At 44.2% G+C, this 116,213-nt stretch overlaps 2 protein-coding genes and 4 long non-coding RNA genes across 10 annotated transcripts; 3 read left to right on the plus strand and 3 right to left on the minus strand.

Annotated features, from left to right (window-relative positions):
• Window positions 1–9,176: 9,176 nt before the first annotated feature.
• On the minus strand, window positions 9,177–35,872 carry LOC309364129. The gene is made up of 3 exons (XR_014165747.1): window positions 35,529–35,872; window positions 33,485–33,588; window positions 9,177–9,246 (listed from the first exon to the last, which is right to left on the minus strand). It is a non-coding gene; the product is annotated as an uncharacterized lncRNA (long non-coding RNA).
• Window positions 35,873–35,998: 126 nt separating this feature from the next.
• ASF1B (anti-silencing function 1B histone chaperone) lies at window positions 35,999–43,956 on the plus strand. Its single transcript, XM_081900880.1, has 4 exons — window positions 35,999–36,221; window positions 40,041–40,156; window positions 41,603–41,779; window positions 42,853–43,956. The coding sequence occupies exons 1-4, from the start codon at window positions 36,113–36,115 to the stop codon at window positions 43,048–43,050; spliced, it is 600 nt and encodes a 199-aa protein (XP_081757006.1). The 5' UTR covers window positions 35,999–36,112; the 3' UTR covers window positions 43,051–43,956.
• An 8,719-nt stretch (window positions 43,957–52,675) lies between these two features.
• Window positions 52,676–112,457, plus strand: PRKACA (protein kinase cAMP-activated catalytic subunit alpha). Of its 5 annotated transcripts, none has more exons than XM_081898455.1 (10): window positions 52,676–52,853; window positions 98,830–98,891; window positions 100,773–100,901; window positions 100,989–101,087; window positions 102,932–103,014; window positions 104,170–104,296; window positions 104,817–104,912; window positions 105,059–105,181; window positions 108,106–108,270; window positions 110,380–112,457. In XM_081898455.1, the coding sequence occupies exons 1-10, from the start codon at window positions 52,808–52,810 to the stop codon at window positions 110,503–110,505; spliced, it is 1,056 nt and encodes a 351-aa protein (XP_081754581.1). In that variant the 5' UTR covers window positions 52,676–52,807; the 3' UTR covers window positions 110,506–112,457. The 5 variants fall into 5 exon arrangements, with proteins under 5 accessions (XP_081754581.1, XP_081754584.1, XP_081754582.1 ...); XM_081898458.1 differs by lacking the exon at window positions 52,676–52,853 and adding an exon at window positions 65,396–65,489; XM_081898456.1 differs by lacking the exon at window positions 52,676–52,853 and adding an exon at window positions 65,698–65,725.
• LOC309362732 lies at window positions 52,977–55,300 on the plus strand. The gene is made up of 2 exons (XR_014165098.1): window positions 52,977–53,093; window positions 53,715–55,300. It is a non-coding gene; the product is annotated as an uncharacterized lncRNA (long non-coding RNA).
• LOC309362734 lies at window positions 61,675–65,635 on the minus strand. The gene is made up of 3 exons (XR_014165100.1): window positions 65,539–65,635; window positions 62,917–64,626; window positions 61,675–62,499 (listed from the first exon to the last, which is right to left on the minus strand). It is a non-coding gene; the product is annotated as an uncharacterized lncRNA (long non-coding RNA).
• Window positions 80,166–84,940, minus strand: LOC309362733. Its single transcript, XR_014165099.1, has 3 exons — window positions 84,820–84,940; window positions 82,935–83,366; window positions 80,166–80,524 (listed from the first exon to the last, which is right to left on the minus strand). It is a non-coding gene; the product is annotated as an uncharacterized lncRNA (long non-coding RNA).
• Window positions 112,458–116,213: the final 3,756 nt, after the last annotated feature.

The raw sequence follows: 116,213 nt of genomic DNA on the forward strand, positions 1-116,213 counted from the left end.
AAAAAGCTGGCAAGCAGCAGCAGTGCTTCCTTCAAGAGAAAAGAAGTTCAGTTCTGCCTCCACAGCCAGCCAGTGAGGCACCCTTTTCCAGGGGGTGGAGCTCAGATGCAGAGAAGTATCTCTGCTTCTGAGTCAGAGCCGCTCCCCATGGGAAAGGGTGCCTTGCTAGCAGGGGATAGTAGGAGGAGGAAGAGGAGTCACCAGCGTCCACCATTACAACATGGACCTGCAACATCACATGCAAACATGCAGGCATCTGCATGCGATGTCACATGCCTGCGTTGCAGGGGCAGGCACCCACAATCCTGAGGGTGAGATAGCACCCCTGGTTTCCATCCATTTGCAGACACAATCCTTGCCTCTCCTTCTTACATACCTTTATTAGGAAGCTTCCTTATACTGAGTCAGACCATTGGTCTATCTAGCTCAGCATTGGTTATATGAACTGGTAGTGGCTTTCAGGATTTCAGGCAGCAGCCTTTGCCAGTCATACTTAGAGATGCTGGGGATTGAACTTGATACCTTCTGCACACAAGGCAAACGCTATACCACTGAGCTATGGTCCTTCCCCTTATTTTCTCTCACACTTAGAGATACAGTAGCCCAAATACTCCCATCCCTTTCCCTTGTGCTCTCTGTCTTCAGCTGGCCCTGTATGCTCTCAGCCAAAGTGATTCCTCAAGTCCAGCCAAGCATCTGTCAGCAAGCCTGGCCTCCACACCCTCCCTTGCCACCTTCCTCCTTGCCCTGCCTGTCTGATCCAGACAGCAACCTCCTTGGGGCAGAGACTGTCTCTCTCTCGGGCTCTGCAGCACTGACAGCATTCAATAAATGATAAATAATCATGTCCTGGACTCAGCTTCCTAGGAGGGCCTGGAGCAGCTAAAGGGAAGCACAGCAGCCATCTGTGGCTCTGCTGAAAGACGTTGCTGCTCTCTTTAGCCTTCCCACCAACCTGCTTCATCCTGCCAGACCCCCCCCCCCAAAAAAAAAGACATTGCAAGCAGAGAGCAGAAATCCAGCCTGCCTTCTCAGCTGTCAGGCAGGTCTTAGCATCCTGGGGAGAAGATTTCGACAAAAACGGATCCTGGGGATTCCATACTTTGTGATGCTTAGCAACCACAGCTCAGACAGATTGGGCAGAGGAAGGTGAAAATTGTCCCTGAAACTGCAGTGTCTATATTAAACTGGTCTCTCTCTCTCTCTCTCTCTCTCTCTCTCTCTCTCTCTCTCTCTCTCATATTCCACATCCCCCGGAATACACTGATTTGTATTTTACACACACACTCGCCTTCACACAATGCTACAATCTCCCACGGGTAACAGATTTACACTATGTCAACAATGCAATATGATGGGTAAATGCCCATGGGAAAGAATAGGCGGTCAATTGTGTCGCTGCAGTGTGATGCCAAAACTTTACCAGACTCTCCCCGAAAGCACAACCGGCTACTGAAAACAAAGAGTGGGACAAACAGATCCAAAAATGATATGAAAAAATACATAGGCAGCTGTCAGTGCAGGGAATATTCTAGCTGCTTTGCTAGTCTGAAATAATGCAAAAGAAGGGGCTGGCAGCTCTCAGATGATCAAAGATCGGAGACACCAAAACCCTGCTCCTGGCCTTCTGATGTACCAGAAATTGCTTCATAGGAATATTGGAAGCTGCTTCATTCCAAGCCAGATTATTGGTCCATCTAGTGTAGTATCCCTCTGCATACCAGTTACTGTAAACTGCAGGAGGGGACAGTGCTCCTGAGCTTGGGTTGTGCCTGAGGGTTTCCCACAGGCATCTGGATGGCTACAGGATGCTGGTCTAGATGGGCCACTGGCTCTTCTTACTTTCTTATTGTCTACACTGACTGACAGTGGCTATCCAGGGTTTCCAGACAATGGTATTCCCCGGCCCTACATGGAAATGACAGGGACTGAACCTGCATGGGGGCACCAATGAAGGTTGGTGACTCCCACTTTAGGGAATGTTACATAGCAGCTTACATCAGTCAGAAAGGAGCAGTTTTGAAAGGGAGGGATGAAACCCACCTACATCAGAGGCACACTTAGAGTACATTCTGTGAAAATCAGTGTTTGCACCTTTTGGTAATGAAGCCAGCAGGCCCACTGATTTCTATGTAAGCTGAGCAACCGGGACTTAATGTGAACATTGCAATGCAAACAAATGCATGTTTACTTGGCAGCAAAGTCAGCATACTTTGTCCTAGTGTGTTTACTGGAGTTTACTCCTCCTAGGTAATGTACTTCAGACTGCAGCCTTAGGGCGCATGCAACCACTAATGCATGGAACAAAAAGTTGTAAAGAAGCAGCCTATATGTAAATGCTTAATCATTTCCTTGCCCATATCCTTCTCGCCTAGTTGCTCTTCACTAGATGCAGGACTCCAAAACTGCCTCCACAAACATACTTTTGCAACCCTGTGAGGCAAGAGGCAAGTGATCAAGAGCTGTGAGAAGTAACAGGTGAGGAATGGATTAAGCATCTCCTCTTCCTTCTCCCCTCCTACCTGATCCCCTGCCCCTGCTTTTCCATAAGAAGTTTTGGCTTTCATTACATGGGTGTGTGTCTGTGTGTAATGCCCAGTTCCACCCTCAGAACAACAGCAGAACTTTTAGCACTTGGACATTAGGTACTCATGATGTCCATCATGCAAACACTCCTGTGTCAGAAAGCCAATTCAATTAAAAGCTTTCAACCCATTCCGATCCTTCTTGAGACTAAAGAAGTGAGTCACAGAAGGGATTTAGCTTTCCTCCACACACTCACGATCTGTTCCGAGTGGCAGAGACTCAACCACATACTGCTGCGCAAGGGGCCTGCCTGTGGTGGACACATACAAAAATCATTTTGTTATTCTAATTTAGCACTGTCCACATCAGTTGGAAGGTGATGTGGTTACAAAATCGAGCTGTGTGCTGGGCAGTCTCTACTTTGAGCTTCATCTCTGCCATTTGCTCAGAGGGTGGCCTCAGGCAAACCACTTGCTCCCAGCCTTAGCAGTCCAAGGGATAATAATAGTTGCCTACTTTAAAGAGCTGCTATAATATTGGTTAAATAACACATGGGAAGCTCATCTAAAAAACAAGAATCATATAATAAATACTAATGGTCCCTCGATACATCCTGTTTATTGTGCATTCATGGTTGTACTGGAGTGGTTATGCATAATTCCCTTTCAACCCTGTTTGCAGCTGCAAAAGTTTCAGGGTGGACATATGTTCCCGTTTAATTTTTTGTCCCACTTTTGTTGCACTATACAAGTCACCGAAGACCGCCTTCTCATCATTGGCATCAGAAGGAATCTCAATGGCTAATGGTGAAAACAAGGCTGCTGGCAAATAATTGTTGCCAGAGCAAATGAAGAAATGTCTCAATGCCTCTTGTCCCCTCCTTCCATGCCTCCACTGCTACTAGACACGATGGCTACGCTCTGCCTCCACAGTCAGAGGCAGTAATGCCAGTTGCTGGAAACCACAGGAGGGGAGAGCCCTCTTGTCTATTTCCCATTGGCATCTGGGTGGCCACAGCGAAGACAAGATGCTGGACTAGGTGGGTCACCGGCCTAATCCAGCAGGTTCTTCTTATGTTCCTGGTCATGCCTTCCCTGCTTTCTTTCTCTGTGGCAAATAGTGTTGTTTGGCCTTGCAAAATATTATAAATCCCACTGTATAATCAAGGGTTGGGGAAACTGTAACCTTCTATAAATTGTTGGAATGCAACTCCCACCATTCCTCTGGACCATGTTGCTTGGGACTTATTGGGACTTGGAATCCAATGGCATCTGGAGACAAGGCACACATTCCCCATCTCTGCTCTGCCCCATTCATACTGTGCTTCAATATGGCACTCTACCTTGGAATTCATATATCAGGGAATGATTCAGGAGATCCGGAGATTATAGAAGTGAATAGTCTTAAACTATGTGAAGCAAAAGTGACTTAAGGTGTTGCAAAAATGACCCTCTTTGGGACTGTGCCATCAATAATGACCAACACTCAGGATAGATGAATCTATCAATTCTGGTTTTTCTCAGTTTCTGATTTCTCTGTCTTACTCAGTTTGCAACATTTCTGTATTAAATCTTTCATTATTATCATCATCGTTTAAAAACAACCCCCATGCACACTTTTCTCTAATATATTTATTTATGTACACATGTTTCAGTTGGAAAACTGCATTGCAAAATTCAGAGTAGTGCAGATTTCAAAGAACAGTTGCATTTTAGTTTGTGAGTTGTTTCCAGAAAATGTGGATTAGGTAGATTCCCATTCAAATGTGCACTATGCTGATTTTTTCCTCCCACCCTAGCCAACACACCCTCTATCTCTGGAAGCAGCCCTGAAGTTGCCAAGCTCCAAATGTAAATCACACCACCTCTCTGTTTTAATTCCTCAGTGCAACCCGCATAGCTTCAATCTGTAGTTTAAAGAGAGTTTAAAGTGTCCAGTTGTCTGAGCAAATGCATGAGAATGAACACAGCTAAAACTAGCACAATAGTTAGGCACTTAAAAGTCTACTGATTTCAATAGGACAAAGTCAAGAATATGCTTAAACACTCTTCTCTCATTAAAATCAACAGGACTGAAACACGCTGAACTTAGTCTGGATTTTGCTCCGTATTTATGCAGCTCTCTGAAGCCAAGGAAAGTAGCCCATTTGTAGTATTATTCCATTTGAATGATTTTAATAGTGGCTTATGATGTGATTTTTTTTAAATAAAAATTCTCAGGGCTGGCATGGCAGGATCAAGCAGCTGGAGAGCCTCTCTTTATCTCTTTTTAGCCAGCAGGAAGCCACACTCTGGACTGACAATATTATACCTGAAGCCAAAACAGGAGCATGCCTTAAAATGCTGTTATGTGTTTGCTGAGTGTTTTCTCTTCTTCTTCTTGGCCATCGACTCTCCTTGCAGGGGACCTTCCCCCTTGCACCTGGCTTTCCTTCAGTCTCTCCTCCTCACCCACCAGTTATTGAGCTGACAGGCAGGTCACCTGGGCTCAATCCCTAGCTCTTTTCCCGTCTGTCTCTACACAGGCTCAGAAAGCTCTTTGAGGCAGAGATTGTCTCTCACCTTTTGTCTGCAGCGCCTGCCAGAACAGTGTGTTGACCTCATTTGGGGAATATCAGTGCTACTGAGGACAGCGGATCACAGACTAAATATGAAATAACAGTGTGATGTGCAAGTTCAAAAAGACAAAAGGCTCTTTTGGCTTACCTGGTATCATATCATATCCAATACATAGGATATAGTTCTTCTCTACTGTCCTCAGTTGTGTTTTTCTCCATCCGCCTTTACCACAGTTTAAGAAATGAACTGGCCGTGTGGAGGGACTTGGCAAACAAGGGCATAGCTAGCGACACTTTTCTTCCCCCTGGGCAAAAGAGATTTGGGTTGGTTATGCATACCTCATGGACCCAGGAAGATTCAGAGAGGTAGTTAATGGAAATGCATAGGTTTTAATGAAAAAAGGTCCAGCACTAATTATAAATGTAGACCGGGATCAACCAGCATCTTGCATTGTTTCATGGCAAGACCCTGCCTATAGCTAGAGAGAGATTGAACAATTGCTAACATATAATAATAATAATAAATTTTATTTATATCCCGCCCTCCCCAGCCGAAGCCGGGCTCAGGGCGGCTAACAACATTAAAACAGTACAAAGGTACAGCACAAACAACACTCTAAAATCATTCATTATGTGATCTAGAATGGCTCTAGATTATGGCGTATTAAAAACAGGGCTCTGCCAGATGTTAAGCTGTTTCATTCTCCAGAGCAGAGTGTTGATTACAGGGACATAAAACATTTTCTTAGGGGGAAACACCCAAATGAAGCAAATATGCACCTTGTGCAATGTGCTGCTTTCACAGCCTATTGCTATTTCAGCACCATTTTGTGGGGGGTCTTCTTGCTAGGAATAGTCATATGGGCAATCTCAACCAATCAGGGACCACATGGCGAACATGATATTAAAATGCTCTACAGCCAATCAGATTTGGCTAAATGGTGATCTCAGAAAGCCAAACAACAATGCTTCCTGGATCAATACTGTCCTCACTCTGAATGGGCAAACACCCCCCTTTAGTTGATGAAAGTGGAATGTTTTTCTACTGTCTGAAGTTTCCATGAAAAGTCCCTCCCTTCTTACTCTCCTCTAATGAAAAATATAATAAAACACACAACCAGATGACCTGGAGCAGATGTCTAAACATTACAGTTGTCAGGATGGATTTTTTAGTTTTCCTGATAAACAACCAACCATTCTAGGCCAGTGGAAGATATTGATAGGCTTTCAAAATGGATACATAAGCAGCCAAGTTTCATTGGCTTCCGGACAGGAGGTGTTTGTGGGGGTGGCCTTTGGGAGGGTCTCCATGGCCACAGTTCTTCTCTGGAGCTACAAGAACTTTGGTTGTTTCTGTAGGTCCTGGTGGCAAAAACACTGAAAATGGAGCACAGCTCTCCTCTGGGAAGGAGCCAATTAAGGTTCTATTGGCTGTGTTCTGTCTGGCATATTTTTATCTTAACCCAATTTTAATGAAATTTACAAAGATTGTTTTATTGCATATTAACAGCCAAATGTCATGATGCATTCTCCTGGCTGGTGGCTGTGCACAAAATGCAACTGGGGAGCACTTGCTTTCATCTTGTCTTCCAGAATCTTGTCATCATGTTGCATCTGCATCAGAAGAGGAATCCTAGGACATCAGGGACCATCATAATAAAGGGGATCCTCTCACTGGGCCATCTCAGGAAGCAGCCACAGAGACAACCCCTGTTACAAAAACTTTCTCAGACATAGAGGAGGAGAGGATAAATTCCAAGGAGTCATGTCTTCTCTACCTCCTGTTCCGATAATGTTATATTGCCAACAACCACAGATGTGGATGAATCCTCTATGGAAATTCCTTTAGTTCTGGGCATCCTGTGTTCACCACCATGCCAGATTCTGAGGCAGCAGCAGGGATGCCAGCCTTGCTCAAAAGCAGAGGCTGATCAAATCCAGGGAGGTCGAGGCTACAGTACATACACCCTGATGGCAATATTTCAGCTCTCAGTAGACTTCAGGCTGATATTGGAGCCATCCAGTCATCTGATATTTGACTTAGACCCTACCTAGTCAGGCTACATCTGCACCATATAAAACACCATATATAAATATAAAACACTATTATACCACAGTCATAGTTTTCCTCAAGGAACCCTAAGAACGGAAGTTTGTTAAGGGTGATCAGAGGTGTTAGGAAACTCCTATTGTGAGGGGAACTGGGTCTCCTAACATCTCTCAGCACCCTTAACTAACTAGTTCCTAGGATTCTTTTGGAGATGCCACACTTGTTAAGGAGGTATAATTGTGCTTTAAACGTATGGTGTGGATGTGGCCTTGGTCTTGCCTCTAGCTTTACAGGGCACTGTGTCCCAGGCAGGGGTGCCAACTTGGGCCCCCCACTGTGGGTGCCCAAAGTCAGTACCGCACGTTGCCGTAATTACTTCACAGCACACATGCTCTGGCTGCTGTTGACCTTGAATAATAAATATAATAACTTTATTTTCTTAAGCAGACTACTAGGGGTGGATGCATTAGATTTGGTTTCTTATTTTTCCTATCTTCAGTCCACCACACTTCCACATCAATTGATTTCTTTTAAAGTTCTTACAAAAGTTCATCAGCATTTTATCGAGCATTTCTCCCAATATATACATTTCGTATGCATTTTTCCTAATATAAACATTTTTGCAAGCAATTTCTCTCCCCAAATATAATGCATTTTTGTATGTTATTTCCACTAACATACACACTTTCACATATGCATATTCGTGCATATTTTGGTTGGAAAGTTGCATCACAAAATTTGGAGAAGTATGAATTTCAAAGAATAGTACGTAGACCAAACTGAAGTTCTCATGCATCCCTGTTGGAGACAATTGAGAACTCTGTTTGAATGCAGAGAATGATTGCTAGCATAATGTACATGGAATCCATCGAGCACCCTGAAGTATTTGAAGTATTGTTCCTAAGCCAAAAATGCCATCTTCCCTCAGCATTTCCTTGGATATCATGCATTCCGAAACATTTCTGTATTACCTTTGCATACTCTTCAAGTCTATTGCAATTTATTTCCCTATGTCTGAAACACAGCAGTGGCTGGGAGGGGGGCAATCATTGATGTCTTCCCAGCAGAAGTGGTGCTGGGCTCGCAGGGACTGGGATGGTGCAGCGTGGTGGCAGTGAAGTTTCAGGAGCTCCAGGGTGGCCGCAGGGTAGTGGAGAGATGCTCTTATGATCCGCTGTAACCCCTTAGAGGTTTTTGTGTTGTTGTTTTTAGTAGAACAGAACTATAGCTTAAACAGCCCTCCTTATTTTGTATTCATACATTTGTTTTCCTTACCCCCCACCCACCAATATATAACACATTGCAGTTATTTTTGACAATTCTATCCTGCCTTCCAGAAAGAAAGAAAGAAAGAAAGAAAGAAAGAAAGAAAGAAAGAAAGATCCAAGGCAGAAATTTCAATACCATCTCTTTTCGGTAAAGATGGAGGACCTTCCACCTTTCATGGCAAAGTTTGCAAAATCCACCTATTCATTTGCACAATACTAATCTTCCAGACGTTGAACAGAGAGTTTGTTCTGACATTTCAGAGCTGGTCTGGTTAATTCCCCTCTGTCGAGCAGCCAATTCTCCCCAGCCAATGGATTCCCCCACCCGTGTCGCAGAGCCATCTTCCAGCAGAAGCTTCCTCTCATACTCACCCGCTTTGGTCCTTGTAAAACCGGATCAAATCTCTTATTAAATCTTCTCTGGGACAAAAGTCAGTAGATGTTATTGGGTTAAAAGTGTGCTTCTTCGTCAGCTGTCGCATCCAGGAACTGGGAAATGTCAGGCTTGAGGCCTAGCTTGTGACAGGCTGCCACAGGGAAAGGTTCTGACAGAGGCCACGTGAGCCAGAGGAGGAAGGCCTAATCCTGAATAGGCTGAAGGTCACGAACCGGACAAGGTTATCAGGAAACTAAGGGCTGGAGGGAGCAGAAGACATAGTTACGGGCAGGCTGGAGGTCAAATACCAGTCTGGAGAGGTGCGATGAGGCGTCTTTGAGGGGGTCCTGCATTGCTACTGAGTACAACAAGCTGCTCAGGCTGCCGGACTAGCCCAAACCAAAGGGAAGGGATTTATAGGGCACGGTGCCTCTCCATTGCTTTGGGAGGTCAGCAGACTATCTTCAGGCTGTGGGGCAAGCAGAGAGTACTCAAGATAGCGCTGCAGTTTAGAGGTCACCCTTGCAGCATGGAGCCTAGCCTGACTGACTGAATAAAGGCCCAGAATGCTTGTGATGCAAGAGATTAAGGAGGCTACCATTCAAGACCCACCCACCCCCCTCAGCACTTAGAACCCCAAAAGTGATTCATTGGGGCAGATAGGCACAGATATATATTCCCTCTCTGTGATGAAACCATGAAGGGAAAGTGTCTCTGAGGGACAAAATCCACGACTTTCCATAGACTGCAAGACTCAAGCTGTGCCTCCTTCATTTCCCCAAACTGAGCATCGAACTCACATCTGAGAGGTGAAGCACGATACCAAAGTTGAAACAAAGGACAATGGCCTCCTGTGGTGCGCTTTGGTTCCTCTCTTCACAAACACACACACATATGCACCTCACCACCATTTCAAATCCATCAGCTAACATATTCAGGAGTTCTCTCCCTTCCCCACCATTGGACCAAATATCTAATTGCATCACAGAAAGAGGGAGGAAGCAGATGGCTTGATATAGCTCCATTCTCCTCTGTCACAGCAGCTGGTGTCTCCTTGCCCTTTTGGTTCCCTGTCCCAATTCCCTCCTAGCATGGGGGAAGTGGGGCCATCACCAACACCTCATCACACAGCACTGCCATCCTTTATTCATGGGCCTCAGACACATTAGCTGTCTTCAAGACCCCCCACCAACATGTCCCGAGGGAACCGCAGCCACTCCCCCTTCAATTAAGTCAGTAACATATAGTTAATAATTCAAGGAAGTTGTAAAATATTCAAAGCAGTCCCGGTGGACCTCTGGCACAGTGGAGCTGGGGCTTATTCATGGCAGGTACCTTCTCCCATTGTAAGAAGCTGTGTCAGCTCCCTTGATCATGTCCCTCTTCAGAATAAATACCGTAGTTCAAAGGATACGTCCAGGAACCCACCTGAAGTTGCCATACACCCCCATAGATGTAGGGATGGAGGAGAAATTCAATTTTGTTTGCATTTTAATGAGAAACTATCTAATTCACACTCCTTGAAACAATCTGCAAACCGAAAGACAGGTATCTTTCCCAACCCAAACACACAAGCAGAGACTTTTACTTGTAAGTAAGAAATAGATATTTATTCAGGCAAATCATGGTACATGCTCAGTAGCAGACACAAGGCTCAGGCGTCTTGGTTTAGGAGGTGAAGAACAGGGGCCAGAAGTTCAGAACTGGATGGAAATAATGAAGATGTTCCAACAGCTTTTAAAGATGCGGTGTGCCTAGATGTGAAACTCGCTGTAAAGGTAAAGGTACCCCTGCCCATACGGGCCAGTCTTGACAGACTCTAGGGTTGTGCGCTCATCTCACTCTAGAGGCGCTGTCCGGAGACACTTCCGGGTCACGTAGCCAGCATGATGAAGCTGCTCTGGTGAGCCAGCACAGCACACGGAAATGCCGTTTACCTTCCCGCTAGTAAGCGGTCCCTATTTATCTACTTGCACCCGGGGGTGCTTTCAAACTGCTAGGTTGGCAGGCGCTGGGACCGAGCAACGGGAGTGCACCCCGCTGCGGGGATTCGAACCGTCGACCATGCGATCGGCAAGTCCTAGGCGCTGAGGTTTTACCCACAGCGCCACCCGCGTCCCTCGAAACTCGCTGACTTTGTGCAAATGTCAGGATTGCAAATGCACACGCCTTGGAGGGGAGGGGAGTCTGCTCCCATCTGAGAAGGCAGTCACTGGTCCAAGGTGACAAAACTGAACCTCCCTTTTTAGGCTCCTGTTTAGTTGCTGCTGCCTCCAGATCCTCCTCTTCCCTTGGCTGTTCCAAGCCCTCCCTAGCCTCCTCTGAGGCTCTCTGCTGGGGAGGAAAGCACACTCTCTGCTGGGGAGGAAAGCCAGCACCCCCACTCCCCCTTCTGCAGTGGCTGAAGTTAGGGTGAAAAGGGAATATTCCCCATTCCTCTGACTCAGGTTCCCACCATTTAGCCCCCACCCCAATTTCTTCTACTTACCTCTTGTTTCACCACCTGCCAATCCAATCCTGATTCCAACAGCATTGTGATACTGACCCTGGCACTTCCATACAGGGAAACAAGCTATTGGTATGTAAATTGTCATGTGTGAGGACTGCACATCTGTTATTTTGCAGTATGCTCAATCTTGTCAGTTGCTTCCCAGGACATATAATTGTAGTGAAACAAAGATGCATAAAACACAGTGTTGATATGTGATTTGTAGCTTAATGACTGCAAACTGTAATACCAGAGCTTACTGCATAGCTTGACATTTATGTTGTGTTTTCACATTGACTCATGTTATGTTGTTGTTTCCCCTCCACGTAGTAAATTACTTGACAGTAGAAGTGAAAAAAATGGCACCTCTGAGCCCTGAAAATGGCACTGAACAGCTTAGCACTGCTCTTTCTAGCACTTTGAAATAATCAAATTATTAATGGAGTAAGGAATGTTTATATACCAGAAAGGATTAAAGTGGGATTGAGAGACCTGTGGCCTTGCAGATGTACCTGGACTACAGCTCCATTCATCCCTGAGGACTGGCCATGCTGGCTGGGGACAATAGGAGCCAGAACCAAACAACATCTGGAGGGTTGTTAGGGATTACACCAAGGGTTGTCAACCTGGTGTAAACCCTTCTTTCATCATCCACCAGGAGTCTACTGATGGTCCAAAACTAGCTAACATCGCCTATTTTCATGTTTTAGCATGCCTTTTCAGAACCACCACCCTTTTCAGAACCACCACCCTTTTCAACTGGTCACTTAAAATAAAATGCCCTATGTCTTGTCCAAAAATCAGAACTCTTATTTTCAAATAATGGAGGCTTTTAAACAAGACAGGAAACTCGGATTCCAGGTGGAAAAATCGAAATTAGAAACTGAACTGCTAGAACCCAATACTAAGAATTTATCAAGAATGTATAACTTGCTGTTGAAGTGGAATACAATTGATGAGACAGTTAAATCAGCTATGATAAGATGGGCACAGGATTTAGGCCATGATATTATGTTTGCTGACTGGGAACAGTTGTGGACCACAGGTATTAAATTTACGGCTTGTAATGCCTTAAGAGAAAACATTATGAAAATGATTTACAGATGGTACATGACCCCAGTCAAGCTCGCGAAGATTTATCATTTGCCCAATAACAAATGCTGGAAATGTAATGAGACCGAAGGTACCTTCTTTCACCTCTGGTGGACCTGCCCAAAGATTAAGACCTTCTGGGAAATGATCTATAATGAAATTAAGAAAGTACTCAAATGTACTTTTCATAAGAAACCAGAGGCTTTTCTCTTGGGCATGGTCGGCCAATTGGTGCCAAGGAGGGATAAGATCTTTTTTATGTACGCCACGCAGCAAGGATTCTCCTAGCAAAGTATTGGAAGACACAAGAGCTACCCACGCTGGAAGAGTGGCAGGCGAAAGTGATTGACTACATGGGACCGGCAGAAATGACCGGCAGAATCCGCGACCAAGAGAAAGAGACTGTGGAGGAGGACTGGAAGAAATTTAAAGCATATCTTAAAAATTGCTACAAATTTGAGGAGTGTTAAAGTGTTAAGGGAGAGGAAGATGTATAATTACAGTTATATTTATCTTCTTTTTTCTTTTTTGATCTAAAGTGAAATTGAAATGAGAATAAGTTAAATTTTGATTGATTAAAAGGGTTGCTGAAAAACTGGAAAACTAGGATGCAAAAAGGGGAAGGTATGGGGAAGTCTGAGAAAAGAGGTTTATGAAAATGAGGTTAAGAAAGCAAAATTTATGTTTTGTCTGTGTCTGTTGTTGTGTGTTTTGTTTGGTGTGGTTTTGATGTAAAAATTGGAAAATTAATAAAAATTATTATTATAAAAAAAAACAAAAATCAGAACCCTCAGACACGCAATTCTTTCCATTTTTTGTACTGGGCAATTTCTCACTTCTTTCTGAACATCTGTGATGCTATAGATATCAGCTCTTAATAATTCCAGGAATCTTCCATTGTCAGCTTATGCCCTGTTACCTATTTCAGCATTAGCTTTTATTAATTCTATTAATCTTATAATAATCAGACAACCTGAATCTTTCAACTAATAACACCATTTTCAAAATTGGTACCTTTAAAAGCCTTATAGGGCCACAGGTTTGACATTCCTGGATTAAGTGAAGAATAGATCTCTTTGCCAGAGGGGAAAGTGTTAAGGTAATTTGTGAAACTCAGATATGTATAGAAATCTGATGCATTTTAAGAGTTTAACTGAACTATCCTATACTTTACCTTAGACCAGACTGAGAGATTAGATTACTGCAATGTGCTCTATGTGCGGCTGCCCTTGAGCCCAGTGCAGAAGCTTCAGCTAGTGTAGAATATCTGCACAGGCTTCCCATTTACTACTGAGCCAGGTTCAAGGTCCTTGTATTAATTTACCAAGCCCTGAACAACTTAGGTCCAGCATATCTTAGGGATCATCTGAACCCCTATTTCCCTGCTCCATAGGAGCCAACTCCTATCAACTTCAGCTTATTTCAGTTTATCATTTTTTCACTCTTAAATTCAGTTCCCCACTTTTCCATATCAGTTTGCATTTTTCTAAAAAGGTCCTCATGAGAATTCATCAGCGTTTAACTGAAAATTTCTCCTAACCTACCCATTTTTCTATGGAATTTTGTCTAATATAATACAATTTGTCTAATATAATACAATGTGTCTAATATAATACAATTTGTCTAATATAATTTTGGGGGAAATTGCAAACCAGTTCCCCTAAATTTTTGTACATGTTATTTTTACTGTGCATTTTTATGCATACTTAGTCTATACATTTCTGTACACATTACTTGGTGGAGAACTGCACTGCAAAATTGGGAGCATTTCAAGTTTTGAAGAATGGCTGGGTTTGGGGTGGAACTCAGTGTAGCACTAAGTGGGGTATACATGTACAGAACGAGGTCTGCTCATGCAGCAAGACCTTCCCCCGCCGCTCACCTGAACCCTGCCTGCACCCTAAACCTGTTCAGGGGTTTCCCCAAACCCTCCAGAACAGATTTGGGGAATATGGTTGCGTGAATGGACCTCATTCCATACATGCAACAACTGAGTTAAAACCTGGCCCAAGCGCAGGTTAGGAAGGTTTACCTTTAATGCAAACTGAATTGACCATCTCCCTCATCCCTAGTCGTTAGGTGGTTAGTTTTGATGGTTGCTGCTACTCTATTAATAAGTTGATGTTGGCCAACAAGCAATCTGCTATTCTCAGATAGCACAATTCTTCTTTAGGGAACTATATTTGTATATATTTTAGCATACAGCAAAATCAATTGATTTCTTGAGAATTCGCAAGGAAATTTGTTGCACACTAAGCCAGAACTGAATTAATCATTATGCTGCTTACGTTACTGAGTAATGTCCCCGCCATAGTGGTTCTCTACTGGAATGCAATTATTTCTGTGTAGAGAATGGGTCTGTGTGGGGCCCTTTAAAATTCTTCTCAGTGACTGTTCCTTGACCACATGACAAGAGAATTGTGGCATTGTTCCCAGTTGTAGAGACATTTTAAAATATTGGTAGCTGCTCAGCATAAAAAGCAGAGTGACTGCTCTCTGTAGCACTCCAGATTTCAGGTAAAAGATTAGCAGGACAGGGAAAGAACTTCCATTGCTTTATAATGGCTACTTCATTCTATTTGTGACAGAGAATCATGGTGCAAATATACTATGGCAATGTTGGGTCCCATGTCACAATAGGCCAACACAGTGATATAACTAAGGTGGCAAATTTGGTTTACAGCAATTAAAGAATGGAAGTCACAAAAGCCACAGACTTTGTATATCAATAAAAATGCAATAGAAAACCACAGTACTCAGATGAGAATTGTGAAATGTATTTCACACTGAGTACTCAATTAGGTGTGACACTGGAGCTCCCTGGTCTGACTACCCGCATTAAGAATTTAGCATATAATTGCTTCACCATCCCTTAAATTCAGACTCAAGAGACTGAAGCATGGGGAAGCAGGGAGGTGACCCCCTTACTCCCAGCACTGTCCCGTCACTCTCTCTCTCTCTCTCTCTCTCTCTCTCTCTCTCTCTCTCTCTCTCTCACACACACACACACACACACACACACACACACACACAGTGAAAATTTCACCTATAGCTCCTGTTTGACCCATTATGGGAACTTAACATGTACACACGCGAAGAGTCTGGGTTTTTATACTTTCTAGCTTCTGCTGTAGCTGGCAAACTTCTTGTCTCAAAGAACAATGGAACTATTAGCTTAGTACAAATATTTTCCTTAGACAAGTATCTTCTACACGTCAACCTTTTTTATATATATAAAAAAACTACTACTAAATTGTGATCTCTGATTCTTAGCTAGATGATCATTCCAACCTGAGAAGCTTAGCTGTGGATTTACAAGGTCATAACAAGGCAATGCAAAATTCTGTACCAAGGCCACCATCCCAACATCACGAGAGTGGAAATTATAAAAGGTGTTCCCGCAAAATATGACCAGGTGTACATTGCAAGGAATGGAATCACATGCTGTGAATCTCAGGTTCAGTCCCCTGGGTTTTAGCATGCTGTCTCCTTCCTTATTTGTCAGAAGGTTGCAGTGCAGTGCCCTTTTTATTTTGTGCAGAGTCAGGTAGGGATTGTATAGAAGTGGGAATGCTCAGGAAAGAGACTCTCGCCCGCTTCCTTGCCCCACTACTCTGCAACAGCCCTGCAGTGTTTTCCTATCTGGTAGATTCTGCCACCACTCACTTGATGGGTCACTTGCAGCCCCAGAAAAAGCAAAAAGTGAGGATGTCCCTTTAATGACTAGAGTTGGGGATCCTGGCTCAGCACCCCCTTGTTCCTCCAACCAGTCCCTCACAATTCACGCAGATTGTAAGGCAGGCATTCCAGCCGCCTGTTTCTCCCTGAGAACAGAGCGAATTCTTGGCTTTACCCACTCCCGCCAACTGTTCGTTGATCACTTGCAGTTTTTATTAATCAATCAATTAATTATAATTGCTTGTTGTTGTTATTTCTTCATTGTGTGTTCTTCAAAGCTGTTCTTCCCTTCAAAAGGTTTGGGCTGCTCTATTTAATTTCATCTTCGTGCACGTGGTCACTGAATGTACATTTGATGAGAAGCTGCTTTGCTCTTTACTCATGTTATTGCAATGAAGTAGCAACTACTGCAGCTGAGTGGATGTGAATTTTTCCTAGAGACTCACCTGTTGCTGTGTGGTTATTCTGGGGCATAAATGGATAAATTCCTAGATTGAATGCTTGGGACAGTTTCTCTTAAAGTGAAAATGGTAGGCTGTTCTGTTACATCCGTGATAAGCGTTCTACAGACCTGTGTGTGTTTGCGTGTGTGTATGTGTGTAATACACACAGACACACACATTGTAGCTTAGCCCCTGTGAATCTAAACTCCTGGGTTCTGTTGCCACCTACACCTGAAGCTGCCTTTTTAAATTAGATGCATTTCAGAATATTCTTTTCACATTAAAATTCAAACTTTGACAAATTCCTACTCAGCTGTCAAACAAAAAGAAAGATAAAATATTTATCTACACCTCACCATTTCTGGGACAACTGCGTTGGAGTGGAGAGAGATGAAGGGGAGATGAAGTAGCTATGTTGTACACAGCCAGGGTATATGCATCTGTTGGCAGAGCTGTGTTTTATATTTTACCATGTGCATTTATTCCTGTGTACTCTGGGCATACCATGCCTGTACAGTTGAATATTTTATCTGTAACTACATGTGTCCTAGTTATTCTTTATGTATGTGTGCTTGTATTGATCAGCAATGGCATATTTTGTTGTGTGTGTGTGTGTGTGTGTGCACACGGACATATGCGATGAGCTATACTTTGTGCGTACAAAGTAAGAGTAATTATGTGTCAGAAAGTGTTTTATGTACGGAATAAATGTTCTTGAATATGTAATTTTCCATGTAGTGTTTCTTTGTTTGCTGTCTCTTGACACAATCTATCTACAAAGCACCAAATGAAGTATTTGCACAAAGCATAACACAAGATGCACCTTTGCATGTGCCACTGCAAGAGTGCATGTCTGTGCATTGAGAACGTACATACACCATTCCCAAGAGTGAAGGTATATAGGCCTTTAATATGAACTGCTCAATACTACATGATGCACATTCCTGTATTATTTTCCCCTTACACTGCTGCATTAAGGAATTAGGTTGTATGGGATACTGTCCATTCCGTGCACTTGTCAATGTAATACACCGTTGCCAAGGGTGTAAAGGTTAATTACTATTCTGGCAGCAGGGATAATCATGAGACTGGACTAAGCCAAGCAGTTAGCACAGGGGTATCCTTGGGAGAAAGTTGCCTGGGCACTTCTTGCGCTTTTAGCAGGGCACAACAGTGTCTTAACAAGCGCCATAAGTAGTTGCTGCGCCTATAGCCTCTGATCAACTTGCCCAGAATGGAGCTGATGAAATTACACATGGTTTTAATGGTTGTAATGGTATTGTTCTATTGTTTGTTTAAATTATGGGTGTTTCTATTTTAACATTTGTGCAACTGGTTTATGAACTTGCAAACTGATTGAAGTGGTATCTAAACTAATAATAATAATGTGGTATATACATTAATAGTTATAATAATAATAAACAATGTATACAATGTGTGCATGGAACTACTGAGATTTTACGATGCCTGAAATCACCAACATCACATAGATAAAATTTAGGAGTTTTTTTCTCAGGGTTTTTCCCCCCTGCTTGGTTTTTGATGTTTTCTATGTAAAGTTGCAGTAGAAAACTAGAAAATATATGTTTATGGGCCATCCAAAAACCTATTTCTGCTTCCCCCTACCCCAGAATTTCGGGATTTTTAAAAACATGATTTGTGGCTTGCCATTCCTGGTAGTTCTCTCCCCTCCCCCGCTCCCCCCTCCCAAATAAGAGTGTGCACAAATGGGCAAAGTAGGAAGACAGGCAGGGTGGTTCATTACGCACAATGCAGGCTGTCATTAAACGCTTCTGCTGAGGGGATGCTGCTTTTGCTTTGCTATTTTTTTCCTGCTGAGAGTCAAGGTTTCTTGAAGAAAGGAATATATAAATGGGGGGGGGGGGAGAGAGAGAGAAATGAGATGGAATGACAGTAGGAGAGGGAAGCCAGACCCATCAACCACTTAATCGCTGGATCATAGAACTTGGCCCATCCATGGGGGGAAATGCGGGAAAGGACTGGGGGCACTGTTTGTCAAAAAAAGCAACCCACATCTTGCTGGAGTGAAAGATGAAACCGCCACTGATTTGAATGGATCAGAGCTGCACTCTAACTAAATTATATTTTAACTGCATCTGCACTACAGCTTTATCACACATTTTGCATTTTATTACACAAAAAATAAAATACGTAAGCAATACATCGGTTACAACATTGTTGATGGACACCCGATTATGTTATACAAAACACTCCTCCTTTATTCCTGCATTGCAGGGGTTGGACTAGCTCACTCTTAGGGTCTCTTCCGACTACAGTTCTGTGATGCAGACTGAAACATTTTCTCTGTGATGTGTGGGGTTATCTGTCATATCACCCTGGTGGAATCTACACACATATAAAAACCGTTCTGAAAATGCTTTTTTAAAAGCGTTTTTAAAAACACATTGAATTTTCAGTAAGGCTCGCCATCGCCATCTAGTGTCACATTGTATATTGTACTTAAAACACACTTAAAACATTTTATTTGCAGCTGTATAGCCGAGTCCCCTGTCTCAGGGCTGGTTTATAAAGTGTCATCAGTCGGGTTTGGCTTTGCCTACCTCCCACTACTAGAGAACCTGTTGGATTCATTTATTTGCCTTCTACATCGCCCTGGAATTCTGCACTTCCTCTTCCTTGCCTCCATGTCCCTTGAACCTGCCATGTTGCTTCTTACCTTTTCCTAGAATGTTGTACAGGTACAAGCCACAGAAGCAAAAGCACACAGCAGCTGGTCCAGCACTAAATACCTTATCAGTCCAGCCTCATACCTCACCAGCTTATTTCTGCCCTTCCTTTAGTACATCTACCATGAACCAAGTACGTAACTATGTTCATAAAGCCCATGCAACTTCACTCGAGCTCCCTTATTGGGCAGTTCCTCATGACCAATGAAGGTTGGTCTATTGGGGCAAACGGGGCACTGCCCCACCCAACTCATTCTGCCCTTAGCCAATCCCCGCTGGCCTGCCTTCCTGCCTGCCTTCTTACTTAGATCCTGCCCAAAAGGTAGCACTGGCTATCACCTTGCTTCTCCTTACTTTCAGTCTTGCCATTATAGAATTCAGCAAGCAGGAGGATAGGGGCCCAACCAGAAATACTTGACTCTGCCTGCCATTGGCTCTGACTCCATCTATAGTTGACCTCTCTGCCAGTGGACCCTCTTTGCCCTTGAGTAAGTCTTGCAGTGCCTGAACACACCAAGGGGCACCCACTACCTGCGGTAAGAATATGCTTGTGTTCATCTGTCCTAGTGATACGGCATACCACACCTTGAACCATGCAACACTGCTCTTCTGTGAGGGTTATGTTAGAATTTCCTCCAAGGGCACATCCTGCGTGGACCGAGGGAGAGGTTTTACATTCGTTGGCAAAGGAGTGTGAAAAATTGCCAGAAAGGGCGAAGGGGATGTTTTTCAGGTATGTGTGAAAATGTTTGTTAAATCCCAACATTGAGTCGGTACCGGTTTGTAACAATTAGAATGTACGCTCCGTTCCGTGCAACTGGAACTTTATTTTTCTCCAAGTACAGGGTTTAACATAGAATTGGCTCAAGGAAGCCTTTTCTGATCAAAATGATGCTGCAGCGCTAAGTGGTAAATCTTCGGTACAATTAGCACCACAAATACAAAGAGTTTCTGGGTGTATGGCTTTTCTGAATACCGTCCCTCCAAAGGCATAGATGGTCTTATTTAGTAGCGTAGGGCAGCAAATGTCCTTCTGGCATTACTTTGGCCTACTTCTGTTAGATTTCCCTCCCAGCAATCTCGCTGTTTAATTGATGCATACCAAGGAGCAAGTCTAGAAGTCCCGATAAATGCAAGTTCCTTCTAGGCTTTCGTTTCAATTATTCTGGTTTTCAACTGCAATTTAGCTGATAGAAGCCTAGGAGAACCTGAACGCTGAAGTAACCACGAGAAGAAATAAGCTGGGTTGCTTTAGACACTGATAAGGATGTCTGTAGAAAACGAAAGCTTTGGGAGTTCGGTATCGTCCATAAACTAGAGTTTTAACTTTTCGTGCTAATCCTTGCGCTGGCAGCAATAGATAGGGCAGTTCACCTGACTCTGCTCTGCACAGTAGGACTAGACACAGTAGGGGACAAACCCTACAAGTAGGGACTAAGGCTGCAATCCTAGATACAGTATAGGAAATGACTCCTGAGTGACCATTTATCAAGTACCGTAGTTCGCTTCTATCAGCTGCAGCCTAAATGGTGGTTATTTCAAGCACTTTTAGCCTACTCTTCATTAAAAATCCCAGACAATCTAAAACTAATGACAGGAAAACTGCAGAATACTGGGTGCTTCTCAATGTTCAATCTTAACCAATGGCTTGGATAAATAAATAGGTTTTCAATAGGCATCTAAAAGCCCAGCAGGGTTGGCACCAGCCAAATCTTTGAAGATGACAAGTAGGCAATCCATGGGGTGCTGTGATTGATAATACCTTCTCTCATGTTAACACATATCACACACTAGGTGGATATGGAGCTGTTAAGAGGGTTTCTCTATCAGATTTCAGAAACTGGGTGGGTTCATAGGAAATCCAGCAGCTCTGTTGGTCATAAACTGTGTGCTGCCAACAACAAGTTTTTAAAGTAATAATTTAAGAAGAGCCTAGCTGCTGGATCAAGCCAAATGCCCATCTATTCCATCGTCCTGCTTCCAGCACTGGCCAACTGGAGATCCCTATGGGAAGCTCACAAATAGGACAAGAGGGCAATATTGTTCTCTCACACATGATCTGTAGCACTGATGCTCAGAGGACTACTGCCTCCGATACTTGAGGTAATACAAAGCAGTCGTGATGACTAGTAGCCATGCCCTCCATGAATTTGTCAAAATAACCCCCCCTTTAAAGCCATCTGAGCCATCTAAACTGTTTTTAATATTCTTAAATTGCTGTAACCTGCTCTGGGGCCTTATGGAGAGTTTGTGATTCCCCAGGAGGTTTCTTTTTCCATGGGAATATCATCTAATGAAGATAATCTTCTTGCCACAAGAAGCCACACAGATTTGCACAACTGCAGTAAAAATAGATAGTGAGGGTCAATGGAGTGTTAGTAAACTGCAACATCTTTTACTGGCATGAAATGCAGGGAAGATGAAAGCAATGCAAATCAGGCGTAATTACATTGGATTGGAAATGTAAATGAATCAAAGGTGAAATAGTTACCACTGAAATCAATATGGGAGTAAACTTAGATACAATTATACTTGGAAAAGATACACTCTTTATGACGTCTTTGCTTCCTGTTGTCTCCTTTGTTTCCACTTAGAATCTCCAGGACATTTAGAGATAAATGTACATTTTTTATTGCATTGTGATTGGTTTACGTGCTGTACTGGAGGTGCTGAGTTCAGATGAACTGCTAAATTAGAGATGCTTTGTATGAGAATCCTAGGGAACAACATGGGCTGGGGTGTTGTTTGGTGGGGGGGGGTCGATGGTGGTGGGGTTGCTGTTATTGCTGTTGGTTTTATGTATTGTTATTTTAGACCTTGTGGCTTACATGGAAATCGTTTAATACGGTTGTGTATTTTTTTGCTATTTGGTTTATTGTTTAGGACTATTTTTGTTGTGTTGCGGCTATGTATTTTTTCATATTATAAGCTGTCTTGAGCATGCTTTGAACTGTGGAAAGGCAGCACACAAATAAAATGTGGGTGCACAGACTGGGCTTTGCTAACTGGTTTAATAATTAACAGGTTTAATCAGAAGTAAGTCCCACTGAGTTGTAAAGATGGTTCTGAGCTCTTGGCCCTGTTCAGGTGTCGGGGGGGGGGGGGAAACCCACAGGTCAAAGAATCTAGGCGAGACTATTGCATTTCCACAGATTGGACCATTCATTGAAGGGAACTACTAGAGGCAGTTTGTGTCGATTGGTAGAAAAGAAATGTTGTTACAGCACAGTTGGCATGAGAAAAAACTATCACAAGGACCCACATAGTGTCAATGATCAAGAACTGTTGCTTGAGTTGTCAATAGATTTTCAATGTTGTAATGCAGCCTTCTTTAAGATATCAGCACCTCTAAGTTGAGAAATTGGAGCCTTCTGAAAATGCCAACAACTTCACAATATTAAACCATGTGAAGGGCAGCCCAAGAGATGAACTGCTAATGACTAACAGATCATGAAGCTCCTTGTGCACTTGTGGATCCAGGTGTTTGAAGGTTTCCGTGACATTATTGCATGGAAAAACATCTGCACACTTGCCAAGGAGCTACAAATTGAATGGGGACCACAAGGGGGTGGCTGAAGCATCTGCCCAGTCTCCACTGGCCATTCCCTGCCAGTTGGTAGCTGGCATGGGCACAGGGTCCGATATTGCCAGTCAACTCTCCTGTGTGACCCAAAGACTTTTGACAGAGGAGAGGTGGAATGCAAATTGGCCTGTCATTCTTTGGAACCCAAGAGTTGCCGAGGTCAAGCAATCTCCTAACAAAGCAGAGACAACAATCCAAACTGAATGATAGTCACTGGGAGTAATCCCAGCCAGTCTTTATTTTGCTCAGTAAATAGACAGTTGTTAGTCTCATTTGGTGCCTGAGATCTAAATGTCTTCCCTCAAAGTAGTGCTTCTGTTGCAGACAAAATGCATATTCACAGCATGCAAATGTCAATGTCTGATTAGTATGAAAATATGGCTTCCCCCCCCCACTTCCAACCAACACATCCACTCGATTGTAACTGCTGCATGGAAGGTGGTTCTTCAAATGTCATGGTGGGCGTCGATGGAATCTAGTTTGCGTCATCTCTAGTGCCTCTTGCCTTTTCCATGATGCCCTTACCATGTTGTAAACTTGTTCATTCGTTCAATATTGGAAATATATAGAAATTATTTAATTAATTATTTTGGGTCTTAGGAGGCAATGTGTCTTTCCAGCAGAGGGGCGCATTCATGTTTTCAAAACAAAGGAAAGCACAGAAGAGGAATATGGCCATGCTCTCACAATGTAGGGTTGCCATACATTTGGAATTTCCCAGACATATCCGGAATACTACTGTCTCTAGCAGTGTCTTTGTGGAAATCGGCAAAATGTCCAGGAAAATCTGGATGTATGGCAGTTCATGACAACAGCTTTGGGCAAAACTCAAAAAAAAAACCTTTACCCTTCCCCTCATGTCAACAACTTTGCCCCAAAAACCCCTCAAAAACTTTTCCGTCTGGATTTTCACTGTTTGAAATATGGAAACCCTATCACAATGATGCTTATAAAGATAAGATCTAGAGCTGGTCTAGAGGTAGCATGGATATAGTATAATATATATATATATATATATATATATATATATATATATATATATATTTGCTTTCGTAGATTTTCACGGGTACAGGAATGCAGGTTTTGGTGTCCTCGGGTGTCTTCCCGTGTAAAAGTTGGGGTGTCTAGGCGACGTTTCGACGAGGTCTCACTCGTCATCTTCAGGCTGGTGCTTTCGGCTTCTTGTTACTGGAACAGAGCAGGATCTCAGTGTTTGAGTTCCTATAAATACTGTTGAGGGGGTGTGGTGTATAGCCTCCAATGTTCTGGGCAGAGAGGAAGTTCCCAGGCTAGTGTGCCTTTTCTTCTTTTGTTCCTTAATTACTTGAGGGATATCTTGAGTGATTTCTTGAGTGATATCCTGAGTACCACTTAGGTGGGTCATTAGGTGTGGATTAGTTGCTAAAGTCTTTGTGTCTTGACCTCTTGAACTTTGTGAAGAGTTTTTCTGAGAAGATGGCTGTACTGCACTTAGTTGTGCTCTGGCTTGGCTTCGTGTATAGGGGCGAGCTGTGGTTTTGTGGCCTGTGTCAGATCTGGCTGACAGCCTGAAGATGACGAGTGAGACCTCGTCGAAACGTCGCCTAGACACCCCAACTTTTACACGGGAAGACACCCGAGGACACCAAAACCTGCATATATATATATATATATATAAAGACTCATGCATTTTCAACTGATTGGAAAGTTCCTATGAGAGAGGAGGAGGAGAAAACCGAAGTCAGCAATAATCTGGGCAATTCCCAATCCCGACTCAAAATATTTCAACCAACCTTATGCAGTGAAAAGTACAAACCAGTGGCAGCGTCTTGCCACACTTTAACCAACCCCCAAAAGGAAACAAAGAGAAAGGGTAAATGAGAAAAGGGAGCTACGGCAAAGCCATCTCGTCTAGGTTTGACATAAAGAGGTGCTCTGTGGTCTGAAAATTAGGAGAGGTTTCCCTGAGCTGTGCAGGGACTGTATAAATTGTCTTATTAAAAAGGTTGTAACAAACCAGGCGGATGCTGAAAATGGAGGCTTTAGGAGATACATGAGTTCTACAGAGCTGCCTGGCACCAAATCATGAATTAAGCAGGCTCAAAGACAGGCCAGGGTACTAAAGAGCACTTCATTTTTGCCGGGAATCTGCCTCAGGATTTGTTTTCAGTGCCAGACTTAAAAGATAGCAAGAAGTGCCACTGAATGTATGGATTGCCTTCCTCTCAATTCTGAAAGGAAGGGCTGTTTTCATGTGGTAAGAGGGGCTTCCAATGTGTGGGGGCCCGAGTGTGTGGGGTGTGTGTGTGTTCCACCCAGGCCTAAGCCCCGACCCCTTACAAAAGATGCTGGAATAAACAAAAAATGAGCCAGGTATCATTGTGGTACGTTGCCCCTGTTCCTAGTAAGTCCCCACTCTGGACTTGGTCTTCTGTGATCTGGCACTTGAACTGTTTTGACTGGTCTAATCCCCTCCTTTGTCAGCTGGCACTTCCACGGGGTATTTCCCACCCTACCCTATCCTGCCCCATTCCTCCTCCCCCCCCACCTGAATTCTGGGATTCTCTCCAGCCTAAACCCCAGCTACCCCCCCCCAAGAACCATGGTCTCCCCTTCTTTCCTCCCAGCTCCCCGGGAAGTTACCCAGGGTCTGAAAGCTTCACATGAAACCTAATCGATGCCAGACGAGCTGGCTCCTTCCCTGCCAGGCAGCTGTGCAGCCAATTCCCGCACACCCGTCTGCATAGCAGAGGGGAGGGGGCATCCCCCGCTGCCTACGGAATGAGCCTGGCCGTGGGCTATTTGGAAGGAGTTAAACCCACGGGGAGGCTGAGCTGAAAGGGTCAATCTTCTGTCAGATGGGGAGTAAGTCACTGCTGCTGTTATCTGATGAAAAAGGTGGGATGGCCTAGGGGCTAGAGCACAGCATTAAGGGACAGACGGTGCAAGTTCTTGTTCTCCCTCCCTCCACCCGACTCCTTAGGAGCACCATCTTGCCTTTCTGGGTTCTCTTTGCCCCAAGGAGATGTCCCTCAAGCCCAGCCTTCTTGTAGAGTGATGTGCACAGGTGCCGCCGCACCTCATACAGTGGGCTACGTTTCTTAATGGAACCCTTTTGGTGAGCATCTAAGAGCTGCCGGATGCATTGCTTCAAAGCTCCGTGCAACTCAGTCTCATGTCTCCATGAGAGATAAAATAGCAATTTCATTTTAATGTTTGTTTGCCTTATGCTAGACCGTTGCCCCAAATAGCCTTCACAACTGCATATAAGATAGAGGAGAGGAGGTGCACCACACTTCACAATGACAGCACGATCCGAAGCGTGTCTTCTCAGAAGTCCTAGGTAAGCAGGTATAGGATCGCAGCCTGGTTGCCCTCCAAAGCTGACAACAAATTCAGGGACATGCAAGGTATACTGAGTAGCTGGTGCACCCTGCTTAGAAAAAAATCCACTGAGCCAGCAATCTGGAAGAAAAATATTGGTCCTGGCCCAGATTGAAGCAGCAGCACCACCATATGGTGCTTGGCCCATTTTCAAAAACCCAGCCTGTTACTTCTGTCAACAAAGTATGGAGCAATGACCACGAGCCAAGCACACGTACTGTTTCATGTCTGGAGGGTCATTCTAGGCTTCAGGAGGCCTAAGGTACTGCCTATATCTGGTACTTCCCAAGATATATGACTACTACTAACAATAAGACCTAGCATTTATATAGCATTTTGGAAGGCTGACAATACTTCACATATATTATCTCAGTAAGGCTTAGGTCAACCTTGAAAAGTAAGCTGGGATTATTATCCCTGCGTTATAGAAAGTGATGAGGATGACAGATAGTATTTTGCAGAAGACCACCTGCTGAGTTCGTGATAAGGGTCAGATTTGAACTGGGGACTCTGTAACCAACCTCACCCAACATTTAAAGCACACTTGAAGCATATTGAAAGCATGCGGCTTCCCCCAAAGAATCCTGGCAACTGTAGCTTGTGAAGGGTGCCGGGAATTGCAGCTCTGTGAGGAGTGAAATACAGTCCCCAGGATTCGTTGAGTGACGCAATGGGCTTTAAATGTATGGTGCGGATGCAGCCTCTGCTATTTGTTTTTTTGTTTGTTTGTTTGTTTTTGACTGACTGGTTGAAAACCTTGTTGAGAAAGTATCTCAGGATTCTTTGGTCCTCAGTCCCCCATGAAAGGGACTGTTTCTTGTGACATGAGGAGAACCATTGTACTTGCAGGTTTGCCCCCTTCAAAGAGCAGGCTGAGGCACTTCCTTGTGAGGATAAGTAAACAGACAAGCACACAGAAGACTGGACCCCATGAAGTTCCTGCAGATTTACTCACAGAGTTAACACCCCATGTATGCCTTTTGTCTGTTGTCTATTCCTGTTTCAGACGGCAAAAAGAAGAGCGCAGGAACAGAGGAAGGAGAACCAATCGACGTAAAATGATGCTGAGGCAATGGTGGAGAAGGCACCTCATACCCCTAGGTCACATACACGCAGCAGCTCCTTATGGCCACATCCACACCATAGATTTAAAGCGTACACACCTGTCGCAAAGAATATTGGGAACTGTAGTTTACCCCCACTGAGGTGCAATTTTTATTACCCTAAACAAACTACACTTCCCAGTATTCTTTGGAGGAAGCCATGAGCTTTCCCATGTGCTGGATGTGCCCCTGGCAAGGACCTGCCCTGCTGGATGTATATGGTGTGTGCTGATAATATGGGTGACGGTTCGTCATTATGCAATGTGAGCCTCCATGTTGGCGCTTAGTGATATATATTTTAAATATTGTGCAGAGAGCACTCAGCGGGGATTCAGTTACACATTTAAAACATCAAAATTAAAGGAATATAGCAAGAATTATTAAAGTGGAAGGAATGGGGGGCGGGGAGAGCGTTGATTCTCTTCCAAGTCTGCAAGTTTATTATTGGAAAACAGCCCTGGTGTGTGAAATAAAGAAAATCTTCGCCCATCTTCCAATTTCCCACAGGAAACGTGGTAATTTCTCAATAAGAAGACCACAAAGCGGAGGCTTTCACTAAAAAATAAAATAAATAAATTGATATGGAGAGACGCTTTCCTCCCACCCGTCTCCTTGTTTCCCAGAGTGTCTCAGCAGCACCCTCTTGTGTTCGACCATGGAAACTGGGTTTTGCCTCTTCATCGGTTGCCCCAGGAGCTTCTTATGCTTCGACTTTTTACATCAGCAAGAGCAGTCAAGGAGAAACCCGGTCAAAGCATCTAAAGGAGTGCACCCAAGTCTGAAATGTGAAACCTGAAGACCTCCTGAATCAAGTGCCCCTTCTGAGATTTTAGCACATCAAGGAGAGAAGAGTCCGTGTCAGCCAAGGAGCTGAGGCTGTGGCAGAGCGCTGTCATCTGGTGCCCACAGACTGGAGACGCAGCCTAAAAAGTGGGATCCCGCACAGCTGTCTTTGAGGCTGTAGCAACAGCCCCATCTCATTAAATTCATTTCTGCTTCTTGCTGCAGTGTAATGGTCCTCTCCTAATAACAGGCTATCTGAGGATATTTTTCTCCCTTCCGCGCTGCCAGATCTCGCAGGACTCTAGCGAGGCCATGGCTGAGATGTCAGAAAGATTGTAGGTGGGGACTTGTAGCTTGGAGACACACTGCTGGGCTCATCTGCAGAAGGCAAGGGCATCAATGAGCTGGAACTGGCAGCCCGAAGATGGAATCGCAGGAGATTAGATGGCATTGGAACAGCAACTGAGAGGCTGGTGCTGGGTTCTGGTGCCTTTTTACAACCAACTAGATCAGTGGTCATTTCTGTTTGTTCAGAGCACTGGGCACCCCGAGAGGAAATGTTTATCTTCATGCAGCAATTGCTACTCATCTGGAAAGAGGACGGGGAATGTTCCATGTTCTGGTGGTGAACTGGTTCTAGCTGCTTGGTGAAAAGGTTTGGAACCAAGTCTGCAGGATACAATCCACAGCTGCTCGCCTCTGTTTCTTGAAGGTTGGCTAAAAGCGCTTCTCCATGAGGTTCATTGAGGCCAAATGAAGTCCACCCTGGGCTGGGGCAACTTTCAAGTGAACCTTGTTTTCTAAGATAGGGTAGCCAATGCAGGGCACTCTAGAGCCTGTTGGACTCCAAATCCCATCTGTCCCAGGCAGTGTGACCAATGGTGAGGGATGATGGGACATCCAGATAACACCTTGTTGGTCACCCTTCTCCGAGGTAGTGCTTCTCACTGAGCCTCTCCTAGGTGGTGCTTCTGCTGGGAAAGATTCATACAGTGGTACCATGGTTCTCAAACGCCTTGGTACTCAAACAACTTGGAACCCAAACACTGCAAACCCAGAAGTAAATGTTCCGGTTTGTGAACTTTTTTGGAAGCCGAATGTGCTCCGTTTTGAGTGTTACGCTGAGGACTATTTTTGCAATTTATTTTGCGTTTTTGCAGCTTCTTTGTTTTGTTTTTTTGACTGTGTGGAACCCAGTTCAGCTACTGATTGTGCGACTGCAGTACATTGTTTATTGCTTTCATTTTATGGCTCAATGGTCTTGTTAGTAAAATTCATGTTAAACTGCTGTTGCTTTTAATAGTCTGGAATGGATTAATCCATTTTGCATTACTTTCTATGGGAAAGCACACCTTGGTTTTGGAATGCTTTGGTTTTGGAACAGACTTCCGGAATGGATTAAGTTTGAGAACCAAGGTACCACCATACAAGAATTCTGTTTATTCAGAAATCTTCATTAACATGTTGGGAGATTCCTAGGTCACCTGATGAGCCTGTGCCTCTAGTTTTCACCACCAAGAACCTTGCATGTTATCAAGTCCCAGATGTAGATGGGCCATCACACAGTCCTCCCCCCTGTAGTCCATTAGCAACAGTGCAGGCTCCTTATTAACATTTCCCCTGCTCTCACGGATCTTTTCGAAATGGCTCCAAATTGACATAATTCCAGGCTATTAGTGAAACCAACAATCTGATTGTGTTGCAAGGCTGTGGCTAATTATACCACATAAAGGGGCCTCTGCCAAGGTGTGGGAATGCTGTGCTTCTGAGCAAGGACAAGTTGGGCTGTAGTCTGGGAAGAGCTGGGCTTTGGGTTTCATCTTTCACTTCACAGTCCCTTTTGCTATATTTCAATTCCATTGCAGAATGAAAATTCAATCAGTTCTTTCTAAATTGCTTCAGACATCTCTTTCTTGCAGTTCCAAAGTACTTGAAACCCTGAAGCACTGTGTGTGACTATTTCTCGGTGTTTCCTTGACGCCTTGTCTGCATGTCCTGCCACTTGTAGATTTGAGGGTTTGTACAGCAGTTAATGTGCCTTTGGTGAGTGCCATGGGCGTAGCCAGAAATTTTGTTAGGGGCAGAACCGACGTGATTGGTCAGTGATTGGTCAGTTAGCAATGCCCATGGTGAGTGCCTATCTTAAATGTGCATATTAAGCGATGGGGTAGGGATCAGTAACTGGGAAGGGAAAACATCTCTCCTCCAAGACCTCTATTAATCCATCATATTGGGATGGATTCCTTCCAAGGACTTTCTTTGTTATTTTCCTTGTTTACTTAATACTCTGAGAATTAGGGGTTTTCTGTTGCTTGCTGCCAGAGAGCTGTGAATTCCAAGGAACATAGCTTCTGTTCTACTTTCAGTCTGATGCCGTGTTTTTGCAGAGAGGGTGCCTCCCCCATGCACATTCCTCTCCAGCTCTTTGTCACATTCTTCATGCTGTTACTTCCTCAGCCTCCCTTCCATTACTTCCTTCCTTACCCTCTCCCACTCTTTCTTCCCCTTTCTCTAGTCTCCAGCACTATAGTGGATGTTGCTAAGGAAGTGTAACTTGCACCACACAGCATCTAGCACACACACAAGCAGGAACCCCTGTTACTTCTCTTACTGGTAGCCGAGATGCGACTTGCTGGAGGTAGGCAGAGTCACGCGGGTCACAATTTAGGCACACCTTGAGAACACTCAGCTCTGTGCTGGATTGCAGCTTCAGCCTTCAAGATGTGTGCTTTAATATTCTTCTGTTCAAGTGTGCTGGGGTGGGAGTGCTTTATGTAGCTGTACTGGGCATGTGGGGGGATGCACGAATGCCTAGGAGCTTCCTAACATGCTACCCTCTCGTTTGTGGTCAGATATTAATTGGTGTAGACCATCTGCTATCTAACCACTTACCTGCAGACATTACAAGCCTGTGGTTTCTCTCTCTTGACGGGCTTTTAGCCACAAGCAGCTTTGCAGGGATGTGAGGGATTTGAACCATATGTCTCATCACATGCTCTCTCTTTATTAAAAAAACAACAACCCCAAAACGTTTTTATATATAAAAATATAGATTTCTAGTGTGGCCTTGCTGTATTTTATTGTTGAATTTTGATATTAAGCTCCCCAGGCACCAACTGGCATAGGTGGGGGGCTATATAAATAACATAACAATTATGATCATTACTATGACAAACACTACACAGGAATCTCAAGGTTACTCTAGAGATAAGCGCGATTATTTCTACCATTAATATAATAGGAGCACTCCATGGGAGGATGCAAATGTCTCGGTGAGAGAAAGGGTTTGTGCATATGGGAGGCTTATTTTCATGCTGTTTCCTTTGGGCGTGCATGTGTGGAACTGTGTGGGTGTGCAGCAAAAATAATCTGCTGGGGTACCCAGAGGAAAGGCTTACTTTTCTCTGCTGCATAGTTGCATTTTTAATGCACGTGCCAATACACATGTATGCATACACAAAGGTTTCTGTATATGTGGATGGATATCGGTTGGCACATGTCTTATGCTAGGTCGGTCTTAATCTGAGCCAACTGGGAACTTCTGGGAGCCCTTCCACTCTTCTGCCCCCTAACCAAGTCACTCCCAGCCCAGATTCATCAGCACAAGTACTGCAGCTCAGATAAGGATGACTCCTGCTCTCTGCTGGTGGGACCAGGATACTGACTTCATTGCCATTCCAACCAGCCAGCAGCTGGGAGCCAAAGCATTGGCTCTGACAGGTTTGACAGCTGAGATGCAATAAGTGTGTTAACCCATCAGGGACATAAGGGATGATGGATGATGGTGAATAGATTTCCTTAGCTTACTTACCTGGAAGGAAATCTAATTGAGATCACTTTAACTTATTTTGGAGAAAACAGGGATAGGTGTGGGCTAAAACTTGCAAGAATGCCTCTCAACAGCCCTACATTATGGTAAAAGGCAGTTCTGGGGGCAGGGGGTAGAACACAAATGCATAGGTTGTCCTGAACAATTCCTCCCCACCTGCATAGCACAGTAGTTGGCAAACCTAGTATGGATAAGTGTTGATCTCCCTCCATGTTTGAATGTCGGCAGATGGAGCTTGAGAGTGAAGCTGCAGCTGGGATTAAGAAGGTATAGAGTGCCTGAGCACAAGGCCATGTGCAGCTGTTGGTCTATTAAAACCTCCAGGGTTGAATCCTATGCACACAGGCATACTGTATTTATGCCCATTAAAATCAATGATCATGGATGTACTCAACTGAACATCAGATTAAGTGGTATGGAGGCCCAAACCCCATTTGTATACAGTATATACATTTAACTCCATAGGCTCCATAGACCTTCATCTACAAATCTGTTTTGCTAGCAAAACTGTAATATTACTATATTGTACTGCATGCTTCTAGCCAGAAAATGCAACTGTTAGTGCAAAGAAGGGGATGAGGGATTCATAGTGATTTGTCCAATTGCTGATCAGGGAATTTAGGCAGCAGACAGTGACCCACACTGCACAAGCAGACCTCATATCTTGTTAAGGTGTAGTTGCGTTTTGAGATTAAACTGCCCTTTCTTAGGCCTGATTTAAATCTGTCCTTACAGTTACAACAGATGGGTGCTGTCACCTTTAAGTCAGGTTCCCCTGTACTGACTTTGGCAGTGCTAATGTGCCAGTATAGTAAGCACCCAGACCAGAATGTTTTGGTGCTCTGATACTGTGCATGCAGGGGACAGCAACCCAATTGAATCTGATGTTGGGCTGTGTAATTTCACAATACCATGTTTCATCTACATGTCCCACATAAAGCCCATCTAAAGCTGAAAAGCAGCCAGCTTTCTCATAAAATGATGCAGATAGTAGAATACAACCCATAAGGCTGAAGAATACACTGAGTTACACCAGCACAAGGATTTTTGCTCTAGAGAGTTGGGAGAACCCCTAGAACAGATTTAGGGGACCCATGAGAGACTGTTCCATTGCACAAACAGAAATCTTTGCAATGACAGAACAATTGCTTTAGAGCTATGCTGCAATTCCACCCTTTGTGGAATTAGCTATAGTAACCCCATATGGGTGACAGTTGACAACTCTAGCATCTTTGCCATTATCTATGCCATCTAGGCATGTACACAGTGCTCAGAGGGTTTTCAGTATTTCTGAGGGACACTTTTGTACATCAAACTAATATTGAAGTCAAGGAAAGCAACATACTCAGTGGCCTTGCATAATCACTTAATTCCTGGCTAACAAGAACTCGCAAGTGCAACCCCAAAATCCTAAACCATCGTTTGAACCATAGGTGAAGAAATTTGTGGCCCTCCATGTGCCGTTGGACTACAACTCCCATTATCCCTGACCATTGTCCATGCTAGTGGGGGCTGATTTGGAGGGCCACAGGTTCTCTACCCCTGACTTAGGCTATATACACATTAGTGTCTTAAAACACAGTGAGATCACATATAAACCTCACAGTTTAAGTCACGTTTTATGTTGCTGTACATACCAGAGATAGGGTGGGGATTGTTGTCACCTGATGCACATTATCAGCTTGGTTGCTTCACACCTGCGACACACATGGTAGCTTCAAATGTCAGCTGTGGGAGCTCACTAGAATCAGAGTAAACATTAATGTGTACACAGCCTTAAACTAATAATTCAACAGCCATAAGTTAACTAGTTAGCAAGGCAATGTTAAGTTTGTACTACCAACAAACTTAAATACAAACTTGCTATACTTGTCAGGATCAGATCAGCAATAAAACACTCGGTGTCAGTGAAGTTAACTCTTTATTCAAAGAAACCAAAACAGTGTAGGTCTAGCGATCACAGTAACTCCAGTAGGTCTTGCAGGGCCATAGCTAGGGGGTGGCAAGGTGGGGCGCCGCGAGGGGCGCAGGCCGGGGTCTGTGTGCAAAATCTGCTTTAAAATATGCCCATAAATATCTCTATAAATAAAAATATTGATCATTGCCTCATAAGAAAAGGTTTTTAATAGAGGGCAAATTGAATGGGGTGGATGGGTTGGAGGAGAGGCAGAAAGAAGAGCTAATTTGTCAGTGGCTGGGGGCACAATCTGGACAGTTCTGCCAGGGGCAGAACTATGCTATGGCTCTGAGGTCTTGCCCCAATGAGGTAGTTGCAAGGACCGAGGGTCCCCGCCTCCCCACCAGTCCCTAAGACTCTTCCTCCCCCAGATCCCTCCCAAGCAATCTTAGGCTTGTCTTGTCTCTCTTTGCTCTACCCTCTTCATTTCTCTGTGTGTTCTGGGAAACCATCAGGGAGGTGAGCCGGTCACAGCAGGAGGGAGAGACCCCCTGGCTTCTTCAGCAGCCTGTCCCCACTCCTCTCCGGCCTCCACTTCTGGCTCTGATTCTGGACTGCCCTTTGCCATAGCTTCTTCCTGCTCACTAAACCCTGTTGCCTCTTCAGTTTCTGACATCTCCCAGACTGCCCCCTCTTCTCCCTCTGACCACTCATCATCAACCCACCACCAATCCCCTGGCTCTGAGCTTTCTTCGCATGGGGGTTCCTTTGGGAGCTCCCCAGCTGGTGGCACCTCCCACCCCTCCTCTGCATCCAGACAGTCCATGACCGTGATAATCAACTTGTGGCTACTGAGCTATTTCTCATCAAAATATTGTATATGCCATTTATAAATATGCTGCACAGCAATTTTGTGTATATTTGGTACTAGGAGCTGCTGTGCTTAACAGAGATATGATGCAATACTGCAAAAAAAGGTATTGCAATTACTGAAAAGACAAGGGTTAAGGAAAAGTTGAGGGCTAACAATAGGACGTGGGGGGCACTGGTGGCAGTGAAGATGCTGCTCATATACTGATAAAGAAGCAGAGCAGGTTATAAAGATGTTACCTTGCCTTGTTTTAGGGTAGCATATCCCGCCTCCCCCCCCCCTCGGGGCCGCTCCACATCATACGTTTAAAATCTATGGCTTTCTTCAAAGAATTCTGGGAACTGTAGTTTAAGGGTGCTGGGAACTGTGTCTCTGTAATGGGGAAAACTAAGGGACATGGGTGGCGCTGTGGTCTAAAACACTGAGCGTAGGGCTTGCCGATTGGAAGGTCGGTGGTTCGAATCCCTGTGATGGGGTGAGCTCCCGTTGTTTGGTCCCAGCTCCTACCAACCTAGCAGTTCGAAAGCACGCCACAAAGTGCAAGTAGATAAATAGGTACCACTCTGGCGGGAAGGTAAACGGCATTTCTGTGTGCTGCTCTGGTTTTAGTGTTCTGTTGTGCCAAATGTGGCTTAGTCATGCTGGCCACATGACCCGGGAAAACTGTCTGCAGACAAACGCTGGCCAGTAAAGCGAGATGAGCACCGCAACCCCGGAGTCGTTTGCAACTGGACATAACTGTCAGGGATCCTTTCCCTTTACTTTTTTTTTTTAATGGGGGAAACTACAGCTCTCGGGATTCTTTGCGTGAAGCCATGTACTTTAAATGTAACATTCCTTCTGTCGACTAAGGGGCCTTCCTGTTCTGTCTAGACGGAAAGAGGGAGACAGAAGCTAGTTGCAGAAGCTTCACCTCAGATTTGCTGAACGTTCTTCGAAACTCTGCAGGGATTTCATTTATTATGCCAGTGTACAACGTTAAAACTGATCTGCACGTGACGTGGGACTTTTAGGCTTGACAAAGAACGTTTCCTCGCCCGTCTTTCGAATTCCTCGTTGGCTCCGATCCCTTAATAACTCGCCAAAAGGCACCAATTGGCCGCCTGCGCGTTTTGAGCGCGCAGAACGGAACAAGCAGAACGCGCGCTGATTGGCGGTGGGCGGCGAAGGTCAGCGCGCGCGAGGGGAGGGGAGCGGAGGGAGGAAGACTCGGAGTCGAACGCTTATTGTTTAGATTTAGCTCCCGCCAGGGACAGAGCCGGGAAGGCGGATTGGCGGAGGGAGCGGTGGGCGTGGCCGCGCGCGAGGAGTAGGCGGGGGAGCCGAGGCGCGAAGCTCTGGGGTTGGCTGCGGCGTCTCCGATCGCCGCGCGGGGATTGGTGGCTCCGCCGTTCCGTCGTTAAGCCGGCGGCGCGCGGGGAGTGGGCTTTCGGCGTTTGGGCTTGAGAGGGAGAAGGAGGCAGGCAAGGCGGGCGGGGGGAAAAGAAGAGATCTGTCATGGCGCGGGTGTCTGTCCTGGGAGTTTCGTTGCTGGAGAACCCGAGCCCCTTCGGCCACCCGCTCCGCTTCCAGGTGCAATTCGAGTGCGGGGAGGCGTTGCCTCACGGTGAGTACGCGGGGGGGGGGAGAAGCTCCCGCGCCAGGAGCCTCGTTCCCCAACCGACCCTCTCAGCCCGAGCCAGGTTCCGTCGCACGAGGCGGCCGCCCGCCCGCAACCGACGCCCGGGAGCCCCCACCCCTCCGCCCAGGATGGCAGGGCTGTCGCCCCCCCCCCACGCGCGCCTCCACTCCCGGGGCTTCTGCTGTGGCTTTATTTTGCCAGCCTGGACCCGGCTCTCCACACAGGGGCTGCTACGTGGGCGCTATACCTTCTAAATACCTTTAAAAATAAAAATGGAGCTTTTATGAACTTGGTGCCTTAAGTTTTTGGCCTGCAGAGATTTAGCAGCTTAATTGGGGCGAGGCTGCTCTTGAGATGGTGTGTATACATATAAATACACACATATACACACATACACTTCAAAATGCCACCGGATGTGGGGTGTCCTTCTGACCATTCTGCTGAATGAGGCCTTGGCCTCTGCCAGGAAGCCCCAGCCGGCAATGCTGTTGGTCTGGCAAAGAGCCAGTGTGGGTTGGAGATTTGAGCTGAGGAGACCATGGTTCAAATCCCTACTCAGCCAGGCAGCTCTCTGGGTGACCTTGAGCTTGGTATCTAACCTACATCACAGGGTTTTTAGAAGTGGGTTGAGGAGAAAAGCTATGCATGTCTCATTTAGCTCCTTGGGGTAAAGGTAGGATTTAAACCGGGGATCATCAACCTTTTTCAGCCATGGGCCTGTCCACCGTCCCTCAGAACATGTGTGCCAGAATAATTTTTTTGCTGGGGGGGGGGGGAATGAACGAATTCCTATGCCCCACAAATAACCCAGAGATGCATTTTAAATAAAAGCACACATTCTACCCATGTAAAAACATGCTGATTCCCACACCATCCATGGGCCGTATTTAGAAGGCAATTGGGCCGCATCTGGCCCACGGGCCTTAGGTTGCCTACCCCTGATTTAAATGAAATAAAAAAGCATTGGCTGTTTTGGGGTGGGGGTTGTTATACACTGTTGGGAGCCCCAGCACAGGACATGTGGGGGCAAGGTGTAGCTGCTTGATGAGTTCAGCAGAGAGCTCCGGAATGAGTGCCTGTAATCTTTCTCTCCAATAAATCATATTCTCTTGATTTGTTCCTATAGGAAGAGTTACTTGAATGTCATAGTGGGAATACAACTGGTCATTAGCCAATAGTAAGCCTGGGAGATGCACATTAAAAGCTATGCCTTCCTAGGCATTCATTGGCAGTCAGTAACATAGCAAAACTAGGAGTTGTACTCTATAGAGTTGGTAACTTCTTATCTGAATTATTTCAATTTCAGTTGAATGTTCGTTGTTGTTGTCAATTTCTTATGGTGTTTAATAATTCTTCACTAGATACAGCAGTGGTCTAGTGGAAAATCATGAAGGCTGGTCGGTTAGGTCAAATGAGGCAGTGGCCCACTAAACTCAACCTGTCCTCAGCTAACCCCCACCTGCCGCTTGCATCCTATCCAGGCAGTGGCACTGGTTATCATCTTGCTCCTCCTTAATCTGTTACCATTTCAGTACTCAACAAGGATGAACATGGGGGCAAAACTAGAATAAGTTGACTACCTGTCATTGGCTCTGACTGTTCTTCTGAGAGAATGCCAAAGTCCCTTTATTCTGTGGTACCATTCTGCCTACTCCTTGGGACAATACCTGTCTCTTCCCCTACTATTCCTTTTTAATTGTGGATTCTGGATTGTTAAATTGAAAATCACTGCCTTCCTGACTTCTACTCCTTGGTGATCTTCCACTATATTGGATTGTGTGAAGCAAGTTTGACTTGGTTCAGGACTGCTTTGATGGAAAGTTGCTGCTTCTGTCAGGGTAGGAGTAGGCTAAAAATGTCATTGTGGCACAAGTGCAAATCAAGAGCTTACTAAATTAGGGCCCTCTCCACAGAGAAAAATTGTAAGTCAGGCTTTTAAAATAGAGTAGCTTATCATGCAGACATGATGCATAAACCTTGGGAATAGCATGCAAAAAGGGGAACACTGCCTTAAAATATAGGTGAGCATCTTAATCTCACCTTTCTTATCATTTCACATGCTGTTATTTTGATTCCACTGTTTTTCTATACAACCATGAAATTTGGTATTGGGTGCATAGTTCAGTATTCTGGGAATTGCAGTTTTTATTAGAAGAACTGAATGTCTAACCTTACAGCTGGAAAAGATATACCGTATTTTTTGCTCTATAAGACTCACTTTTTTCTCTCCTAAAAAGTAAGGGGAAATGTGTGTGCGTCTTATGGAGCGAATGCAGGCTGCGCAGCTATCCCAGAAGCCAGAACAGCAAGAGGGATTGCTGCTTTCACTGCGTAGCGATCCCTCTTGCTGTTCTGGCTTCTGAGATTCAGAATATTTTTTTTCTTGTTTTCCTCCTCCAAAAACTAGGTGCGTCTTGTGATCTTGTGCGTCTTATAATGCAAAAAATACGGTATTTGAAAGTGTTTTGGCAGTGCTTGGTGAAGCTTCAGAAGTTGCAAGCAAGGAGTCAGCTGAGCAGGGTTGGCAGAGGGGCATGTTTTAATGTCAGGGCTGTAGTGGGGGATGTTGACTGCCCTGGTTCCCTCAGGGATAAGTTGCACATAATTTATACATCATGCAAAGTTTGGCCATTGCTTTTTTAAAATAAAGCATAGGGTCTTCACATACATTATTAAGATCAGTTTTCTCTTAAGAGTGTTGAGATTGGGGAGAAATGGAGGTACAGAAAATCACAGTGAGATTCTTTACTTTGGGGCAGGATGTGTATGGCCTTTCCAGCTTAGGAGCAGCTGCAAGTTAAGAGTTCTTTCTTAGCAAAAAGCCAGGACAGCAGAGGGATTTCTGAGCAAATGGGGATACTTTTGCACATTCCTCACAGCTCCTTATAGTTTCTTGTTGCTCCTGATGATTGCTCCATTTGCTAACATCCCTTTTGACTTGCATTGTTTTTGGCACAAAAATGTGGAACAGTGGACTTTATTTATTCATGACCTCACATCATTGGATACAAGTTCTTGTTAATTAGCATTACTCTTCCATGTGAGAGAACTACTAGCCTTCATAGCTGCACCAGTGGTCTATCATAGCAGATTGTGCACAATATTTTCTGACTTTTGTCTAATGAGATGATCCATAAAGGTTCAAGACAGACATAATAGCTAACTGGAAGTCACAGCTGATTTTGCATAGCAGATTCTTCACCCATGGTGGGAGCTTTTGCAGTTTGCTCCTCCCCTATGCAGGAAAGCTATCTGGCTTTTCTAAAGAAAAAGAATTAAAAACTCTATTTGTATATTTGCATTTAATTGCATCTGCAGCTCTTCTTTTTAAAAAAGAAAAGAAACAATGTAAAATAAACCTTTTACTAAGCTGCTCCAAGGATTGTGGTGAGGAATCTTGATGAGATTATGAGTGATGCCCACTTCTGACTTAAATGGCAGATTTGCAGACCTTGACCCGGAGAAAGAGAGAGGCATCTGTACTGAACACTGTGAGAGTGCTTCCAGATTGAGCCTATTGCTTTGCAAACATTACATCAATATTCACCTAAAATTCCCCCATCATTGCTTAACAATATGAATTGTGGATATGAAAAGGCATTTTTGAGACACTGGAAAACAATAGAGGTTATTCAGCCCTGCTCTTGAACTGGTGTACACATTCTCTAAACACTGGTGCTAATGGTGTATTTCAATGTGTATTTCAATTGGCTTTCTGAAGATGAAGGGAAATTTCCCTCAATACATCTAGGATTCTGGTGCCCACACTCTTGCCAACTGATCCTTGTTGCTTTTACCTTTCAGATTTGGAGTGGAAGATCATCTATGTGGGCTCTGCAGAGAGTGAGGAATATGACCAAGTTCTTGACTCTGTGCTGGTGGGACCTGTTCCAGCTGGGAGGCATATGTTTGTGTTTGAAGTAAGTTTAGATCTATCTCTTGGAGAAGGATAGGAAAGATAAGCCTAAGGCTCCAGTCTAGATTTTTCTCTTTAGATTCAGACAATGGAGAAAGATTGACAGATTCAATGGAAAGGGACCTCCTGTTTCATTTTTAAGCTTTTTTAATTTTCATTTTCCCTAATAGAGAAGTGATTGTTACCTGGAGAAAATGCACTAAAATCTGGATTTCTCAGTTACCCATAACTGGGCAATAGCATGTCCACCAAAATTAAAAGGTAGCTGTAAAGTACAGGAGTTTGTATTCTAACTCTGATTTAAGTTCTTTTTTTTTTTTAATGATGCTTTTCTGAGTATGTCAACATTTTTTTAAAGTACCATACAAATAAATTCCATCATTAGCATATCCCTATTGTGTGTGGCTAGAGTGTTATTTAGGTTGAGAAAACATGGGCTACATCAGTCATGAAAAGTCACCTAGTGTTGCTATACTAATATGAGGAGATGGAGAGAGAGTGGCATATGACAGCTCTGCAGTGCATTCCAGTGTTACTCAGTGTTTGGGGGGAATTGCAGCTTGAGAAGGCTGTTTCATTTTGGTGGGGGTGATGATTAAATGCATTTCCACCCTTTAGGGGGAAACAGTGATTATTGAAAATGAATTGCTGCTCCTGATATAAACACGTAAATGTGTTAATATCAAAGTCACAAATTCTTTTTGCTCAAGAAACAAAAATGTGGCTCTTTGACCTGTGCTGATAACATTACTGTAGTAATTACAGGGCATAGCTGCATTCTGGGGTGGTACAACTCTTAACGACATAGTTAGCCAGTGCTTTCAGGATAGCAATTCTTGTTACAACACTAAACTAAGATGGAGGCTGATTAAATTAGTGGCCCAGTTCACTGGCTTTGGAACTGCAACTGCATTGCTTACTTGCTTTCAATTTGTGCTGAAGTATAACTCCATCCTTGGCCTTTCTACCACCTGTAGTCTAGCTTTCTTTCTCCGAAATAATTTTACAATCATGGTGAACTGACATGAGGATAATTACCTGAATCTTTTGCTTGGTTTTCTGAGACTACATATTTTTGTTGCTTGTCTTTGTTGTTGCACAACACCGAGAGAAATAAAAAAAGCCTTGATTATGAACTCCAGTCTGTTGGCATTTCTTCTATAACTGTATCACTTTGTTCCACCAACATAAGCCCATTCCTGGTTATATACACTTCAATGGATCTTGAATGAGGACTCTGTAGTATTGTCATTCAAGATTGGACCAGGCAGACCTAGGTTCAAATCTCCACTCAGCCCAGAAACTGAATGGGTAATTTAAAGTTTTAATATTCTTCAAGAATTGCAATGGGGATGAAATGGGAAAGCCTCAAGCATGCTGTCCTGAGTTTTCTTTTAAAGACAGGCAGGATGAAAATGTCACTTACCTTGTTTTGCCGTTTTCTCTGCAGGCCAATGCCCCCAACCCTGATCTAATCCCTGAAAGTGATGCTGTGGGAGTTACAGTAATACTTATCACTTGTACCTATCTGGGCCAAGAATTCATCCGCATTGGATACTATGTCAACAATGAATATATGGATCCTGAGCTAAGAGAAAACCCACCCCTCAAGCCAGACTTCTCCCAGGTGAGACACTGATCTGATAAAAGCAGCTTGTGCATCATCTTGGCCTTCATGAAGGCCATGTCCTTGGGAATTTGGACTGGGGACCCTTAACAGGATGCAAAGCAAGGCAAGTGAGGGGTGTGGCTTGGGGAGAGTCCAGATAGAGAGACCTGGGGGGGGGTTGTATTTGGCCCCCAGCCTGGCGGTTCCCATTTCTTTTGGGGAGTACAAAATCCTTGCGAGGCCAGAGCTGTAGCCTTTGAGACCCTGTCACTTTGCAGTGTTGGAAGATGCTATGCTGGGGGAGGGTAGATGTTATTTGGGATGACAATATGAAGCAGAAAGTTATACAATGAGTTCAGCTCAGTATTAATTTATTTTCTGCATTCTGAATAAGACAGTGCATTTTGACCAGAAAGCTGTGGAGTGGGCAGCCCTTGTGATATAGAATGGAACTTTGATTTTTTTTTCCAGGAGTTCTAGCACAACTTAAATACACTTTTGGAGAATAGAGTAGTGATAATGGCCTGCTACAGCTGCATTCAGATAAAACCTTGTTTGTACTTGCATCTTCATCATATTATGTGCTGATTGATGTGGCTGCAGCAGAGTAGTTGGAGGGAGCTTAAATCTCAAAGAGAAGATTAATATGTTTAGTGAGGTACCTACTCAGCTCCATGAGTTGAGGGAACATTGATGATTCCCTCCTGGGAAGGTTCGTGCTCTGACAAAGGGCGTCAAAGCATTGAAAGAAAATTGGGGTTACTGAGTAACAGCAGCAGATTTTAAGAGCCTATGGAGTTTGGTTCAAGTTTTGTTTGCCATTTTGAAACCCAATGTGCAAGGTAAGTAGGTCCCCTGTACATGTCAAAAAGTAAGAAGGATTACCAATGAGAAATAGAATTGGAAGGATTACACCCAGATATAAATTTTCTATGTTGTCATAAAATAGTGTTAATTTTTAAAACAATTTTTTACTTCTGTTACCCCTCTCCTTTCTTGATACTGCTGCAGGAATTGAGTAGCTGTCAGCCTAGAAAGTTGATCCAAACATAAACCTATGTAACTTTGACCCCTGTTTTTCTTACTTCCAGCTACAGAGGAATATCTTGGCATCCAACCCCAGAGTCACCCGTTTCCACATCAATTGGGATGGTCCTAGAGACCAGATGGACAATATTGAAAATGTAGACCCAGAACCTGATAGCTTCCTGCCTCCTAGCTGTGTCTACATCAAAGGCTTGGTCCATTCCATGGGTCTGCAACCAGAGAATTCCATGGACTGTATGTGATCCAAACATAATAATGTTGAGGACCCTGCGCAGTGAAAAGCAGCTGACAAGTTTTTGTGGGCGATGTAGGAGGGATTTGGGATAATGAAGCAACTGATATGTCTATGGAGATTGACAATTCAGAGTCCTTTTCGTGTTGGGGTTTGTAACAGATCCACAGGTCTGTTCTGTCATAGTATTTCTTCATTGATACTTGGATCCTCCTGCCACTAACCCTTGACAGGCACCTAGTCTAGCTGCATAAACAAGAACCCTATGTTTCCCTCCTTTGTTCCAGGTCTCCAGAAGGCTGAGCAATGGGAGCTTCCTTGTTATTTTGAGCACCCATTTCCTGGGAATCTAGCATAGTGGGTACCTTCTTTTCAGGACAGTTTTCTCTTGCAACACAGCTAAGTCTTGATGAGTTGCTGCTGGCAAAATAGCTAGCAATTACAGTCAGGCCTTGATGCCTCTCAGGAGTTGATAAGCCTGTCCCAATTTTACAATCTGTGCTTAGTAAAAGGTGATGGATGATGAGATTTAAGCTGTACAATTTACCTATTTGCACAAGGCTCTGCTTTTGAGAGCTCCCTCTTTTAGCTTGCACCAGTTGGCCTTCTTTCTACCACTGACCCGAAATCTGCCCAAGGCCACAGTGAGCAGGAATTGCATCAACTCCTTTAGACAGTGGCTAAGTTTACAAATCCCTCCACAGAGGAAACATGCCTTTCTTCAAAAGGCCTGCACTTGTGTGTTTTTTTTTCTGGCCTGCCTCCAGTCGCACACCCTTCTTTTCTGTTATTACCTGCCCTGATACTTGATCTCTCTATTTCTCTCCCTGGTATTTTAGAGATGAACACAGCATATAGGTGTTTAAAACCTTTTTGCGTTGTATGTCTGACCAATAAAACTTTTTGGAATAAACTATTTTGTGAATTCTTAAGTGGTATCTAGTTGGTTGAATACCGAGAGAACCTTATTAAAGATTTTACTGCAAGGGACTACTCATTTTGGCGAGGTAGGTAGAATTTGCTTCCTTAAAGCAGGAGTGGCAAAATATAGTTGTATGCAGTGTTAAAGATCTGTAAGACTTAGAATTGTAGAGTTGGAAGAGATCCCGAGGGTCATCTAGTCCAACCTACTGCAATAAACCACGTCATGCCCCCTAAATCTGTCCTAGGGGTTTCCCTGACCCTCTGGACCAGAATTAGGGAGGGTGCAGGGCACAACACTCGTTGTGCAAGTGTAAATCTTTATGCTGATGGAAAGAGCAAGTTGGATACCACCCCTGATGATGGTCACGGCCAGATTACTCTTTTCAGTTAATACAGTGTCATAGGTTAGTGTCAATTTTTTTTATTTTATAAAATAACTTGTGGTAGGTTCAGATCAGATATAATGCCAAACCACGTTCTAGTGTGTGAGTCCTCCCTGCCCAAGGAGACTCAAACCAATGCCCCAGGAAAATAGAAAAACAGTAAAACAGTAATATATCATGTAAAAGATACTTTTGTCATCTTTGCATTTCTATCACTCCAGGGGGAAAGTGCCAGAATAAAATGCTCGCTCAAATGTTATAATGGCATACTTAAATATAAGCAAAGCACTACAGTGTCCTGCCCTGGACCCACCACCAGACCTTGCCTCATAAAGAAAGTACCTGCTACAAAGCACCCGTTTCAAAATGGCTTGAAATATGAGTAGCCATTGAACTGCAGAGAATCTCTTGTGTGTAAAGTAAAACATGCCCGGTGTTCCCAAATTCCAGATCAGGGTAATTGGCTTACCTCAAGTCAATGGATTATCAAGTAGACTGAAGTTAGAATTTTTAGGGTTGGTTGACTCATTTTAACTGATTTAAATATATTCATTTTTCACTGCTGAAAGGTTTTCAACCTGATCATTATTCAGCATGTATATGTCTGTGGCAGTGTGATTAAGAGTACCTTGTGAACCAGTGGTGCTGCACCAATACTATGAAGTTCAGTTACAGTTCGGGGTTTTTTTTTGGCACCAATACAGTTGTGGCAATTGGTGGAAACTTATCTTAGTCATGCTGCTTTCTGCAGGGTGTTACATAAGCAATAATTATTCACGGATCAAAACTTAGATGGAAACAAATGTGCGAGCTGGGGAGCTTAGGTTAGAAGAATGAGACTGATCCTTGAAGAATCTCTCTGTGTATACACTCTGGGCCATAGACGTTCCAGGATTTTCCCGGAGGACCCTTCGCTTGCCCCAAGCCATTCTTGTAAAGCTGGCTGCACTTTGTTTATTAAACACCTTTTACATAGGTGTCCGGGTGATTTACAACATATCTTTAGAACTGGAAAAAAAAAGGGTTGAAATGTTGATAACCAGAACCTTGAACATGGTCCTGCAGCAGGTAGACTGCCAGTACAAATCCTGCAATCAAAAGTGTTAATAATGCTGCTGCTTAAAATGTGCTGTCGCTCTTTCGTGACACTTTCCCCCCAGTCTCTTATTTCCCTAATATTGAGCGTTTCGTTTCATATTCCAGTTCCTGCTTCTGGCCACTAGTACAACCTCCATTTTAAGGAGTTTGTATCTGTGGTCCTTTCTCAAATTCTTGGGCCAAACATTACAGGAAAGTTACCTCTTGCACAGATTCAAGGATCCCTCTTGCCTGCCACTAGCTTCAAAACTCGAGTTAATTTTAGCTCATTTATAAACTTCAGCTAATCTAAAAGGCAATCTGCTCAGTTGCTAAAGCTGGGTATAGAAAACCAATTTTACTTGTGCACTGCAGTGTGGGGTGACTTCAATTTGCTGTTGGATGCGATTCAAGAAGTGAGTATAACAAAGCTCAGTAAACCTGGGACCTGAGTGTTCCTAGGCATCACAACAGCAAGGTTTCCTATGTGAAGGATGGAAGTGGTTTAGTTTTTGTCAAAGCAATAAAAAAGTATTGACTGGTGGATCTTGCTCAGGTAAGCTGGCACAGTCCTTGGAAGGCATGAAATTCAAGAAAGCAAGCTAAGGAGGAATAAGAGGGCTTGCGTGGAGCTCTCCCCCTTTATTCAGTACAAATGGGTAGTGTACAGCTCTCAGCTTTGCCTAAACATTCCGGCTGCCAGTTGTAGGTGGGGGAAAAACCTTATATAATTACATTATCCGCCTACCTGTTAAGGCTATATTTTCTGCCCAGAGACATCAAATTAAGTTTTAAAGAAACTGGACCATCCTTGTAATACGGAACTTCACACAATTGCATATTGTTGCTGTTCCTATGTGAAAATGAGGCAGTGTGGTCCCCATCCCTTGCAGATGACCACAGTGCCTGGAGACAGAAAGACAGGGCATGTGTCCACAGCAATGACCAGAGAAGAGAGAACCGCTGGGAGGAGTGCAGAGAGAAGGAACGCCATGGTGCATCTGCACCAGCAAAACCAGACACCCTCAATAAACATGTCTCGGCTGTATTGATCTCTATAGCCATAGCAGGCACTATAACTCTTCAATGGCTTGAATATACCCCCATGGCCCACTCTGCCATTGTTTCTTCAGAAAGACGGATGTCAACAGTCCCCATACAAGAACCTCATTGAAGCATATACAATGGAACCTCGGTTTTCGAACATAATCTGTTCTGGAAGACTGTTCAACTTCCAAAACGTTTGAAAACCAAAAACTGAAAGCAGAAGCCTCTACAATAGGGAAATCCAAAACGGAAGCTGCGTGGCATGTTCGGCTTCCAAAAGTCATTCGAAAACTGAAGCAGTTACTTCTGGGTTTTCGGCGTTCGAAAGCTGAAACGTTCGTCAGTGGAGACGTTCGACAACCGAGGTTCCGCTGTATATGAGTTGGGCCTGATGGAGACCGAAAACTTTGGAACCCCTTAGTTTCCTGATTTTTCTTTAGGAAACAGTGCAAAAATACTCCTTTGGGTTGCCTTCTGATACATAACAGGGATCTCTTGATTTGCACTACTTATAGCTTTAATATTCTGTGCCAATGTAACTCAAATACTGTTCTCAGTACTGGAGGGGGGAGGCAGAACGAGCTCAACCTTGCCAATAGTCTTGACAACAGAAAAGGCGTGGGCTTTCCCTATATTTGTGTTCTCCTGAGGGATAAGAACCTCAGCAAGAAACACTCTTATCATACCTTCTTTCCTTGTCAAAGGAAAGGAGAAAGGGATCTTTAAAATCCTTTTCAAGGTCACCTTTGCTTTAAGCTGTGTCTAAATGAAACTCCCCTCTTGGCACAAGAGGATTTGAAAACTATATATGAAAAAGTACTATTCCAGTTGCATGTTGGGATGAGGGTGAGGAAGATGTGGAGGGGAGAATTGAGAGCTTATTGCAAATAAACTTATTTTGCATACTTACTCCAGTCTATCAGCTGCAACCACAATACCAAGAAAACGCCAAGTAATGTTCAGCCGTAAGGACAGGGATGGTGTGGTTTTCTCTGATGGGCAAATATGCAGCCAGGTGACCTGTGGGAATCTGGACTCTTCTCTTCCTTTTTTGGATGTTTAGTAACCCTAATCTCCTTGAACTTGACCCAATCTCCTTGAACTTGAGTAGATTGCAGATGTTTCCCCCCTTTCGAGGAACAGTTCAAACTCCCAAGGGTGCATTGTATCTGAGCTCAAGGGAGACTGCAACATATAACCACTGCATTACAATAAGTCAAGAGGTTTGGCACTATCAGTTGTGGACTGGTTTTTATCACACAGCATGTGATTGGTTTACCAATGCCAGGATGTCTGTGTTACCAACATGACTTTTTGTGTGTGGTTGATTGCTGCTGTTACATACACTGCATTTTTCTGTGTTCTCTTCTGATTTCACTGCACCACCCCCACCAAGCTGAGCCATATATATGTGCTTGCAACTCAGGATATCCCTTCATGTATCTGAAGTGGACTGTAGACCATGAAAGTTTATTTCGTAATAATTGCGTCTCTAAGGTGCCACAGGACTTCCTGCTACTCTTGCTGCAACAGATGCATGCATCTTATCCTCTATAAATTGTAATAATGCTGTAGATAGAACTTGGAGTCATTTCAGCTGCATAGGCTGCCCTTCCCTTGAAAAGGGCGGCAAAGCAGGTTTGAACAGCTTTTACTTATATTTCCATGTGCCCTAAAGAACACCAATGTGCCCTTCTGGAGGTAAACCCTGGCCCTTGAAGGGGAGCGCTAACCAGAGCTGTTTCTTCCTGCTGTGCTGCACTGAATTTGAGGCTGGAAGGTTACCTGTGGTCTCAGAAATACCCCAAACTCAAATGCTGTCCTCACTTCCTGGCACCAACTGTTCACATAACACGTATGCTGCTCCACGATCCAGATATTTCACAACAACAGAAGGGAACCTTACAGCTGCACAATAGCTGCCTTTGTTGTGCTTTGTTTAATCTCCCCTCCACAGGGAAATAAAGCTGGTGGCACCAATCCAAGTTTCATAGTCTGCCGTGGGCTGGAGGTACATCCTTCTCCCTTTTAATCAGATGCTTATTTACTTACATCAGTGCATGGCCCCACCACTGCAACTTGCTTCATCTGCTCTTTGGCAAAGTCCACGGCAGGAGCCACATCTTCTTCTAAGCAAACTCTGCCTCGTTTCTCTCTCTTTGACATCATATTACAAGGAGAAATCATCATGTGAGCTCAAAGAGATCTAGCCAGACTGGCCTGTTTATTACCATCTGGGCTCCATTTGCTCATCAGACACTCTCCACCCTTAAGATTCCACGCATAGTTCTTGATGTAGGTAGGCAAAAGGAAAGCAGAAATTATAACATTGCGTGCTGCTTGTGAAGTTCTCTGGGGTGCTATTTATGTTATACAAGTGGGATAACCAGCCTATTATAACCAATATGTTTAAGTCTAATTAATGCATGAATGGGTTAATACCATAGAGTAAGTTGTCCTGCCAGGCTTAGCCATGCCCACTTCCCTTACTGTGGGTAATCAAGCGTATTATTCTCCAGTCAACCTGAGAAGCTCAGCATGTAAAGAACTTTGAGCTGGCTGCTCCAGCTCAGACTGTATGGCTCTCACAAGCCATTATGGAGTTCCTATACCAATAATTAGGGAACTTTCACCACTTTGTAACTAAGACAAGTTTTTCTGCCTGTGCAACCCTTTCTGAAGCACATGAATCTGACCTTTGAATAATGTGTAAGTAAACCATTTTTTAACTTACCAAATGCATGGTATTTTTCCTATGCCAGGGGAAGAGGGAAACTTTGGAAATAAACTTTTTAAGGGGAATTTTTTTGGAATGCACTTTTAAAGTTTTACAGCCTCTATTTCCATGCTTTAGTTTGCTGCATATTCTGTGATTTTAAATCTCTGCCGAGGTTCTCTCGCCAAATAGTATTTTCCCCAAACTTGGATATTGGCATCCAGGAATTCTCCATTTATACCTCCCCCCCATCCCCGTGAACCAAGAATACATGTATTTGTAAAATCAAAGCAGTAAGGTTTGGGTAATACTTGGTATGGCTCTCTAAACACTAAAAATCAGTTTGCATCCAGTGTAACTATCATGAGCCCCTGCAAATAATCTGGAGGATTGCACCACAGTGAGTGTGTTGGGGACACTTTGTTAGATCTCTCCAAACCCCTTGAGAGTTTCCCAATGAGAAAAAACCAATGCTAAATAGGTATGGAAACTGATTTGAATCTGTAGTGTGTAGAACTGCACTCTGAAATTCACCCACCTCAAACAGGTACCAAACTCTTCCAGTATTTCAAATACACTACCTGAAGCTATTTTCTTACTGTTTCCCTGCACACATTTTTAAAATTTGAGTAGTAGAAGCTTATCTATTAGGGCAAATGGGGCACTGTTGCTGGGGCACCGCTGCCAGGGGGTGGCACTGCTGGTGGGCTTCCTCTGCCTTAGTTTCAGCATTACTCTTGGACAACTCAGTAGGGAGGAGGAAGAGGGCAGAATTATAACTACGGTAGTTTGCTCTGCCTGTCATGGATTCTGGCTCTACCTACTGTTGGTCTTCCCCCACTCACGCCCACCCCCACCATGGAAATGTAATATTTGACACAGTCCTCATGTTTTCCCAGCAGAGGAGAGGTTGGAGGAAGTACAAAAATGCAAAGCTGAGACAAATACCTAAAGCTATTCACATTTTTAATAGTAGTGTTTGATTAATTTTATTAATTTGAACTGGTAGCTTCAAATTTGAAATTAGCATCCTATTTGAAAATGCTGTATATTCATAAGTACTTGAAATGCACTAATTTGTTAAAACGTGATTGGTTTTCAGTGTTCAGATTTCAGATGTGTTCATTATTGACCTAATTTGATCTCTGTCTTTGTGCTCAAAATCAAACTAATAAGGCCTATGCTCATGCAGCCAAAATAGCTAAAATTAAATGCCATATTTTATCCCTTTCATAGGAGTGGATAAAACTGCTACTTTTGAGCGTCCAGTTGTCAGTCACGTCCTGGAGAGAATAACTTTGCTGTATAAGGAAATCTAGTAAGAAATTTTTAAGCTGAGGTTGGTCAACTATCAGGGATACTATGAAGGTGGATTTCCTTCCTGGTTTGGCCTGGTTGTCTTGGACAAAGTGAACTTTGACATCCCTTCCAACCAAGTATGATTTTAATATGTGTGTATCAGGGTAAAGCATTAAGGAGAAATTGAGTAAAACATGAAAAAGTATTGGTCATGACTACTGTATTAGTTATTGTTACTGAGACACTTGAAACAGTAATAGTTCACTCTTAGAGGCACTTAAAGGGATGCAGGTGGCGCTGTGGGTTAAACCACAGAGCCTAGGACTTGCCAATCAGAAGGTCAGCGGTTCGAATCCCCGCGACGGGGTGAGCTCCTGTTGCTTGGTCCCTGCTCCTGCCCAATTAGCAGTTCAAAAGCACGTCAAAGTGCAAGTAGATAAATAGGTGGGAAGATAAATGGCGTTTCCGTGTGCTGCTCTGGTTCGCCAGAAGCAGCTTAGTCATGCTGGCCACATGACCTGGAAGCTGTACACCGGCTCCCTCAGCCAATAAAGCGAGATGAGCGCCGCAACCCCAGAGTCGGCCACAACTGGACCTAATGGTCAGGGGTCTCTTTACCTTTACATTAAAGGCACTTAAAAAGAACAGAAAATTATTGTGCCTTGTATTTTTCATCTTCCAGTACCAGTCTTTAACATACACATACCCTTAGTGAATAGTAAAGCCCTGGAAAACCTCTGAGGTTCTTAGGTTATGTGCTCTTCTGCAGTCTGGATAATGCCTAGCAGTTTAGTGGTACAGTACCGTGTTAACTGTCTATTGTAACTTCCAGAGAGAGAGATGGGATAGTTTACTGCAGCAAAAACAAAGAAGAATCTTGTGGCATTTTAAGGCTATCATAATAAATAATAACTGTATTAGTATTTAAGAAGCATTTGTCATGGTGACAGCCATGTCCTACATTGCCTCCAGGGCTGTTAACAATTGCCAAACAAACAGTGAAGTGGAAATGTAGCCTAGACTCTTCATAACGTTTACGTTGGTTACACAACGTGCTCCGGAAAAACCCAGGAAAAACCCGCAGACTGTGTATGTCACAAAATGAACAACTATCAACAATACTTCGGGCATCAGATTTATTACATAAGTTCAGCTCGTTATATAAGCTCTGAGCCCCCCCCCGCAACTTCAGCCAAGATTTGGAAAATCCTGTCATCCTACGGAAATGTAGATAAATTAGGGCCAAACTAGACGGAGAACCCTCTGAATTCACTTTACCCAGCCATTGTTTTACACGCTCACGTAGCTAGAGACATAGAAGGCGCAAATGCACTGTTTCCTCCCACCCTCCAGTCCGAGTTTATGGGCGTGGTAAGCAGCCGACATCAGAGAGCGCTCCGGGTTAATCAATAACAAGCATAAACGTCTCCATTCATTCAAAAGATGGCAGAGTCAGTCTATATTCATACATTAACCGAAGTGCATGAACAAAGGGGTAGTCAAGGACTGTCAAACGTTAGTCTAGGTTCACAAAGCAAGCTGGTGAGCACGAGCTCAGCTGAACGCCCATTCTTATCCGAGCATCGCTTTGTCAGGCTCCCGCCCCTCAAAAATGAATTTATTCCATGCTGGTCAACCGAGGACAATAGCTTTGCGCAACAGCGAACCCCTATGCTCGCTGCACAATGGAATCCCTCTATTATTTATTTCTCTTTTAAATTCCCACTGGAAGCATCAAACCCCACGCCCGGTTTTCGCCCTCTCCCCGCTTCCTCCGGAGACGCGTTTTACTGCTGCTCCTCCTCCTCCTCCCTTTACAATGGACATTCTTCGGAATTAGGAAAATCTAAATATTCTAATAATAGAACCCTGAGCCCCCATCTCCTGGCCTAGCCAATTAGCGGATCCACACCAGAAGGGTGGGACTATAAATCTTCCGTTAGCCAATCACAGAAGCCGGTGGAAGCCTTCGGCTTCAACCCGACACTTTTTGCGCAAGAAGGAGGGCGGGCGCGCAAGAGGCAGCCGTCACGGTCCGCGGGCCAATTGCGACCGGGACTTCGGCGACGGGACCAATCGGCTGGCGGCAGCCGCGCAGGCTAGCCAATGGCGCACGCGCGGGGAGGTGGCGCCGCCGCCGCCGCCGCTGCTACTGCCGCCAGGGGAGAAGGGGGCGGAGGCGACCCCGGTCTGGCAGGGGAGGGGGGGATTGGGCCTGGCTGGGCCCAGCCGGAGCCTCCTGCCGCCTGCACCGAGCGAGCGGGGAGAGCGCCCCCTCCCCGCGGGCCCAGCCCAAGCCCCAGCCCGGCCCCCGCCTGGCCATGGGCAACGCGGCCACGGCCAAGAAGGGCGGCGAGATTGAGAGCGGTGAGTGCGCGGCGGCGGCGGCGGGAGGAAGCCGGGTGTGGGGAGCGGGGGCCGCAGTCTGGGAGAAGCCGAGGCAGGAACTGGCGCCGGACCTCCCTCTTCCCTCCCGGAGCGGGGAGTGTTCTGGGGTTTGCGGGCAGCCGGTTCCGCCGGAGAGTGGAGGAGCAGCGGGGGCGTCGCCGCCCGTGAAGCCCGCTCGCGGGGCAGGACACCGCCTTGCCCACCCTGCCTTCACACCAGGTACCCCGGGCCGGGAGGGGGGTGTTTCCCCAGCCAGGCCTTTGCCTCAGCCTGCCGTGCCAGGCTTATCCGGAGTGGGGGGTGGCGGCCGGCCCCTCCGTGCCTCGTTTGTGGGACACCTGGCTGGCCGGTGCTGCCGGGGGACTTGGGGGCCAATCCGGCCGGTCTGCCTGCCGCGCTCTCCGGCGCCCCCGCCCTGCTTCCCCTGGGAGCCTGCGAGTGCGCTGCCTCCACACGGAGTGTGCCCCTTGTCCCAGCACAACCCATTCTTCCCGTTCGCCTTCCCCTCCCATGAGCATTACTTTTAACGCTTTGTCCGATTTGGGTCCACGTGTGTGTTTATTCGGGGAAGGGGGTTTCTAGCATGGAAAACCGGGTTTTTTAAAAAATAAATAAATTGGCGAGTTGGGGTTTTCTGCCTCTGGCAACACTGCCTCTGGTCGTGCCTGTGCACTAAAAACCAGTTTGTGTTGACTTTCTTTGTAACTTGTAGGTTAGTTATCCTCCCCAGATATATCAAACAGATTTAAATGCGAAGCGTAGCATTTCTGAGGCTGCTTAGTTAACAGTGGCTGGTACCGAATATGTGCAATGAAGCTAACACTTTGCTATTGCTTTTAGGCAGGTATGACAGGTTCCTGTTCAATAGACAGCTCGCCCTGTTAAAACACAAATGGAAGGCTACTTAATTCAGCAGAGACAGACGGATGTGTCCGCTACGCCCCACCCCCCAAAGGAAGCTGCAGAATGGAACTGCAAACTGGTCAGGCAGGGCCTCAGATGGAAAGACTAGCAACAAAGCAGGAAGTATGTTTGTAGCGTACCTAGATGGAAAACAGAAAGGGCTGCTTGGATTGCTTTCGAGGAAGTGGAAGGCAGGATTTTGTAGCTGGCGGCAGACTTGCAGAACAGTCAAAGAATTAATGCTGGAATAGGACCTCATGAAAACTATTTAAAACTACACACACACACACACACACCCCTTTGGGGTTCTTTCATTTTACCTGTCTTCTTTGGGAGCTTGTGGCATGCAAGCCTGTTCAATTAAGTATGAGTTTTACCTGCCACATTGCATCCAAGCAGTGGGTGTGCAAAACTCGGCCTTTTCTTCTGCACTGGAGAATTCAGGCTATGTTTCTTTGGGACTAATGCATCTCACAGCCTTGTTTTGTATACCAGCATCTTTAACAGCTGGACTTGGGCTCAGTTACAGATAAAAAATGTGAATCAAAGTTACACTGCAGGACTCAGGATTTTTAGGTGCTAGTACTATTCTTTGAACATGGAATTGTCGATCCTTAAAGGCTCCCTCAAAAGACAGAAAAAGTATAGGGGGCGGGATGTATGAAAATTGCAAAGGAAGTGCCAGGGCTTGGCACAAAAGGTTATAAGAGAGCTCTCAGACTTCTGCTCCGTGTGGACTCAGTCCTTGTCCCAGCATGTACTCACAAATCCCTTCCCAGAGTTGTGGATAGGATTCAGGAACCTTGACTTCTTGTCCATTATTACTCTCTTCCCTTCCCAGCTTGTTTTACTCTGTGATCAAAATCCCATTACTGTTTAGACTGTGGCTAACCCTTTCCCAAAGAGATTATTACACTTAGTAGCAGTATGGCAGGATTAGATCTGTGGCTTTTAATGATCCCTGTAGAAAGAGGAAAGGGCAGGGCACATAGCAAGTGTACTAATTCCTACTCCTGCATCACTGCCTTACAGTGTTTTAATGTATTCATTGTTCTCAGCACTTCATTCATTCTCAGCTGTTAACAGTATCCAGGGATTGCCCAACAAGACAACGACAAGAATCCACCAACAGCCTACGAAGCAATATAACTAACCTGATCCCAAAACACCCACCCCACTCATACATGAAAACAAAGTTCACCACAGCCAATCACAAACAAACAACCACACCCTAGGGCAACCCAAACCTCTCACCACCAGAGGAACACAAGCGAATAGTAAAGAGAACCCACACAAGCGACGCTGACACAAAATCCCACACATACATTAAATTAAATAGAAACATCGCCACCTGACCCCATCCCCACCCTCCATGGTCCCCTCCACCTCTTCCCCCTTTTTCTTCGTAATGTAACACTAATGTCGCAACAAATGAAACTGATCTGTAGAAAATGTAACTTGAAAAAAGAGACATTGCACATACTTTTGTAAACCAAGAAACCTTTAATAAAAAATACATTAAAGTATCCAGAAATTTAGGGACTCTGTACTAAGAATGAGATGGACCGCTATTTTGGACTTCCTGAACATCAAAAGCCTGATTGATTCTGTTTTTATTAACCACAAAGATAGCTATTGCCAAAGCAAGAGAACTCAACACTGTGTATTAAAAATAAGTTGTGCAAATTAATATTTTGTCCAGATAAACTTATCTTGTAGAAATATGTCTATATTTATGTTTGATTCTAAATATATTTATATTATTTTGTGGAATTTAGAATATATCCTGGAAGGGAAGCACAGGTAAATGAGTGACATGAGTGACATAGGGTAACATGAAGTGCAAGATTCATAGGTACTTGTACATGGCTTCGATGATCACTGGTTCTTTCAAAAGCACATTTGTAAATATTAACTGAAGGACTGAAACCTACTGTTATATATTTAAAACTTGGATTTATCAGCAGTCCAAATACTACACCATATTGGAGTATGTGGAATCATGCATAGTTCTGACTCTTAAGTTATTTTTATTTAGGTAAATGTATACCTTGCCCTTCTATTGTGATCATGGTACTTCGAAGTGGAGTTTTTTAAGTCAAGATAGGGAAAATTTAAGGACACTTTCCTTAAAATTGTCTTGAGTAGCTGTGATTGAATTCTAAACAGCCTTCAGAACTTTAGCCTGATCATCACATGCATGCATGCATGTCATCTAATAAAGTTCAAGTTCATAAATTGATGGCTGTAGCCAAAGCCCATGATAGTATTCATGCAATGTGTCTCTCAGCCCCACTCACCTCACAGAGTGTTTGTTGTGGGGGAGGAAGGGAAAGGAGAATGTTAGCCGCTTTGAGACTCCTTAAAGGGAGTGAAAGGCGGGATATCAAATCCAAACTCTTCTCTTCTTCTTCTCAATAATACAGAACGTATATTCATAATACAAAAAGACTGCCAAGTTCCTGAAACACACAGTTTCCCTTGTATCTCTCTCAGAACTCCAATTCTAATATTTTGCCTTTTAAAAATCCAATTTACCAGCATCCATCATGTAAGAAAGACAAGTTCCCAGATACACCAACAACCTCAAATCCAGCTTGATTTCAGTTTACACGTCTGAAGCACCACCACAATTTATAGCAATTTTATCTTAACTCCTTTTTCCTCCCCCCCCTTTTTTTTTGCAGCCAGTGTATAGAGGGCCATTCTGCATGTTATGGAGCTATTATTGTCACTCAAAAGAAACAACAGTGTGTGTGTGCCTGCTTGCTTGTGTGAACAAAGGTTTCAGAAAGCCATCTCTTGGCCCTCTCTATAAGGGGCAGGCTAACAGATAATGAGTGATGTCTCCCACCTGACCATAAATACAAAGTCTGTATACAAGACCTTGTTGTAGTCGCCATCCAAGACTGTTTTGTGCATCACTTGGAAACGCAGCTCAATAAAGACATTTAAGGAAACTGGTGAAATTTCAGATACTAGCTGTAAAATGCTCTTTTTTCAAGAGCGGGTACCAAGGGGGAAATTTTGTGTTTCTAATTAGTTGTAGGTCCCTTCTGGGTTCTGTCCAGAAGATCCAATCCCTTAGTTGTCATCTAATCAAAAAGCTATTTCCTAGCCTTTGCAACAAATGATTTATTGGCAGTTATTAAATATTACAAAGGCTATTTTCTCAAGTAACAGCATGCATTATATGAGCTCCATTAGGTAAAAAAACTTCAAGGCTTCTGAACACTTGCTTGTTGTAGAAATATGTTCTGTGGATGATTATTTTCTGCAGAGAATAATCCAGTTAGCAAATGAAAGAAATTTAAGGGGAACAAATAGTAATTATTAATTGTTAAATAGGAACTTTAGCGCACTATCCACATGATATCCAAGCAGTAAGGTTTAAGTAGTGGGACTTTGCATCTGCCTGCAGCTCTCCTGGTATATGTGCAGCAGTTGGAGGTGGGCTCCCTTGCAGCTTTCTAGTCCAATCTTTCCCCTTTTGTTGCTTTCAACAGATCTGAGGAGCAGACGCAACATTAGACCTGTGCCTCTGTTGCTGATGCATGGAACTTCTTTGCAGATTTGTTGTTTGATCCACAAAGAAACTGTGCTGATAAATTTTACTCCCAGCTCTCATTTCTGGCAGGATTAAAAAGGAAAACAAAGCACGACTTCAATTAAACAGAGCACAGCTTTAATTAAACAATTAATCCAATATAATGTATGTGAAGCTTTTATGTGAAGTGCACTTAATAGAAGCACTGTTTCTTTTTATTAAATGGGACATCCAGATGCCTGTGCTTGGCTGCTAGGCTCTGTGTAAAATGTCTATTATGGCATTTCTGGAAGATACAGTAGATGGGTCAAGTAAACTTCCTGCCTACTCCAATGAACTCAGAAGGGGAACAATTCTTGTACTTATGTAGCCTTTTTAAAAAAACCTGACGACTTAATTATTGTGATTCTCTTTCATTGGCGGTTTTAAAGTTGAAACTAGATAACAACTACTACATCCTACCTTTCCTCCAACAAGTTCAAGGTGGAGTACCTGATTCTTCCCCTTCTCAGTTTGTCCTCACAACAACCTTGTGAGGTAGGTTTAAGTTGAGAGGCAGTGCCAAGCCCAGGGAACTTGGTGACTGAGTAGGGATTGTGCAACATTACATGGAGGTCCTTTCCAGCTCTGCAACTGTCTGTTTAAAACAGAGGTGCCTTAGGTGTGGACATCCATATCTTGTTGGACCCCAATTCCTGTCAGCTTCACCTATCTGAATTAATCATTCAGTGCAAATGATAAATGGATTTTAATAGGCTAGCCAACAGATCTGGAAAAATTCAAATAGGCCCTGCTGTTTGTAGCCACCTGCCAAACGTGAGTTGACTTGGCTTCCTGAGACGGCTCTCAAATGTGGATTGGAGTGCAATAGGGGTTACTTACAGACAGTCCTTGAGGTATTCTGGTCCAAAATGCTTGTCAATTTTTTGGTCAAAGAAAATGTGGCTATATAGGCATCAAAGCTGTGGCTGACACACTGTTGGTATGGTAAGTAAATATAAATGAAATGTACGGAGAACCCATGGATTGGTAAACTGAACTCTTTTAGTTGCATCTTAAAAAATAGTCCAGTAGCACCTTAGAGACCAACTAAGTTTGTTCTGGGTATAAGCTTTCGTGTGCATGCACACTTCTTGGTATCTGAAGAAGTGTGCATGCACACGAAAGCTTATACCCAGAACAAACTTAGTTGGTCTCTAAGGTGCTACTGGATTATTTTTTAATTTTTTATTTATTTTGACTGTGTCAGACCAACACGGCTACCTACCTGAATCTAGTTGCATCTTAGTTTCTCCAAACACAAAGCCATATATTTTTGGTGCAGTCTGTTAATACAGTACAGATAATAGTAATTGTGACTCAGAAACATTTCTGCTGGAGAACGGTGGCAGACGTAGATCATCTGGGCTTCCAATAAACAGGGTTGTATCCAGTTCAGCCTCTGGGACAATGGGGGAGTCTGCTTTATTTGATCAGAAAGTGGGTGAGGTGATTTATTTTTTTTTGTAAATTCCTACTTCCTCCTGCATCTGCTATGCTGTTCCAAGGGGCCTCCAGGGCAGGCTCTGGGGACTGCAGAGGGCAGTACAAGCAGCCATGAGGTATGTCCACAGTTAAAGGTAGGTTTCCTCTTCCGTCTCTCTCTCATCTTTCTGTTAGGCTGTAAGTTCCTTGGGGCTGGGATCTGTTTTCTGCTCATTATTCTGTTCATTGCCATCAACACTGATGGGATTATATTAAAAGTAGGTTCCTTAACTTCTAGTCTGGGGAAATCTAAGCCCCCTTTTAAAAGCTGTGCTTTCCTGTTCGTTCTGCATAACTACACCAAAGGCAGAACTGCTGATTGACAGCTTAGTTGTTTAAAGCAGCTTTTTTCCAACCTGGTGCCCTCCAGATATTTCAAACTATAGCTTCCAGCATTGGCTATACTGGCAGAAGCTGTTGTGAATTGTAGCCCCAAACATCTGGAGGGCACCAGGTTGGCAAAGGCTTAAAATCTAACTGGTATTAGAAATTGAGTTGGTTCATCTCACTCTGCAGATTTGTGACTTGGCTTTTGTGAAAGTGATATGATTTGCCTATGATCTCTCTACCATATATAAAGTGGAGGGATTTGGGGCTTCCGACCCAGTGAAAAAAAACCCTATCAGCATGTGTTAATCTGATTTAAAAAAACAACACCAAAAACTTCTTTTGCTTCTAGGCAGCCTGCATTTTGGGTGAAGAAAACGTACTAAAACTTAGAGAATATTCATTGGTTTTGTGGTTAAATTTTGTTTACTTATATGTCTTCTCACCCTCAAAAGGGCCTCCGGGGCCTGCTGCAACCTTCAAGTGACAATAAAACAAATTATAAAACCAGAGATAATTTCACATCAGCCAACAAATCAAATCCACTGCTGGCTGTAACCGCAGCAAGTAGCAAAAGAACTCCCTGGAGTTGGGGAAAGGTGTTAGGAGTAAGCTGTGATTACCGTAAGAAGTTTCTTCAGAAGATGCAGACAGGAGAGGAAAATGTAAGAAACCTTTATCTGTGTACTATAAAAATATGAAACTGTTTCCTTGCCCATGTAATTGGCACTCCGTTCTTCCAAGGTTCCGAACAGGCCCCAGTAGTTCTTGCTCTCCTCATTAGGTTCTTCCAGTTATGTGACTGAAGCTGTCTTCAAGGAAGAGTTTGATGTGCATGGGATCCCAGATGTTTTAGGGTTCTTGGTAGGTTAAAAGTGTGAGCTCGCACTGATGATTAAGATGAGAAATTGGAACTCTATTAAAGATCAGAGTAAACTAGCAGGAACTTTTGGTAAAATGAGGTCAAACCTGAGCTTACAAAGCCAATAATGGACTTTGAAAGTTTTGTGCGCTTTGGAGCTGAAGGGTGGGGTGGCAAATATGCCAAGGGGGGTTATTTTCTGTGAAGAGGTGGTATGGTAGGTAAAGGCTAATAAGGAAGCAACAACTGTTCATTTGTATGAGTAGCACAGTGCCGGGAACGCTTTATACTTCACAGAGTAAAGGTTCAAGTGGTAGTACTTTTGCTACATAATTTTGAAGTGTCTTAAGCATCTGTTTCATAGCATGTACACATCTGGGGAGTCAACCAAGGCCGTTCCTTGCCATGTGCATAGGTGCATGTAGCTGTTTCAATGTGTCCACCATGTGTAGATCATGAATGATCTTCAATAAATTACTACAACCCCGTAAGTCAGAATTCAAATTGCTGAAATGAATTGGGTCCCTGCTGCACCTGTAAGCACTCATTGATCAGTGTAAAAATCCACTCTTTGCAATCAAGATGGCTGGTTTAAAATGTGTTTAAAGAGTAATTTACTGCCTTAACAAACTGGAGTATGAATGCTGAGCAACCTTTTGTACATTCCTTTGTAGAATCCAGGGATGATTTCACACTTAATTGGTTTTTTTTTTTAGTGTGTGAATACTTCATAATACATAGCATTTAGATATTAGCCAGCTCTTAAGTTGCTTGAAGCGTCTTAAAGGCAAAGTGCTGCCCATTTCATTCTCCTTTGTAGGGTAGTCAGCACGTGTTTCTGGCAGGATTCCTATGTCTTTAATGACTGTGACAAGCGGGTATCCAACAACAGAATCTTGCTGGAGTCACCTGCTTAATTTCTGTTTGGATTGCTGCCTTTAAGGGGCATAGGAGCTCCTTCTGGGAAAAGATTTGATAGCCCAAACTCTTAAGTGCTGTTCTCCTTGTCACTTCCTCCAAGATTCTGTGTTGCTTTTGAAGTGTTGCAGACAGGTTAGTCACCAGGTGGGTAATTTCCAAGGATCAGTAAATGCAACAACCTGCCACATCTCTCTCTACTATATTTGCACTCATCCCTTATCACACAGACAAGTGTACAGGCATTCACAAACCACAGGCAGGCCTTCCTGTGCTCCCACTGTTGTTGCCACTGCCATCCTGGGGTGGAGGGAAGGAAGAAAGCCAGCAGCTCAGGCCTGCAGCGCGAGCAAGCAGACCAGTGAAATGGGCAGGTGGGCAGCCCAGGCTAGCCTTCCTACATGCTCTCTGTCATTGTTGCCACAATATGTGTGTGTGGTGAGGAAACAGGTCAGCGGCCCAGGCAGGTAAACCTGGCAGAGTTGCTGAGCTCCCTCTGTTACCATCTGCAAAGGCGGCGGGGCAGGAGAATGAAGAGGCCTTCTCCCTGCTGCTGCCAGAAGGAAATCTGCAAATGAAGCAGAAGTAGGGAGATGGGGGAGGTTTCTTTGGTTTTTTTTGGCAATCTTGTGGGTGGGGGTTGAGCCAGTTGTGAGGGGCTGGGTGTGGGAGAGGTGTAAAAGGAGAGAGTTGGGAATGGGGTGGGGTTATACAGTTTATAAGTCCTGCTTCTGATTTGGGAAATGTTTTTGGTCCTTGTGCTACTAGCTTCATGCTCCCTTTCTCCTGGGTTGACTGTCTATAAGAGACACGCTTGACTCTTCCACTGCCTCCATGCCAAGCTCCTTTTCTCTTTTTTTCTCAGGCATGGACCTAATCCTGTTGCCTTGTGGTCTTGGTGCAGAGGGAGCGTCCATCAAATTTCCACAATCTGTATCTATCTGTAAACTGATCTAACAGTACGATGTGGAGAAAATTGATAGAGAAGTTTTCCTCCCCTTCATAAAAATAGAACTAGATGTTGAATGTTGGAAGTGCCAGGGCACACAAAAGGAAGTATATCTTCATGCAGGGCATAGTTAAACTACATGCTGTCACAAATGTTGTGATGGTCACCAACTTTAAGGCTCCTGGTCATGGTGGCTGTGTATAATCTCACATGTCACAGGTTATGTGTTTCTGAATACTGTTTGTCAGGAAGCACGAGGGGAGAAATTGCTGTTATGATCGTGACCTGGTTGTTGACTTCCTGTAGGTCTGAGTGGCCCCTTTGAGAATAGGATGCTGGACTAGATAGGTCTGTGGTCTGATCCAGCAGAACTCTTCTTATTCTTATATCAGCTAGATCTTATCCTGATTTGTTAGTTGCTCCAAGTATTTTAGATTATCTTTTAAAATGTATTTTATTATTATGGAACAGAAACACGGAACATTTCCTGCAGTTGCTTTCTATATCTCTTAGCCCTGCCCTTGTTGCTGGCTTTTGAATTAGGAAGGCAGCAAAATAATTTCAAGAAGATCTAGCTTGCTTATTTTCTCATATGCTGCTGTGGGTCATTGTAGAGGTTCATGTACAATTAGCAGTGCCATGACTTGGTGACTCTGTGAGCCTTTCTCTATAACTGTTTGATTCACAGTGCCAACTAAAGCAAGGGGTCAAGCATAAGGTTTGAGGCCCATACTAGGCTCTATGGATGTCCCCAAAGTGGCCTAGGACACCCCTAAAACATTATGGTCAAATTTTTGGACCAGCTTAAATTGCACTGTAGGCAAGAGCACCCACTGTTAACTGTTATATTCTCTGGTAGCAAACATCTACCAGTTTGATTTTTGTTAGGTTGCTTTGAAAGGGGTGCAAAGGAGGTGAGAAATGTTTGTTCCTAGCTTCTTTAGGATGCAGAGGAAGACAAATGTACAGGTGTATGATGTTACTTAATTATATTCTCATGATTGTTTTAAACCTGGTGGCTGCAGTAGCAACGCCCCTTCCCTTCCAGTTTTAATGTGTAAAACGGAGCATTGACCCTGAGTACTGAAATCCTTGACCAGAATGATTCGTTTCCTGATCAACCTGTTCTGTTTGTTAGTAGGTTAATCAAGAGGTGATTTCAGACCGAAGACAGTAAAGGGGTCTGTCTACTAAATTACAAAAAACGGGGGGGGGGAGATTGGACATATTGCTCAAGAGAACCCTATTATGTTTAAATGGAGACAGAAGCTGTCTAAATGACAATGACAAGCTGGCTTGAGTGACTACTGCCTCTTGCTAACTTGTAGCATGCTGTAAACCTTGGTGGATAAGTGAGGGAGTATTACAAATTAGTGCATTTGTAGTTTTGGCAGGAATAGGAGAGTGGTTTGGGCATCCACAGACCAGATCAGGCACGTTCTTCAGCCATGATGCATTTAAGACTATCAGCGCCTGGCCTGTGGAATGTTTTCTGGCAATTCTAGTTAGGAGAACAAACTTGAGGTTTAACCTTCTGTTGCCCTGTGGTTCAAGTGTGGGATTGTGTTGTGAGCCATTCCACTTGTAACGTTTTTGCAAAGGAGTAATGGCTAATAATTGTATTGATCAGGTTAGATAAGACTTACAGGCCAGAGCCTTATTGTAGCACGATACAGTGATTGGGTTTTGGCTCTTTCCTGATGAATTTCTCGTACATGGAAGATTGGAAACTACAAATACAGTACCTGGTCTTGTGTGTTTGCTATTTATTTAGCAGCTTTTAGCCTTGCTTGTTTAGACATCAAAAGTCATTTCAGTTGACAGAATTTAAAAAAAAGAAAAAGAAAACACAAATCATTAAGAGCAAAGAGAAAATGCAACCATTGGACATGCCTCTAACCCAAACACCCTCCTAAAAGGATCTTAAACATTATACTTTTGAAAGCTGATGCAAGAGTTCATTAAATGCATTCCTTAGGAATAGTGTTCCAAAGTGTACCCCTCATCCTCCTGCCACAAACAAGGGAACTGTTAAGCATTGCTTTTCCAGTGTCCCCATGCACATAATAGTGGTGGTATGCCTCTGATAACTTTGGTTCAGGGCTTTAAATATCAAAAATATACTTTGATGTGTGCTTAGAAGCACACTGGCAATGCATGCAAATGTTTGAAAACGGATGTAATATATTGTCAGCAATCTACACCCATTAAGAGCTTTGCTGTTGTATTTATTTATTACTTTTATATTCTACTTCTCTAAGGAGCTCAAAACAATGTACACGGTCCTCCTTTCTTTACCCAGCCCTCCCCGTTATCTTCACAACTTGGTCACTAGCCCAAGGTCACTCATTAAGCTTCATGGCTGAATGGGGGTTTGAACTTAGGTTTCTGTAGCCTGGACATTCTAACCATTACACTACACTGTCCATTGCCCAAACATAGCGTGGCGTTTAGCTATAGCTGACACAATAGCATATACTGTAGTTTAATGGTGCTGAACAAAAAGGGAAAAAATGGATGCTTTTTGTGCCATCTGGTGGCCATTTATTTCCTACACTAGTGAAAAGGGTCTACAAAATAATGTTATCCACTGCATCTCTACAAAACTGGGTGTTGTGGCCATGCATACTTCTTTGTACTTCAGCTGGAGAAGATGACCTTGCTGTGGATGGCAGCTCCCATACCCTGATGGAACAACATAAGAGAATCCTGTAGAGAAAAACTAAAAGAAGAATGAGTTTTATAAAGACATGAATTCTAAACACGGAAGCAGTGATGTGCAGTGACAATTTTTTGTAGGGGAACACTTTGGATCAGAAACATCACCTTGTGAGGATGGTTGCCGGGGGGGGGGGCAGAAGTATCCTGGGCTTTGAGGAGGAGGCACCAGACTTGAATGCTTTAATACTCTAATTTACCGGGAACATTTAGGGGACTAGCCTAGTCCCCCTAGTCCACTGCCCGGAAGTTGGGGAGTACGGAGGGCCATTATAACTGAAGTATACCTGAAGGAGCGTCTCCACCCCCATTGTTCAGACTGGACACTGAGGTCCAGCTTCGAGGACCTTTTGTCGGTTCCCTCACTGCAAGAAGTAAGGTTACAGGGAACCAGGCAGAGGGCCTTCTCGGTAGTGGTGCCTGCCCTGTGGAACACCTTCTCATCAGATGTCAAGGAAATAAACAATTCTCTCACGTTTAGAAGACATCTGAAGGCAGCCTTGTTTAGGGAAGTTTTTAGTGTTTGATCTTTTATCGTATTTTTAATATTCTGTTGGGAGCTTCCCAGAGTGGCTGGGGAAACCCAGCCAGATGGACAGGATATGAATAAATTATTATTATTATTATTATTATTATTATTATTATTATTATTATTATTATTATTATTTACTACAACTGTGTTCAGTCACCTAGTTTTGATTTGTTATACAAACTTGAACGAAGCGAAACAGCCAATTGGGCGCGGGGCAGCAGGCCTGTGTGCTGAGGGTTCTGCTCTGGCCACGCCCTCCCAGTTCTACAGGAGATCACTGGAGATCAGACCAGGCAGGCCCAGGGCCTGATGTGCTCCGCTTGCGTCTCTTAAAAGTATGTGCCAAAGGCAGGCTCCTGGGCCTTGGAAGGGTTTGATCCTTACTCTTGTTCTTTACAGGATCTGGCTTTAGGTCTTTTAAGTGGGCTGTTTCACTCCACCACCCCCTCTCTCTCTGCCCCTTGGAGCCGGTCTCCCAGAGAGCTGGCAAAGCGGTAGTATGGATTGGGCCTTCTGGGGAGCCATAGGGGAAGAGAAGCCACACTCCAGACTGGCAAGATGGAGGTCGGAGGTGAGGGGGAGTAATAGGCTGGGTAGCCCGGGGAGAAGAAGAGGCTCTGAGTCTATGATGCCAGCTCTCTCGGGGGTCCAAGGAGGGACTGTTGTGGTTTTGTCTAGGGACAGGCAGCCCCGGTCTTCACCCCGGGCGGAGGGAGGGGAATGTGACAGGATCGGAGGAGCTGATAAGTAGAGAGATGTCCCACTCTTAATGTGAGGTGGCTTCTGTTTGGGCCCGATTGAGGGACTTGGGAAGGTGAAGAATGGCTTTGATGTACTTAGCTGTACCGTCTGGCTTCTGCAGGCTGATAATTTAAGAAAAGGTAGGCCCTTTGATTATAACATGCTGTTCGGTCTTAACTTAACATAATCCCATCTGGTTACCTTTCCCTGTCTTGGCCTCTTGCAGGTTTGCACTGCGGCAGGTCAGAACTGGTAGTAATTCAGGTTTACGTTCGTTGAGGGAGAGGATTTTTATTTCTGTTGGGACAGTTTGTACAAGGCCCTAAAAATCTGTGGTTACTGTGGGACTCAGTTCTTTAGAGTGGAGCGTGGCAAGTGGCTAACAGAGGGAATGTCCACACTTTGGATTCCTATGTTGAATTATTAAGGGAGAGCATTATTTGTTAGGGCTGGTTGATGGTCCCGGAGCTTATTGATTAAATTGTGATGGTACATAAATGTGCTGATTGAAACCCAAACTTCATATTGAGATGCTACAAAGAGGTAGGTGTGTTATAGTTAAAATGCTGTTGAGAGGGATGCCTTTTCTAAGAATTGGGGGGAACTGGAGAAGTTCAGTTTTTCTTACGTTAAGCATAGAATACTTTGCCAATTCTCCATATAGCGTAAGTAGTACTCTGGTACTATGCAGAAGTGGCGCTGTGGGTTAAAGCCTCAGCGCCTAGGGCTTGCCGATCGAAAGGTCGGCGGTTCGAATCCCCGCAGCGGGGTGCGCTCCCGTTGTTCGGTCCCAGCGCCTGCCAACCTAGCAGTTCGAAAGCACCTCCGGGTGCAAGTAGATAAATAGGGACCCCTCACTAGCGGGAAGGTAAACGGTGTTTCCGTGTGCAGCTCTGGCTCGCCAGAGCAGCGATGTCACGCTGGCCACGTGACCCGGAAGTGTCTTCGGACAGCGCTGGCTCCCGGCCTATAGAGTGAGATGAGCGCACAACCCCAGAGTCTGGCAAGACTGGCCCGTACGGGCAGGGGTACCTTTACCTTTACCTTTACTATGCAGAAGTAGGCTGTGAAGTTTGAGCTCTGTTCCGATGTTGTGTATAATGTAGAATTAGGCTTTTCTAGAATGGAAAATAATGTTAGTGGTGTCTTTGGCAGACTGGAATGGGAATCTTGGGAATGCGTGAAGGTTATATAAATGAAGGAGTAGATCGTTTAAGATGCAAGCAATGAAAATAGGGAAAGTGCTGTTACTCTTGAAAAAGGAGTCCATTTTGTCTTCTAGTGAGTTTTGTTTAGGATGTGTGCAAAGAAAAAACAAAGCAAACAAAATTATATAAAGGTGGAATACTTCTGGAAAGTCAGACTTTCATAAGTTTTTTCTTTTTGTTATACTGTACATCTTAATCTCAGCTCCTTTGTTATGGTTGTGCAGTGTCGAGATTTATTTATTTTTTAATGGCCAGGAGAGAACCCAAAAGATCACACAAGCAAAATTCTTGATTTTGTTCAGCATCAGGGCCATACTGAAAATCTTTAACTGGGGTCACCAGTCAGTCATACTTGTATTGTTTGTAGCAGATGATCATTACCTGGAAGAGTCACCAGCTAACTGAATTTTGCTTTTACAGGCTTAACTGCAGTAGAGTATATGTGACCCACTCATGTAACTTTCCATGTGATGTACTTGTTTGCTTTCAGAAGCAGACTCACCGGGGTTCACTTCAAATGAATGGGTACCTTGTGATGCAGCTGTATTGCTTGGCTTGGTGTGCATTCAGCTTCCAACAGCCAACGTATGAATAGAGTGCTGAGTGGAAGGCTTTATGCACCCTTCAGTGCTTACTCTTTATTCTTTTTAACATAGGTTGAGAGGTAACAGGTTGAGACGCATTACTTAATTCCAACTGTGCTGCTTCCAGTTCGTGATCTGATCCACCATCTGCAAAGTACTTCAGATGAATGGAAAAGTTCAAGGGACACTTGGCCACAGAAAAGAGTTTTGAGAGAGAGATGTGGCCCAGCACCATTCCCTGTGGTCCAGCCACCAGAGGGGGGTGTTGCACATGGTTTCTAAAGACGGTATAATGCTGATTGGTTTGCCAGTTTCAGAATGTATGATTCGAGCATCTCTTGTTACCAATTAATGAGAAAAACCATGGGGTGTGTATGTCACTTGTAATTGTTGGCAAAGTGTGCCGTTTGTGCTCTGTGCTCTTTGTTCAGTTATTACTTGGTTTGGAAAAGAGAAAATGGTTGATGATACCTTTTGCAGATAAGATTATCTGTTTCTGCATTAATCACAAAAGACACGAGCATAAGAGACGCAGGTGATCTCAGAAGTTGCCTCAGTGTGCTAGAATGTGTGGAAGTGTTAATGTTGGAGTTGTAATATGTGTTACTCTGCCAGAAAATAGTCATGTTGTCGGAGATCTCCTTTTGCAAAGCTCTTAGCACATACATGTGCCTCTTGAGAGCAAACCTGTGGCTTTAGAGCTACGGTATATGGTGAGAGAGGGTGTGAAGTACATATAAGGGAATAAGGTTTCAGAAAGTGGAACACTCATTAGCAATGCATTATGTGTAGCGAGGTGCTAAAATATTGCAAACAGTCAGATCCTAACAATGTGTACTTTGGAAGTAAGCCTGCTTGATGCAATGAGAAATCCTTAACATGTAGATAAATCTTCCAGTTTACATCTAGATAAACTTTACAAAGCCATGTAAGGTTGAGGCTGCAAAGAAGGATCACTTTCAAATCCCAACTGATTGTTGCAAGAGCTATATTGGTATCTTCATTCTCTCCTTTGCAATCCTGTTCACAGAGTAAGGAGCCACTTTGAGAGAGGAATGGATTTCAGCTGATCAGCCAGCAAACATAATGGCCATGTCTTTTCTTGCTCTTCTTCATATCTAAAGCACTATCTATAGGAAGTGTGTGTGTGGGGGGGGACATATGTGTGTGTATACACATTGTGAAAACAATATATATCCAGGCCCCATTACATGTAGATGTGTGAGTTCCTAAGGTGCAGCTTATTCTGACTTGTACTTATTGTGTAGAGGTCACCATATTGCACAGAGCCATACTGTTTTTTTACACGAAGTGTTTAGGTCAAGTTGATTTCTGGTCTACCAGCTTTTGTTGGATTCCCATCTGCTGCAGTCAGCATGACCAGTGGTTGGCTAACATAGGAGTTGTAGTCCCTCACCCTTGCTTTAGACTGGTATGCTGGGTTCAGCATTTTGGAACAGGGGACAGTCAGAAGGATGGACAGCATTGGTGAATTTAGCTGCCGGTTGACAATACTACTATTTTATGCTTTATACCTGCCAGCTGTATTGAGAATGAAATCAACTTGTCCAGCCTGACTGTGGAAAACGTGCATGAGAATGTGTGATATCCTCATTGTGGGGTTCAGACTTGTGGAAGAAAAAAAAAGGATGTTGCTGTGAAGTTTTGCCTTTTTTTGTGGGGAAGCTGTGTAATGGGATCACCACCCTTTGTGATCTCCTATCAGGATAGTTGTAGCTCAATATTGTTCTGTACCTTGTGTTGGATGAGTCTTAGAGGCCCTTATTTTTCACAGAATACCTCTTGATTACATTGCTGTCAGCAAACGGAGGAGGGGAGGGAATTAAAATTCTGACATTTATATATTAAAAAAAAGGCTGTTTGGAGACTTCACACAGACAAAGCCCTAGCTTTCCTGAGTAGCGTGGGCTTACTGGCAAGCTTGCATTAACTATGCAAACCCTGATATCATGTTACATTAGCGGGTATGGAACTCTGTAAGTGTGGTGCTCCAATTCTAAAGTGTTGCTCTTTGGCTTGATGGTATATCTCATGATGTCTCATTCTAAACATTGATATGCTGATGTTGCAAACATCAGGATAAGACTCTGCCAGTAGTTTCTAAACAATGATCATAACTCATTATTTGGTAGTGGTTTGGAATTTTGAATTCAGAAGCCATTTTTAAAACATTATTGCAATGCTTTATTGCATTTGTTTTAAAAACAAAGACTATTCACCAATTCTTCCTTTCTCTCATTAAAGTTTTCAGGTGTGATTTAAGACTTGTTTATGAAAATATATATGACAGGAACTATGCAGGCAAATATAACTGGAGGATTTTATGGTGAAAACTGTGGCTCTCGGCAGCAAACTTGTTAAAGTGCTGGGAATGGATAATGAACTAAAGGGACATAGCTGACTTTCATATTTTAGTTAAGTATGTTTCTGCTCTTGCCATTTCTGCAACCTCCATTGGTAACCACTTATATTTTGTGCTTGCCAATTAATGGAGGACTCCATCTACTAGTGTTTTATAAATAATGACAAATGTGCAGAAGCCCGCCCTCTAAAAGCACTAATTGTTGCATATCTCACTCTATCTGGTGAGTGGTACAACTCCCACATCAAAAATTCAGGTGGTCAGTGCTACCTAATTGATTTACATCAGTTTACACCACCAGCAATTACTGAAATGTAGGGAAAGGAATGGCCAGTAGTTAACCACAGCCTGTTAGCAGAAATTAAAAGATTCAGCTTCCCCATCCATCTTTGTTTTAACTAATTCAGATTCAGGTTATTATCTGATTTTTATTTGCTGCCTGTTGCTCTTTACTGTGGCTTTAATGCATGACTTGCACATTGTGAGCCCTCTTATGAATCATTCTGGTTAAGAGGCAGTGTTAAATATGTCAAATTAAATAATATTGCCTGGCGTGTTTTAACTGAGAAGCATTCCTCAGTATTTCGTCTGTAGCTTCTGTGTTGGAGCTTCATGTTTCTAACCACTTTCATTCTTAGTGAAGTATTCCAGGCTGCTTGGAATGGCAGGGAGTCGTATCGTACCAGATGATTCTTTCAGCCAATTAGGGTGACCCAAGTTCCCAGGGAGTCAGCTTAACCGATTATACACTCCCAATATCTGACATACGAAATTGGGTTCATTGTAAGGTAGCAAAGAACAGAAAGAGCTCTGTCAAAAGAATCTGCTGGCAGAGTGTGCCAAGAAAGAAAAGTCTGAAATATCCTCAAGTCCCAAATATTCACTTTCCTTTCTGAAAAGGGGGGGGGGGCTTCTGCATCTCACTCGCAAGTTCTGAGATCCAGTTCTAAAGAGTGTTGTGACAGTCCAGTAGGTGCAGTTGGAAGAGGATGCCACTAAGTACATTATGGTATTGAGTTTAAATAATGAGAAAATTGGTTCCATTACCTATCAATTTGGTACATTTGAAATATATACAGTGATGAGGTGATATATTCAGACTTCAAAAGAAAGACGTGTTCCATTTCTAAGAAACAAAGCTGATGGTAGCACAGTATGATTTTGCTTGTTCCCAAGGTGCATTGCCCCAGGACAAGTTGACCCCATGCTCAGAGTCTATGAAGTCGTATCCTGAATTTTGCTTGCCAGTGGCCACCTCTGAGCAACTGAAGACTTGTCCATGTGTAATCTAGAAGCTTTTCTTCCACTGCAAATGGCAGGTGTGGAACTGCCAATCCAGATAAGGATTGCAGCAGCAGTAAGAGGTTAAAGCTCCCTGTTCTCCTGCCAATTCATACTGAATCCCTGTGCCTACTAAGTTCCTTTTTTAAAAAGGCCATTAATGCAATTGCTAACTGTGTGAAAGGCATCTTGTACGGCCCTAATTTTAATGGCACATCTATCTGTAAAGGTAAAGGTAAAGGTACCCCTGCCCGTACGGGCCAGTCTTGACAGACTCTGGGGTTGTGCGCCCATCTCACTCAAGAGGCCAGGGGCCAGCGCTGTCCGGAGACACTTCCGGGTCACGTGGCCAGCGTGACATCGCTGCTCTGGCGAGCCAGAGCCGCACACGGAAACGCCGTTTACCTTCCCGCTGGTAAGCGGTCCCTATTTATCTACTTGCACCCAGAGGTGCTTTCGAACTGCTAGGTTGGCAGGCGCTGGGACCGAGCAGCGGGAGCGCACCCCGCCGCAGGGATTCGAACCCCCGACCTTTCGATCGGCAAGTCCTAGGCGCTGAGGCTTTAACCCACAGCGCCACCTGCGTCCCACATCTATCTGTACCAGCATCTAAATGTTCTCTTTGGGCTTCAAAATGTGTGTAATTAAGAAGGCATTAATTGTCCTTTAGTTGGCAGTTTATATTACACTACAATAGTTCTGCCAAATTGGGGGGGGGCAGGGGTTGACCTCCAAGTAGTTAATGATATAAGAAGAGCCCTGCTGGATCCAATCAAAAGCTGATATGATTTAGCATCTTGTTTCCCACCATGGCCAACCAGATACCAGATATTGGGAGGAGGTAGGGTATGTGCACTCCAGCAACTGGTATACAGAGGTGTGCCACCTCTGATCCTGGAGGTAGGATACAGCACCTTTCTCCCCTTCGCACAATTGTATGTGGCAAAAACTGATGAGAACTTTGATGTAGCAGTATTATGGTAAAGGTATTATGGGCACAGAATTTACTTGTACAGACCACTTGCTGTCATCCCAAACTGTCCATTCACTTAGCCTTTCCAGTTACTGTATTTTCCGTCTATAAGACACCCCCATGTATAAGACGGCCCCTATTTTGGGGGACTCAGATTTAAGAAAATGGGGGAGATGTAGCCGTGTACAGTATAAGATGCCCCTAATTTTTGACATTATTTTTAGGGGGGGAAACCTAGTCTTATACATGGAAAAATACAGTAGGTCTTCTTCATCTGGTTGCATATCTGCTTGTAGTGTTGAAGGGTAACCCTGCTAAGTCAGAGGCATGGAAATTGCTGAGGAGGGCAGAGCACCTCAAGGACTCCTCCACCTGTCCTCTTGGTGTGCCATTCCATGTCTTACACAACCATTGCTTTCTGCTGCTGTGGCTGGTTGCATTTATTCCAGCATGCTCATTAAAAAATATTTTAAGCTTTTGTGCTGAACCCGTCAGAGATTTGCCTCCTGGGATGACAAAAAAAATAATCACCTGATCTAATGAAGCCTCACCTGCACAATGTTTAACCCTTTCTGTGTCTTCAAAGGTGAGAACCTGTTTGTTTTTTAATGCCACAAATTAAGATTTCTAACTTCTTGAGAGCTTGGAAACCTTGCAACTTATCTGCAGTTAGTAGGTCTACCCTGCTCTAAATACTTGGTTTCTACTACTGCCTACAAGTCAATCTAGGAAGGAAATTGTTTGCTCCACTTCTGCTACATATCACATTCATGTATTTGATCTGGATTGATTCATCTGAATTATTGTACCGTGAAGAAGAGTCTCATTATTTCCTTTGTTTTTCTGCTAGAGATGCGTTAACATGCACCCAATGGATTTGCAGTATGAACAGTAGCTGTTGTGAACTTTTGTCTTTTCTGTAAGTCGGGTCTAGAATAATTGTTTGGATTTCCAGAAATGGCATGCTTAATCCTCTGTTTGAAGCATTTTCCAGCCATGTGAGAAGTTGTTCTTCCTGGGTGCATCATTAGTCTACCTAGTTCAGTAAGCTCTCTTTGGCAGTAGTCAAATCTGACTGATCTCAGAGGAAGTGACTATGTTCTTGCTTTGTGATCTGAATGATGATAAAGTGTTGGCCTGCAGAGAGGCTTTCTGAACTTTATAAAATGCAGAGCAGCAAAGGGATCCTCTTTGCATTCTTCGTTAATAGTTCAGAGTTTCACTCCTTAAGCTGGTGCATCTCAGCAGTTTCAGCAAAGAGAATGGACAATGGTGGAGGGCAGTTTCCTTCTGGACAACCTTTGTGTGCATGTTTTGCTGAACATTAGTGCAGAAGATGCAAAGTTGGTAGCCTGTTCCTTTAAGGACTTTGTACAAAGCTGGCACCATGCCCAGCCTCTTCTCTTCTTCTTCCCACTTCAAGGCTGTTCCTTTGGGGCTTTTCCTGAAACAATACCGCAAGCTACCCTGCCACTCTGCTTGCCCTGCAGACAGTCTCTGAATCAAGAGCCAGCTCTGCTTTGAGGGACGATGGAGTGTTGCAGCACAGGCAGAATGAACTATGCAGCCTGAGTCTGGATCTGTGCTGAAGGCGTAGAGAACAAGGCTGTCGTCTGGAAATAGCGATATGGAAACTGAACCCCGTAGTCCTCAGAGTATGTGGGAAGGCGACTCCGAATTCAGCTTCCAGTTTTGGACCCAGCTTTTTCTGTGGATGCACTTGGTTGGCCGGTTGGTCACTTACGTCCTGCGTAGCTTTGGGGGGCTAAAACAATAACTCCTTCCTGTCCCTTATGACTTGGTTGTTCTTTGGAGGTCCACTGTGACATCTAATATTTTTAGAGCTCTTTGGCAAGCAGTCCTATGAGGAAGAGACGTCGCCCTGTATTTTTTCTTCTTTCCTTTTCCTTACCTCCATTCTTCTCTGTTCTGGATGGCCTTGCCTAAGAAAGGCTTCTTAACCTTGAGAGAAGGACAAAGCTTTAGAAGCAAGATTTCTGGTTTCTCTTCCCATGTTTATCCACACACTCTGGACTGTGCAGTAATCTTTTGCTTCATTCAGAGAATATGAGCTTTTGGGGGCTGCTTAGCAATAGAATCCAGAAGTTATGAGGACTGCTATTCTGCAAATGAATGTTCACCCTTGGAATGTTGTATTAGTGTTTAGAAAGAGTGATTTCTATCTCCAGAACATGCAGCATCCAAGGGGATATGGGCTTGAATAAGCTCCTACTTTGAGTTTTGGACGGCCACACCTTGTCTTATTCCAGCTACAGCATCAGAGGTTTGCTTTGGCGTGCTCTAGTTTCATCAAGTTATCTGAACATCTTGGTTCCTTCCAACTCTACAATTCTATGATTCTATCTCAGTCTCCCTCTCTCCTTGAATTGTTTCTTCTTTCTGTTAAAGAATCACTTCATTTTGGAAGATAATAGGGCTTCCCTACCTGACAATTTCCTTATTTGCCCTACCTTCAGCCCTGAGGGCAAAAGAGATTCGGAGAATTTGTGAGCTATTTTAAGCCTCATTGCATAGTCCTTGCTACTGCTGATCTGGCAGGCCTTCCTCCCTCTGTATTAATCAAATCTGCCTGCTGTTCACCCTCTGATCAGCTGTGTAAGTGACCAGGCTCCCTGTATTTCTTTCTAAACAGAGAGAATATGGAATGAACTGTCTTGGAGCTTTTCTGAGCCTTAGCGTGGGGGCTTGGGAAAACCTGATATGGATGGCTGCCCCAGACTTGTTGCTGAACTGACATGAATGCTATGGTCCAGGGAAGTGGGTTTGATGGAAGTCGAGAGCAGTCAGCTCAAGCCAAATGCCTGTGTGAATCAGTTGGAGGGGAATGTTAAGAGCTCTGCTGAATCTGGGACTGTGTCTGTTCTCCAGTTGCTGCCTTTACCCCTCTCTTCCTGTGGCGGGACAGGAAAAGCAGTGCCGCTGCCTCTACCTGTTGGCAAATAGCAATGACTGAAAAGAGTGCCCTCCTGGATCCTGATTGAGCTGCTTGGCTGTGTTTGCTCCGAGAGCAGAGCTGGGGCAGAGGAAAAGAACCGGTGATAAAATAAAAGAGAAACATGAGCCATGGAGCTGAGGTGAACTCTCAAAACTCCAGCAAGGACAAAGGGTGTAAGATGTCGGCGCTACAGAAACTGGAGAGTCTGGCAGGGCGGATCTTTTACTGGGGGCCACGGAGTGATGCTGGGGCACCGAACGTTGGGGAGGCAGCCTATGAATCTGAGCACACGGCAGCCTGGAATGAGCAGAGTGAGTTGACAAGGGAGCACGGTTTCCAGGGGTGCCAGAATCGGTGGGTTCCCCCGAGGCTCTGCTCCAGAACTGCTGCTGCTCTGTGCCTCTTGGTGCATGCGTATGCTTGTGGTTAAGTGTGTAACTGGAATCTGAAATAGGGCTCTGATATTTTTCAGAGAAGCCCGCAAGTGGCTATAGCCTTAGCTCTGACAGCCATTCTGGCTATGACTGTTGACTACCTCTTTCCTCAGGCTAAGCTAAAGTTTAGGGTGCTCAACTTTAATGAGGCCACAGCTGCTTGGTGTGTGGCTTTGATTTTGGCCTTAGAGAAGCCCCATCGGTTCTCAAAAGCCCACTGCAACTTCTTACTATTTGTTATCATCTTTACAAGCTCTAACTCTGCAAGTGTCTATTGCACAGAGTAGAGGTGGGGAGCCTGTAGCTCTCCCAAAGTCGTTGGGCTTCTGCTTCTATCAACCCTGGCCCAAATAGCCAATAGGAAGGGATGATGTGAGTTGTAGTCTAGTAACATTGGCGGGGCACAAGTTCCCCATCCCTGACCTAGAGAAAGGATAGCTGGAGCGTTCCTGGATGTTCTCCCACATTTTGGGGGAAGAATTGCAACTTTTTGGGAAGTTGTTGGCAAAGGTCATTATTAAGAAGCAAATTCTCTTTGCCTGTGTGTGTTTCAAAACTTTCTTCCCATTTTGACAGTTTTTCCTGCGGCCTCTCCAACTGATGTTGTCACTTTAGCTGTTTTGGTTAAAATGTGTGGTCAGAGTTGTTGACATAGGGAATTTCAGTCTGAGGTTGACAGAGTTGTGAGTGAAAGTCATGGGCTGATGATTGTTGCTTTTTCCTCTTTGCTGCCACTACCAGTCAGGATTGTAGCTTTTGTTGTTGACTTGATGTGATGTCATATTCTATTTCTGTCACTGGCTGTATCTTAATTCATGGTGTTGTCTACCTCTAGGGTGATGGGTTGTAAATAGATGGTAGGTCTTCTATTGTTCTGTCTGGACCACACATTACTCCTTCATCTAAGGCAAAAGGGAGTGAATGCAGTCTTTTCATGGATCCTCAAGTATGTTTAAACAAAACAGTCACAATGTTTTGGCAATGCTGCTTGGTCTAAAATAGAAGCTTGTAGAACATCTGATGCCAGATTCTTCTTTGGCCCCTTTAATCTTTTGGCATTGACACCTCCTCCATGCTGCATCTGAGTGTGTTGCACATGAAGGAGAGTGTTCAAAACCACCACCAGCACATTTTGGAACTATTTAGCATATACAATACACATGTAGATTCTGTTCAACATTTACATGAAACTGCTGACAGAGGTCATTGTAGATTTTGGCTGTGGAGTCATCAGTATGCAGATGACAGCCACCTGTCTCTCATTTTCATTGTTCCTGTAAGATAGTTGAAAGGCTGAATCGCCGTCTGATATCTGTGATGGACTGGATAGGGTGCAATGCGGGGAAACATAATTCAGACAGGAGAGGTACTGTTGGTAGTTGGACCATGTGATATGAGATTGGTTTTGCAGCCTGTTATGAGTGGAAAGTGTGAAAGTGCAGGTGCTTAGTTTGGGAATGCTCCTTGATCTGGGTCCTGTTTCTGCAGGTGGTGAGGGGGTGCCTTTTCCCGGCATCACCAGGTGCAACAGCTACCATCCTCCCTGACACAGGGGAATCTTGCCACAGTCATTCATCCTCCTCTAGTGACCTTCAGATGACAGTGCTGTAACTGTTTATGTGGGGCTGCCTTTCAAAAGTGCTTGGAAACCTCAATTCGTTGCTGCCAGAATGCAAGGCACTTTGAATCTGTAATGAATGTATATGAATGCTGATTCTACATGATTTTCACTAGCTGCTGATTAGTTTTCATGTTCAGTTGCCTTGAACCCTCTTGTGAGGAACCCCAGGCTTTTGCCAGAGTTCGGCCTGCTCCAGAGAGAGTGCTCACCACACAACACCCTGCCTCTTCTTAGCCAGGCAGATAATAAATCAGAACTCCAGCTAACACTGCACAACTCTCTGGGTTCCTGAAGACCAGAAGGTCACTGCAGGGCTGGTCCCTTTGCATCAGCCAATCCACCCAATCTAACACACAGCAAGGCCATTACCTGTAATGTGCATCTGCCATCAGCTCTGTCTTCTTTTGTTTTTTTATTTATTTCAAGATCAGAGCACATGGGAAATGTGAAGTGCTTCCGATCTCCTCCGATGTTTTCAAAATTGACAAGCCAATTGGAGCAGTTCATTTCAACAGTATAATGTAAGACAGTAGGGGGTCATTTTGTTGCTGCCATTGGCAAGGATTTCTAATCCTTAGTTTTTTAATAATCTACTATAAATCCCTTGGGGAGCTGTTAGTAGAGTATCTTCAGCCCACCCCTGGCCTAGAGCACAAAAATACAGGGTAACGTCATGAATGATTGGTGGCTATTTAGCTTCCTGCATAGTTTCATTTGAATTAACTAATTAAGCAACTCTGCAGTAGGATTAGATTTCTCTGGATCTCTCAGTGATCCCTGTATTTCATGTTTATTAAATCCTCATAAAGAAAGCATGCTAGTTAAATCAGGGTGGGTTTTGTCTACCCTGCTAAGCACTGAAAAATTTGTTTCTGTTTTTCAGAGATGTCCTTTCAAACAAGGTGTTCTCTAGATTTGTGTCATCTTCTCCAGAACTGTTGACTGGATTTGCTTGCCTACCTTGCCCTGTCCAAATCCATATTTAAATGTGACTGTCTTTGAGCTTATATTAGCTTGGCAACCCTAAATGCCTAAGCAACAATAAACAAGTATGTTACTTGTCAACCACCTGGCATCCACCCACTGGGGAAGATGCATAGAGTGCATCTGTCAGTGAAATTTTAGGCTTTAAGCATCTGCGCCCTTAGAGCTAGGTTGGCTGGCCAATTTCATTTAAACAAGGATCGACTATGAGTTATTGGTACTCCTGGCTGAAGCGTGGCAGACTTCCTATGTTGATCACTCCTGCAAGCTTAGTGTTAGCAGGACCAGTTACTTCTCCAGGTCTCCTAAAGCCCACCAAAACCTTCCCATGCCAGTTATATAGAACAGATGTCAAAGGGACTTGTAATTTGGGCAACACATGTTGTCTCTATTCCCAGGGATTCCCTTCCCTCAGTAACAGTCAGATGCATAGTTCAAACCAGTGCAGACTTGGAAAGGTTGGCAGCTAGGTAGAGCTGTTTATGAGAAATTCCTGCAAGATTTGTGATGTACGCATTCAGTGAGATGAATTATGTTCCCAAGTGTAAATATGTTCAAGTGGTCTGGTCCTTTGCTTCCTAGGTCTTGGTACTGTTGATTTAAGAATATTGATTTCTCCCACTGTGCTTTAGGCTCTAGGACAACTTGAAAGATTAGTTCGCCTCTCTTGAAGACAAGGCATAAAGCAGCAGCAACCCCACTTCTCCGTGCGGACTGGTTGATACAAGGACTGCATATTATTCTCATGGCAATTGTGCATCTAGTGTTGCAGGAGAAATGTGATTGGTACATGCATTGAATGGTTATCTCGTTAAATCACAGTGCAAGAAGGCATTGCTGCTTTTTCTCTCCCTCTCCCCACCCCCTTTCCTTTGTACCTTCCCTATCTTATGCTATGGCAAGTTCATAACACTGTGGAATAGAATGCCACTTTGAAGCCTAAGTTGGGCTGGCACCCTCGGCTCTGCAATAGCTGATGGGCAAGCGCTAAACAATAGCTGGTGGGAGGTGCTGTTTGACTCACTGCTTGCCTGCTAATTTTGGTTCTTGGCCTGAATCAGCTGCAGTTTCCTATTGAGCGCAGCCGTGTTAGGGACATGACTGGCTATTCAATCTATTCCCAGGGAAATTGATTAGGGTCACTGTGTTCTGGGCCTCTGGCAAAGCTACTTTGTCCTTCATCTTCTAGACCACTGGGGCATTGTGGTTGAAGGGTAGAAAACCAGTGTCTCTCTCCTGTAGGTGGGCCTCTTACAGAACATGACAGACTGGTATTAAAGCAACCTGTAGCTGAGATAAAGGCTTCAGAGTTAAAGAGAGATGAGTGCTCAACCTTTTTTCTCTGGGTGCTGTGTTAAATTATTCTGACTGCACCTGTACACTCATAATTATTACATAATTCTGTTTTGAAGGCACTGAAGAATTCAGCAGAAATTGCGCTCGCTCCTTTCTGCTTTGATACTTTTTGTTCTTGCAATATGTCTCGAGGTACCTCCTCCAGTATCTAAAATGTCTTCATTCTGCACATATAACTTAGTGGAAGATGTTCCCAATGAGCTTCCCTTAATTTTGTAATTTTGATGCTTTGCTTTAGGGTCTTATAAGCACAGCAATAGAGGGGCAGTCTGTTGTCATCCACTTTTGTCACCTACTTCCTAAAGCAACTTCCCTGGACTGCATTTGCTACTGTCAGTAATTTTTGCCTGCCTAGTTGAGGACTTGAGCACTTAACATTGCCTGTCTTTGAACCTCATCTTTGAGGTAGTATTGCAAAAGGGCAAATTACAAACTCTTTGATTATCGTACCACCTACCAACAAAACTTTTGTCTTTTTTGAATTGGGCTACGTTTTATTGGTCCGTCAGGCAGCTGCTCACAACATCTACTACTTCACTGGAATAGATTTAAAAGGAGCAAAATAGCTAGGTGTTTTCAGCATTTTGATGGCACCTGACTCCAAATTCCTGGATGATTTTCCTCAGCTATGCCATTTAGATGTTAAACAGCACGAGAAACAAGAAGGATCCTCCAACATCTTCTGGAATCAGCCAGTCAAGTGGAAAAAGAACTAGAAGAGAGTGGTATCTCTTATCACATGTCCGATAACAGATCCAGAAGTATACCAAGAGAGATGGTCTGAAGAGCCAATGAGATGTCCAGGAGTATCAGTGGTTCTTGTTTTTAACCTGTAAACTGCCTTGAGTCCTGTCAGGAAAAAGGGTGGGATATAATTAAGTATATTACTATAAAAATATATCATCAAAGCTACCCCACACCTCCCGCCTCTCTCACACACAAATTCTTTATGGTGACCAAAGCAGCATTGGTAGCAAAACTTGGCCAGAAGAAAGATTGATTAGCTAGATTTGAGAAGCCACCACCCTCTCAAACCCCTTGCCTCTCCTCCTCAGTCCACACATCTCACCAGCCCTGCTTCACGCCTTCCTCAAGTGCTTTTGCTGGCTGGAATGCATCCTTGAACTGTGATGATCCCACTTCCTTGTTGGGATGGTGTACTTTTGCATGGTCAGCTTCTGCATGATGTGGCTTCTGCATGGTCAGAATGCAACCTACTATACAAAGGTAGTAAGGGCTGCATCTGTCGCTCCACCTACTTATTGCTTCTGGTCCTGCTTCCTCTCTGGAATACAGCTCTTGGAAAGCTGCTCAGGAGGGAACAAGACCCAGGTTCAAGTCACTGCTCAACCATGAAGCTCATTGGGTTGTCCTGAGACATTAGCTCTTCCTGCTTAACTTACCTTACAGGGTACTTAGGAGGATAAAAGCTGAGGGAGCAGGGAGAACCATATATGCTACTCCCTGGCCTTCCTTGAAAAATGGAGTATAATTTAAAAGCAACTGTATGGCAGGAATCTTTCAGCCATAAAGGTAGGAATATTATAGCGGGACTGGGTGGGAGGTAGGAATGGAATGGTCACTTATAACACTGCACCTATCCAGTGGCAGGTGCTGGTAGCATTTGCTCAGCCCCATTGCACACAGTAGTAATAGCACCAAAGACTCCTATGCACGGGAAGAATTGCTTTTCCCAGGCATAAATAGTAAGTGCCATCACTGGCAAAGTGCAGTAACTCTTGGAACAGAAGCGCAGCTTCTGAGAAAGGCATCTCAACTGCACATGGCATGAGTTGCAACTGCATACTCGTTGCATAAAAAAAAAATTGAAGGGCCCTAACAAGAGACTTGTGCTCTATGGGCTCTATTTTTTTTTTAAAAAAAAATGAGCTGCATACAAGCAGATGATCAGAGCCAGTGCTAAAGCAGTGAATGTGCTTTGTGGAGACTCTGCCCCCTGCCACTGCCCACAAGCACAGAATGGGATCTGTGTGCATAGAACGCCAACTGGTGACTATTCTGGAAGTGAGCCAGGGACTGGCAGCTTGAATGCCAGTGTTGAATGGTGTCATTGTTTCTTATTGATACACCTGCCCAAGAGCCATAGATTTTGGAAATGCAAGAGAATGAAATTCGCGAGGAAAAAACAGTGTCCAATCTTAAGTGAGAAAGGGAGCAGTATTATGATAGAAAGGGTTTGGTGGCTGCTGAGAGGAGAGAATCAAGACAGCGAGAGCCACAGCAAAACTCCAGATTCCTCCACTGAGCATGTAAGCTTCCACGTTGGCTGCTCCCAGGACTGGACTGCACTAGCAAAAAAATTCCATATCAAGTAGAAGTACAAAAGCACTTTTGCCATATTTTAAATGGAATACATAAACAGGGTTCCTACTTGTTCTCAACAAACTTCTTCTTCAGAAAGTTAAGGAAACAATGAGGGACATGCTATTTTTAGATCAGAATCTGACTAATAGGAAGGAAATGTTTGAGTCTGTGAAAACAGTTGGCTATGTAAAAGAAAGTAACTATGAACTGCTGAAGTCCATGATCCTGAAATAGGAAGAGGAAGGGCAGCAGAATAGCAATGAATGTTTAACAGCTGAAGGCTTCAAAAAGAGCATTAGCTTTTTGAAAAGTGTTGGCTGGAGAAATGTTTTGAAAGGAGAAGCTGTGATAGCAATCAAAGCCTGATGTTCTTTCCTAATATGATCAGGGCAGGAAATGGGACCTCCAAAACAAAGTTGAAAGGAAGTCAACCTACCTTAATATCTGCCTCTGACTGATGGTGCAAATGGGGACATCTTGCATTGCTTCTACTGTCTGACCCTTAGAGAAAGGGAGTTCTGTTATGAGATATGCAGCTGCCTGGAACACCTGTGTTCTCCATGATTGCAAGTCATCATTTGGTGTGGCATTCTTGGGGTCTTCTGGGAATCTCTTTTGTGCCACCCCTAGGTGTTTTGCTGCCTCAAGTAGAGCCCGAATTATGTCTACTAGGGTCAGCATTTTAAAATGTCTTTGCCACCTATTCAGGCACAGATTCTTGCCTTCATCCATCTCTTCATCACTGCCCCTTTGGTGCCACATACAGCAGAACTCTACCTTGTTACATGGTAGGCATGGTCATGATTCCCCCCCCCTTTTTTTGGAGATCATAAAATCTAAAAAAGATGGCATGTAGGGCTCAAACAATTTCAGACCAAATAGGTTTAAAAAATATGTAACTGTGCCTGCAGCACTAAAGGAAACCATTACTCACCTTGGAACCTGTTGGTGATTGGCCTTCTAGGGTAGTCTGATCCATCAAGAAGTATACCTCCAAGTTTTGCCTCCAACTGTAGTCCTTTGCACTATTTTACAGGTGAAACATTTCCATGTGCGTCTGAAGGTTGGAAGGATGTTTGCCATGTCTGAAAGTGGGGTAGAAATATATTAAAAATATAAAAAAATTGTCCAGTAGCACCTTAGAGACCAACTAAGTTTGTTCTTGGTATGAGCTTTCATGTGCATGCAGACTTCTTCAGATACCTTGTGAGGTTGATGGATTTGCATTTCATGCGGCTTAATATGGTGCCTTCCATGGTTCTAGATTCAGGTAAGTGTTGGTCTGATGCAGTAGAAATATATAAATTAAAAATTGTCCAGTTGGGTAGTCACCTTCCCATTGAACAGACTTCAGTAAGAAGTGCTCCTGAAATGAAGAAAACCAAGGACTGACGCCATCAGTTGTTTGACGGTATCTCCCTCCCTCCCTCCCAGTATTCTCGGAGTCTGCTGACCATCATTCCTTCAGACACATTCAGAACCTGGCACTTTCAGACAGAGCCTCCCTCCCATATGCTGCCAGAAACCATTGGATGCTCTTCACAGGGGCTATTACAAAATTCTGAGGCAGACTCAGCTAGCTGATGCCCGAAAAGCAAAAGCGGGGGGGGGGGGGTTGCTTTTGATCCATTCTTGCTTATGAGACGCTCTGAGAAGGTTGGGCTGATCTTTGAGCATCCTCTGTATGGAGGTTATCTTTAGCTCAGCTACTGAGCAGTCATTCCTTCTGAAATCACTGTACTGCTTTTCTCTTGAGAAATTAGTCCAGCTCTGACTTGAGGGAGCAATGTGAAGCCTTGGGCCTTCTGGCATTTCATTGTACTTGTGCTGGATAGGACTCCTTTTATCCCCTCAAATATATATCTGTGTGTGTCTATGTTGTAGATTTCATTCTACTTCGTATTTCCACGTGAGTCCTGCTACTTATCTCTAGCTACTTCTGTTGGGCCACCACCTCGAGAGAGTCCTGTGCTGGATAGCTGCATATGCTTAATCTTCTAGTAAATTGGCAATTGCGGTGTAGCTGTCATGCCTTATTATCTCACTGGTCATCACCTGCAGGCCATGTAAACAAGCCACTCTCCTCTCATCCCTTGGTATTTTCTTTTGGATTAGGAGCTGCTCTTGTATAGGTTACTTTAAGCCTGTGTTAACCTGTTTCTATTAATGAAAAGAGACACAGGGCTATCGGTTCTTGGCAAGCATGTGCTTGAACTTGCTTTCTGTTCTGGTGTTTGTTTTTAGGATCTGCTCTGGGGTGGCTGGGTTAAGAGGCGATTCCTTTTCAATCTTTGGGGCTTCCTCTCTTTTTCAGCAGCCGCATGGCACTTCACTCACACACATCAAAGTAAAAACCTAACAAGTAATGAGGGTGAGTGAAGCAGGAGCTCAAGGTGGAACTGAGATCACTAATGGCAGAATGAAAATCTTACGGCTGGCCTGATAAAATGTTTTCATTCCGAGGGAACAAAAGAAAGGGTTTCTCTCGGCACCAGCTGGAGACCTGGGCTTTTACTTTCTCTGCTTCCTTGCCCCTCTTGAGGAATAGAAAAGAGATGTATAGGCACCACTTGAAAACAAGCAAAAACACAAGTTGCCTAATAATGCAGGCTGGTCTTGGCTTGGGTCAGTTTGCAGGGCATGGGGGGAGGATCTACGGCAGCCTTTTGTGATAGGCTTGTGAATGAGCTGCCTTTGGTGACTGGCAGTATCTTTCTCGCCACCTCCTCCTCTCTTTCTCTTTGCATTGCCATCATGTGATCCCCTGCCCCCCTTCTCCCCCCCCCCAGCATTGTTTCGTAACCAGCTGTCCCACTTACAGAACAGTTGTTTCTGGACTTCGGGGAAGTGTTACACTGGGGGGGAAATGGTTTGCACAGCATCTGCGATGACTCGACCTCATCTCTAGGCAGAGGCCACGTTGGCATGGTCTAGTTCAAGCCTCGCTGCTCCACTTGGAATCTCAGGAGCTCCGTGTATGGTGGATCTTCAAGGCGGAGCCTGCTGTGTCTGAATAAGCAGCAGGTGTTCCAGAGGAGCCTTTCCAGGTGCTATGGTAGATCACTCCTGCTGGCTATAACGGTGGCCTACACTGATGCAGTCGAAGGAAAGGGAGAGAAGGCGAAGCAGGCGTGCCCTGGAGCTGCGCTCAGCCCTTTGCTGGCTGGGGACTCTCTTTCGCTTCCAGGAGAAGTTGAGCTCCAGGCGGGGGCCGTGTTTGCTTTTGCCACCGGGGGCAAAGTCCCCCATGAGCCGTCGGGTCAGCCCTTCCCCGCCACCCGTTTTGACCTTTTAACTGTATGGTTGCAGCTACGGAAACAGCCGGGTCACCAGGTGGACCCTTGGGGTTGAGGGCCACCGAATGGATGGTAAGGAACCACGGGTCCTGGGTGGGTGAACGGACTGCTGTCTGCTTTCTCCCTCGCTCCCTGTGTTTATTAGACAGCTGCTTCTTTCAAGGAATGTATGGTGAGAAAAGGGCTCTAAAGACAAAGACACACATGGATCTGTCTGTGACGCTGAATGTGGCACAGTAAATTTTTGAGCAGATGGGTTTGTACTCACATGCAGCCCCTACAACAAATCAGCTCTGACTGTCATAGACATATGTAGAAACTATTTAAATGGTTAGCCCTGGGGGAGTTATTCCTGATGAATTATGTTTTCACTAACTCCAGAATTTATCCCCTTTTATTTCCAGTTAAAGAACCTTGAGCGTTGAACAAAAGATGCTCAGAGCTGCTGTTTTCTCTCTAAGGGTACCATTTTTGCTTTATGAATTTGCAGCACGTCGTAGTTTGAGCTGAGCTTTCTTGCTGCTATTACCATCCTAATTGCTGTTTTAAATGCTTATGAAGGAAGAATCTGCCAGTTTATTCTAAGTAGTAGATTCAAAGCCTCAAAAATCAAAGGTGTTGGCATCATAAAGAGTAAGGAGGGTCAATTAGGAGAAATCTAAGGATCAACATGCTCAAGAGTGTCTCCTTGCTGACAAGCCATCTAAAGCACATTCTGATAACTTTCACCCAGTCCATTGGGCATGATTGTATTTAAATAAAATGTCTAGCCCTCAAGGTTGTGATGAAGTATCAGAAATAGCTGTTTAGATTCTGCTAAACACTAAGGATATGGATGAGTCCTGCTGTCATGAAGCAGATTTTCTTGTTTCCTGGAATTCTAACATTTTATCAGTATTCCAAACTCATGGGAATGGCAAGGGTGAAGAAGGCTCATCATTTGTGTGGTAGGAGGAAAAGGTTAAACTTCCCTCTATATTTTTTTTTAACTGACTGGCTTCCTAATGGTGCATTTAAGTGTTACATCTAATTTGGCTTTCAGTGACAAATGGCAGGTGAAAACATTTTCCCCTGGAAACCTATGCCTGCTCACTTTGACCACTGGTCTTCTCTAGAGGCCTTTCTTTCTCCCCCTATTAATATCTGTTGTTACACCTTCTGACCTGGTCACTACAGTCTCAGTTATAGGGTGAGGGGCAGCCTATTGGTGAATAAACTGCACCATGCTTTTTCTCAGAAACACTGTCCTGTCACTTATTAGGACCATGTTCACAGATGGCATGGCTGAGCTGAGATGTCATGAGACTTCCTCTTTCAGCCCCCAATAAAAAATAGAGTCATTGTGATGTAGTGTTACTGTATTGAACTTTGACTGGGCAGACCCTGGGTTCTAATCCCTACTCAGCTATGAAACCCACTGGGTGCCCTTGCATCAGTGACTCTTGGCCTAATCTGCTCACAACTTAGGTTAGTATAATTGGAGGAAGGGGGATAATAGAATTGCATATGGTGCCCTGAGCTCCTTGGAAGAAGAGCAAGATATAAATGTAATAAGAAATAAAAAAATAAATATTTCACATCCTCAAGAGTATCACAAGCAAAATGAAATTTGCATAAATCTGTCCCATGGTTGATTCCAATTGCAGGCATTGGTTTAGTGGTCATTGGATATTTCTTAGAAGGGTTGAGGGCATGAGGTTATAGAACCAGATTACCTAGCCTAGAAATTAAGGGCACATGCACACCATACATCCCAACGCACATTTAGAGCACATGACTTTCCCAAAAGAATCCTGGGAACTCTATTTCTCTCCCCCCCCCCAGTACCTTCAACTACATATTCCAGGATTCCTCGGAGGAAGTTATGTGCTTTAACTGTGTGTTGGTTGTGCTTCAAGGGTATTTCATGGATCTGCCCTAAATCTGCTAGTCTGTATCCCATCTTTTGCTGACTGGCTTTCTATACTAGAGAGATTACAATGGCGTCTGTTCCTGTATAGCCACTGAAAAAGACAGGAGAATGCAAGGCAGTGTTTGATAACATCTGGCTGGCCTGTGCTTGCCTATGGCCAAGGCTCTTAGGATGTTTAAGATCCCTCTGAGATAACATACAAGTTGCGCACCAAAGCCAACGCTTGCCCCTCAAGAGACTTGTTAGCCAAATGATGATGCTTTTTCGTTGTTGTTTTGGAAACCTTGTGAGGAAGGAGGCCCCTTGTGTTGGAGAATATATTGGTTTCCGTCTCCAGTTGCTAGCAGTGCAGGAGCGAGATTAAATTCTAATTTCATATCTAAATTAATGCTGAAAAGACCCAGAGTGATAAAGTGGTGAAACAAAACCAGTAAAACATTAAATGAGGAACATTGAGGTGGCAATGTTCAGATGCAGCAGATCAGTACAAATAAGAATCCCACGCAGACTGCTTCCCAAAAAGCAAAAAGATGTTTTCCTTGCATTTCTAAAATGTAACCGTGAAAATCATTGCCACACTTCTTCTGGGAACTCATTCCAAACCTGCTGGAAAGGTCCTACCCCTTCCAATTGAAGTTTAACTTCTGGAAGATGGGGATTTTTATCTGGGCCCAACCAGAAGTTCCTAAGGGGAGGCTAGTGTATGTGTGTCAGGAACACAGGAAGCTACCTTCCACCAAAGCAGACAATTGCTCAATCTAATTTAGGGATGGAGTCCCTCTGGCCCTCTAGATGTTGGACTCCATCTTCCATCAGTCCCAGCTGGCATGACCAATGACCAGGGATGATGAGAGTTGTAGCCCAACAACATGGATGGCCACAGGTTCCCATCTCTAGTCTATACTGACTGGGAGCACCTTTCCAGGATTTCAGACAGGTCTTTCTCAACCTACTTGGAGATACTAGAGATTGAGCCTGGAGCCTTCTGCATGTAAAGCAGGGGTGGGGAACCTGGGGCCCTCCAGCTGTTCTTGGACTTTTGACTCACATCAGCCCCAGCCAGCATGGCCAATGGTAAGGGACAATGGGAGCTGGAGGTGAGCAATATCTGGAGGCCCAGAGGTTTCTCAGTCGTATGTGCCCTCTTGCTATACAGGTGTCCCGTCCCCCCCTTAGGCAGGGATTATGTTTCAGGGCCCACAGACATAAGCAAAAATCATGTAAGTGGGGAGCACCCTCTAAAAAGCCTCTGAACGCCTGCTTTCCCCTGCTCTCCAGCTCTCTCTACAATGCAGACTGAAATATCAGCTCTGGGGCTGGTTGGAGGCTGGAGGACATGCAGGCAAGTAGTGGTGGTGGTGGTGGCGGCTGCAGTACCCCACCCATCAGCTGTTAGGGAGGGAGGCTGTATGCTCGGGTCTCTTTGGGGCTTCCTCCGCCGTCACTGATGTCTTTTTCAGGCTCTGGGGAGGGTCTCCTCACAAGCAACAAGGACTGTTCAGCTCTCTCCCACTATTTCCTGCTTTGAATATTTTTATTTATTTCCTGGCACTGCATGTATATGCATTTGTGCCTGTAGTCTTTCCCCCTTGGAGTGCAGTTCATCTCCTTGAGAAGCCTGGACCTTGTTTTCAGTCCATGCAGAAGATACCATCTGCCTGGGAATGCAAATGGTGCCATACCAACAATTATTTGAAGCATGTGTGGTTCCACAAAATGCGTTCCATAAATAACACTGGGGCTTTTATTCCCTAGTGCAGATTTTCTTTTGTATTCCCTTCCATTTGTTTATTCTTAAGGCGTTTATATGCAGCTTAATCATAAGCATTTCCACCAAGTATTTTGTGAGAGGACGGCGACCTAAGCTCCAGAGCAGCTGAAATAGCATTTGGAGGTGGCCTTCTCCATAGGAAGCACAAAATAAGTTTTTTTAAAAAAAATAAATAAATATAGCACGTCCATCATACGATGCTCTAATTTGCCATGCTCATGAAAATCATATGCAAATTGTATTTCATGTGGATTAGCACTGAACTTTCAGCTCCTGCAGCTTTTCTCGAGGTGTCCCTCTGTCGAAGAAGGTGCTCCACCTTGGCTGTTGCTTTGCTGATCTCCAAAGTGCAGAGAGAAAAGAGGTGAATTTGTGTGTCTGGTGAGAGCAGCTTCTGCGTGGTGAATAAGCCTGATGGGAAAACTCTTTGAGGCCGAAAGCGTGCATGGTGGAGATTGGCGCTGTTAAAGAGAGTGCCTGCCTATGTTGCTTGAGTGCCCTGTGCTCCGTTTATCTGCCAGCAATGCAGCCTAGTAGTTGTGTTTTGGATACAGTGGGAGAAGAACGAGATACCGGAGGCTTTGAAAGATTACTAGGGCTGCATCTTTATTAGTCCCCTATGCTCTGGTGTTTATCTTGGCACAGGTCAGTCTGTGAGGCTCTTGTGCAATTGGACATGGTCGATTAGTTCCATAAGCTGGATTCATGGAGTCTGACCAAGCCAATGTGAATAGAAAATGCCTTCATCGGGTTCACTGTTTAAGGGGTGCTCTCAGCTCAAATGGTGTAATGGAGAGCTATTTCTGCGGCAAGAGATGCTTTTAACACCTGGGGCTTTGTCGTAATGAGGCAAACGGTGTGTTTCTGCTCTTTCCCCCTTGTTGCTTCTATTCAGCCAACCAATTTCTTGTTCGGTTGTCGTCTGCAATTCTGGCTGCAGCAGTGGTTGAAGATGTGTGGGGAGGGGAGCATAATTAGGAAGGGAAATGGCTGGAGAATCCAACCCCCTTGGGCCAACCCAGTCTTGTATACAGTATACTGTCTCTCACATCAGCTAGCACAAGAAACTTATTACAAGAAAGGTAGAAGAGCCCTCTAGTGGTCATAGAAAGGATGTTTTCACACATATATTGGGTATCTTAATCTGCAACAGAAATTTTCTGAAGCCCTAAAGCTGGGCTGGGGAGCCTGTGCCCCCCAGAAGTTGCTGGACTATAACTCCCATAATCCCAGACCATTAACCATACTGGCTGAGGCTTATGGATGGCCCACTTTAACTGATTCCGCAGCCCCTCCCTATGCACTCCAGATCTCATGGAGGGAACCCTCTTAAAGGAAGCAAGGGGCACCCAAAAATAAAGTAATGATTTCTGCATACTCAGAGGACTCTCTGGGAGACATGCAGAAGTATGTAAGTTTGTGAGCTGAAAGAGAGAACAACTTTCTGAAAAGAGAAAAAAAGCATTGTGGGCATTTTAAGACCTTTGGAATGTCAGTGACATACAGAAAAATAGACTATTTACTGGTGCAGTTCATCTCTGTCTGAAGAGGGAAATTCTAGGTTCTTGTTGCACCCCAAAAGTAAGAGGTGCTGTCTTTTTGCAGCTAGCCTCTTCTGGGAGGGGGTTGGGAGCCAGGGTGGGGTCCATGCTGCTGTTGCTGTCCATTTACAGCAATGTTAAAATCCTGGGTTTCCTTCATTGTTTTATGTGAGCAGCTCTTAGTTCTGCCCTGGAGGATGGAAAAAGTGGGTCAGATTGGAAGTTGGGCGTGCTGTGTTAGTCTAGCAATTATGTCCATGACTGCAGGCTGTTGAGCCATAGAATGATGGTGTCAGTTAAAAGTGGCAAACAGAGGGGGAGGTTGGGGGATGCATGCCATGAGGCTAAAATATTTTCACCCTATATATTCCTCTATTTTGGTAATTAAAAAAAAAAAGGTGCTCGTACTCATGTCTTGATAAAAGTGCTGTGGGTACCAGCACCAAATGGCTGCCTTGGCAGCAAAAGGTGCCTGCACTCCATATTGGTGAGTGCTGTCCTCCCAGAAGCAATATATACACACATGCATACATAGATCTCAATAAAACGCTTGGATTCAGGACTGGCAACCAGCCCTGAACCCAGGGCAAGTTAGCATTTTATAGCAGGCTCAGGGAATGTTTATAACATGTGGGAAAGCAAAAATATGTGAATCTTGAATAGTATTGCTGGCCGCCTGTTTCAGGCTATGTGGAACCCTGAACATTTAGAATTATTTTTTCTGGATGCCCAAGTAGCTGAATTAAATCCAAAGGCGTGCCAGATACATTAAAATTGAGAAAAGGTGAAGCCCATTCCTTTGTTTTTCAGATCTAGCAAAAAGATTGTAAAATGCTGACCTACAGCTCCCATCATTCTTGACTGTTCCTGACCATTCTGGCTCAGGCTTATGGGAATTGGAGCCTAGTGACACCTGGAGGGCCACAAAACTTAGCAGAATGCTGCTGCCTTTTGCAAACCTGCTTCAAAGCGTTCTGGTCAGTGAGAGTGCTTCAGAAAGGAAAGCTGAATCTGCTCTTCCCCAGCCTTCTCAACTCAGGCTGTGGGTACCATGGCCACAGAATACAGCTCTTCGTGTTGGGTCTGTAATAGAGGGAGAGGGAACAGCCGTCTTTGGAAAGGGCCATAGCTCAGTGGCAGAGCATATACTTCTGTGTGCATTGAAGGTCCCAAATTCAATTGCTTGTACCGCTAGCAAGGTTGAAAAAGTGTCTCACCTGCCAGCCTGTGGAGTTGCTGGCAGTCAAGTGTTGCAGGCAGTGCTGAGCAAGATGGGCCAGTGGGCTGATTTTGGCACAAGACAGCTTCTACTACTTAGAAAACCTTTATTAGATGTGCGTTCCAGCACAGAAGGCCTCCGCTGCACGGAGTTCAAATAATGGTTTAAAGCAAATCTATCAAATAAGCCACTAGACGAAATTTCATGAAATGATAGGGGCCATTAGTGTGGAAGATGAAAAAAATGTGGGTAGAGCTTGTTGGGTTAAAAATAAAGCTAGCTGAACATGCCCACGCCTGCCTTGTACTGTAGGGGAGTGCTCAGACTCCCAATAACTTTTTGTTTCTTAAAAAAAGAAATCTACAAAATGGTGTGAGCATTTCTTCAAAGGCACTCTTCAAGCTGGATGATTCAGAAGCACTGCAGAATGGCAGGTGAGCTTCAGAGTGAGTGAGCGCCTCGTGTTCCACATTGGGACACACAACCTCCTGCACAGACACTGATGGGATCTAAATGAGCTGTCACTACTGCCAGCGAGGTCTTGGGGTCATGGTAGAAAGCGCAGTGACGTCATCTCAGTGTGCTGGCACAGTGGAGGAAAAGCAAATCTGATACTGGGAATTACTATAAAAAGGGGCTGAAAATGAAATGGCAAGTACGCCAGGATGAAACTCTGGTATGGCTGTGCTTGGAATGTCAATGGAGTTCTAGTGGCCTGGTTTTGAAAAAGAGATCACAGAAGGGGAGGAAAGTAAAGAAATGGGTGGCTAAAGATATTCAGGTGGATGGGACTTCCTTCGAAGAGAAGTTTAGGCCGCACACTTATTTAGTTCACAAAATTAGGAATGGTGTGAAAGAAACCAAAACATTAGAACGTTGTCTAATACTTTGACAGCAAGTTCAGGACAAATTAAAGCAAGCACTGTTTTTAAATTATGGAATTCATCCCACAGTTTGGAAGGCCACCAACACTGTCATTGTCACTGTCAACTGGAATAGGTTTAGCTCCCATAGATGGGTCTATCAATGGCTGTAGGTCATGGTTTGCAGATGCACTATATTTTTCCTTACCAGAGGCAGCAAACAGACAGAGGATGATTATTGAAATCATGTCCTAGTTATCAATTTTCCAGGGGTATGTGGTTGGTCCTGGTTAGAGACCACATACTATACTTGATGAACCTAGAATTCTGATCCTGTAAGATTATTGTTGCCAACATCCAACAAGAGGAACAAACAATTACTTGCACTTTCACACTTGTATTACGTTTTTCCAAGGAACTCAAGGTAACGTATGTGGGATTATCAGTTTTTTCCTCCCAGCAGCCTTGTGAATTAAGTTATGTTGCTTGTGTGATTTCCCCCCGCCCTGCCCCACCCTGCAAAAAGACCCCTTCAAAACCATTGAGCTTCATGGTTCAAATTCAGTTATCTAGCCACTACACCACAACGACTCTTACAGTGCCATTTGAAAGCTGGGAGAACAGGAGATTAGCACATCACAATTATAGCCTTGAGCAGGGGGCTGGTCCACTGTCCCTCAGACCTTGTGGGGGGCTGGACTTTATTTTTTTGGGGGGGAAATGAATGAATTCCTATGCCCCACAAATAACCCAAAGATGCATTTTAAACGAAAGCACACATTGTATTCCTGTAAAAACACCAGGCCCCACAAATAACCCAGAGATGCATTTTAAATAAAAGGACACATTCTACTCATGTAAAAACACGCTGATTCCTGGACCGTCCGTGGGCCGGATTTAGAAGGCGATTGGGCCGGATCTGGCCCCCGGGCCTTAGTTTGCCTACGCATGGCCCTTGAGGCCCTTGAGGAATGATGCAAGTTCACTGGGCAAGAAATTGTACAGCAGTCAGTGATGATGAGACATGTGGTCCAACACCATCTGGTAACCCAAGAATGAGAGAGGTTGTCTTAAGGATTTTTTTTCCTGTTCCTGGTGGCTTATCTAAATTTTAGCCAAAGTGGTTTTTTAAACCACAGTTTCTCTTATTTGAAATATACATATTGATGAGACAGTATTGCATCTTTCTCTGATTTGGCATGGTAAATGCACATGTTTGGATTGCAATGCAATGTCCTGAGTTTTGTGTTCCATAACTTGGAAGCCCATATTGCTAGGGGATATCAGCTTCATTATGGAGCCGGGCTCACTTTCAGGCAAAATAAACTCCCAGCCCCTAAACCACACTCTGAACCTAACACTAAACCAAGGTTTATTAAACTATGGTTTACGAAACCACGGCTTAGTGTTTTGTGCAAAGCCTGCCTAGTGGCTTGACTATGGTTTGTTTACTGCTAACAAACCATGATCTGAAGCTGTGGTTCGTTGCTGGTTTATGACCCTTAGTTTGTTGTAATTAAGTTTTGCAACTCTCACCAAGCCAAACACCCTTCCTTAACCATGGTTTGTTTGGCCTCCCCACCCCAGATGCTCACTGAACTACAAAGGCATGAGTTGAGAGCAGCTGAAAACTGAACCAAATTTTGGAGAAAAACAAGCCATGGTTTGCTTGCTCATCTGTGGGACAACTCATGGCTTGTTTTAACAAACCGTGGTTTAGTGTTCTGTGTGAACCAGGCCTTGAGCAGCCATCAAGAATGCATAATTGTTCCCTCCCTTTGCCTAGACCTCAAGACAGGGTTGATGGTTTAGAGTGCAGTTGGAGGCTCTTGGGCATGACGCAGGAGCGACTGGCGGCCTGAGGTTAGATGAGATCATAGTGCTCAGCCTGGCCTTAAGGCCTGTGGTGCTCTGTCGCTGTCGGGGGTCCCTCATGGCTTATGGAAGAGGTCAGTGTTCTGGAGATGGGGAGGGGTGATTGCTGCCCCTTTTTGGAGGGGGGCCCATGGAGCTAAAATATAATGCTGAGATGGCCCTAGGAAGGGGGGGAACAGCTGCCAGAAATCTCCTTGAGGAGTGGGGAGGGGGCTGGGATCTGTGCAGGAAGGTGTAAGCTGGTGGTGCTCTGTAAGTAATGTGGATAAAGCAAGAGACAAAGGGAAAGTAGGTCAGACAGGCTGAGCTGCAGCTCCACGTCTGTTTGTGTGCGTGTCTCGGGGAAATCCAGCCACTCTGTGCTGCAGCATGAAGGAATTGGGTGGGAGGATTGCTGTGAAGGTTTGGAGTGGGAGGATGCTATGAAAGCATCCCCAGACTGCGCCTGGCCATGTTCCCTTTGTGTCAGGTACCTCTCCTGTAGGAAATAAGAGGCTGGTGCAAAGCAACCTTATTTCAGGGGCTCCTCCATTTTACGGTCTTCTGATCTCATGCCAGGAGAAGCTGCATCTCCATGATGGGAGGGGGGAACTGAAAATGAGCTTTTTCTGGTGGATGCAGGGGCAGACTTCACATTCTGAACTGGGAGCCAGGATCCCTGGAATCGGTAGTCAGGCTCCATTTCTTTAGATGGTAGCGAACTGTTCAGCAAATTTACCCTGGCTGAGGAGCGCTTGCTCGGCCTTTTCTGCTTCTCTTTGCTTTATGCAGATACAGTCGTACCTTGGATCCCAAATGCCTTGAAACTCGAATCTTTTGGCTCCCGAACCCTGCAAACCCGGAAGTGAGTCTTCTGGTTTACGAATGTTCTTAGGAAGCCAAACATCTGACGTAGGTTCTGCAGGTTCCTATTGCGTGCAGGAAGCTCCTGCAGCTAATAGGAAACCGCGCCTTGGTTGTTGAGTGTTTTGGAAGTTGAACGGACTTCCGGAATGGATTCCGTTCGGCTTCCAATGTATGACTGTATATGCTGTGCTTGGCCCCAGTGGATGATGAGATCTTGAGGGCTTAGTTTGTAAGGTTGTTGTTTCATAGACTCATAGAGGTGGCAACTGCCAACTGCAGTATTGTTGATAGGTGGCCAGCCAGCCTACTGTTCTTGATGCTGATATTTAGTTGTTTTTCTCACAGAGTGACCCGAAGAAACTTCCATTGAAAACAATAACAAAAAACACAGCAATACAATTAAAAGGCAGGTCTGATAGATTCCCAGCCAACACAAAAAGAGGCCACAATCCCCCCCCCCCCCATTTTAAGGACCCAAAGCCTGGGTGAAGAGAAAAGTCTAAATATAGATAAAGATGGCACCATGCATGCCTCCCTGGGGAGAGCATTTCACAACAGGGAGTCACCACTGAAAAGGCCTTAATGAAAGAGAGTCTCTACCCCTTCCAAAGCAGTCTGCTTTACTGTTGAACATGTTATGCCGTCAGGAAGTTCTTCCTGATGTTTGGTCTAAATCAAACCCTTGTAATCTAAACCCATTAATTCAGGTGCTATCTTCTGGAACAACAGAAAACAAAGTTGCTCCATCTATGTAACAGAGGGCTATTGCATTGCCTCTTGGTAGTCTGTTCTCCAGGATGTAAAATTCACTGACTCCTTCAACCTTCCCCCAAAGGGTTTGGTTTCCAGGCTCTTCATCATCATGGTTGCCCCTCTCAGAAAACATTCCAGGAGCGAGGCAACCCTTTAGAAAGTGGGGGTGTGAAAATTGTTTGGGGTTCCTTCCCAGCTCAGCAAGGGGTACCAGTCTAAGAATGCACCCAGCCCCTCCCTAGTTAATCAAGCAGTACTGCTTTGCCAGTGAACACAACCTTTTGGTGTTGGCAGAACGCTGTGTTACAAAGATGGAGAAGCTGGAAGAGGGAGTTTAGTATGCCAATTCTGCTTTCTAAAGCCCAGCCCTGAGCTACTTCTGGAAATATCCTCTGCCAGAGTCCCCAAAACTCTAGTTTATATCATGACAAACAAAACAAAACTAAACTTGGATGATGTTCAGCTTGCATAATACACAGAATTAGCATATAATTATTTGATCACTTTTAATCAGCCAAATTTATTTAATTAACTGATTAGATTATGACTCCAATTGTCTTCAGAACCCGCACAAGTGGTAACAGCATGGGGTATTATTTCTATTGTGCAGCTGGAGTAGAGAGAAAAGGATGGGGTTCATGGGATACAGGTGAATGATTAGGATGAGTTAAGGGTAATTCTCTCTCTCATTTACCTGTTTACCTCTAGATACTTTAGAAGACATTGAATCTACCTTCCTAAGCTTTATCTTTCCTTTGTGGCCATGACTGCTAGAAACTGTCTAATTTGAGGCAGTCACGCCCAGTTGGGTGTTCTCATCTGCAGCTATATTTGACATGTTTCTGTCGGCAGTAGATGGGTTTTTCAGCCCCAAACCTGTTTGGACATGGAGCATTTCCTTGGTTCTGTGAATTTTCTGCTCTCGAGAACCCTCTTTGTCATTGTGCTTGGTGCCATTACATACCTGTAGCTTCAAAAAACCTGATTATGCAATTTAGAGAGTGTACAACTATCTACGTGGTAGCTTTCCTGCTTTGGATACATGGAGTGTGTTGGAGCACCAGGTAGTTTCTCTTAGACAAGACTGCCTTCCAGGTTGGATCTGATCTTTTGTACATTATAGAACACAAGGTATGCAGTGGTCATGCCATGGCTGCTGGTGTCTGCATACAGGTCATCAGTTGGTTGTAGTCAGGATGATATTGGGAGCCCTTAGTTCAGTGCTGGTGGATGTGTGGCTCTCTAAATGTCTATTCCAGCTTCAGCTAGTGGTCGGGGAAGGTGGGAATTGCTGTCCGGCAGCATCTGGAGGGCCACAGGTCCCCTCTCCCGCATGTTTCAGTCACTGTCTCAGCACATGGCAGGTGCTTTAACCATGAGTAGCTCACCTGTGACTAGGAAACTTTAGAGTCTCTGAGTCTTGAATGATTCCACTTTACCTCTCATGATTGACATTATTGGCTGAAATCCAGAAGGGCCCATGCTTCCCCAGATTCTTCTCAGAATTTCATTCCACAGCTCCTAAATGTCTCTTTCAAAAATAAGTTTGGGGGTTGTGGCATGAGAACTTTTTTGAAGGGGAGAAGCTGCTAAGAAGGGGAGAAGCTGCCAGTACATGGAACTGCCAGTCTTAAAAGTCTCTAGTTGTGTGTGTGTATTTTTGAAACTTGCAGAGCACCTTATGAGTTGGAAACTGGGGAGAAAATGTGTGCATGCAAACAGATGGGACATACAGTGGTACCTCGGGTTAAGTACTTAATTCGTTCCGGAGGTCCGTTCTTAACCTGAAACTGTCCTTAACCTGAAGCACCACTTTAGCTAATGGGGCCTCCTGCTGCCGCTGCACCGCCGGAGCACGATTTCTGTTCTCATCCTGAAGCAAAGTTCTTAACCCGAGGTATTATTTCTGCACAAGGGCTTCTGTATGTGCAACAGGGCTTCTCCCTCTCCCACATGCACCCTGAAATTGTCTCGAAGGGGTTGGGGTACCCCCAGAACAGCATGGAGGGGAGGGAGGGAGATGGTTCCATCTGGCAAGTGGAAATCCTTGCATAGGCAGAGCGTTTGTCATGGTGCAGCATTGAATTTCACATCTGTATGACTCCTCAAAAGTCTTGCAAATGAGTGGCATGGATGTGGAGAGAGTGGGGCCTGCCTTCCTTTTTCATGGGTTTACTTATTCCCTGCTCTTGCTTTAAAAGGCTGGAGGTCCCAACGTGGCCCAAAGTTGTCTGTGACTTGCAAGGATTGGGCACAGGTTGGCCCCCAAAAGAAGCAACATGGTGACAGACCTAAAGCTAAGCAGCCGTGATCTTTAGCAGAGGTGACCGGTTGCTACTGTATTCTCCAGGCTGGATTTAGGGCTCCAGTGGTAACACAGACTTCTCAGATATTGATTGTGCATATTTCCACAGGCCAGCAGTTGGCCATTTCTCATCTAGAGTCTCATGGCTGAGCCTAAAAGAGGGGGCTGTGTGTCTGCTCTCTGCCCTCCAGGGAATGTTTGCTCCTTGGGAATTCGACTTGTTGAAAGGTGTTGTCTTCCCCTTTCTGGCCTTCCTGCTGGGAATGCATCCTCCGTTCCTGGTGATTCAGCAAATAGGCCCGTCAAAGAAATGAGAGCTGGCAGACTTGAAGGGGACTCCTGTTTCCCAACATAGCCTCTTTGACTCCTAAGGAGTGTTCAGCAGCTCAGGCCTTCAGGCAACATGCTCTCTTGTCAATGCTCTTTCTCTGCCTCTGCTTACTTACAGTGAAGGAGTTTCTTGCCAAAGCCAAAGAAGAGTTCCTCAAGAAATGGGAGAACCCGTTGCAGGTATGACACCTCTCTTCTCGTCTTGATATTTTGCCTTCCTTCCTTTATCTAGCCATAGCAGCCTGGGTCTTGTTGCTTCTAAGCTCTTAGGCCTGATTTGAAAGTGACACTGACCTGGTTTGCATGCAACCATCAGCCAGAGTTAGACAACTTATGGCTTCGCAGGAATGTGCATGTGTGTTGGTGCACACGGTTTAAATCGCTCCCGTGTACCCTGCCTCCTTTTGATGTGCTGGAAAGAAAACAGACCAGGGTGCCAAGAATACATGTGTACAGTTTCACACAATACATGTGTACAGTCTAAGCTCAGAATATGTGTGTACCGTTTCACACAACTGGTGTTGCATTTAAGTAAGGGATACACTGCCTAACTTGAATGCTATAGTGTGCTGCATGCATTGAAACGACTGCCTTGATATTAAATTCATTAGTACATAGTTCTCCCCATTTTATCCTCACAGCAGTCCTGTGAGGTAGGTTAGGCTGAGAAACTGCAACTGGCCCACTGAGCTTCATGGCTGAGTGGGGATATGAACCCTGGTGTCCTGGGTCCAGGTCTGACACTCTGATCACTCTGGCTCTCCTGTACTGGCTGTGTGGAAGCCCATTTGGGTCTGCATTCACTTGTTTTTTATATGTATAAAATGTGACCAGTGTAACTTTTTAAAACAAGGCTTTGGAAGGATCTTGCCAAACCTGTGTTATTGCTAGTTACACCAAAGGCAAAAGTCTTGATGCTGGTGGACATCCTAAATTATCCTGCTGGTGGACATCCTAAATTATCCTGCTGAAGAAATAGGCGCTGAGACAGGTGTTTCAGTCCCCAGGTTATTCTGGAATTGCCCCTTTTCTAGGAATAATTTTGCAGGGGTACAATACAGGAGGAGAGTGAGGTATCCAAGATGGAAACACAGGAAGAGAGCCAGCTTTGGATTAGTTTACCTTTTGCAGTTCTAAGACACTTTGGAAGATGTGTCTGACAATAAGGTTTGCCGGTGCCCGGGTTGCTTGCATGACAAGGAACAAATAGTCAAGATCTTTCCAAATTACTAAGCAAGGCTCAGAAGCCCTTCACCTATCACATATACTCTTTGGTGTTAGCAGACCATATTACAGAAAGGGGAATGCAATCTCCCTCTAGCTGAATAAGGTATTTTCTTCCCTGCAATATCTGATGAATACCTCACTGCTCAACTAACAGGTCCGATGCTTTAGCTTTTCAGCAAATAACTCCCAGAAGGTGACTGCCAAAATAACTGCTTCATGGCAATAAAATGACTGTGTAAATTGGCCCGGAAATTTGGATGCTCTCGCTGTTTGGCTTGTTCCATTTGCTGCCCCCTACATAAAGGTGTCATTACATCTGGTTGTATTTTGCAATAAGTGTGATATTTGGGGATATTACTGTTTTTTTTGTCAGGCTCTAAGGCTTAACCTGTTGCTGCTAGTTTCTAGGTTATTACAGATAGCGTAGTGAGTGTTGGGTGTATGTACAGTCCTTTTTGTGGATTGAGTTTGATTTTCTTGCTGTTCAGTATGCAGGAGGATTGTATGTCTTTCTCTCTGAAAACTCTTGCCTTTTGCGCCCTCTCGTGGTAAAAAGCTATCTGTGTCTCAAACCCCAAGAACGCTGCAAGTTTCAGGGAGAAGATTTGGCACGCCACAGGGATGATCCTCTTCAATAACAGTTGCTGCTTTAATATGGCATGGGAAGGCATGGTATTGCCTGAAGGGTTATCTTTAAAATGAAACTAGTAAGCCGGCATTTTGAACTCTCAAGGCCACTTAAGGGTCCCCAAAATCTGATGACTAGAGCCTGGTGTCCTTGACAGATTGTCTTCCTGTGCTTTTTATGTTCTTATTTTCCAAATCCTTTTTCAGAATACGTCCAGCCTGGATCACTTCGACCGGCTCAAGACCCTGGGTACAGGCTCTTTTGGGCGGGTGATGCTCGTGAAGCACAAGGAGACCGGGAATTACTTTGCCATGAAGATCCTTGACAAGCAGAAAGTGAGTTTGAGCCTGTCGTTGAGTTTTGGGAGTTGGTGCCTGAGGTTGGCCCAACTGACTCTGGTTGACTTCCTTTCTGTCTTGCAGGTTGTTAAGCTGAAGCAGATCGAGCACACCCTCAATGAAAAGCGCATTCTCCAGGCTGTGAACTTCCCATTCCTTGTCAGGCTAGAGTATTCTTTTAAGGTAAAGGATGTCTTTGCACTCTCTCCCCCCACCCCCTGCCTAAATATTCATTCTCTGGCTTTCTGGTCCTTTGGACACCTGCTCTACTGCATCAGATCAAAGGCACACAGTGGCCAACCAGATACTTAAGGGAAGCTAACCACTTTACCATAGCACCCAGCTAATCTTTTTGCCCCTGTCTGGGCTTGTGGCTAGCTGAGCATCCACCATTGCAGGCAAGCCCAGCTGGCTGGATACTTTCTGTGCCGGTACAGTAGGTACAGTGTGCTTCCCCTTTGGGAGCAGCCTGGGTAGGTGGATCTCTTGGGCTAGAGCACACGTTGTCATGATAGGCCATCAAAACTCTTCCTTATGATAGGCCTTCAATATTTAGTTTTGTCCTAGCTCTTTCTGGTGTTGGTGGAGTTTTGGGCAAGTAAACAAGTGGGCACTATAAGCATAAAAATGTTTAATGAAGCCAACGGTATTTTATCATTTTGTGTTTGAGTTACCCAGAGAACAATCTTATTGGTTGCCTTATATAAATACAGTAAGTAAGGCTGCAATCCTAACACCACTTACCTAGAAGTAAGCCTCGTTGAATTCAGTAGGATTTACTTTTAAGTCAATGTGAAAGTGCTATAGGGAGCATGTAAGTCTGGACTATGTGACAAGGCAACTGTGCCTTGTCTATTAATGCAGCTCTAAATCAAGGTTTTGCAGGGTTCCGTTCACCTCAGCTACATAGAAAGGATATAAAAAGCCATTGAGTCCTACCTATTGCCACAAAGGGCAGAACCGTTTTTTAAAAATCTGCTTTGAATGAAATATGCATGTTTATATACCCTTTGTGGCTGTAACCTAAAACCATGGTCACAGTGGCTGTTTGAAAGCTCAACCAGAAGAGGAGGCCTCTACTGCTGTCTCATAGGTTCCTTCCCATTTCCCCTCTGCTATAGCAGTCCTTGACAATGCTGTGTCAAAAGCTTACCTCTCAATCAGAATAAAGCCTGAACAAATACATTCATGCTACCTTGCAGAGATTGTTTCAGTTGCAGACTTTGGGTTTTTTTTTAAAAAAAAGTATCTTAATTCTAAATACTATTTCCTCGGCAGTAAGTCCCATTGATGTTAGTGGGACTATCCTACATGACCAGGTACTAAGAGGTTTGAGTTCACCTTAGTAACAGCTGCTTTTGAAGTTGTTGCCTTTTTTTTTTAAGGTCATGGCAGGAAAAGACTCTGAATAGAACATAGCACTAAAACCAAAACACTCTGCTATAGAAACAGTTTTGCACCAAGCAAAACTATATGATCGTTGTGCAAATAAGTTGTGCAAATGAATGGAGACTAGAGGACAATGAACTTGTATACATTCAGATTTTAAAGAACTTGCATTTATTGAGTGGGAAGCAAGGCAATGGTGGTAGAGAGCGATGGACTAGGGAACAAACGTGAAGATTGGAATTGGGGGCAGTTAGGAAAGTGTAGCCATGTGAAGGAATGAAGTACTGATCTGAAATGCTGGGACCTGTTCCTTCACCACCACCTAGTTTGTAGGCACTGGATCAACATTTTGGTTTTTTATCTGCAACTGCAAGGGCAAGATACTTCATTTTTTTAAAGGAAATTGGCAGGAACTTGAATTCTGTGGTGTATATAGTCCTTTCTCCCAGCCCAACAGCAAACCCAGTTCCTGTTCTAGAGTGCTCCTATGGATGTGTGAGTACGCTGGTGCAAGCGTCACTGCAGAAAGACAATAGAAGTAAATAAATTGGGGAGCTGTGGCCCTGAACATACAAGGTTGGGGTGGGTGCAAAGCAGTGCTGGCCAGGACCCTGAGTTGTTTCTGCCCTTGATTACAGGATAACTCAAATCTGTACATGGTGATGGAATACATCCCAGGTGGCGAGATGTTCTCCCACCTACGACGGATTGGCAGGTTCAGGTGAGTGTGCTCCCCTGTCATTGTAAGGTTGGGATGATGCTCTCAGTTGTGGGAACAGAAGAGCTGAGAGTTGGGCTTCCTGGGTTAGAACAGGGGAAAGGAACCAGGAAAGAACTAGGTTTCTCTTGTTCTGCACTTTAAAGTTGAGTGGAGGATATCTTCCCCTTCCAGCAAGCCCTAACTTCTGGGGTCAAGAATATGCAGTTTAGAAAAAAGTCTAATGATAGCACAGAAGCTGCATTTGCTTTGACATTAATTCCCACCCTCCTGGATGTGAAGCTGGTGACTTGCAAAGAGCAGATCATTCCTATCAGAGTGTGGTGGCAATGACACTGAGTTCCTGATTATTCTCTTTAACACTAAGGGGCAAGGGGTGACCTGGCTTGACAGGCCCATATGAGTGGAGTGCTTTTCATCAGAGGATTGTTAGCGGAGACTTCAGTATAGAAGCTACCACCATAGAACATGCTTCTATCTTGCTTTGTATCCATTTACTATATGGAAAGCGGGATGCTTGTTAACATGCTCTCATTTAACTGTGTAGTTATGTGTGCTTCAGATAAGCTGCCATCTTGTAGAACAGTCTAGAACTGGCATAGCACTGAGACTGAGCGACGGACCAGGAAGCCCCCAGTCCGAATGGTGCCTCTGCCATGAACTCAACTACATGGCATTGCACAAAGTTCTGTCTCACAGCCTCAGCCCCACCATCTGCAACATGGAGAGTAAATAGTAATGACTTACCTTCCAGGATTGTTGCAATGATTACACCTACATAAGAACATGGTCAGAATAAGGGAAGAGATTCTGCATGTGTTCAGCCATAGGTGGGGCAGGGAGAGCATGAGTGAAATGTGTGAGATAACTTCCAGCTGAAGACTCAAGGTCCTGTTGAACGGGGAACAGGGGAGAGATCTGGTCTTAAGGTACTGGTTTGTGACAGGGGTGGAAACCTGAGACCTTTTGCTGAGAGTACAGCTCCCATCATCCCTGACTGAGCTGGTTGGGGCTGATGGGAGTTGGAGCCCAACCCAGCAGTGCTCTGGAGGGCCACAGGTTCTCCATCCCTCGTTTATGGGGATCAGTGAAGGTGAAGACTCAGCTGGCATGCATTGGAGGTGGCCTATGAAAAAGCTCTTCCCCCTTTTGTTGCAGTGAACCTCATGCCCGGTTTTATGCCGCTCAGATAGTGCTGACTTTTGAGTACCTGCACTCACTAGATCTCATCTATCGAGACTTGAAGCCTGAGAACCTCCTCATCGACCAGCAGGGCTACATTGAGGTAATGCTGCTTCCATCCATTCTGTGAGATTCTGCCGCACAGCATTTTGAGAATTCCTCTCCTTGTCAGTATGTCTAGGAATACTGTGTCTTTCCCCAAATATCTGTAACAATTAGTTTTTTAAAGAAAGGACTGAATTTGGACAAGCATAAGTAACTTCTTAGGAAATTTTGGAGTTGACATAAAATCTAAAGGTGCACCTCTTTCTATCATTTGTTCTTTGAATATCAGGAAGTCCACCCCCCCAAGTGGTACCTGCTCAACCAAATTTGCTCCAAACCACCAGATGCACTTTTCCTATTTTGGTGGCAAGTGGGGAGCATGTTAGAAAACATTAATTACGAGCAGTTGCTGTTTAGAAAGCGATACTTACCTTTGGAAACAAAATCTTCTCTCTTATTCCACCCGAAACATCACCTCTCCATGTGCTGGGGTTTGTGCAAGCCTCCATCGCTTCCTTTGTGCTGCTGACCCTATTGGTGTGGAGAACTCAGCTTTGTTAATTTTCTCTTACCTCCAGGTGACAGATTTTGGCTTTGCCAAACGAGTGAAAGGCCGAACATGGACCCTTTGTGGGACTCCAGAATACCTGGCTCCTGAAATCATTCTGAGCAAGGTGAGACACCTGTACTCAGGAACAGTGTTTTGGGCCTTGTTCAGCCCAGAAAGAAGACACTGTCCATCTCGATATCTTGCAGTACACTGCAATTAAGTGCCTCTCTTCCTTGGTGTTTGTGATCTGAGCCTGCTTTCCTGTTTCAGGGTTATAACAAAGCTGTGGACTGGTGGGCCCTGGGTGTCCTCATCTATGAAATGGCAGCCGGCTACCCCCCATTTTTTGCAGACCAGCCCATTCAGATATATGAGAAGATTGTCTCTGGGAAGGTAATATTTCAGCATAGAGGCTTGCATGCTGGGTACAGGATATTACAAATATATATTACAATATGTAGACCATCTTGCCCATGGAGAGAATGCAGTACTTCCCTAGAAGGCGTGTTAGAAATTTCCAGATAGCTCACAGTATACAGTGCATACATTTATAATGTTCGGTGAAGCATGGACCTGCTGTGTCTACCTGCCAAATAAATGTTGGAGTAGGTGGAATTCAGCAGACTGTGAACGGAAACCCCCTCTGTATTTTCTTGGCAAATCTTCCAGCTATTTTTTGGTGCTGCTTGCAGCTTTCACCACAGGAACAAATGTCTGGAAATCTAGATGGTTGCAGTTATATTCACAGTCTGACCTTATTTTGAGGAAAGGGGCAGATCTGTTGGCTTCATTTGAATACTGAGTCTCAAATTTCGTATACTTTAAACAAACTTAAGGCTCTAGTCTTCAGTGTGAAGAAGAAATTAGTTGAAGAATTCTACAGGCTAAGTGGAATATGGATTTTCTGAGTCTAGAATTCCAGTGTCTGTAATACTTGGCAGTTCTCCCAGGTGAGACTCCTAGAGTAATGTGAGGCCAAGAAGCACAAAAAAGATCAGAAAAGCACAAAGTGGAGTTTTATAAGTTAAACAGAGTAAAACTGCGGAAAGGGGGAGACATGCAACTCAAGCTCTCTGTAACTGCAACACTGAGTTTTCAGAATATTGCTCTTAGAATTTGTAACATGGCCTAAAGGAGTGAGGTGTGGCAGGGCAGTGTTGGAAGAGCTTTTCAGGAAAATGTGTGATGTCAAAGGAACATCTCCCCCACCCAAGAAAACTAAACAATAGTAATGGAGATCAGTGAATATATGTGCATGCTAGCTTTCAGATGGCTGGGGCTTGCTCTTGCTCTGCTGCTCCAGAACATGCATGCTGTCTTTGAGTCCAGCTGTCCTTTTCTCCCTTCCCTGCCATTTATCCTATGAATTTTCACTGGGCCCTACTTGCCAACTTTGATTTCTCAGGTGGTTAATGCTAAAATAATCAGTATTAAGTTGCCATTTCAGTCAGGCTATTAGGCCAGGAGCTGTACTGACCCAGCCTTTCTCAGCAACACCTAAGATCTTCTACTGAGTCAACTAATTGTTGACGAATAAACATGCATTGTGAATAACAGTTATTCTGTTTCACTGACCGCAGTTTACTTTGGATTTGAAATTTGTGCAGGTGTGTTATGGATCCCCACAATGTCCTTCAGCAAATGATTTGTCCTTGTTAAGATTGCTGTGATACTATTATTATTATTACTATTATCATTATTATTAGCACTTACTATCACAGTTGGACATGAGGCATTATTTTTAACTAGTTGAATTAATATAAAAGCTCCCAGAACCTTGTTTGTGATAGGTTCTTGCATCAGAACAGCTCAGCTAAGGTTGCATATAAAAAACATAGTCAAAATGTTATGCGCTTGATCAGGTTTGGTTCTCTGCAAAAGAAACTGATGATACTTGTGCACCTCTGTGAGGTGGGCTTTTACTTAGATAAGTCATCCAAGTAATAATGACTGAGGGTTAAACACGGTTGGTCATGATGACAGTCTAGCACAGATCTCAGCAGAATGAATAGCAAGTAACCATTAATCAAGATTAGGTGCTCTGCTTAAAAGAGAAATGGAATCTGGGTAGAAGTAGCTCCTTTCACAATACTAAGAGAAGAGGCTAAGCCGGACTCTGTGATACTTACATTTGATCTTGGTGAAGCTTGTATAAAATTCTACTCTTACATTTAAACTAGTACACTAAATGTACTTAAATATAGGGCATGTCTACACTACAGATTTGAGCCAGATTTTTTCAAACTGATTCATCTGTTTCCACCACCCTGCCAAGGAAACCTAAGAGCATTGCTTGGGGATCCTCATTGCTTCATAGAATCACATTGCCTAATGCCTTAAGCCCCTTTAAAAACTATGGTGTAAATATGTGCATAACCTAGCACCACATCCCTAATAATCTCTGCCTGATAACATTCTACCTTTTTATCTATCTAATATCTTTCTGTGGTAGAACAAAATGTAGGTTACAGTAAGCACATATACGTGAACTGCCCTGAAATCTTTGGATGAAGGGTGGTATACAAATTTAATACACAAATAAAATAAATATAGCCACTTTGCCAGTGCTTTTTTCTTAGGGCGTTTGCTCCAAGGGCTTCTGATTGAAGATCTTCAAACCCACTAGCCCCCTTGAATTTCATTTAGGTGAGATACATTGTTGAGAAGCAAGCGCAAAGAGCACCTGTATTATATTTAAGGGTTTTCTTGCTGTCAACTTCTTTTGCCAAACTGCTTCTTAAATTGTTTTCAGTTTTTAAAAAGTAGTTAAGGGGACATTGTGTCAGTTGTACATTTGTGTGTGCATGTAAATTTCTCCCTTTCAGCAGTTCCTGTGCCAAGCCAGTCAGACCATTTTTTTAAAATTCAGAAGTTATAAATCAGTTTAAAGAGAGAGAGGCAAGCGTTCCAAGTGTGCCAGTAAAAGCCCTCCTTCTGTCCCTCTTGTGTTTAGAGTGCTTCCAGAGGGATATGCACATCTCTGTCTCTGTGGCATCTAGAAGTTCTTGTTAGAATAAATTCTAGGATTTGTGGGAATGTGCAATGTTAACATTGAAGGACATAAGAAGAGCCTGCTAGATTCTGTTCTCACAATGGCCAACCAGATTCATATGGGAAGTCCTCAAGCAGGGCATGGGTGCAACTTTCCAAGGCCCCAGTTTTGTGGTAGATGTTGCAATTGCAGACATATGGTGAATTAGTGCTTTGGCTACAGAGCATAATGAATCTCACTTCTTGCCCTTTCCCTGCAGCTGTCAGATCTCTCCTGGAAGGCAGAGAGATTAACCTGTTCTTGGCTTCTGCCTCCTTGCACCCAGGTTCGCTTCCCGTCTCACTTCAGCTCAGACCTGAAGGACCTGTTGCGTAACTTACTCCAGGTAGACCTCACCAAACGCTTTGGCAACCTCAAAAATGGAGTCAATGACATCAAGAACCACAAGTGGTTTGCTACTACTGATTGGATTGCCATCTACCAACGGAAGGTAAGGAGAAGTAGCAGGGTGCAGTCAGAAGAGGGGGGCGGCTTATGGCGGCAGCCCACAGCCTTATTTCCAAAGCAAAGGTTTCCACTATCACACTGCCAGAGAAGTAATGCCAACTCACTGTGGGTGTGTAGTGCTGGTACACAAAGCCACCCAAACATGCATATCACCTTTTGGAAGCGTATAGCTCACAAACAAGAGAGCCCCCCACCCACAAAGCTTATCTCAGTGTTGAGAAAACCTCCTGGTGAAGCTGCTCTTACACTTCAGTGGAACTTGCAGGCCCAATATTAATGATATGGGATCTCGGGACATATTGTGATTATTAGTTATCTGTGAAAAGATCCCAGGATCTAGTTAAATCCACTGTTGCAGCTGTGTTGGAAATCATCATGTCTTCTCATAGACCTTCCCTTTGTGAATTTGATTGAAAGCTTCAGCCCCACAGCTGCTAATGGCATCTGGATGCTAAAAACCTTCTCTGGTCACTTGCTGCTTTCCATGGTATAAGCCTGCAGCCTTCCAGAAGTTGTCAGACTCCAGTTCCCACCTTGCTGGTCAGGGGTTTGAATCCAGCACAGTTTGGAGTGCCATTCCTGGTATAGGATCTGCTAATGGCCAAATGAAAGTAATTGCCCATAGAACATGAGGAGCGGGCAAGGCTGAGAAACCCCTTTGTATGAAAAAGCTGAGGGGAGGCAGGATAGGATGATGTCGTTGACCGTGTTCACTCTTAGTTCTGCTGCCTACCTAATTTGCAAATATTCTGGAGATGAAGGTTATAAGTTTCAGTTCCTCCTAAACTGGGGGAAAATAGCAGGCCCAATTAAATGCATCTCTGCTGAGAGGAGGAAGCTGAGCAGCAAGGCAGGGGTCAGTAGGTACAGTTTCCATTTTGGTTGGGCCTGATTTAGGGCCAAACAAGACGTGTGTTTTTGTTCAGTCTGTACCTGCCCATTTGCCTGCAACGTGCAGGTGTGGGGAGAGCCATGTTTTATGTCAGGGTGGGCATACAAGGAAGGGAATCAAGGGCTACTCCATCCACCCTTTTCCTTTTTGTTTTATTATAATTATAAATTTTTATTATTTATTGAATTTATATACCGCCTTATATCCAGAGGTCTCTGGGTGGTTCACAAACCAAAATAAAAATAAAAACCACAAAACACATTAGCAAAATAAAAACAACAACCCAATAAACACACCCCAACGAAACAAAAAAATACTACATTTTAAAAGGGCATAGGATGTCAATCAAATCATTCAAAGGCCTGGTTAAAAAGGAACATTTTTGCCTCGCGCCTATAGGTGTATAATGCTGCTTTGAGATTATTTCCCCCCAAACCAGTTCCAGTATTGGAAGTAGAGTGGGATAAAGGGAAAGGAGAGTAAAGTAACCCAAGTGTGGCAAGGTAAAGAAGGGGAAAGTTTTGTTCCCCTCTCCTGCCAACTCATTTTTGATACTCAGAAAGTAGATTTCAGCCCCCTCTGAGAGATAAGCAGTCAAGGACCTGATTAAAAAGCACAGGCATATCTGGCTTGCCCTTTAGCGGGCTCAAGCTATGAGTGAGGAAGAGCTCATGTTGCTCTCCTTGCCTGTGGAATAGGCTCAGCTGTACCCAAGGGCCACATTCCCTTTGGGGCAGCCTTCCAGGGACCACATGCTGATGGTGAGTGAAGCCAGAAGCCAAAGTGAGCAAAGCAGTGGATGTGAATTTTATCGTGCAATAGGCTCCTTTCTTACAGATGCCTGTGCGTGCACACCCACCCACCCTCTGCCTTCCATTCAGGCAAGCAAGAGGTATTACCAGAGCCCAAGGACCTATTCCAGTCAGGCAAGTGGGGCCAGGGAGGTGTGTGTGGTCTAGGAAGGGTCCCACAGGTCAGAGAGGAGTACATTTGCCCCCCAACCCTGAGGTTCCCCTGTATGACATGTGTTCTCTCTCTCTCCCCTGCCCACCTATTTTTGTTTCTGGTTAAACTGAGAAGGCGTAAACCAATAACCCCGCAGGGAGCCCAATTTCACAGCGAATGGTATCATTTCTCTCTCCTAAGCCCATGCAGACACGACCCCTAATAACTCCTCGCTTTGTCCCCTCCCCTCCACAGGTGGAAGCTCCCTTTATACCAAAGTGCAAAGGCCCCGGCGACACAAGTAACTTTGACGACTACGAGGAAGAGGAGATCCGGGTGTCCATCAGTGAGAAGTGCGCCAAGGAGTTTGCAGAATTTTAGGGCCAGTCCCCCTTGCTTTGTGTGCCCAGGAAAAGGAAGGGCTGGATTTGATCAGCCCCAAGGGCCAGAGTTCCTTGCCTATATGTTAATTTGGGGAGGTGGGAGAGTGTTGGGGTTCACCTGAATCTGTTTGGGCAGAAGAGAGAAAAGGGGAGTTCATTTTGAAGCTGTGGAAAAGGCAGCAGTTGGAGTGCCATCCATCCACCTCCCTCTGAAAGCTGTAAGGTGGCTCCCAGCCACTCTCAGGCAGGTTTTAAACAAATTCCCTTCCTCCTCATATTGACTCCAATCCCCCTCCCCACCACTACCACACACAAACCCTAATTGGACAGTCCCTGGTTTATTGGTGGCTTTATTTTATTTTATTAATTTTTTTTAGGGGAAAGGGGATATATTTGCCATTCATCACCCCCTATGAAAGGTCTGGTTCGTGGGGCATTGCAAGAATTTCTGGAAGGGGGGTGGTTAGGGCAAGAAATAACCACATCCACACAGCACTTTGGTGTGTAGACCCGCACTGAACAGGTTAATGGCCCCACCCTCTCGCCTTCCCCTATGGGACAACTCCTGTCCTTTTATCAGTTTCCCCCCCTTTCCAGGCCCTTTTTATTATCTTTAAATAAAAAGTTTAAAGAAATAGTTGACTGGCTTTATAAAAAAGGGTTTTAAAAGTCTAGGCAGGGCACAGTGCTTTTTTATATGCTCTGTCTCCCGCACCGTTAAATTAAATTCAGCCGGAATTTTAACTCTGTAAAAACAACTGAGTTTTAGCATGAAGAATTTGTGTGTGTTTTTTGGATAGAAAAACACTTTATTTCCAATCTTTGTCTCCCTATTTTGGGGGAAAGAAGGGGGCAATAGTTTTCACACCTGTAGGAGGGAGCAGTGACTGGTTGCCAGCTGGCAAAGGCATACTGAGAGAAAGAAGCTTGTCTCAATTTGTCTTTCTTAAATGTGCACACACCCCTTCTCTCTCTCTCTCTCTCCCTCTCTCTCTCCCTCTCTCCCTCCCCTAGTCTCCCCATCACCACCACCCTCCAATCCAAATGTCCCAACATGAGTTTCCCCACTTCAGGCAACTCTTGGAGCATCTGCCTGAACGGAAGAGAAACAAGCAGGATCTAGTCCACCCTGTGAAACATCAGATAGACTCTAGCTAGTTGCCATGGTTCAAAGGGGCTTCTCCCGTTTGGTGAGCCATCAAGGTGGGAGAAAGTCCATGTAGATAGAGCTTGACCGTCGCAGGCAAAATGCATTGGCTGCTAGGATCCTACCCTTCCCAACTCCAACCTCCGACATCTGTTTTTGTAATACAAGGATCTTTCCAGTCTGTTGGTGGAGACTCCATTGCACCGGTCCTTAAGGGCTCCATCGGCCTGCTATGTTTTGGGTTTTTTTAATGTTAAGACAGTAAGGAGGGAGTGGAAAATGTAAATCCCGGTGTAAACGGAGGTGGGGTAGGGGCTTAGAAACGAAAGTGTTGGGAAGGCCCATTCCATTTTGACCTGCAGTTCTGCTAGGGAATGAGAGGTGGCATCTGTTTTATTAGAGTCTTTTCTCATGGATGCGGAGGGAGCTGTGACTCAGAGATGAGGAGGGGGAGCCCATTTCTCTCCATTTAATTTGTTCCGACTCTTTCCTTCCCCTCCCTTTCCAATGCAATGCCTCTTTGTGTTCTGTCTTCACCTACCCCACTCCAAACACACTCTATATTCACCAGTTTAGTTTTCTTTTGTTTTCTTTCTGTGGCTGGGGAGCAAAGCGGTCTTCTTTAGATTGATAGATGACATATAACACATACAGAAGCGCTGTCAGGAGCAGGCAAGCTTTGCTTGCCCCTCCAACTCCTCGTCGTCCTCTTCCCACCAATAGCTCATTGGCCTCTTCTATGTTGGGTTGGGGAGACAGCGGGAGTTAAAATACCCACCAGCTCCCTGCCTCAGAAAAAAACACTTCTATGTAATCCAACAAAACTTGTTTCACTGAGAAAAAAACAAACCCTACTTCCTCTTTAACAGTGTGCTTTGTTGTAAACATATTTGAAACTATTACCAATAAAGTTTTGTTTAAAAAAAAGACCTGAACTTTTATTTCTGAAGCGTGACTTAAGACAGGGTGGTGCGGAGAAGAGGAAAAAGCGAGGGGCTGTGATGACATTGAGACGTTTGAACGCTAATACAGTAGACAGTACTTGGGCCTTCCAAATGACAGGTGCTAAATGATGGCACTGGATGGGAAGTTGTGGAATATATCTTCTTAGAGAGCAGTATGTGTGCTTACATTTGCCACTGACACAGTGAGATTTTTTACCTACGGTTTAATTGCCATGCCTGAAGGTACATAGATTGAGGGTATTGTCTGTCCTGATCAACTTTAAGGAGGTCAGCTAACAAAATGGATTAGCTAGTTTTAACTTACTAGCCAATCAATAATGCAATAGCAATATAAGTGATATTTTGAGTCTATTTAATTTTTAGTTTGTGGGAATTCTGCTAGCATCTTAAAGATGGAAAGTTAAGATTATCAAATAGCTGTGAAAATGGGATCATGTGTCTGTTACCTAAAGTTTACACCAGCATTCCACAATTGCCAGATTCACTGGACGTGTGTGTGTGTGTATAATTTGCCATAGAATGTTGATATTTATAGAAAGCTCCTACCCTGCTGATTACAAAAGAATACACTATTTGTATATGAAATAAATGTCACATGTCAAGTTACGTAATGAACTATAGTGTTGTACAAAGTCTCCTAGTACAAAATCCATCCATTCAAGGCCATTGAAAGTTGGGCAGACAAAATATAAACCACTTTCCTGGTACACAGACATTCCTGTTCTTGTAAGAGATCAACCATTATCAACACAGTCTATGAGAAAACTAACTGTATTAATCTCCAGAGGTACAACTATATTGCAAGGTCTCTGGACATTTGTGTTTTGCTTTTGGGGCCTCTGCTTATGGCCATAGTTAAAGAACTTTTTCAGCAAGATGTATGGCAACTGTAGTTGGCTATGATGTCACTCTTTTCCTTAATCTAAATTTTGCTTTTTCTATGTACATATTTTCAGGCTTGGCTTGAAAAAGTGACAGCCTACCAATAGCTTGTGGCACATTACAAACTAACTTATTTGTGTTGCATTAGCTAGCTAGGATGCTAGAGCAGTTTTTCATGCTGCTACAAGACTCCTTTCTTGTTCTAGTTCGACTGAAGTTGGCTTCTAAAGAGATGTCTGCTCAAGTGAAGTGATGGAATGAGGTGCACTGGAAAACTAGGGTGAACTGTTCTAAAAGTGAATGGGTCATTCTGAGAATAACAAGCATTAGGGACTGAACAGCAAAGGGATGCAACTTGATTTGAAGCATGCTAGCTGCTTTCCCAGTTCATATAGAGGTAAGACTTCTTGGAGATGAAAACAGCTATGAGATCCTTTTTGGTTCCTTTTTTAATTTTCTTAGCTAAACCCAGATACACTGTAGTTCGTTCACTCCACTTTCCCCCAATGTTGAAGACAGTTTGGAAGTGGAATTCCATTTTCACCTTCGGTTAATAGCTGTGGTATTACTTTCAAAAACTGCAAAATCTTTTTGACCATAGATGGCAGTGGGACAAAAATGTGTGTGTGTGTGTACACATGGGAACTGAAGCCCTTCTCAAACCACTTTTCATCTCTCAAACGTACCTGTCTCCCTCTTAAATAGCCTTCTGATACCCTGTCTGGTCACCATTGTTTGAGCATTTTTTTCTCTTCATGATGTGGTCAGGCAAGGAGGCCACATCTGGTGATGAGCAAAGTCTTGCTCAGGAGGGTAGCACTTGGTTAACAGTGATCCCCAGCGTTCTGAAGCTAACCGGGTGCAGACGTTGTAGGCCAGTGAGCCTGCCTACAGTTCTTGCAGCTTCTTGGAGCTGTCTAACACCATGCGGCCTCTTGATATGTCCACATACAACTCATGGCTGCTATGCAAGAAAGTTGGTACAAAAGACACTATAACACTAGAGAATGTTGAAAACCCAGAAGCACAAAGTTAAATCTCTCAAACACAGGCTTGTTAATGCAACTTGCCCCTTTTCCTGTCACGTAAGACAGGCTCCGTTGCCCTATGTAAGGAATCATACTCCAATTGTATCAGCTGTTTAGGTATCTTCAAGTTGGATTAATCTGTATGTGTGTATGTTTGTGTGTAGTCTTCAGGCCATTTGACTTGCATAATATCCTTTTTACATAAGGTTTAGATAACTGATGTGTATATATGTTAAAGTTGTATACTCAAGAGGAATGCTACATTTGGCATACCCTTATCTCTGTTCATGATGCCAGGAAACCTTGCATTGGCTTACCAGCAAATACTGGAATTCTTGAACCTTGGTGTTTTAAGGAAAACCACAAATGAGAGATGTTAAGAGTAACAAAAATGCTACTGCAATTTTTCAAGGCGGTTGCTCTTGAAATCTCTCTGGAGGGCACAAATGCTTCAATTTGGAAAAGATCATTCGTTTGACACACTGGGAGTTTTAAAGTAAAACAAGTGGACTGGTAGTTTCAAAACATACTGAAAGCTACAGTGTTTTATTCCCACCTCTGGAAGGGAGGAGGGCTTGAAAAAGAGATGGCATGAAGGCAGTTCATTCCTGACCACTTCCTCTCACTGACTCAGCTTGTGAACATGGGCATATTGCTTCCCTTTCCAGTGCCTCTTTCCCATCAGTAATGGGGGTGGATCAAAGCCACTGCTTCCCACAGTCCACATTACTGCTAAATCGTGTTACCTGTGCCATAACTGGAAAAACTATGATTTGAGGTGGACTGAAAATTCTCACAGGATTAGCATTGGGGAAAGTATTGAGTTAAACAGGTACAGCCTAAGAAGACACAAAACCCTGTTATTCTGCCCTAATTGCAATATGTTGGAACTGGGAATATAACTCATGAAAGGTACCCACTTGATCTTAACATATCCTTATCAGCTGTCCTCAACTTATAGAAGTAGTCTATAGCGCAATGTTAAAACTCATGGTAACTTAGCATGGCTGTGCAATTTATTCTATCCATTTTGCTTTTGGGGCCATAGAAAGCTACCTGATTCTGAGTCAGATCATTGGTCTATCCAGCTTAATACTGTCTGCACTGGCTGGCAGTGGCTCTCTAGGGTTTTTGATGCAAGGTTCCCTCCCAGTCCTACCTTAAGCCACCAAGGATTACATCTGGGACCTACATACAAAGCAGATGCTTTTGTTCTCCCCCAAAATCAACAAGGAAGGGATTCTGTTCTGTAGGATCCCTTATTAACTTCTCCCCTCTTCTTGCTCCTGTCCCAGACATAAAGCAGATCACCACTGTTCAGTAGGTTGCTGCACTCTGCATAGACATTCAACGCATCTCTCACCGAGAACCAAGCCTGCTCCTATTTACATAGCCTCTGTATTCTAATTATTGGCCATGCTATTGCGATGTATTGTTGGAAATATATATAGAAGTTGGAGCTGCAACAATATGATGCAGTGCTGAGTGCTGCTATTAAATATTCCAACCACTCCCTCCCTCAAACCAGTTAGTCTGTCTCTGGCTCCTGAGCATGCTGTTCTCATTGGTCTGCTTTGATATTTCCTTCCATTGGGTTTTTTCCACCATTTTTTTTTTGTATTGCTACAAATCTTGGGGTTCCCCTATGCCTGGTAGTAGCTCCCCTTTTGTGCAAGGGCCTACA

This window comes from Podarcis melisellensis (genome assembly GCF_964234715.1).
Source record: "Podarcis melisellensis genome assembly, chromosome: 2".
NCBI classification, from domain to species: domain Eukaryota; kingdom Metazoa; phylum Chordata; class Lepidosauria; order Squamata; family Lacertidae; genus Podarcis; species Podarcis melisellensis.

Bases quoted from the DNA above. Each gene is read 5' to 3' on its own strand.
- ASF1B (XM_081900880.1), top strand. From the start codon at position 36,113: ATGGCGCGGGTGTCTGTCCTGGGAGTTTCGTTGCTGGAGAACCCGAGC. The intron at 40,157-41,602 runs GTAAGTTTAGAT...TTTTCTCTGCAG, and splicing joins GGCATATGTTTGTGTTTGAA to GCCAATGCCCCCAACCCTGA. The intron at 41,780-42,852 runs GTGAGACACTGA...TCTTACTTCCAG, and splicing joins TCAAGCCAGACTTCTCCCAG to CTACAGAGGAATATCTTGGC.
- PRKACA (XM_081898454.1), top strand. From the start codon at position 75,402: ATGAGCCATGGAGCTGAGGTGAACTCTCAAAACTCCAGCAAGGACAAA. The intron at 100,902-100,988 runs GTGAGTTTGAGC...TCTGTCTTGCAG, and splicing joins AGATCCTTGACAAGCAGAAA to GTTGTTAAGCTGAAGCAGAT. The intron at 105,182-108,105 runs GTAATATTTCAG...CCTTGCACCCAG, and splicing joins AGAAGATTGTCTCTGGGAAG to GTTCGCTTCCCGTCTCACTT.